Here is a 142843-nt window from a genome sequence, read left to right on the forward strand (position 1 = left end):
ACGACACGACCACAAAGTCGATCATCGAACTCAGGCCTAGGGTGTCCTGGTGCCAAGTGCACATATGGACACCCCTATGCTTGAGCATGGTGTTCGTTATGGACAATCTGTGATGACCACAGAAGTCCAATAACAAAACACCACTCTGGTTCAGATCGGGGGGGCCATTCCTCCCAATCACACCCTTCCAGGTCTCACTGTCATTGCCCACGTGGGCATTGAAGTCTCCCAGCAGTACTAGGGAGTCCCCAGAAGGTATGCCCACTAGCACCCCCTCCAGGGACTCCAAAAAGGGTGGATACTCCAGACTGCTGTTCGGTGCATACGCACAAACAACAGTTAGGACCCGTTCCCCCCCCCACCCGAAGGCGGAGGGAGGCTACCCTCTCGTCTACTGGGGTGAACCCCAACGAATAGGCTCCAAGTCTGGGGGCAATAAGTATGCCCACACCTGCACGGCGCCTCTCACCGGGGGCAGTTCTAGAGTGGTAGAGAGTCCAGCCCCTCTCAAGGAGATTGGTTCCAGAGTCCACGCTTTATGTCGAGGTGAGCCCGACTATATCTAGCTGGAACTTCTCGACCTCACGCACAAGCTCAGGCTGCTTCCCCTTCATAGAGGTGACATTCCATGTCCCAAGAGCCAGCTTCTGTAGCCGAGTATTGGACCGCCAAGGTCCCCACCTTCGGCCACCACCCAACTCACACTGCACCCAACCTCCTTGGCCCCTCTTACAGGGGAAGGGGGACCCACATTGCCTCTTTGGGCTGTGCCCAGCCGAGCCCCATGGGTGCAAGCCCAGCCACCAGGCGCTCGCCATCGAGGGGGGGGCCCCAATGACTCATGTCCAGGCAAGGGAAAACACCGTCCAAAGTTTTTATTCGTCATGGTAGGTTTTCTGAACCGCTCTTTGTCTCGTTTCTGTTATACTTCAGCCACAGTTCCGCCACACCAGGAAGTGCTGCCGGAAAAGAATCCGGGCGCACCTGGAGTAATCCTGGGTACCTATGAAGCACTTCCACCACACCAGGAATTGCTGCAGGAAAATCATCCAGGTGCATTATAAACGGGGCCGCCTCACTCCATTCGAGGAGCCGGATTCGGGAGGTGGAGGACAGCGCTTGCAAGGAGAGGAGTGGAGACGGCAGAAGAGCAGAGAAAAAGAAGAGAGAGAGAAAAGGAAAGGACTGTGAGCAGTTGTAGTGATTTGTGTGGTGCTGTGAAGCTTTAAAAGAAGAACAAATTAAAAGTGTGTGCTTTCAGGACTTGTGAGTCGGTATCTGTCTGTGCCAGGGCTGGTTTTCACGCTGTGTAAATTGGAATTACCTTTGGAGTGTCCGAAATCCTATGGGTTTTGGATATTATTTTATTAAGAGGTTTAAAAAGTTATATGCAAACATTTGCACTGTTGTTCAGACAAACTCATTAATATCTTGCTGTTTTCTTATTAATAGAGGTTCAAGGCAGGGATGCCCACTGTCTCCCCTGCTTTTTGCTCTGACACTTGAACCACTGGCCTTTGCAATCCACAATTCAAAATGTTGGGCTGGAGTCTATTTCTTTAATTAATTAATTAAATTAATTTGCTCCTTGATTAAGATATTATTGTTAACATCAAAATTATGTTCAGGTTCTCATCTCTTTGTACTGTAGTTTACATGCAATAAATTTACCGCAAAAAATGTAAATGTTGTTTGCTTATAATCAATCATCTCGTGCATGAACATAAAGCTAAGCACTATTTTTTAATTTTATTTTAATATTTGCAGTCATTAACTAAAAACAGAAGATGGATGTTGTCAGTTCTGAAGACTGTTACTTTCAGCTGTGATCAGCACATTAATGTGACTTAGGGCAATTTGTCGTGGCACCTAAAATATTTTATTTTTTTTAAATGCTGTGCATGCATTATCAGCGTCCTGTGTGCACTTATAAATGCATAGAGCACAAAGGAATCACTACACAGTTCCTTTAAGGAGTTTTCTGTCATGCACACATGGCCAGTGTAGGTGAAGGTCAATGTCCTATGCATTTTCGGGTGTGTTGTGGGACGGAGGTACTTTTGCAAACAATTTTAAAACAGTGAGGATGTAGTTTGTTTTCTTTTAAAATTCTATTTTTAAATGAAATCCTAGTGGGACATGGCCAAAGACTGCTGGTACATTTTCTTTTCACCTAATGTTAAGAAGTTTGTCTCGCAGGATTACAGCTCTTATGTAAGAGTACATCATTACGCCTCATTGTGAAAATGTGTTTAACCATGCTGAATTTCCAAAAGAAAGCATTTGCCTTGTTTATTTTCATCTAGACCATTTTCTGAGAAATAGATGGGGCAAAAATTGGCATATAGTATAGTGCCATCTGGTACAATGAGGAATTTATAGTGGATTTTTCATGATGTGCTATACAGGCCCCAACACAGTAAGCCAGTCCCAAACCGTAACACTTCCACCTCCATTCTTTACAGATGGTATCAGGGTCTTCTGGTAAAATACCAAGTTTGAGTTATTTGGCAACAGTAATAGAAGACATGTTTGTTGAAAACCAGTGTTTGCCTTGTCTGTCCAAAGCACACTGTTCCAAATGTCCTGGGGCCTCATGCATAACGCCGTGTGTAGAATTCGCACTAACACATGACGTAAGCACAAAAGTGGAAATGCGCTTACGCACAAAAAAATCCAGATGCATAAATCTCTGCAAATGCCAACTTCCACGTTCTTCCGCTCCGTAAATCCCAGTCAGCATGAAACTAACGCACGTGCACGCGCCTTCTGTCCCGCCCCAGCTCCTCCCAGAATTACGCCTCTTTGAATATGCAAATCAATATAAATAGCTTTTAAGTTCAGTCTTCTGTGAAAAGGCAATGGCAGAAGCAAGAGGGGAAAATAGAAGAATTTCAGCGAATACCAAGTGGAGGTGAAGAAAAACGTACTATTTGTTGGTTTAAACAGTGATAGAAACAACAAAAGGAAGCTGATCAAGTGACATAGCATGTCGGAGAAACTCGAAAGCTCAAGTTCACAAAGTCGCACAGTGCCCGAAATAAAAAAAAGTTGTCAGATATCAAAGTCGCCGTGAAAAGGCGAGTCGTAGCCCACCGGCCGAGTGTCATATGAAAACTTATTAGGGTACAGAGAAAAAAAAAAAAAAAAATAGGGACAGTGTGAAAAAATGCACGAATGTCAACTTTAATCTCGAAATTTCCACTTTAATCATGTAGTTTATTTTGTCACTAAAGTAGAACATCATAAACTTCATCTTAAAATAGTTTAATTTACTAGTTTCTCAATCCCATTGTAACTAAAGTAGCATGTTAAACGCTTTTCTTTTGTATTTGATCTTCTATGTGCTCTGTGTGTGTGAATCACTACGTGCTTCTTAAACCGGCTTTCTCTTCCTCCGACAGGACACAGAATCCATTACATTCATGATATTACAGCTCTCTGAATAATTAAAATACTGAGATGTATACTTGATATCATTTTCATGATATAGGAGTTAAAGCATGTTATTAAACATGGGAACACGGTGGCGCAGTGCTTGTTCATGTCTCACGTAAGATGCTTGCTGCGCCATGCGCGACCTTCGATGAAATAATTTATTGCAGCAGTACAATCTCTTTCAAACGTACTAACCTCCAATTCCTGTCCTTACTTTTCTTTCTCCAAATACCCAATCGCCACACAATCAGCTCTGTATTAGACGTTAAGCCATCTGTAAGCTTAGAACGCCGATTCTTCAAAACTTTTAAGGAACATCGAAATATCTTCGTAGTACATGTTTAATTATTCTATCCATCTATCCTTCCAGTGTCGAGTCAGCACCAGCATGAAAACAGCGCGACGCAGAAACAATCCGTGAACTAGCTAGCGCTTTGGCACCATGTAGTTCAAGTTTTATTTGTATAACATATTTTGCTGCATTTCATCTTAAAAATATCGTCATCATATGTAAATACGCGCTTTGGTGCAGGTTGTGCAATATTAAAACTGTATCGCAAGTTTACAGTAAGGTAATTGTACTTATAAGTACAAACAGTTCTACAAGGATCACTTGATGGACTGATTGAGTGCCTTTAGAGTTCTTGGGATGAAACTGTTTCTGAACTGCAAGGTCCATACAGGAAAGGATCTGAAGTGTTTGTCATATGAGAGCAGTTCAGTGCTGGATTAATCAATAGGCACATGTAGCATATGCTACGGCCCCGCAATTTCGGGGGCCCCCAAATGGTGGACCCAATATTTAATGAAAAAGTGTAGCATTGAAAAACTGGTCTTTAAAAATATTATCTTTACGTTTTTAAACTGTAAATTTCTTACACAACAAAACTTTAGGGGCCCAACACATAAAATTCACATAAATATTATAAGATTCTTATTATAATCGAGAGTAAAATAATTATTTAGTCCGGTTTGAACTGTTCAGAATCTAACCTTCAGATGATGCAGACCAAAAGGGCCCCCAAATTGGAAATGTGCTACGGGCCCCCAAAGCTCTTAATCCGGCCATGGAGCAGTTGAAATATACAGCATGGCTGAGGCAGTGTGTGCTTCATGCTGTTTACTGATAATTCTCTTTCTGATCAGCTGTTGTACAGCTGTGATTCATACTCAGATACAGCGGGATAAATACTCTGAGTGGTGCAGTGAGAGTAATATGGAAAAAGATGATCTGCTGTGGCAACACCTAACGGAAGCAGCTGAAAGAAGAAGAAGGTGCAGTGAGAGTAACAACGCCTAAGCAGTTATGGTATTTAGAATAGTTTGACTATTCTGTGGACCATTATATTGTTACAGGTTAATTACAATCAGATGCCTTAAATAAACAATATGCAGTTAATTTCAGTCAGGGATGTGGATCAAAAAAGGGTAACCACACAGGAACAGTAACACTGCTTTGACGCTGGGTGCCGCCAGTCTGCAAAACCGAGCAGAAAAACTTGCGTACGACAGGGTATGAGGTACTGTGGAAATGTGCGTCACGCCAAGTTTAGGTTTTAAACATCGCGATTTGAATGTGGAAACATTCTTGCACAACATTTTTGTGTGTACGCACCGTTTATACATGAGGCCCCTGGTCTTTGCTTAAGTGTTCTTGGGCAAACTTTAGTCTTGCCCTGATGCTTTTTCTGGACAAAAAAGGTTTCCACCTGGCACACCTCCCATGTAGATCTAACTGTACTGTACTCCTACACTTTGACATCAACAGTGGCAGGACCAACCTGCATCTCCCATGATGAAATTCTGGGCTTTGTAGTCTTTTTTTTTAGCATTTTGCGCTCTGTTCTTGGGCTGAACCTGTTGGGGTGGCATGGCCTAGCCAAGCTTGCTGACATATTGTATGTTTGAAATCCACTCCACTCGACTAGTAAATGATCGTCTGGAAAGTGGAATAGTTGTTGATTTACAATTGTTATGAGTCTGGAAATGGATTTAAAAAGACATCCTAGGCATCTACAACTTTCTTTCCAAAGATCTCAAAGCATCCTTTCGAGTTGGGTGTGGTGATAACATTTCAACCAACAAGCAGCAAACCAATTAAATTAAATATCAGAGACTTAAGACAGACTCCCTCCTCCAAGATCTTCTCCAATGGTGTTCTAATAGTTTGCACATGATCTGATGCTCACAATTTTAATTTTCAGCATTTGATGCAATGATAAATGTAGTAGTGAACATTCTTTTTATATCTGCACAATTTGCATTTACTTATTTAAATTATAGGATTGTAAAATGTATGTTATACCTAGATCACATTTCATTTAGAGATGTTGCTAAAGTGAAGATTAATTCTTGATATGCCCACCCATGTTTAAAAAAGAAAAAGCATTTCATGAGGTGTACTTACTGTTTCACATAAGTGAATAGGCTTTTGGACTAGTTACAAAATAAAACTGACACGATAAAGTTGGGTTTATTACACTGTAGTTTAACACATACTATAACATGTGCATTAAGTGTTGGACTAAAACAGACAGCCAACCCAACATCTTTAGGTATTATAGGATTGGTAAGATAACAAAAGACAAAACTCTTTGATGGGGGGCGTGCAAACACCTCAAGCTAACATTTATCAAAAAAAACAACAAAAAAAAAAAATCAAAAAAGCAGCACCGTAGCACAACATGAGCATTGCCCTACTTTAGATTTAAAGCTGATGCAAAAAGCCAGTCATTCCTCACTCAGCTGCACTGCATAAGAAGGCTAATTTTGAGAGAAATGTTTACCTGCACCACAAAAAACAGAGGGGAAGATTAGAAAAAGTGAAACTGTGATGGAAACAAAAAACTGTGCCAAGAAAGATATTAAAGCCCAGATATTCCAAAGTCTGGGAGTATTTCTCATGCAAGACATGCCAAATAGTAAACTAGAACTTGCTTTCCACAACGAAGATGCACAACCAACTGAAACATAAGCATTAAGCATCTGGGAGCCACCATATCTATTACTCTGAATACATTTTAGCTACCCATGCCTGATCAGAACATTAACAGTTTGAAACTACCTTCGGACAAGGTATTTATTGAAGAGATTGAGTAGTATGATGTGAAGAGATCTTCTTTTTCCTTTGGCTGCTCCCATTTGGGGTTGCCACAGTGGATCATCATCTTCCATATCTTTCTGTCCTCTGCATCTTTCTCTGTTACACCCATCACCTGCATGATCTCTCTCACCACATCCATAAACCTTCTCTTAGGCCTTCCTCTTTTCCTCTTCCCTGGCAGCTCTATCCTTAGCATTCTTCTCCCAATATACTCAGCATCTCTCCTCTGCACATGTCCAAACCAACGCAATCTCGCCTCTCTGACTTTGTCAACCAACTGTCCAACTTGAGCTGACCCTCTAATGTACTCATTTCTAATCCTATCCATCCTCGTCACACCCAGTGCAAATCTTAGCATCTTTAACACTGCCACCTCCAGCTCGGTTTCCTGCTTTCTGGTCAGTGCCACCGTCTCCAACCCATATAACATAGCCAGTCTCACTACCATCCTGTAGACCTTCCCTTTCACTCTTGCTGATACCCGTCTGTCACAAATTACTCGACACGCTTCTCCACCCATTCCATCCTGCCTGCACTCTTTCACAATCTCCATTACTCTGTACTGTTGATGAGTATTTAAACTCATCCACCTTCGCCAACCCTACTCCCTGCATCCTCACCATTCCACTGACCTCCCTCTCATTTACACACATGTATTCTGTCTTGTTCCTACTGACCTTAACAAATAAGGAAGGGCTCAGAGCTGATCCCTGATGTAATCCCACCTCCACGTTGAATGCATCCGTCGCTCCTACAGCAGACCTCACCACTGTCACACTTCCCTCGTACATATCCTGTACAACTCTTACGTACTTCTCTGCCACTCCCGACTTCATCATAGAATACCACAGCTCCTCTCGAGGCACCCTGTCATATGCTTTCTCCAGGTCCACAAAGACGCAATGCAACTCCTTCTGGCCTTCTCTAAACTTCTCCATCAACATCCTCAGAGCAAACATTGCATCTGTGGTGCTCTTTCATGGCATGAAACCATACTGCTGCACACTAATCATCACCTCACTTCTTAACCTAGCTTCCACTACTCTTTCCCATAACTTCATGCTGTGTCTCATCAATTTTATTCCCCTGTAGTTACTGCAGTCCTGCACATCCCCCTTATTCTTAAATATCGGCACCAGTACACTTCTTCTCCACTCCTCAGGCATCCTCTCACTTTCCAAGATTCCATTAAACAATCTGGTTAAAAACTCCACTGCCATCTTGCCTAAACACCGCCATGTTTCCACAGGTATGTCATCTGGACCAACAGCTTTTCCATTCTTCATCTTCTCCATAGCTGTCCTTACTTTCTCCTTGCTAATCCGTTGCACTTCCTGATTCACTATCTCCACATCATCCAACCTCTTCTCTCTCTCGTTCTCTTCATTCATCAGCCCCTTAAAGTACTCTTTCCATCTGCTCAACACTCTCCTTGCTTGTGAGTACGTTTCCATTTTTATCCTTTAATACTCTAACCTGCTGCACATCTTTCCCAGCTCAGTCCCTCAGTCTAGCCAATCGGTACAGGTCCTTTTCTCCATCCTTAGTGTCCAACCTCTCATACAACAACTCCTCATACGCCTTTTCTTTAGCCTTCGCCACCTCTCTTCACCTTGCGCCTTATCTCCTTGTACTCTTGTCTACTTTCTGCATCTCTGACTATCCCATTTCTTCTTTGCCATCCTCTTCCTCTGTATACTCTCCTGTATTTCCGCATTCCACCACCAGGTTTCCTTTTCCTCCTTCCTCTTTCCAGATGTCACGCCAAGCACCCTTCTTGCAGTCACCCTCACTATATCAGCTGTAGTTTCCCAGCTGTCTGGTAACTCTTCACTGCCACCCAGTGCCTGTCTCACCTCCTCCCTAAACTCAACCTTGCAGTCTTCCTTTTTCAACTTCCACCATTTGATCCTTGGCTCTGCCCTCACTCTCTTCCTGATCTCCAAAGTTATCCTATGGACCACCATCCTATGCTGCTTAACTACACTTTCCCCTGCCACCACTTTGCAGTCTTCATTCTCCTTCAGATCAGCTCTTCTGCATAGGATGTAATCTACCTGTGTGCATCTTCCTCCACTCTTGTACGTAACCCTACGTTCCTCCCTCTTCTTAAAATATGTATTCACCACAGCCATGTCCATCCTTTTGGCAAAATCTACTATCCTCTGACCACCTTCATTCCTCTCTTTGACACCATACCTACCCATCACCTCCTCATTTCCACTGTTCCCTTCACCAACATGCCCACTGAAATCCGCTCCAATCACCACTTTGTCTCTTGGGTACATTGTTCATCACTTCATCCAACTCACTCCAAAAATCATCTCTCTCACCCACTGCACACCCAACTTGCGGTGCATATGCACTAACATTCATCATCACACCTTCAGTTTCCAGCTACATAATCATTACTCTGCCCGATACTCTTCACCTCCCAAACACTCTTGACATACTGTTCCTTCAGAATAACTCCTACCCCATTTCTCCTCCCATCCACACGATAGAACAATTTGAATCCACCTCTAATCCACCTGGCCTTACTCCCCTTCCATTTAGTTCCTTGCATGCACAATATATCAGCCTTCCTTCTCTCCTTCATATCTGCTAACTCTCTCCCCTTACCAGTCATATTGCCAACATTCAAAGTTCCTACCCTCAGTTCCACTCTTTACTTCCCTCCTCTCCTCCTGCCTCTGGACACGTCTCCCCTCTTCTTCTTCTCCTTCAGCCTTCTTGATCTTCATGATGTGAAGAGATACAGTAACAAAATGTCGACAATTAATGCGTGCAAGCTGAGCCCCTCCTATTTGGGTATTGGGGATGTTGTGGCTTGGCTGTTCAAGCTAGAGGAGTTCTCCCTAGGACACTCATACTAGGAGCAAGTGTTTAAAGCCAGCTCACACAAACTGCTGGTCGTTATTTAGAACATTAAGCGAACACAGCTGAAACTCTTATCTGGTAACAGTGGAACCAATCCTGGCTAGTAACACAATACAAGGGCACAGCATTAGGCAAGCATTAAATCAGATGGTTTCAGGCTGGCATAAGGCTTAAGAGCCACTGTGCTAAAGCAGTAGGATTAGGTGTAGCTGCAGATGTATGCAGGTAGACTTGTGTGTGTAAAGATAGTGCACAAGAGCCCTGCCAATAGTATAAGTGAATCATAATAAGCAGACAGAGTGATGGCATTTAGAATGTCAGATGCAAGTAGGGTCAGAATTGTGGGTGGAGCAAATTTTTACCAGTCTGGTGAAAATGGTAATGCATTAGAAAGCAACCTGAAACTAAATCAGTAATCTCCTGTACTTCTGTTTTTTTCCCCCACTTAAAATTATGTATTTGTTCACAATTTTCTTTGTCACTTAAATGTAGGAGGCGGCACTCTTCAGGGTTGAAACATGTGAGACGTGGCAGAGTATAAAGGTGAAAATGGCTCCAACCCTGTATTGGCTGAAAGCATGTTGGGAGGTTTGGGAGAAACGGAACAGAGAGCGTCTGTTTACAATGCAGACCACTCCTAAAGGCTAGTCATAAGTCATGCACTGCAAGACCATCAGATCAGCAAAGTGCTAGGAGCTATACACTGTCTCAGAGAAGAAGTGAGTTGGCACCCAGCAAGCTTAAGATTAAGCATTTCAAGATGCAGGTACTGAGTGGAATGGCACCTATCATACAATCATTCATTCATTAACTGGAACATAAGTGGCCACTGACTGCAACCCTTTCACAGTCCCAGCAGTAACAGTGAGGAAAAACAGTACCTGGACCTCAAAAGTAATCAGTGGTACCTGCTTGGTGAAACCGTCTCAGGCACTCCAGCCCTCTGAATGTGCCAGTGTCCGTACTTTCCCTCCCCTACACAGAACAAGAAAACATACTACTAAAAGATTTATTTAATATTTTGTTTTACTTATGTTTTTGATAGAACAAAACATTAGAAGAATACTTACAATTTGTACATTATTTAGTAGAGCCAATTTCCAAAACCAAAAAAAAAATAAATCCAGCACCTTTTAATAACAGAAGCTGTGCCTTAAAAAAAATGTGCAAAACATTGCAAACTACACATTATAAAACAGTCAACCAGTAAAAGCTGTTTTTTTTGTACAAATGGTTGATATATATTAAAAAAATGAACAAAAGCACACTTTACAACAATCAGGAAAAAAAAACATTTTAAAAGAAAAAGCTATTTGATTTCAAGGAGGCAACAGTTTGATATGTAACAAATCATCATTCACTTTGCATTACTGTTAAGTAAAGCAAACACTGCTGCACAATACAATAACATTACTAGTAATTCTTGCTAATAACTTGAAATTATATTTACACATTAATCCAGAACATTTCACCTTTCAAATTAAGTACTTTTCAAAGTGGCAACTGGGCAAGCGCTCCAGCTTGACATTATCTTGGTAGCAAAATGTCATGACCAATTTTAAAAATTTGAATCGTTAACAGTACGTGCTAGCAAATGGTCTTAAAGTATTGTTTATACAATTTTGTGCATCAGTGAATGCCCATCCATAAATCAAAATAATGTGTATGATAAACAACTCGCTTTTTTAAACCGTGAGTGTACACTTTTAAATGTGTGTTCATTTTTGAAAGTGTTTATGTCAGGTGTTTCCGTTTCAATTTGAAAATCCAGGGTTACAAAAATCATACACAGATGGGAAATTTGAAAATTCATTAACAAACCTGCTGTTCATAAACATTTTTAAATGGTGTATATATGCATACTTAACCAGGTGCTATGCTGCATTTTAAGGTTTATGAATTATAGCAGAAACCTTAAAATGCTTATACCAAGTACAAAACGGGGCAAGGAAAACAAACAGTATATGCTTATTTAAGACATCCATCATACATAACTTAAAAAAAACAAAAAAGGGAAATTCAGAACACATCATTACAATTACTCATAGTACTGGCAATACAGCACACCTCCCTTGGATGTATAATTTTGTTCAAATAATACTGCAAGGACTAACCCCAAACCAGGCTAAGCTTGACAAATCATGGTCAACATAAACAGACAAAATAAAATGCACATTTGTAGCTACATTCCTATTTTTTTTTAACCAAAGTCCTTTTTATTGTTAAGCTCCTCCAAAAAAAATCCTCATTTTAATTTTGATTGCTGATTGCACCATTAATACAAGCAAATTACTGTACAAGGCTAAAGACAAGTTTTGGGTTTGTAACTGACATCAAGAGAACATTACATACTTTTGTGCATTCACTTCAATCATTTTGTTTATTAGGCCAGAAAAACTGACCAGTGAAACATTTACAGCATAATCTTTAGCCGAATTCTTACACTACCTTGGTTGCTGTTGACAAAGCAGCTTTTATGTTGCTACCAAAAGAAAGCAGCAGAACATTTTTCCTTACCAGCAGGTGTACTGTCAAACTTTTTCACATATGACTGAAGGCAGTGAGCCAGTACAAAAAAGTTAACTAGAAAAGTACAAAGCTCAATTTGGAATTGTAAGAAAAAAGCAAATAATCACAAATCATCATAAATACAATCACATATAGTAGATCACTATTTTTGAAGGGGGGGGGGGGGCATGGAGGAGAGATGCAATGTCAAGTTGATCTTTGAGAATTTTCAAGATTTTTCAAGATTCGATTAAAACAATATTAATAAATCTAATATTTTAAAATCACTCATCTTGACAATTAAAAAATTGTTTTACTTCACACAGTAAAATAAATGTCCACTGTTAACTGTGTTAGATTTTTCTCAGAAAGAAGCAATAATTTTAATACAGTGCTCCTCAGTTATGCTGTGGTGGTGTCATTTAGGCAGTTCTCATTCACATTTTTATTCTTACACAAAATTCATTTAAAAATGCTTTAGATCATTGGCTCTCAACCTGTGGTATGGCTACCACCGGTGGTACATGAAGAATTACTGGATGGTATGCAAAGCAGCATTTATAATAATAATAATAATAATAAAAAAACAAAAAAACCTGCAAGTGACAACTGAACAAGGGCAGAAAAAGAGCCATATTGTGCAAGAGTTAGCCCCAACTGCACTTACAATTCAAGAAGCAGTTACAGGGTTTGAATTTCAGTGTGGAATTGCTGGTATTCTGTTTATTACAATATAAAATGTGGTGGTACTTCAGAAGATATGTATTCCTATATATATATATATATATTTTAATAGTATATGTTTCAGGTTATAAAAGCAGCAAGGTCCCGCTACACTTTCAAAGTAAAAAAGGACTTGCCTCTTTTATATTATTGTACAACATAGAATGAGCAATAAAAATACACAATTTTCAGGATATTTTCTTTAGAGTAGGATGTTGACAGCAATCAACTTGTCTGTTAAAGGAGTTGAGCAAGTGGAAAGATTATTCACTTTTTAATACAGTGCCATACACATCTGTGATAAAATAAGAAGCCTCACATTTATGCTTTGATTGTTCTAAATATAGTTATTTTTGTCTATCTAACCATGCAATTTCTGACCAATGTATCAAGTTCAGGGAAAAGGAATTAAAACCTGGATAGGGCGCTAACTTACGACACTAAAAATTAATTTAGTCTTGAAATTTACATATTGGCCAAACATTCCTTGATGTTTTGAAGTACAAGGCAACTCTTTCCAATCATGCAACATTCAATGTGTTAATGGAAATGCATAATTTTATTTCGTTGTATTTGTTACAATGACAATAAAGATATTTTGATTCTGATAATATCAGGGATGCACAATTAGTCAAACTACAGAACTAGCATACTTAATTACTGAAAATAAATCAGTGAACACTAAAATCTCATCATTCAATGTTTTTTTTGAAACCAAAGACATATGTTATTTGAAGGACTAACTTCTACAGTTACCGTCTAATTCTAATCTAATTCAATGACTAATTCTGCATTTACACAAAGGCATAATAAACAGCCAAGTCTAATCACTTACGTGAGGTAACTTGAAAAGAACACAACAGGCTGTTTTATGGGAACTCTGAAATTATAATCTTAATTTTAAAAGTTTAATTTCACAAATGTAGCCTTAAAGTTAGGATAAATGTAAACAATGAGAAAGATTAGGAAAACAAAAGTAAATGATCTGTAGAATTTGAATTCATTTGGACTTTTGAATTTGATACAACTCTTCTGTTAAGTGTTATTAAACTAAAGTCCATACACTGATGCAATCTCACGGAGGAAAACCCAACAAAGTAAATTTTTGACAAACCTGATGTGAAAACTTTTTATAAAAGCAGCTTTAAAAGGTATGTGCAAATTAAAATATTCTGAAATTTACCAAATTCATATGGCAGTGACATTTTAGTAACAACTTTAGTTAGTGTTTAATTTTTTAATAACCAAGTAATTGAGCATGTGCACATGGTAAGCTAAATCAAACAGACCATAATGAAGTAATTGTTTATAAACCTCTCACTGAAATCTATAACACCAACAAAAGGCCCAAATTTGCGGTCACTAGAAATTCAAGCTCTGAACTGTATATTTCTGGTAAATTAAAAAGAATTGGAATTTCAAGCTTTGCAATCTTTATTACATACCAAATCACAATATTGTTCATACATTTGAAAAGGTTAGGTGTGTAGAAGAAAAACTTCTATAAAAGACACGCACAAAAACTATCTATAATACCAAATTAAAATCCCCAAATGCAATATTTTGGGCAGATAAAGAAAAAGGGCCTTGAAGTTTTACCTAGTAACAGTTGGTAATTTAAGACCACAAAAATGTGGTGGTACTTCAGAAGATATATATTCCTACTTTCCAAGATATATAACTTAACTACTTAAGATTCATTAATGAATGCTACTTATTAATTCCCAGAACCCATTTATCCTTGGTAGGATCAGAACTAACTGCCTTTCCTAGAGGGCAGAAGCTGTTTGGGGTAATGGGACTGACCCTCCATCACGTCACTGCATTCAGTGTATACTCAAGACTTTTCAAAATTTCAGCTGTAGCACATGTCCAAATAATTAAATTTAACATACAGTATTAGGATGTTGATTCTCGAGAAGAGATCAGTGTATCAAGTTTAAGTTTGTACGGTCCAGTGCAAAACCACATCCGACTGATGACTATAAAGCAATAACATGTGAAAGTCAGAAAGCAATCCCCAACAAACACATGCAAATCCCATGCTCATTAAGGCACACTAAGTCATCTAAGTTAAAAGAATATCTAAGATTGTGAAGCAAAGCGGAGATAACTATAAAGTAAGTTAAAACAATGTAATTGTGCAGAAACTTCCAAGAGTTAAAAGAATGACTGCATCTATGGGCAAAATTGTTTATTTAAAAAAAATGCATAAGGAATATTTTACATTGATGTGTACACTACAAACATGTCCAAAAAGAAGAAAGTAGAATTTCATTTGGCTACTGCTTTTCACTATTTTGCTAACTGTTCAGTATTTCAACTTGAGCGCAGCAGTTTTGTAGGTAAAAGTACTAAATCAAGATGCTGACTCTGAGTAAATTACTTTTATATGGTACATATGTGGATGGCACAGTTACTAGCACTGGTGACCCATAGCTTTAATTCATGGATTTCTCTTGTTCCTCCTATGTTTGTATGGATTTTCACCAGGTCTATCAGTTTACTCTAATTTCCTCTAACCTGCAAATTAAATTTAGCAACTTGAAACGTTCAGTTTGAGCGTGTGAAAGTATGCATCAAAAATAAAGCATGAATATCATGCGATGGAACTTGAAAGTCAAGTTTTCTTTCAAAGAATCAACTTAGAATTAAATATAATTAGATTAATAATCAATTTGAGATAACACAATCTGCATTTCTGATGCTGGCAAGTTTTGTTATTTTATTCTTAAATACAGCCTTTTATAGCATAAAAAATTCAAAAATATTAAGTCTTACATCTTTTACTGGTCATTGCTAAATTAACATTGGCTGCATTACTGCCCAAATCCAGACTAAACAGACAGTCTGCGACTAGGATCCTTAACAGATTTGTAAAGTGGACCATACCAGATTTTGAAAATATTCACTTGATTGATTTTCATAGAATAAAACTGTGAAGGAGTACATACGGGTTTCCAATGTGAAAAAGGTTAAACCGTTCAAGTGAATGGAAGATATAACTGTGGACCACTGTATATGTGGACATTCCCATACCACACAATAAAACAATCTTTATGTGTAGAGAATCAAAAGTTTAAAATGATATTTTATAATCAAAGTTCAGAAAGATAACATTCATTATATACTACAATCTAAACTGCACCTCAAAGGATTTTAGTTTGAGTTCAATTTAACAGCAATTAAACACAATAAATAAACCTGATATTGAAAAAAGTTTATATCAGATCAACTATGGAGATAACATATGGCAGGATAAATGATGATAATGTTTAACCAGCTATGACTTAATGGCATTTGCCACTGTAATGAAAAAGTGCATAAAATAAAGCAGCATAACACCACAGTGCTTAGTTAGCATGCCCAATACATCCATATTTTCAGATCTGGTAAGGCATATGTTTTTTTTTTATGTATATTACATAAACACAGAAAAATAGATGTTAAATACTCCAATATCTATTCAGCCAGAGGTGAGGTGGACAGGCAGAGATGACTTGCTAGAAATGAAAATCAACACTATAAATTGTCATAAGAATATGACTTGAAAGATACCTTGTTCTTGGCAGATAGTCACCTTACACAGAAGAAAAATACAATTTTATTTGGCATATATGAAAATCTTGTGAAGGTGTGGGGGTAAAAAACAAGCTTTAAGCCACCTGCTGAAGTATATGCAATTAATGGTAATTTGAAGAAAATTCACTAAAAAAAAAAAAAAAAAGACAACTTAACAAATGTCCCCAAATATTTCAATTAGGGCTCCGTCCTCTACATGAACTGGGGATAGACAAACAGTCTTAGCTTTTATACCGAAAACGAAAACAGTAAGAGCCTCGTTCACACTGTTTAGACTACTCTCAGTGTACCTAATATCAGTTTACATTTAACATGGGCATTTCTTACAAAAGATTCAGACATGTGACAAGATTAAAATATTTTCCAGCAGAATAAAAATTGAACATTTTTTTTTTTTTTTTTTTTTAAACAATATGAAATGGGTATTCTACTGGTCACATTTATACAGTATATGATGCACAAAAACCTTGAAAAACATCAAACGAGTTTGTTATTATATCAACTGTGAGAGTATGTTTACAGGCTCAGCTTTTGGTTAACTTGGTAATCTTTAACTGTGAAAACAATGATTTGAAGAACTCTACAGTTGATATGCACATTGGGTTCACTTTTGGTTTCTGTGTCCTTTAAACAACAAAATATGACAATACTGAAATCCTACACATGAAAAACAAAGTCCAAAGGGTACAGATTTAAAAAGCATTTTTTCCTGTCAAATTATACCATACTCATTCAAATACAATTGATGTGTATACTTCCTGAACTTAGAAATGGCAATATTGATTTCCTTAATTAACTGCATATGTTGGCAATTTACTTAATTGAGAAAATGTCACTCACAAGTTGCATAATTTACATCCATCAGATTCAGAAAAAATAAAGCCTAGACAAGCAATTACACCTGTTTTCTCTTTTATACATGATTAAAAAACAAAACTAAATGGCTATGATTCCTCTATTAGCAGAAAACACAATGCAATCTTAGTAAAATTGCCTTTTCGGGTATATTTTTTTTGACAATAATGCATTTTCGTACAGTGTACACAGTGTATGACACAGAGGATTGAGATTCAGACCATGGCACGGTAAGGACCTTGCATCTTTAAAAACTGAATGATAAATGAAGGACCGCCAGCAACAATCTGAGGTGGCAAGTGACTGAGAGGACAGTTCTCAATGCTCATGATTGAAAGTTTGCTGCAAAGTGCTAGCTCAAAAGGAAGGCTGTGAAGATTTGGATTATCATTCAAATACAGCTCCTCTAGATTTTCCAGTGTACCTGTCACATGACAATAAAAGAGAAAAAGCTTAATGTTCCATTTATAAACAAACCATACTTAGTCATTTCACACTTGGTAAAATCTAAAGGAAAATACTCAAATATCTCAGCATGTATTAGACAGCAAAACATGTCAATGACAAAGTAGTTAATGGTGAAATACTTATTCATTCTGTAATGTTTGGTAGTGTAACAAATAAAATACAATTAAAAGCAAACATCCAGAAAAAAATTTACCTACAGTAATTCTGCAACTAACTATAATAGTACTATAGTACAGTGTAGTTGCTTCAAAAGAATTTAACACCTTTAAGCATCACATTCCACATCACAAAACAAAATGTTGAATACATAGGTTTAAAAAAAGATAAATTACAACTTAAACGACTATCTCTTCACATTACAGCCAGTTAAGTGATAATTAAAAGCCATAACTGTCTACTGTAACTTAATATATACACTGTTTTAAGAGTAAAACAAACACTGCAAATAAGGCAATATATAACAAAATATTTCCTACCAATTTCCTCGGGCAGATGTTGTAGCAAGTTTTCTCCAAGGCCAAGGTGAGTGAGGTTTGTGAGATGACCGATTCCTCTCGGAAGAGTTGTCAACTGATTATTTGTAAGAACTAGTTTCTAAAATATTTAGAAATACACAAAATATAGATTACACTGCAAATAACTCTTCTATTTAGAGGTAAATGTGTAAAGTCAAACATTTAAACTTAAATGTAAATAAGCTTGGTATTTACACAAACAAGCTACAAAACATATTCAACAAAGACAAACATCCAAAAAGGTCATACTTGATATCTGATTTTACATTTTTGCATATTCTACAAAACTTAAACTAATACACCAAAAGTGGGAAAGAAAACTTGGATGTTAGTAAAAAAAAAAAAAAAAACAGTAACAAGGAAGGGCAAGATTTTCATAGATCCCATTTTAAAAATTGAGAAATTTTACAATATAAAGCTGTCAAAGTCAAAGATACTATAAGATGTTCAATCCAAATTACAGTAATGTGACTGCACTTAAAAATGAGACTAGGCAACTCACCTGCAAATCCTTCAGATAAGCAATTTCATTGGGGAGAGATTCCAGCTTGTTTTCTTCTAAATCTAATTCTCGCAGCTTTCTTAGGTTGCCAATACCATGAGGAAGTTTACGAAGAAGATTGTTTGACAAGATAAGAACCTAAAAGAAAAAGCACTATTTTGAGCTTATAAAAGCAGGAAGGAAAAAAGTGGATGAAACAGAACAGATCTAGTGGGGTGAGGTAGGCTGGAGGTAGAAATAAATTTGATACACTAACTTACAGAAATAAGCAACAAGAAGCATAACAGTAATTTGACAATCACATTCACCTATACTCCAATACAATCTGTATTTATATAAATACTATATATCACTAATCCAATTGTGATAAAAAAACTACTGTATTGTCACAATGTACAGTCTAGCAAGTCACATTTTCACAAGCTAATGCCCTTTGTTTATGTAATAGTTACTGATGCTTCCCAAAGAATCCCCTATCACAACCTTTCAAATGTGTCTTAAGTAGGTTGCTGTCAGTCTTACTAGTTACATCAAGTTTTCACTGTGGTTTTACATCTTTTGACTATTTCTGGGCAAACTAACTATTTTTACTCTATGCAAGTAAACCTTTCTAGGTTTCATTTGGCCTCAAGTGTAGTTTCTATAAACTGTCCTGTAGGTAACTTTAACATGTTGGCTAATACTAAATGAATGATTTAGAATTGTTTGTTTAGAATAGCACACAATGGCAGTGAAGAAGCCTACTAAGACTCAGATGAAATTAATCCATTTTCATTGGGAATGGTATGTTCATTAAAAGGACAATTAGTTTTCATACATTCAAATCCAGTTTAAAGGAAACATGTGAACATTCTTAATTTTATTTGAATACATTATGTTTTGTTAGCATATTAACTCCAAAATTTAGCAAAAAACACTTTCATATGAATAATCCCATTTAATGGCTTCTCATATGATTAGTACATTTTTTATTCCTCAACTCTCACCTCAAGAGAGACAAGACCACATACATCCTCAGGAATCTTGGTCAACTGGTTTGTAGCCAAGTTGAGTTCGACCATACTTGTCCAAGTCCCAAAATCAAGAGGAAGAGAGGTAAGCTGATTGTCCTAGTAACCAACAAGGATAGAAAACAATGAAAATCTCCAAGTATCTATAAACTGAAATAAACATTTTAATTATTAAGTGGTGCAAATTGTTTCTACAATTTCATCTTACTGTTCAAGGTAGGAGTTTTTAAAATTCCTTTAAATTATGAACACACTTGATTCTTGTTCCCTCCTTAGGTTGTTGTACTTTCAAAAGCAAAACTTGTAATAGTGCATCTTTACAGATACAAATAAAACCCACACTTATTTAAGGACACATTTGGCTAATTCTCATGAAAAATTATAGAACAATTCAATAAATTATTCATTGTCTATTGGCACCATCCAAGAACTCTTGCCATTGCCATTTAAATACATCCTTTCCCAATATTTCTTTATAGGGTGATTCCACCAGGACCAAGAAATCAATGTGATTGCCTAGGACTTAATTTAGACTGTGTGGTACCTGGCGGGGGTTCATGCCCAGCCGGGATGCCCAGGAGGAGCGGAGGAGGGCTTGTGGGGCGCCCCGATGCCTTGGGAGCCCTGGACCTCAGTACTTCCGCTACACCCGGAGGACTTCCGGATACACCGACAGAGCTTCCACCACACAGGGGTATGGCTACGGAAGCCCTTAGGATACACCTGGAGTCCTTCCGGGGTGTATAAAAGGGGCCGCCTCCCTCCAGTCAGGGGCAAGAGTCGGGTGGAAGGAGGACGAAGCTTGGTGGAGAGGAGTGGAGGCGGACCAGAGACTGTAAAGGCATTGTGAGTGTGGCCAAGGACTTAAGGGGTGATTGGTGCTGAGGCACTGGGATTGTGCACTTCAAACTTGTAAATAATGTATAATAAACATGTGTTGGGTGAAACCATCGTGTCTACCTGTCTGTGTCCAGGCTGTTCCCCACAACTGCAATTTACACTTCTGAAGAAATAAAATCAAACAAAGAATATAACCACAGTAGGATACAATACCGTCTCCGTCTAAATAATATCTAAACACAAACAATCTGTTTGTGCAATGTGTGTTTAACATGTGAGACTGTTTCACATTTGGCAAAATCCAGACATTTGACACATTTTATTTTTCCTCAGATTCAAAGTGCTGCTAAGCCTTTGCGAAACATACCATAATACAGGATTCCTTTACATATGCACAATTAGCAATGTAACAAAGACATGTACATTAGATTGAACATTAAAGTACAGCACTCTAATTGGATTAACTACAAAGAGTTAGTAAATGTTTACAGGTATACAGAAACCCCAAAGGTTTTCAGTAGCCAAAATATTTGGTAAAGGTGGTGCCAAAATGCCTTTTGAGGATCTTAGACAATCTATGTTTGCGAAAATAATGTCAAATTTTAAGATTATATGCATCCTCCCTAAACTAGATTAAGGAAGTCCATATTCTTTGAAAAGTGACTTTGCATTCATTGCTTGTGAGTGTAAAAGTAAAAATCCCCCTCTCAGCTGTGTTGTAGAAACCTGACATGATTAGGATCACTGTTTTCTCTCAAAGTTGGTATAATGGGTGCAACAGCAGCATTCAAAAGGTTAGTTTAACAGAGGTAAATTACAGGGGAACACAATCTCAATTTGCACAAACAAAAAAAAACAACTTTCTTACAGAACTGTCAATAACGCAAATTAAATGCCTAATTTTTCAATGAGACAGGGAGAGGGCAGGTGATTTTCTTTCAAATGTTCAATGACACTGAATTAAAGTAATACCTATACTGGGAGAAAGTTCTCTGAGATTTGAAGGGCTGCAGAAAACTAGTTTTTGACCTTTTTATCCCCCAAATAGTTTCAGATTGTTCCCAGTCAAAAGCACCTTCAATCCAATCTGCTCTCACCCACAGAAATAAATATTTAGTTCCTGTCTCATCTACGTTTTAAAGAGTTATCATCTCAACTTCACTCCGTGACACCTTGTGCACTGGCACCTCTGCAGACACTCTGGTTCTGAGCATCATCAGTGGTGCAAAATTGGAGGTACAGAACCCAAAAAACATTCAAAATAAAAATATTTATTAAAGAGCCAGCAAGACAAAGAAAATATGCATGCAAGTGTATACACATACACAGCAATAAAATAACTGAATATGTACAGTACTTACATGGCTCAAAAATAAAAGTGATGGGGGGGGAAAAAAAAAAAAAACTTGGGCAACTCTTCTTCCTGCCAGCACACACACATTCACACGCCTCCAACTTCATGCAGCTTCTGGAAGTTGCTGTCATCCTTTTCTCCTCTCTGTTCAGGACTTCAATCTTTTTCTGATGGTTATCTCACCACCACTTACACAGCCAAATGGACGTCCTTCCCCAGTATGGGACAAAGTAACTATTAACATGAATGGCAGGCCTCCTCAACCCTGTCAAAACTGCCAACAAAGTTTCCACCTGTGACATGCCTCAATACCATCACCACAGCAGTTTGCCCCCAAAGTCTTCACACCTATCCTGCAGGTAAGTGCACTTTTTTTTTTTTTTTTTTATAACTAACCAATACAAAAATTAAAACCACTCAAGTTAGCTATAACATTGTTTCTCAATGTCCAGTAACACGGCCCATCACACTCCCATTTGCTATTTGACAAAAGCAGACAGGAATAAATATATTTTAAGTATTGAACAAGGATGTTACAAGATAATAAATTAGACAACTTATGACAAAATTGAACTGTCCGTGCATTTGCCACACGGTAAGAGAGTGGCCTGAAAAAAATAATGTACTTTCCACCAACCCCAAATACATTTGACTGAAGTTGTTCTGTTTGATTCAATCAAAATCAGGTCCCAAGAAGGATACAACACCTGTGTTACAAAGATTTTGCTCCTGGGGTCTCATGTACATACAGTATGCATAAAATTGTTGTGTATGCCCCGTTTCCACGTTGACACCAAGAGGTATAAAAACTAAACACAGAATGGATAAACTATTCCAACTACCATAGCTGCTTAGTGTTGTTAGAAGACATTGCAAATGAAAGAATTAGAAGAGTGTGTATTTAGAGGTTATAACAATTTCTTCTCTAGTGATGAATGACTGGCTTCAAAGTTGATTTAGATTTCCAAAAGCTATCCAGTTGGAGCTGTGTGCTGAATTGGGGCTGGCTTTACAAAAGGCAGACTTTTAGAAATTGTGTTTTACCTACTCCTTTGCTAGTTCTGTCCACCCTCAGATTTTTAGCCACAGGAGCCTTTCAACGTGAACTGGCTGGCTGACAGATCGGGTACTTCTCACAGACATTGCTATAAAGGCGCCTTCACAGAAAGAATTTGCCTATGTAAATAGAAAGCATCTCCTCTCTATTATTGTACTGCTCTACAGTCTACCAAAAGTGTGTCGCATTGTGCAAGCATGTAGTGGGCTGCATAATGTGGCACAAAATCATAGCTTGCCCGTCCCACAAAACATGCAGTTTGATGAACCTGACCCACTAAATGATAAATCAAATCAGACAGCATAACAACATCGTTTGAATGTAATTAGCAGAATGTAAAAACAGGTTAGTGAGATGCAGCATTTATTTTTTAACCAATTCTTTTACTTTGTGGTCAGTATCACAGCATTTATATTGCTTAGTTCATAGGCCACATCCAGAATCCACTATTGCCTTTTGTAACTCCAAAACAGCATCCATCCGCACATGGGTCAGATGGTTGACGGGTAGTTTCTGAGCCGGGGTGTGTGCGCAGCCAGCATTCGGAGAAGTGCTTGGAACAGCAACACCATCACCACCTGGGGGTCTCCTTTTGTAATATTGTCTGATGCAGAATAAAGACTAATACTACTGTTTTTGCTTGCTTGTTTGTCTTATAAAACATGCAAATTAACTACAAAAGTATGGATAATGGTAAGCGAAAAAAACTACTTCAACCACTATGATATCGGAGTCTCCTCACCTGCCACTTCACTGCTCAAATGATGTAAGCTCTGGAATTCCACTACTTCCTACAGTAGTGTTGACACTCAGATGGTGGGCTGTGACTTGCCTTTTCATGTCGACTTTGATATCGGACTTTCCCCACCCCCCTCGGGCACTGGAATTTTTTGAACTTTGAGTGCCTCCACTAGGCTGTGCTACTCCAATTTCCATTTTTGGCTTACACCACTGCTTAAGCCACCAAATAGTATGTTGTTACTTGCCTCCACTTCATGGATTAGAGACATCTATTCTGCATTCGCTTAAAGTTCTCATTTTTACATGTGCTTTTACCATTGTCTTCTAATAAAACGTGTAGGCACATGCACATGTGCTAAAATTGACATTGGGATTTATAAAAGGAAAGTGTGTAGAATTTTACTTATGCAGAGTTTTATGCATTTTTTTTGTGCATAAACACTTTTCTAGTTTTATCCACAAGCCATGTTTTAGTGTGAATTCTACACAAGGCATTATACATGAGGCCCCTGGATGTTAGAGAAACTAAAACGTTGTGTTAGTACAAACTAAACACGCAAAGTTCAAGCTCTTTTTATACTACTATTCACAATGCATGATAACAGCTTCTAATTTAAAAAAAACAAAAAAAAAAATACACTCGTGAAAAAGAGCATCCCAAAATGTTTAACACAAGTAGACATATCAAGATTTGATTTTCATTTAAAACGTTTACATATTTACACAAAGGAAATCTGAGGGTAAGAGGTGGAGACGGGAGCAATGAAAATTTGACTTTGTAATAATTTATTAAGTTAAAAATTAACAGATATGCCATTTCCATCTGTAGAAAAAGTAAGTACATCCTTGTTCTAAAAGCTGGTATTGCTCCTTTTGGCTGAGACAATCTCAACTAGACATCTCCTGTAACAGTCTACCAGTCCCTGACATTGACTAAGGTAACTTTTTCCCACTACTGTATGGAGAATACTTTCAGCGCTGCAATGTTAGAGTATGAAGGAATACTTTAAACAAATCCACAAATAAAAGTACCGTGAAATATAAAAATATATAAAAATAATATGAAACCAAAATATAAATAATTGTGCCAAAAATATAATTTTTGCTGCTTATTTCTTTATGCATTTAATTTATTTCACTGATACTACATGCAACATAACAAAAACGCTGAAATTGTTACTCATTAAAGCAGAGATAGTGGACTCAACTTTAACAGTTTATCAAGTACTGTGTTTTGATTGGTGAATCATATTCAGAGTGGATATATATGCTTTACTTGACTTAGGAATCCTACGGCTCAGGACTTTAGTTTAAGGGTATGTGCATACATTTCAGTCGCACCGTGTAGTAATGACAATAGTTTTTATAAATGGTCCTCGCATTTCAGGGTAACATAATGTTTGGGAGATGTATATTAAAGCAGTCATATTTAGGACTTTGTTGCATATCCCTTGCACGCAATAGCAGTATGTTTGGGATCATTAACTTGCTGTATGATGAAGCACTGTCCAATGAGACTGAAGACATCGACTAAAACTTGAGCATACATGATGCTTCTATACACCTCAGAATTCCTTGTAAAACTGCAATCAGGTAACTGTACAAAGTGCCTGTGGCAGTCATACATGGCCAAGCCATAACACACCCACCACCATGTTTAATGGATCGAGTGGTATGCTTTCAATCTTGGGCAGTTTCTTTCCATCTCCACACTTTGTGCCATCACTCTGATACAGGTAAATCTTTGCTCGTCTGTCCACAAGATCTTTTTTCAAAATTCTGCAGGCTCTTTTAAGTACTTTTTCTCAAACTACAATCTGGCCATCCTGTTTTTGTGGGTAAATAGTGGTTTGCTTTTGCAGTGTGGCATCTATTTCTGTTCATGAAGCCTTCTACACAGTCTCTGACTCATACACATCTGCCTTTTGAAGACTGTTTCTTACATGTCGGACATGCTTTTGAGTATTTTTTTTTTTTTTTTTTAAACCATAGTGAGAATTCTTCCATCATTGGCAGTGGAGTTCTTCCTTGGTCTTTCAATCCCTTTGCAACTACTGAGCTCACCAGCACGTTTCTTCTTAATGATATTCCAGACAGTTGATTAAGTTATTCCTAAGGTTTTTTAAAGGTCTCTAATGGTTTTATTCTTGCTTTTCCATCCTCATAATGGCTTCTTTGACTTTCATTGGCACAGCTCTTGTCCTCATGTTGAACAATGACAATAACAGACTAAGCAGCCAAGGTACCTTTCTGCACTAATGAAGTGGTGTGACCAAAACCTATGAAATTACCTTTAAATTATAGTCTGCATCGTGCACTTTAATCACATATAAATGGTTTGATTTGTACTTTTAAACTGTGGGCAACAGGTGTAAATTAAGGAAAAATGTGTCTTTGTCCCAAATATTAAGAGGGCACTGTATCAGGTAATCATAGCAAATAATTGGTAACAATTTGTATTATAATAGTATCTATGTCAAAATCTCATCAAATGGTTATTAATGGTTTCTACCTGTAGCCAGGTAGGACAGTATACAATCTTTGTTTTTGTGTTTATTTTTTGGTAAACAACAAACACTGGGAAATCAATATAGCATCAAGGCACTGTAAGAACGCAGTGTTATCATTGATTCCAATACTGTATTATTGTCATTACGCTGGGACATACAAATAGGGAATGGGAAACAAATGTATTTCTAGCCTTTAAACAACATGAAAGCTTTGAATAATGAGACACTCAAATTTAAATCACAGCCATCACACAACAAATTATAATGAGGATGCATGGCACAGGACAATGACTGTAGCCATTTCAATATACTCTGACACTCCTTTGACCTTGCTGTTTTGAGCTTTATTTCTCACTTTCATTACATACGTTCTTTTCTAGTCCTTCCTCCTAATGTTGGAATACAAAAGAAATCAAAACTAACCTTGAGTGAAGCAGCATTTGCTGCATTTTCATTCCTGCATGTATGTATGTATAACAAATTAATTTGAAAAATTTAAAATTAAGAAACCTCCAGGTTTTTTTCAATCCTCCTTATTCTACTTTGTGTTTATATAAAATTTTGGATTGCAGCACAGAACAATTATGGTGAAATTAAACTTAAGAACTTTCCATTTATAGGAATTTCCCATTGGGATTAATAAAGTATCTATCTATCTATCTATCTATCTATCTATCTATCTATCTATCTATCTATCTATCTATCTATCTATCTATCTATCTATCTATCTAAAAAGAAACCAATCAGCCAATCACATTTTACTGTTCAGCTAACACACAAGTCATAAAAATATATGAAAAGGAGAATTTAAGTAGTTAGGATCTAGGCTCTGTTGTAACATGAAAAGCTGCAGTTCTTCTTTTGTCCGTTAAATGATAGGCCCCCTCAGTCACAGTCATGGTTGCTTTTTTCAGTAAAGCTGAACTAGTGTTTTGAAGTATTTTCATAGAAGCTAAAACTGCTCACAGTACTCCAGATGTATTATAAAATCATTTGAATGCCATAGACTGCATTTGGCTTTTAAACTTCTTCCTCACATTGTTAAAGAAGGTGGATGCTGTGGTAGCAAAAACTCCTGCACACTATCTGGAGTTTACTTCACATAGATCAATATTGCGTATTCTTTTTAAACTAATGCTACTATTAACTGTTTGCCTATTTCTGGTGGTTATCCAGGTTACTGTGAATTATTTTACTACTACTTTAAGTATTTGGAATTCACCCAGTTTTGTTGCTATCTGCAAATTTCACAAGTGTGCCCACTTTAACAGAATATACATTAAATAAATTTAAAAAGTAATGGTAATAGCTCAAATCCCGGAGAACTTCAATAATGACATTTAATACCATATTTCATGTCTTCCACCTTAGCATAAATGCACGGGAACATATTTATATAAATGTCCAAAGTCTTTATCACATACAAATGCTATTAACATAATCACTAACCTTCATGTTCAGCTTGCTTAACACTTTGGCTCTGGAAAAGATGCCAAAAGGGATTTTGTTGATGCGGTTATGCTCCATGTTGAGAGAATAGATAGTAGAGAATTGTGATGGACCACCTACTGGATATGACTGGAAACAGTTCCTTGCCAGTGTCAAACTGGTCAAGTTCACCAGACTAGAAAGAAGACCCTGGAGAGAGGGGAAAAATGCCACATTAACCACAAGGTTAAAATTATGTCTGAAACATATTTTATCTGAAAACAAAAGGAAGGGTAGAATGTTATTTTGTGCAATTTTTAAAATTGGTAAGCTGTAGAAAATAAATATTTACCTGAAACTGAAATAAAATTAATTTACTGTAGACATTTCCCATGAATTGCATACAATTAGACATGTTGAAATAAAGGGGTTTATCCGCTTTTTAAAATTCACATTAAACACTGTAATATAGGTGTCATTAAATAACCCACAGAAATTCTTAAAACATTTAATGACCGTTTAAATAAAATATTAACCAAATTATTAGTCTTTGCTGTAGATGTTGTATCAACATCAACACATCTAAATTATTAAAAACAACAGTTACTATTCTTGAAATATTTGCATGGGTAAGAAACCAAGCTTTAAAAAATTTAATTTAATAAATAAATTTATTAATAAATTAATAAATTTGCAAAAACCTCAAGTAAACTGTTTTCACGTTGTCATTATGGGGTGTTGTGTGCAGAATTCTGAGGAAAAAAATGAATTTAATCCATTTTGGAATAAGGCTGTAACATAACAAAAGGTGGAAAAAGTGATGCGCTGTGAATACTTTCCAGATGCACTGTAATTCCCTGTGAGTCAGTAGCGCTGCTGCTCTGCCACTGTACCGTTCCCACACATGTAATTATTAACAGTATTATTTAAAATAAATAATAATGAAGTTAATGATTTATCTGTAAAATGTAACAAACATGCTTTAACACATTTCATCATGATATAAGTGATATCAAGTATAAATACAAGGATTTTAAATGTGCAGAGAACTGGAATATCATAAATTTAATGTGTTCTGCATGGCAATCAGAATTCTACACACAACACCCCATAATGACAACATGGAAAAAGTTTGAGGTTTTTTGCAAATTTATTAAAAATAAAAAAACTGAGAAATCACATGTACATAAGTATTCACAGACTTTGCTCAATACTTTGTCGATGCACCTGTGGCAGCAATTACAGCCTCAAGTCTTTTTGAATATGATGCCACAAGCTTGGCACAACTATCCTTGGCCAGTTTCGCCCATTCCTCTTTGCAGCACCTCTCAAGCTCCATCAGGTTGGATGGGAAGTGTCGGTGCACAGCCATTTTAAGATCTCTCCAGAGATGTTCAATCGGATTCAAGTCTGGGCTCTGGCTGAGCCACTCAAGGACATTCACAGAGTTGTCCTGAAGCCACTCCTTTCATATCTTGGCTGTGAGCTTAGGGTCGTTGTCCTGCTGAAAGATGAACCGTCGCCCCAGTCTGAGGTCAAGAGCGCTCTGGAGCAGGTTTTCATCCAGGATGTCTCTGTACATTGCTGCAGTCATCTTTCCCTTTATCCTGACTAGTCTTCCAGTTCCTGCCGCTGAAAAATATCCCCACAGCATAATGCTGCCACCACCATGTTTCACTGTAGGGATGGTACTGGCCTGGTGATGAGCGGTGCCTGGTTTCCTCCAAACGTGACGCCTGGCATTCACACCAAAGAGTTCAATCTTAGTCTCATCAGACCAGAGAATTTTCTTTCTCATGGTCTGAGAGTCCTTCAGGTGCCCTTTGGCAAACTCCAGGCGGGATGCCATGTGCCTTTTACTAAGGAGTGGCTTCCGTCTGGCCACTCTACCATACAGGCCTGATTGGTGGATTGCTGCAGAGATGGTTGTCCTTCTGGAATGTTCTCCTCTCTCCACAGCTCTAGGAAGAGTCCTGGTGGTTTTGAACTTCTTCCACTTACGGATGATGGAGGCCACTGTGCTCATTGGGACCTTCAAAGCAGCACAAATTTTTCTGTAACCTTCCCCAGATTTGTGCCTCGAGACAATCCTGTCTCGGAGGTCTACTGACAATTCCTTTGAGTTCATGCTTGGTTTGTACTCTGACATGAACTGTCAACTGTGGGACCTTATATAGACAGGTGTGTGCCTTTCCAAATCATGTCCAATCAACTGAATTTCCCACAGGTGGACTCCAATTAAGCTGCAGAAACATCTCAAGGATTATCCGGGGAAACAGGATGCATCTGAGCTCAATTTTGAGCTTCATGGCAAAGGCTGTGAATACTTATGTACATGTGCTTTCTCAATTTTTTTTATTTTTAATAAATTTACAAAAATCTCAAGTAAACTTTTTTCACGTTGTCATTATGGGGTATTGGGTGTAGAATTCTGAGGAAAAAAATGAATTTAATCCACTTTGGAGTAAGGCTGTAACATAACAAAATGTGGAAAAAGTGATGCGCTGTGAATACTTTCCGGATGCACTGTATGTCCCTGGTGTGGTGGCTCTGAGGCTAAGGATCTGCGCTGGTATCCCGAAGGTTGCCGGTTCGAATCCCTGTCACTGCCAAAAGAGATCCTACTCTGCTGGGCCCTTGAGCAAGGCCCTTAACCTGTAATTGCTCCAGGGGGCGCTGTACAATGGCTGACCCTGCGCTCTGACCCCAAGGGGTATGCGAAAAAACTAACAAACACTGTTGTAAGTCGCTCTGCTAAATGATGTAAATGTAAATGTGTTCCCTGCCTGGTTTCCACAGTGTGCTCCGGTTTGCTTCCAAGGACATGCAGGTTTGGGGATTTGGTAATGCTAAAATGCCGCTAGTCTATGTGTATGCTTGTATTAACCTTGCGATGCCCCGTTCAGGGATCGTTTCTTCCTCGCTCCTGATGCTAGCTGGAATGGGTGCGTACTTGGATTGATGGATGTGATCGATAAACCTCCATCCTTTTCAGAGATATAAACAGTATAAACAAGTAAAAACAGTACACTGCTTGCGTAGCAGTAGTGTTTGCAGGCACATGCAGCTCTAAGTATAGACTCGGCCAACAGTTTAGATGTTATCTCTAATTGTGATCTCAAATTAGTGATGTTACAAATAAGGGAAAATACAATATGAAAGCAATTTATGTATTTATATGAAATTAGTAACTGCAACATAGTTGTTACAAGTTAAAGCCTGCACATAATTTATGATTCAATGACCTCACAACAACCAAAACAGGTACAGTTAGGGAGAACATGCAAGCTTTCCAAAATGTCACAAATGGGCTCTCCTCCTGGTACTTAACCTTTTCTTCCACATCCCCATAACACATGCAGCATGTCTGGAGTCTTTAAATTAGCCTTATAGAGGTGAGCAGGAGTATGCACATGGCTCTGGCAGATCTGTGCTCTATTCATGGCTGAATCTCGGTCTTCTGAACTGAATTAAATTGTTTCACATACATGCAATCCCATTTGTTGCATGAATATTAGGTAAACATACTGTTCCTAAGTGTGTAGCACAGGGCAGAAATTAGTCCAGGAAAGGAATTCTTAATTTCACTGAACACATTTACACACATCAATCAACCCACACAAACTTACAAAGCTAAGAAAGAAACCTGAGCCCCAAAGGCTCTGAAGAAAGAAAACAATGCACCGCACCACTATAATATAAATACATAAATAAAAGTAGTCGTCAATTTAGAACTGCTAACGTGTCATGGGCAAATGACAGTTTTCGCCACACCAACTTCATATGCCATAACTCAATCATCTCAGTCTCAGTTTATTACCTAAAGTGGTTTTGACATTTTTTACATTTGTCTTACAATTATAGAAAAAAAGGCAATTGTTTTCGACACAAAAATGAAGGTGATCAAGCAATATGAGGGAGAAAAGTAAGCGAATGTGATCGCATGTGACTAAGTTATCCCATTTTAACCAGTGTTCACTGGAGTACTGTACTGCTGTGCTCTGACTTTGAATCTGGTAAACCTCTGAAGCCTCTGGAACAGAATGTGGTTGTAAGTTAAGGACTACCTGTATTACCTATAGTAAACAACTGAATAAAAACCAAACCAATTCTTTACAGGTTTCTGTTACTGCATTGCCCAAAGCACTTTTGCTGAATCTACTCTCTTCTTTGTTATGGGTATGATTGTGCCCTGTAACACACTAGCATTCTTTTCCCCATGGATTACTCCCAGTTAACCTAACCTGGGAAGGTGTAATTTACTCCACAGATCACATGTAGGATTACCCTCTCAGTTTAAAAGTGATTGCTTAATTACCTATTTCTAGTAATCTTCTATAGTTACACACACTCAACCCAAACAATCAATCCAACTACATGTGTTGTTTGAGGGTGGAGGGCATTTGCATGCTAACTACATAAAAAAAAAAAAACATAACAAGGCTAGCAGCAATCAAACCTTATGTCACGGCACTTTGAGACAGGAACTCTAGCTCTGCATCACCACTCACATTAAAACATCTGCATTAAATAACCTGATTAAAACTAAATGCTACATGGATTAGAGCATTTGGGGAGGGTTACAGAAAATTATTAATGGCACTTTAAAAACAAAACCAAAAAAAAAAAAAACCTATTTTGTAAAGATACTATCTGCTTGCTCTTGGAACCTAGATGCATATACATGCTTTTATCGTGTGACAAATTAAGCAGGAGTGTAGAAAACAATCAGTTATTGAGCTGCTATTACAATACCAAGAATTTCAATTATCTTTTAATTTCATTGGTTTATTCAGATTTGATAGCTAGATTTTTACTATATGATAAAAATACAAACATCAACAAGAACAACAATTTACTACAAAAAAAAAAAATTAAAAATTAAAAGCTTTTCTCATTTTTACAAATGGTAAATACTGAGTTTGTGACATTGCAAATCTAACTAGACTATACAAGAAAAGCAAATATTTGTGCCAATGTTTTTATAAACCAGACATGCAGTGCATACTGCTGAATGTCGATATTCCTACCTCTCTCCGCATACAAAGATAACAATATTGCTTGCTTTTTTCTCCCCAAAGACTAAGAGTTTAAAGTCAACGACAGTCATTTGAGTTACTTGGTAAATCCTCCATAGCTCTAATTTTTAAACTACGTAACTATATCTTCCAAAGGAGATTGTAGCTTGTTTTTGAGCACCTTTTTTTGTTTGACAAAAGGTGTGACTTGCTGACAACTAACAGTATCTGTGATAGACAACCAATTATTTTCAATGAAATCCACAAATAATTCATAGGAAAGTGACAAGGTTTCACTATAGGCTTTCAGTTATAGAACAAGAAAACTGACCGACAGCTGAAAATAACCAGTGAAATTCACAAAATAAGCAACTCGATGGCAAACAGCTGGTACTTGTTTTTGAGGTACAAAAATGTCTTGAAGAAAAAAGGAGGAAAATAAAACTAATTTTAACAGTAACGTCAGTGACATAAATGTAACAGTAAAAATTTTTTGCTTACAAATGTACTTGAGTAAAAAGTAAGTAGTTACTAAAAACTACTGTGAAAAGTACAATTTTTCTAGGAATATACTTACCAGGGCAAATGTAACATGCTGGTAGCCAGCTCTGCTTGTGTGTTATAATGGGTTGCCTTTTGTTTGCTGAAACTGCTGCACTTAACTGGATGTGCGGATGTTTCAATTTAGGCAGTTAATACAGAATATTATTTTCCTAGACAGGAGGTGGCAGCATAATTTACTTAAAATTGGGATTGCTGTATTTTGCCAGTTGATGGTGCCAAGGAGATTAATGATCTGATGTGTTGATGTAGGGGCTCTGTGTGAAAGCACATAGTAGATTGTCACGCGCACATGCACACACACACACACACACACAAAAACAAATAAATTTTTTTCTTTAAGATAACATTATACCCCCACAGTTGTAATTATTACCAGTAACTACACTCACTTGCATATTTTGCAGACAGGTGTCATGAATATCAAAACTACAAAATATTTTGTTGTAATTTTTCTCCATATTCCCGAGTTTTAGAATTTACTTTCATTTTACTTGTTGAAATGGATATTTTTCTTTAACAGCAGTTTTCATTTACCAAAAAAAAAAAAAAAAAATGCTGGCCAAGCAAAAGGTGCCCTGCCTTTTCTTATCACTGGCTTGATTGCTCCTTCAGCAATTAAAGACTGCCAGATTTTTGCCCGGGGCAAATATTACCTGATTTTAAACAAGTCTTGTTAATTATATCATCTCGCTAGAAATTCATATCGGCTAGGCTGTAGTATTTTGCTAGTTGGTTAAAGTAGTAGATGAAATCTCCAAGTTCAGGATCAACATGTACAGTCAGTATAGAAAAGAATCATCCCCCTTCAAAATCCTCACATTGTTACTTTGCAGCCTGAAATGAAGATACACACAAAAAATATTTTTTCAGCTGTATTTACTCGATGCAACTTTTAAGACCCAAGTGAAAGATGTAATAACAATAGTTCAGAAAAATAAAATAATCACTGAGATGGTGAAAGGATCACCCACACTGAGTCAGTACTTTGTAGAACCACCTTTTGCTTCGATTACAGCCATTGAGTCCAGTCTGTTGGGATTCTTCAACAACTTGGCACATCTTGAATGTGTAATATTTGTATACTCTTCATTACCAAACTGTTCAAGCTTAGTAAAATTGGATAGTTACTATTGGTGGATTGCAATCTTCGAGTCATTCCACAGATTTTCAGTAGGGTTCAAGTCTGGACTATGACTTGGCCACACAGATATTCATCTTTCTCTCATTCAGCCATTGTGTGATCAACTTTTGCTGTGTGCTTTGGGTCATGTTGGAAGGTGAACCTATTTCCCCATTGACAACTTTCTGGCAGACGGCAGCAGGTTTTCCTCAAGAATTTGAGGGTATTTTGCCCCATCCATTTTTCCTTCTATCTTGAGAAGTGCCACAGTCCCTGCTGCAGAGAAACACACCAACAACCTGATGCTACCACCTCCATGCTTTACTGCAGGCGTGATGTTCTTTGGATGGTAAACTGTACTGGCTTTCCATCTGATATACAGTTTGGCGTGGAGTCCAAACAGATCAATTTTGGCCTCACTGGACCATGTCACCTTTTTCCATTTGGCCTCAGAATCTGCAAGGTACGTTTTGACAAAGCTCAATTCAGATTTGATGTGGCCTTTCTTGAGGAGGGGCTTCTTCCTTGCAACCCTCCCATATAAGCCACATTGGTGTAGTATTTGTGATATTGTTGTCACATTTACACAATGACCACTCTGCCAAAAGTTCCTGTAACTGCTTCAGTGTTGCAATAGGCCTCTTAGTAGCCTCTCAGTGATTTTGTTTTTTTATTTGTTTCTGAACTTTTGCTATTATATCTTTCACTTGGCTGTTATAAGTTGCATTGAGTAAATAGATATTAAAGATGGGTCATTCTTTTCTATACCGTCTGCATATTCTAATGCAATACATATTATACACACAAAAATTCCTTCAGTTTCACCATATGCTCATTTTTTGTTATACTTTCAAGTTTTGAAGTACAAACTTAAATAATTACCAGAGTAGATTGAGATTTTCTAAAGAGTAAAACCTAACTCTGCGTCACTTCTCATTTAATTGTAGTATTTGGAGTCAATTGGACCTAAAAATTAAACTTAATTTAAGAAGTCAAGTGGCAGAAAATATAGGCAATCACTTCAACCTTCAGTAAAGCCCTGGCCTAAATAAGATGAAATCCATTTCCCTTTTGCTGCATCATCATTTGTTCCGTAATAAAAACTCAAAACGTTCTGTAAACGTTCCATCTTTGTATATGGTTGCAAGCACAATAATTTTCCATAAAATAGGAAAGGAGCTGGTCATTCCTGTCACGCCAATACCAATGTGATTTAAACACATCCTTGACACAGACACTGCAATTTAGACTGTTCCAATATGGTGAAACAGCAAATGTGACATGCTGGAGAAGTCTATTAAACACAAAGCTTATTTGATTGTAACATTAACAAAACCCATTCGTTGCAAGAAAAGTAAGATGATAAAATGGAAAAAAAATGCCAATCTATGCGATTACAGTACAAAGCTATGCAAAATTTACCATACAACAAATGAGCTGGAAGAAATGTTAGGTTTTGAGAATTTACACTGTAATATAAATTTGCTGTGTGAATTTAAGTTAGATGATTTCCAGGAACATACTATGGTTTTATAACATACTTTTTGTAACCTGTCTTTACACCACTACAATGATTAAAACCTTATGCATAATACTGAGATGGGCTACTGAATATGGTGTGCAAAACAAAGTGAATTAACCCTGCTTTGTTAAGCTGTTTAGATTTATATTCCAAAATTAGAAATACATTTCCCCAGAAAATGAACATATGATTGGAATAAAAGACTTCTGCGCATTTAGAATAGGAATTGCATTAGAAATAAAAATGTTAATCCTGAATTTAGGTATTTCAACCACCTTAACTACAGCATGTGAATTATTATAATTTAAGTCATGATGCACTATAAATTGAACATTGTTTATGCATTTAAAATGGATTTATATAAACTTGGTCTTAATGGGCTTTTTTTATCTTTGTAGTAAATAAAAGTTGAGACTGCACAGCATGTTGTTTATGAAAGTGAGTAAAGGCTGAAAATGCATATCAACCATAAAGCTTATGTCAAATATATGAAAAAAGGAATGCAAATTTGCTGCTTTCATGTTATTTGTATATAAAACTCCAACATAAAAATGGCAGCAAGTGAACAGTGATAGTGAAAATATTGTCTCTGTGTAACAGGAATAGATAAAGGTTTTACAGCATTAACAAATTAAATTACATTAATCCAAGGTAATTCCCACTGGACTTGAGAAAGTCCATAAAAACTGAAATATTCTGCCTATTTATTCTAAAGCTACTTTGTCCTGCACAAAGTAGATGTCTTAAATGATATGTCAAATTTATAGTATATTAGTATAAAATCTGTGGGGTGGTTATAAACAGAATTTTACAGAACTCATTGTGTGTGTGCGTATGTATGTATATTCACAATACCAGAATTCTAGTATTTAACACTAATACAAGAGAAACTTCACAATGCTTGATACCTTTTGATACAATTGCAAAACAGAAATATCATTCACCCACTTATTAAAAATACCTCCACTATTAATGTGAACAATACTGTGAGCCTTTTTCTATAAAAAAAAATACATAAATACATTTATTTATTTGGCCAACACTTTTCTCCAAGGTGATCTGCAACATTTGAGAATCAACTGGTCCCATTACTTTTTATTTTTCCAGTCGGAGCACAGACAGGTGAAGTGACATGCTCGTGGTCACACAGTGTCAGTAGCAGCATCTGAAGTCCAACGCTTTACCCATTGCGCTACATGCTACCTACTAAAAACTACACCACACTGCCACAATAGTAATAGCTGCTTTAAAATACTTATAACACAATCACGAAGTTACCCAACTATCATTCAAGTAAACTAGTATTGGAATTTATTAAATTATCATATTACAATGCAGGGTTTGAATTTTAATGTGTGATGGACATAAGGATTCCACCAGTGTAACAACAATTGGGGGAAACTTTATAATCTTAAGGGGATTTCAGCACAGGGTTTATAAAGGACTAGCCATGCCCAGTGGCTCTGCCCACATAGTAGTGAAAAATGACAGTGAGAAGGGCCCTGCCCGGCTCCCTACTCCTGACGTCACACTTCCCCCTCCCCTTAGCCCACAGCTTCTGTCTCGGATTAGCGCTAATAGATCGCTCCTGCAAGTGAACTATGATTCTTAGCGCAATGACAGAAGTTGCTAAATAAACCAGAATGTTCAAGCAAATTATAGAAAAAAACCCGATCTAAATTAAGTAGTTCTCTCGTTCATTAGTTAAGCAGTGGTAAGGTACAACCCTAATTCAAATTCAAAATGAGTGAAGATTTGCAAAACAATAAAGTTTATCAGTTTAAACATTCGATATCTTGTCTTTGTACTGTATTCAATTGAATATAGGTTGAAAAGGATTTGCAAATCATTGTATTCTGTTTTTATTTACGTTTTACACAACGTCCCAACTTCATTGGAACTGGGGTTGTACATGCCCCAAGGCTAGTGCGTGAGTGAGTGAGGATGGCCGCATATCCCGCGTCTTTCTTGGATTTGCGCAAATAAAATCGGTGCAGCAAATGAACTATGATACATAGCACAATGAGAGAAGTTGCAAAATCAACGGGAATGTTCAAGCAAATTATAAAAAAAAAAACCTCAGCAAATTATAAAAAAAACCCTCAATCTAAATCCGTTAAGCAGTTCTCTCGTGAAAAGCGGACAGACATATAGACATTGAATTTATGATATGGACATGGAATACCTAATTTATCCTACCATGAGCACATTACAAATTTATTCTTTAACACGCTCTGTCCAGTAATAGAAAAAATAAAGCTTACTAAACAGAAATTCAAACATAATATTTGTAATGCTAAATTAGTGAGTTCCAAGATAATTCAGGATTTAAATTTAAACAAACTCTTTAAAGCTACTTTTGTAACATACTTTCAAAATCTGGTTTGTCAAGTAATACCTCTGTTGGGTTAGTAACATTTTCTGTTGTACAGATCGAAATTTACATCATTAGCTGGTTTAAAATAAGAGTAACAGATAAGTTAAATTGATTCAATTTTCAAATGTCATTACATCGTGGAACTTTAAATTTTCCAAATCCTCCCATTCCCCCCCTTATTTTTTTTTTTTTTTTTTAATTTGTCCACATTTTAATTTCCTGCATGAAATCAAATAGACAGTTTTACTTTAATCCATTAGTTCATGTAGTGCTGGGCGGTATACCGAAAACCGGTATGGATGGATGGATGGATGGATGGATAGATGGATAGATGGATAGATGGATTTTATTAATTTTTGTTACGATATGTATTTTTCTTATACCACAACACCGGCTTAAATTGCCTAAACAACATTCGGAACGTGGCGCTGCAGGAAACTGTTTAAGGGGGACCTTTTTCACTGCTACATCGGTGTTGTGCGGGGGCTCTTTTTCACTGCTACACAGCTAAACTGGCGTGCAATGGAGTACATGCGGTAGTGGAGGAATTGCGCAGTGAAAATGGACAGAGAACATTCCAAAACTGAAGCTGTAGCAGAAGATAAAGTTGAAAATGATGACACAGAAGAACTTTTGCTGGAAAAAGTAGTCACGTCTGTTTTCTTGAGATACTTTGGATTTAAAAGGTCAGATGTGGACCATTATGTTCAAATGTGTGAATACTAGTTCTATACTACTGGATAACACTGCAAGCCAAATGTACTGTACAATACTGTGTAATGTACCTGGGTACTGTGAATAGTGTGACGACATGTTGACTTTATTCTCAACATTTCCACTTTAATCTCGATGCTAAAACGAGAATAAAGTCGACATGTTGACTTTATTCTCATAATTTGTTATTAAAGTAGAGCATCATAAACTAAACATCTTAAAATGAATATTTAATTTACTAGATTTTCTCAAACCCCGTCATAAGTTATGTAGCACATTAAATGCTTTGTTTTAAGTGTCTTAAACTGACTTCCTCTTGCACTAAGAGAAGGTGCAGGCAGCACGCAGAATACATACATACAGAAGGCTAAGATAAATACTTGATATAATTTTCATGATGAAATGCATTAAAGCATGTATTAATCATGTGGGGGCACGGTGCCGTGGAGGTTGCACTGGTGCCGTGGAGGTTGCACTGGTGCCTTGCAGTAATGGGGTCCCGGTTGTTCCTTGCTTTGAATTTGCATGTTTTTCTGGTGGGTTTACTTGGCATGCTTCAGTTTCCTTTCAAAGTCATGTAGGATGTGGGGTTTTGTTATGCTATATTAACCCTGCTAGTGTATGTATTGCTCATATTCACCCTGCGATGTGCTGGCACCACGTTTAGGATTTGCTCCTGCCTCACACACAATGCTTACTGGGATGGGCACAACCCTGAATGGATGGCATGATTAAACATGTATAACAAAGATTTTTTTTTTTTAAAGTTCTGAACACTCCATGGTCTAAGTTTATAACTACGTTTAATTTCACAAAGACGTTTATTGTGTGGTGATTGGTTATGTGGAGAAAGAAAAAGGAAAGATAGGAACTGCAGGTTTGGTACATCAGACAGAGACCGCACGCATGCAATAAAGAAAGCCCCCTGAGAAGAACATGAATTGAATTCTGTGTTTGTGTATCCGACCACGAGATCACAAACCCAATATTTACACACTGTTTAAGTTAAACCTGTGTGATGCCCATTCATACATCCAGTTTTTTGGAGCCTCGTCACACCTGCCATAAAGTTCTCTGCACTGAACATACACCTGGGGACCCCTTACTGCGAGGGAGCAGCACTACCCTGCATGTTTAATACCCGCTTTAATGAATTTCATCATGAAAACTTATCTTAGAATTCTACTTTTTCAGAGAGAAGGAATATCATGAAGTGAATATTCTGTGCGGTGATCACTGCCGGTGCATTCTCTTAGTGTAAAGGAAGTCAGTTTAAAACGAGCATACAACGATTAACAACTGGGTCGGGGAACACTTAACACAAAAGCATTTGATGTGCTACATTAACTTATGATGGGATTTGAGAAAATCTAGTAAAACAAACATTGATTTTAGGATGAAATTTAGTTTACGACATTCTATTTTAATGACAAAATAAACTGAGAATAAAGTGGAAATGTCGACTTTAATCTCGACATATAGTTTTTTTCTCTTCACTGTGGCCCTAATACGCTTCTGTAGGGCTATACCACAAATGGTTCAGTTGGTAAAGATGTCATCACCAAGTTGAACTTGTTTAAATTTTATTTTAATTTAATGAATACTGTGTAATGCACCTGGGCTTTGAAGCCTTGGAAGTAATAGTGTTAGTACTGGAAGTTGCACTATTATTTATTGTGTTGTTGTTATTTATTAGTTTAAATATTATGCAGTTTAATGATGGTAAAGTTGTTTAAAAAGTCACTTTATCATGTCAGTGGACAGAGATTGTTAACATTAACAAAGTGTAGTTGGTTTACAAAAAATATTTACTATTTATTCCTTATATAAGACATGTTCAGTGCAATACAACTTTTAACAAACACCTCTGGATATTTTACTATGTCTAAATGCCTCGGTGGTTGAAAATATGTTGTCAAAATCATAGTTTAAGTTTTTGCAAAATTTGTTCAATAAAAAGGCTCTATATTTTGACTGCATCTGTCATGCAATAGGATTCCTTCTCTTCATTAGTGCCACCCCCTTGAAAACTATCCTTGAAAACTTGAAAAACTTGAAAATCACTTTACGGGGCCATGCAAGCCTATATTAATACTTGTGTGCACATTAAAATGTTTTTTTGTACAATGTACAATTCTCATGACAGTGGAATAGGTTATTCTTAGCCAGTAATTGCAGTGGAAAATGTGGTTAACATCCACTCGTGCATGGGGAAAAAATACCGTCCAATACCGTGAAACCGGTATAATTTTGAAAAATACCGCAATATAGAATTTTGGTCATATCGACCAGCACTAAGTTCATGTAATTTCATTAATCCTGTAAAACCCCCTTTTGTTGTATTGTTGCCAAAGTATCTTCTATAGTATGTCTGATCAGACTTTAAAAAGCAGTCTGTGTACTACTTCAGAAATAAAATACAAAGTGGACCAGCAGTTTAACTGGCTGACTATATTACACTCGCCAATGTACCTTTCAGATATATTTGACATTATGTGCTTTCACTAAGTTTCACAATTTAGAGATATAAATGGACATTAGATTTGCTTAAAAAAAAACAACAAATGAATGACACATTTAGCATTTGTATATCAGTATTTACCAATGAAGCAGGTAATTTTGCCCATCCTGTTAACTGAAATCATACCGAGTTGAAGCATTAAATAAATTGTATTTTGGTATTACAATTGAAGCACATTTCATCGCCAGCGAAGGAAAGCCAAATAGCCACTTCATTTAGAAATGTACCTGAACTTTTACTTGCTACAGCTGTTCACAGCCCAGAACACAGTCCCCTATGTGCACAAGGCACAATGCATGCAAGGTTTCCCTTGCGATCGTAATCTGTACAAAAATCAGTTCCAAAATTGATGGATGCTTGAAAGCACATCTGTGAATATTTTCATAATAAGAGAATCAATGTGTGCCCTCCATTCTTTTCTAGTTCCTGAATTTAACAAGGTATTAAAAACAGTTTCATTACGTCGTTTTGTTTACTCTTACAACATAAAAATCAAAACAAATAAACACACATCTGATCAGTCACATTGCACTCACAAAGCATGCATAAAACTATTTATGAGTTAACTCCATAATGGCATAAAAGTAGTAATAATGAAACCGTGTGTGTGAGTTCTGGCTTTTTTTTTTTTTTTAATAAACATGATACTCACATTCACATGAAATTCTGTTGTCTTGGAGACCAAGACAATTCCACCACCATGATGAACTTTTCTATGCAGTTGTTATTCAGATTTTTCTTACATATTACTTTGCCTTCTGAAGTAATCTGACTTCTTTTCAGTACTACTAATACCGAGGAAAAAGCTTGAAACTTTGTGTTTTTAGAACATTACATATCAACTGGTACCAAAAGTTCTGGTATCTTTGACACACATATTTATAATCCCATCCATCATAAATAGTCTCTTACCTCAGGTAACATAGAAATATTATTGTTCTCAAGATTTAACTCTTCCAATTCTCTGCACTTTGATAATGATTTAGGGATTGCCGACAACCTGTTGTACCGCAGACCCAACCTATTAAGACTGCATAAATTACCTGAAATAAAAATGAAACTTTGTATTATATCATCACAGATCAATAAATATGCATAACATTTTAATTCATTACATTCATTTACAGTTCCAAGTTGACCAAATGAAAGTAAGTGTCTAATCAAAGACAAAAAGAATACCTGCGTCAAATCATACACATTTACAGGAAATTAAAAAAATCAAATCATTTTTTTAGGGATGCACCAAAACTACTCCACCTAGATACTCATACTTGGTATTGATTCCATCTTTTGGCTTTATACAAGTACCAAATGAATACTTCATTAGGAAGTCCAGGGGCAGAAAACGTAAATACTGGGACTAAAATACAAAAAGATTTTAAAACTGTAAGGTGACTGAAGTAAATCAGTAAATGACTGAAATCATCATCTCATACAAAAAAAAAAAAAAAAAAAAACAAAAAAAACTAAGTATGTAGAAATGTAAGTTACCTATAAATGAACCTTCAAGTTACAAACTTTCAAAGATGCGAACATGTACAATAAATTAAAAATTTAAATAAGTGAAAAATGTAAATTGTACCGTATCTTCAAAATTTCACAGCAGCGCGCAAGTTAGTTTGATGGCTGGCACTTGGTGGAGTACAAAACCCATGCTGCTATTGTTTAAATTCTCAGTCATGTGCATGCATCCTCTGAAGTGGTTCTGCTTCTGGCTGTATCTCTGTTTACATTTAGTTAACGTGCTTTATTTTAAACCAAGATGTTCGGAATTAAGTGTGTTCAACAACAACACAGGGACACAATTAGAAACTTTTTAAGGCTAAGTTCTTCTTCACTTGAAGAACCACATTAACATGCCACACAAAACCAGGTGTGGTGGAGCACAGGCGCAATAGAGACCTTCAGTCGGATCTCGAACAGCTTGTTCTCATCAATTTGACCTAATCGACACTAATACATGATCTTCAGATATGAGCATCCCATTAGGAGTAACACAGGCTTAGCAAGGGTTTTTATTTTGATGCACTAATACTGGAGTTAGCACTAGAAGTACTTTTTGTGATACCTTTTTTTTGTCCTTACTTCAAAACCTTCCATGAATCTTCATTGCAAACACTTACCAGACATCAAAATTAAAGTGATGAGCAGTAGGTATTGATATATACAGTACTGTACTTAACTGGCCTCGCATTAACTGGCCAACGGATTAACCGGTCTGTTAAAATAAAATTAAAAATTTTTTAATCCCGAGTTCTTCTTTATATTATATGTATGGCACTTCTTTCCTGGAAGGTGAGAGAGCTCCTACGCTCAGAGTGATTTCCGTTTACATATTCCTTTATGAATTTTCTACAGTGCCTTCTTTCTACTTGGCGGCTCCCCTGCTTCTCCCACTGGGCTTTGCAACAGGGGAGTCACCCTACCTGCAGGTGCAACTGCCTTCCACACTGGTCCGGTAGCCCTCCGATCCCTGGCTAAGTCAGGCTCCATCCAGACAGAGACTTGGGTTGTTTCCCCAGCGGCCAGGGCGCTCAAGCTGGAGCTAAACCAGCTCAAAGCCTCCATGACTGCCACTGCCTTTCAACGGCCAGTCGTCTTCAATACCAGTTACTCCAGCTCCAATGACCGCTTTCTTCAGCCCCAGAGTGTCGGCCAAACACTCATCAGCAGGGGCTCACCTCCCAGCTGCCTGCCTTTGCTCCATTGAATCTGCTCGCTCTCTCTCCTGGACCAGCTGTCCTCTATCTGCTTCCTTCTCCATTAACCTCCCGTTCTTTCCTGTTCTCCCCCTAGCCACCTCGTGCTTCTATTTATCATGGGGACGTGGATCAGATGTGGCAATTAGCAGTTCCCGGGAACAATTATGGATGCGGACGACTCCTCACCTGTGCACTTAAGCTAGGATTGCCCGCATCACAAATTCCCTGGGAACAGATCGGCCACACATACTCGCTAAGCCACGAGTGCGCTGATTATTTATTTAATAAGTGCCCTTTTTGACTTGAGCTGTGGACCCGCTACACCACACTGTCCAGTCGTTGTAAGATAAAAAAGCCTGTGTGCGAAATCATGGATGAAGCCTTGTGGATGAAGAGGTACAGTACATACCTTAGAAATTTTCTACATGAAAATAGGTATGCGTTGGATTAACCGGCCAAAATGGCAACCGGCCATGGGTCCAGTCCTGAGGTGGCTGGTTAAGAGGGACTGTACTGTACATATCCAATTGCTCACTTTGTGTGTGGTGACTGGAAGTGGCTTTCAAGACAATCATGTGGGCTCGTTCGTTAGTGGTATACAAGTCTACTGTACCAAGATCAGCTGAGAATAATTGGGGGGGTTACACTTTCGGTTTCACTTTACTTTTTGATACAAGTCAAGAGGTAGGTTAGGTCTGTATATGTAAGCTACCTGACAGCTTAAACAGCAATATCAGCCGACTGAAAATAATGGGGAAAAAAATTACCTTTTGTTTATTGTTAAAACAAACAACAAATCTGTAATAAAATACAAATATTATCTTTTCTTATGTACAAATAGCCGTACAAGTTTTATATAGGAGTTGTGTTTGTTGGATGCCTAGGCTAACTTTGCTTGACTTACAAAACAAAGTGGACTTGTTAACACACTCGCAGTATGGAACTCGTTCTTATGTAGGGGACTTACTGTCATTTACTTACAGTGGGGCAAAAAAATATTTAGTCAGCCACCAATTGTGCAAGTTATCCAACTTAAAAAGATGAGAGAGGCCTGTAATTTTCATCATAGGTATACAGTAATCCCTCGCTATATCGCGCTTCGTCTTTCGCGGCTTCACTCTATCGCGGATTTTATATGTAAGCATATCTAAATATATAACGCGGATTTTTCACTGCTTCGCGGGTTTCTGCGGACAATGGGTCTTTTTACTTCTGGTACTTGCTTCCTCAGTTGGTTTGCCCTGTTGATTTCATACAAGAGATGCTATTGGCGGATGGCTGAGAAGCTACCCAATCAGAGCATGCAGTTAAGTTCCTGTGTGCTGCTGATTGGCTCAGCAACGGAGTGCTGCATTAACCAGGAAGTCTAATCTCACTCATTCAGCATTAATGTGCCCCTGCTACTGCTTCAGGAGCCGTGTCCAAGCGCCAACAGAAGATGCAAATGATTGCAGAAAAGGTAAAAGTTTTGGATATGTTGAAGGAAGGAAACAGCTACACCGCTGCAGGACACCATTACAGCATCAATGAGTCCACGATTCTTTTTATTTAAAAAGGAGGAAAAGCATATAAGATCTACGGCCGCAGTGTCCTTTAACCAGGGCGCAAAACGAGTTGCAAGTGGACGTGATAAGGCAGTAGTCTGGATGGAATCTTCTTTAAGGATTTGGATTTCCAGAGTGCTGGAAGAAGAACAACGGCAGTGCTAAACAGTCGCCTGAAGAGGCTCCTTTAGAAGAGCTGTAACGCTATCCTTTGTTGTGCAGTAAAATTAAACTCATCGTTATCTGACAAGTCGTCGTGTCATTGTTGATGAGTAACCATAATTAATTATTTACAGTACTTTATTACATGTACATAGTTTAGTGTCACTGTACACACATTTTACTGTATACAATTTTTCTTGCATTGTACGTATTTATTGCTGGTGGCCTGTCTGTCGTAATGGCTGTAGCATATGTGATATCGGAGACGCTCGATATCTTTAAAATAATATTTAGGTTTTACTGTATGTAAACTGTGTTTACATTCATAATTTCAATGAATCTTACCTAATATCTAAGAGAATACAAAGGGTTTATGCTGTATAATTGTGCATGAAATGTTTATAATAGTGTGGGAGAGTTTATAAGGGCTTAAAATATATAAAAATAACCATATAAACATATGGTTTCTACTTCGCGGATTTTCTTATTTCGCGGGTGGCTCTGGAACGCAACCCTCACGATGGAGGAGGGATTACTGTACCTCAACTATGATAGACAAAATGAGAAAAAAAATCCAGAAAATCACATTGTCTGATTTTTAAAGAATTTATTTGCAAATTATGGTGGAAAATAAGTATTTGGTCACCTACAAACAAGCAAGATTTCTGGCTCTCACAGACCTGTAACAACTTCTGTAAGAGGCTCCTCTGTTCTCCACTCGTTACCTGTATTAATGGCACCTGTTTGAATTCGTTATCAATATAAAAGACACCTGTCCACAACCTCAAACAGTCAGACTCCAAACTCCACTATGGCCAAGACCAAAGAGCTGTCAAAGGACACCAGAAACAAAATTGTAGACCTGCACCAGGCTGGGAAGACTGAATCTGCAATAGGTAAGCAGCTTGGTGTGAAGAAATCAACTGTGGGAGCAATTATTAGAAAATGGAAGACATACAAGACCACTGATAATCTCCCTCGATCTGGGGCTCCACGGAAGATCTCACCCCATGGGTTCAAAATGATCACAAGAACGGTGAGCAAAAACTCCAGAACCACACGGGGGGACCTAGTGAATGACCTGCAGAGAACTGGGACCAAAGTAACAAAGGCTACCATCAGTAACACACTACGCCGCCAGGGACTCAAATCCTGCAGTGGCAGACGTGTCCCCCTGCTTAAGCCAGTACATGTGCAGGCCCGTCTGAAGTTTGCTAGAGAGCATTTGGATGATCCAGAAGAGGATTGGGAGAATGTCATATGGTCAGGATGAAACCAAAATAGAACTTTCTGGTAAGAACTCTACTCGTCATGTTTGGAGGAGAAAGAATGCTGAGTTGCATCCAAAGAACACCATACCTACTGTAAAGCATGGGGGTGGAAACATCATGCTTTGGGGCTGTTTTTCTGCAAAGGGACCAGGACAACTGATCCGTGTAAAGGAAAGAATGAATGGGGCCATGTATCGTCAGATTTTGAGTGAAAACCTTCTTCCATCAGCAAGGGCATTGAAGATGAAACGCTGGCTGGGTCTTTCAGCATGACAATGATCCCAAACACACCGCCCGGGTAACGAAGGAGTGGCTTCGTAAGAAACATTTCAAGGTCCTGGAGTGGCCTAGCCAGTCTCCAGATCTCAACCCCATAGAAAATCTTTGGAGGGAGTTGAAAGTCCGTGTTGCCCAGTGACAGCCCCAAAACATCACTGCTCTAGAGGAGATCTGCATGGAGGAATGGGCCAAATACCAGCAACAGTGTGTGAAAACCTTGTGAAGACTTACAAAAAACGTTTGACCTCTGTCATTGCCAACAAAGGGTATATAACAAAGTATTGAGATGAACTTTTGTTATTGACCAAATACTTTTTTTCCACCATAATTTGCAAATTCTTCAAAAATCAGACAATGTGATTTTCTGGATTTTTTTTCCCCTCATTTTGTCTCTCATAGTTGAGGTATACCTATGATGAAAATTACAGGCCTCTCTCATCTTTTTAAGTGGGAGAACTTGCACAATTGCTGGCTGACTAAATACTTTTTTGCCCGACTGTAAATGTTATGACTCAATGGTCAAGATAGGTGACCAATGTAGGACAACAGCAGACATTAAAATTATATGATAAACTATTTCCTCTCATTCTGCATGAAAAAAATGTTTCTCAGCCATCACTATAAAGCACAGAGTTCAGCAACATTTAAACAAAATCTAATTTTAAATGTAGTATTCCTTAGCTTTGTTTATCCCTGGAAAAATAAGCCGGAGTTGATTTTTTTTTTTTTTCAAACAAGTGAAAAGAAGTGTAAATATCAAAATGTCAACATTCATCCAATAGGACAGGTATGTTTCAAGTCCATACCTTTACTGATTCATATTTAGTACATGTCCTTCATGTGTCATGTTTTGAAACAGTCACGAGCATACAGTGTTGCAATAAGAACAGTAGAAATGTGTTTTTTTGCATACTTGTAAAGAATGTCATTGCGTGATCTGCACGATTAATGAACCCCTAGTGACAAGTATAGGCTACTATAGCACAAGACTTGGTGTCTTCCACATTTCCCAAGATACAATTGACAGGTAACTGCATTGTAAACATTGCTTAGGGGTCTAACATCTTTGTCACTCTACTTCACCACAATCTTTTTGGTATTAACCAACTTGTACGAAGGCAAACATTCTGGCATTCAAATTCAGAAGGCATACATCATGGTGGTTTGGTCATATAGTGCCGTTGTGACAGTGCAGATTGGCTACACACTACCTGTCCCTTCTGGGAGCTTCCTGAACCCACCCCCGCTTATAATGTAACTAAGGTATGAGCTGGGCAAATGAGGACACTCGCAAAACAAAGAGTAGATGAATAGAAGATTCAGTACTTTTATTAAAATTCAACTAATTCAGTGTTCAAAGTGCAGTGCTCCATTCATTATAAACGAATAATCCAAAAAAAAAAAGTTCAAATGATAGTGGAGGTTACTTTACAAATCTCCGAGACCTGGTGCATCTCTAGCCTGACGTCTCCTCCCTTTAACCTAGACAGACCTTGCAGGAGGTGAAGATGCCCAACCGACAGGTACAGCCCTCCTTCTACAGGTCTGTGTCCCTACAGTCCCATGGCACCAAGCAGAGCTCCCAATCTGGGCCTCACTCAAAGGCTCAGGTCTCTGCGGCCATCCATGACACAGACAGGAATCCATATCATAGCCTCCCCAGACCTGCACAGAAGAGGTACACAGGTCACTCCAGCGCACTAATTGCTCAGTGGAAGTAACCATCTTAAGCACCCGAGCATCTGCCACACCCCCCGCAACCCCCACCCAAAATGGACTCTCCTTCCGGCTACCTGCTTCCTCTCTCGCTCTTGTACCGGTTCACTCTTCCATCTTCCTGCCTGGTTCTCTAACATTCTTCTAACCTTCTTTCTGCTCTTCCTTTCACCTACATTTCTATTCTTTCTGCCGTGCCAGCTGTCTTTATCTTCCTCCGTGCCTTGATAGTGAACTTTGGCAAGCCAATGATGCAATTCAGAGCAGGCGTGCTCCATCTTAAATCACCCCAACAACCTCCAACAACTGTGCAAGCACACCCACCCACAGAGATCAAGTCAGCTATTCATTTATTTAAAAACAGACTGCTGCTGCTGAACCATGGACCAGCTATACCACAACCATATGCATCAGTTCCACTATCCATATCACCATCTGATGACCTAAACTAATGGCCAGTTTTAGATTGAAATTGAACCTTTACAGCTTCTTTTTTATATGCCTTTGTGTTTTGTCTGAAGGCTATGCCCCACACATGAATATTGATAAGTTACCTAAAAGTGGTAAAACCAATAGAAATCCACTAGCTGGCAGCAGAACAGTGTCCAGAGAGTTATTCGGACTTAACACTGTAAAGCAGATCACTGCAAGTCACTCACAGTCTGACTCAAGCTTAACCGTAATTACATAGAATTCCAACCCCAAGTCAGTCATGGGGTTAATGCCAAGGAAGTTAAGATGACTGGTTTTAGCATGAAAAAGGACACCAGCTGTGTAAAACAATCCAATTAAAGACAAGGCACCTACAGGGTGGGGCGGAAATAACTCCCACATTTCGAAAAATCACTGTGGGGTCCCCAAAGCAGGTAGAGGGGTGCGGTCCGTTCCGTTAGTTAGGGTACAGTAATAAAGTTTTCAGTAGTCACCATGCCGTGGTCGGGTGAGCATCGAGGCTTTTTTTTCAAAAATGGCGAATCTGTAACTGCGACGAAGAGGGCGTTTCGCACGCGGTTCGATTTACGTGCTAATGAAAGTGTTCCAGACCAGAAAATGATTTTGCTGTGGATTCAAAGAGTAAGGGCAACAGGATATGCAATGAAGAGAAAACCACCCGGACGTCCCAAAAATGTGAGAACACCCGAAAACATCGCTGCAGTGAGGGCTTCGATTGAGCTGTCTCCAGTGCATTCAGCATAGAAACATGCCTCAGCTCTTCGGATTTCAGAAAGAACTGTGAGGCGAATTTTGCATACTGACCTTCATTGTGACATTTTGTGACTTTTTTTCTGTGGGGGTACCTCAAGGCCGAGGTTTCAAACATCGTCCTCGGTCCTTGGACCAACTAAAGGAGGCCATTCAAGAAGAAATTGAAGGAATTTCGACCGACATGCTAGCGACAGTGATGGAAAACGTCCAAGAACGGCTCCAAATGTGTATCAGCCATCAAGGCCACCATTTGGACGATATAATTTTTAAACCTTAAAATAAAAAAAAAAACTTTTTTATATCTACATTTGGGAAATAAGTTTTTGGTGATACCTCGTACCATTTTTTTTCCAATCCCCCTTTGAAATGTGGGAGTTTTTTCTGCCCCACCCTGTACATACCAGTCACATCTCCTACAGTGTTTGATCTTTGTGCCCATGTTGAGTTGTTTTGAATACAGAATCTGAAGTAAAAAATATTCACACCAATATAACACCAACCTATTTTACACAACTCTTAATATTTGAAATAAAACTTCAAGTTTGAAATCTCTCACCTTGAAAGTGTGGGCCAACTGCAGTAAAACAAAACCATTAGCTACAGGACTGACCTGGTGTCTGTCGCTAGTTATTCCCAATTTAATCTACCTAGATTTATCTGCTCACCTTGATACTCCCATGAATTGAGAAATAATTTGACCCATCCAAACTTTCAGTGGTGCCAGGCTAGACCAAGGTCTTTTCTTCTCTATTTTCAATGTTTTCCTTAAAAAAGTAATTTATTCAATAGCCCTGATTTGATTTCTCCTACTGCACTGTTTGGCACTCCATGAACTTAAATTCTCAAAGGCCACGTCTTTATTTTGGACTTTCTTAATATACAGTGCATCCGGAAAGTATTCACAGCGCATCACTTTTTCCACATTTTGTTATGTTACAGCCTTATTCCAAAATGGATTAAATTCATTTTTTTCCTCAGAATTCTATACACAACACCCCATAATGACAACATGAAAAACATTTACTTGAGATTTTTGCTAATTTATTAAAAATAAAAAAATTGAAAAAGCACAAGTATTCACAGCCTTTGCCATGAAGCTCAAAATTGAGCTCAGGTGCATCCTGTTTCTCCTGATCATCCTTGAGATGTTTCTGCAGCTTAATTGGAGTCCACCTGTGGTAAATTCAGTTGATTGGACATGATTTGGAAAGGCATACACCTGTCTATATAAGGTCCCACAGTTGACAGTTCATGTCAGAGCACAAACCAAGCATGAAGTCAAAGGAATTGTCTGTAGACCTCCGAGACAGGGTTGTCTCGAGGCACAAATCTGGGGAAGGTTACAGAAAAATTTCTGCTGCTTTGAAGGTCCCAATGAGCACAGTGGCCTCTATCATCCGTAAGTGGAAGAAGTTCGAAACCACCAGGACTCTTCCTAGAGCTGGCCGGCCATCTAAACTGAGTGATCAGGGGAGAAGGGCCTTAGTCAGGGAGGTGACCAAGAACCCGATGGTCACTCTGTCAGAGCTCCAGAGGTCCTCTGTGGAGAGAGGAGAACCTTCCAGAAGGATAATCATATCTGCAGCAATCCACCAATCAGGCCTGTATGGTAGAGTGGCCAGATGGAAGCCACTCCTTACTAAAAGGCACATGGCAGCCCACCTGGAGTTTGCCAAAAGGCACCTGAAGGACTCTCAGACCATGAGAAAGAAAATTCTTTGGTCTGATGAGACAAAGATTGAACTCTTTGGTGTGAATGCCAGGCGTCACGTTTGGAGGAATCCAGGCACCACTCATCACCAGGCCAATACCATCCCTACAGTGAAGCATGGTGGTGGCAGCATCATGCTGTGAGGATGTTTTTCAGCGGCAGGAACTGGGAGATTAGTCAGGATAAAGGGAAAGATGACTGCAGCAATGTACAGAGACATCATGGATAAAAACCTGCTCCAGAGCGCTGCTGACCTCAGACTAGGGCGACGGTTCAACTTTCAGCAGGACAACAACCCTAAGCACACAGCCAAGATATCAAAGGAGTGGCTTCAGGACAACTCTGTGAATGTCCTTGAGTGGCCCAGCCAGAGCCCAGACTTGAATCCGATTGAACATCTCTGGAGAGATCTTAAAATGGCTGTGCACCGACACTTCCCATCCAATCTGATGGAGCTTGAAAGGTGCTGCAAAGAGGAATGGGCGAAACTGGCCAAGGATAGGTGTGCCAAGCTTGTGGCATCATATTCAACAAGACTTGCTGCTGGAATTGCTGCCAAAGGTGCATCGACAAAGTATTAAGCAAAGGCTGTGAATACTTATGTACATGTGATTTCTCAGTTTTTTTATTTTTAATAAATTTGCAAAAACCTCAAGTAAACTTTTTTCACATTGTCATTATGAGATGTTGTGTGTAGAATTCTGAGGAAAAAAATGAATCTAATCCATTTTTGAATAAGGCTGTAACATAACAAAATGTGGAAAAAGTGATGCGCTGTGAATACTTTCCGGATGCACTGTATACCCACTGTTTTGAAATAGCGATTCATAAATGTATCTCTGTTCCTGCATTACAACAAAAATTGTGGGCAATGTTTGTGTGCTGTGGAATGAATTGACTTTTCAAGGAGAATGTGCCAACCTGTTTGAAGACTACAACTATGGATCATCGACTTGCTGTAAACGTCTTGTGCCTAGTTCATAAAATTAAAAACTTGAACTAAAGACTGATTCCTTGTGCCTACAGAAATTTCTCAGGGCATGAAAGCTAGTATGAAATTTATTATTTTTTAACCTAATCCTTTAAAGTTATCTGGTAGAGTCTATAGCAAAAATTAAACAGTGAAAAATATACATTTGCTGGCCAAGGACAAAAATGTTCATTGTATTTACTTTCAGGTTCCTTCTTGTTCAGATTTTTCTTTAACTGTTGGCATGAAAGGAACACACCAAACTTCTGCTTTTATGCTGATTTACAACAAGTTTGAGTAATACTGTGGTTGTTAGGAGTGTATTATTTAGCAATACTCTATTAATGCCACAGTACAGTAAATACAGTGCATCCGGAAAGTATTCACAGCGCATCACTTTTTCCACATTTTGTTATGTTACAGCCTTATGCCAAAATGGATTAAATTCATTTTTTTCCTCAGAATTCTACACACAACACCCCATAATGACTACGTGAAAAAAGTTTACTTCAGGTTTTTGCAAATTTTATTAAAAATAAAAAAAACTGAGAAATCCCATGTACATAAGTATTCACAGCTTTTGCTCAATACTTTGTCGATGCACCTTTGGCAGCAATTACAGCCTCAAGTCTTTTTGAATATGATGCCACAAGCTTGGCATACCTATCCTTGGCCAGTTTCGCCCATTCCTCTTTGCAGCACCTCTCAAGCTCCATCAGGTTGAATGGGAAGCGTCGGTACACAGCCATTTTAAGATCTCTCCAGAGATGTTCAATCGGATTCAAGTCTGGGCTCTGGCTGGGCCACTCAAGGACATTCATAGAGTTGGCCTGAAGCGACTCCTTTCATATCTTGGCTGTGTGCTTAGGGTCATTGTCCTGCTGAAAGTTGAACCGTTGCCCCAGTCTGAGGTCAAGAGCGCTCTGGAGCAGGTTTTCATCCAGGATGTCTCTGTACATTGCTGCAGTCATCTTTCCTTTTATCCTGACTAGTCTCCCAGTCCCTGCCGCTGAAAAACATCCCCACAGCATGATGCTGCCACCACCATGCTTCACTGTAGGGGTGGTATTGGCCTGGTGATGAGCGGTGCCTGGTTTCCTCCAAACGTGACGCCTGGCATTCACACCAAAGAGTTCAATCTTTGTCTCATCAGACCAGAGAATTTTCTTTCTCATGGTCTGACATTCCTTCAGGTGCCTTTTGGCAAACTCCAGGCGGGCTGCCATGTGCCTTTTACTAAGGAGTGGCTTCCGTCTGGCCACTCTACCATACAGGCCTGATTGGTGGATTGCTGCAGAGATGGTTGTCCTTCTGGAAGGTTCTCCTCTCTCCACAGAGGACCTCTGGAGCTCTAACAGAGTGACCATCGGGTTCTTGGTCACCTCCCTGACTAAGGCCCTTCTCCCCCGATCGCTCAGTTTAGATGGCCGGCCAGCTCTAGGACGAGTCCTGGTGGTTTTGAACTTCTTCCACTTACGGATGATGGAGGCCACTGTGCTCATTAGGACCTTCAAAGCAGCAGAAATTTTTCTGTAACCTTCCCCAGATTTGTGCCTCGAGACAATCCTGTCTCGGAGGTCTACAGACAATTCCTTTGACTTCATGCTTGGTTTGTGCTCTGACATGAACTGTCAACTGTGGGACATTATATAGACAGGTGTGTGCCTTTCCAAATCAACTGAATTTACCACAGGTGGACTCCAATTAAGCTGCAGAAACATCTCAAGGATGATCCGGGGAAACAGGATGCATCTGAGCTCAATTTTGAGCTTCATGGCAAAGGCTGTGAATACTTATGTACATGTGCTTTCTCAGTTTTTTTATTTTTAATAAATTTGCAAAAATCTCAAGTAAACTTTTTTCACGTTGTCATTATGGGGTGTTGTGTGTAGAATTCTGAGGAAAAAAATGAATTTAATCCATTTTGGAATAAGGCTGTAACATAACAAAATGTGGAAAAAGTGATGCGCTGTGAATACTTTCCGGATGCACTGTAAGTTTCTCCGAAAGAGATCAGAGTCTCTTTTAAAGGATTTGCATTTGCTAAGCTATTCATGAATGCTAAAACTTTTTGCTGCAAGTCTGCATGCATACAGCATTTCAATACAATTAAAGACCAACACATGCCCATCTTCAGAGCAAGATGACAGACATACTAAACTTGATGATTTTTATATACTGTACATATTAAAATTAATCCTTAGTCTTAATGTGATACACAAGAATGCAATTTTTAGACTGTTTAAAGCTACTGGCAAATAAAATGATATTTTTGTGAAGCTTTTAGTAATATTTTCGATTCCTAAGACAGACCAGATATGTTTATTTCTAGGTATAACCAAATACAAAAGATTTCATGCCTTTCAGTGTTTAATTACTCTAACTTAAGCCATAACTAACACTAAAATATTAATTTACAAATTTGTCCTGAAATACAAGTTAGCAACATAACCTCAAAAAGTATTGTAATAATTGAACACATGTAAAAAATTTAACAAACCTGTTTAAAAATGATACTTATTTAACCATGTTTAGTTGTCATGGCACCCAGATATCTAAACATATACTGCATGATATACTTAAAGATTACATCTTAAACAGAAAAACAAAGCTGCACAAACCTAATATCAATGTGTTACACATAATTTAATGACATAAGATGGGAAACAAAAACAATATTTAACATTTATGGAACATTTTAATATAATGCACATTTAAACTCTGAATTTTGATCAAACAGAAAATATCAGAAGTATAAACTAAATCTAATATGTACATAAAAAGTTATTAGAACTATTGCACATTTTAAATTTCCAATAAAAGATGAAGCTGCATTATTTACTATTAAAAAAACAAAAATGAATGTTTTATACCCCTTTCAACATAACGTATGTAATATGTTAGTTATGTCATTTCATCTGCATGATTCTTTATCATATGGAGTTGTACTAGCGAATACTTAAGCATTGTTCCTCTGGGAAATTACTTTGACCATGAGGGCAAGCCATATGATCAACACTGCATCTTGATTAGATACATTCTTGTCTTCATTTCCCTTTTTTTTTTTTTTTTTAAACTTGGGTTCACTATAAGCGCTCATGTTTTCTCATCCTGGTAGACTGCTTTTGTTTTGAATGAAGAATGAGGACTGGATGAAGTGAAGCACATGATTGAATGCTACAGATTTATTTTTTTTGTGATTTTTTTTTTTTTTTAAATAAAAGGCATTGCTCCTGACAGCACACAGTAGGTAAGACCTTGCAACGTACATCCTGCCATGCACAAAATTAGTTTAGTGACAGCTTTTTATTGTCAGTATTCATAAATTCACTCTATTAACCAGTCCTATAATGTACCTTTAGAAGCTGAAAGTGTGAAGAAAGTTATCTTGTCCAATTTGACAAAACTAAAAACACTAAAACTAAAATAAAATCATGTCAACCACATAATGTTAGCATGAAAATTTGCTTATAGAAGATTTGCAAAATATTTTGTCTCAATAATAAAATTTAAGAATGAAAACAGCAATTTTCCCATTATTTCAAACATATTAATTTACTGCATGCATATTAGCAACAATTTAACTTCTATAAATACCTACCTATAGTATCCGGCAAATCGAGAAGTTCATTGTGCTGTAAATCAAGATTAGTAATTTGTGTGCAGTTTCCAATCTCTTTTGGAAGATGTTCAAGCTGATTGTGAGCTACATCCAAAGTAATGAGGTTACACAATTCCCCTGTAAAAAAAAAAAAAAAAAATTAAATACTTTAAAACCCACCTTAAATCAACTAAAAACAAGCTTTGTTAAAAGAAACAACTTCACTTCAGGCACAGTGTTGTGAAAATAATCCTTAATTTTCCTTCATAATAGCTCCAAATTACATGTAGTGATGGCAATGTAGTGCTTCACCATCAGTGAAAACAATGAAGAATGGCAAAGCCAGTGAGTGCCCACAATAGAAAATTACGAAATAAATGTAAAAATACAATGTGAAAGCACATTTAAACTGTGTATGTGTACAAGATATTTTTTTTATTGCTCCATCGTCCTTTGAGGGTTAAGCTACAACGTCTAAGACACGTTCATTTGAGAGAAACTATACTAATTATGAACAATGTATTTTATAATGATTTAATATTGATAATGTCTTATTGTGTGTAATTTATCAATTAAACTATCACAGGTGTGCAAGTAAGCAAACCATTCGCAGTAGGTCTTGGAAGGTATCACCCGTGGGTATGGGTGTTCTACTTTGTATTTTTGCAGTTTATTGTGTTATTCTACTTCAAAGCTTTGTACTTCCTGTATTTATCTTTTAGTGTTTTATGCGGATATCATTTTGCATCAAATATTGTTTATATGATCTTATTTCTGCTTACTTCCCTGTTGTTCATTCTGAAAAGCACTTTTATTGGAAAGGTGCTATATAAACCATTATTTTAATCGACTAAAATAGTCTTTATGAAGAGAAACATAACCGTAGAACTACCCACTGCTAACCTATAAAATCGGGCCAATCCATATTACTAAACAAGAACGGTAAACCGGATATGGACGCAGGGACCTGCCCGTGGACACAAAAGACATAGTGCGCAAGTGCCACACAAAGCCCCCCCCCCCAGAGTGAAACGGGAGAGACTACGCACGTGCGCAGGCACCACACAAAGCCCCCTCCCCGGACCAGAGCAAAACGGGAGAGACTACGAACCGTCAGAGTAGGAAACAAAGTAAAACGTCATAAAGAGGTTAAAGAACAGGGACAAACACATGAAGAGCAGGTTACAGAACAAAGCCCCCCTCCCCAGAGTAAAACGAGACAGACTACTAACCGTCTGACATGCCGCAAGCAGGATAAAGCGAGGTCAGAAATAAAACACAGAGTAGGAAACAAAGTAAAACTTTATAAAGGAATTAAAGAACGGGGACGAACACATGGAGAGCGGGTTACACGGAGTCCACAAAGGTTCATACATCAAACCCGAGATGGTACGGGCACGCGTCTGAAACCGCGGAAGCAAAACTGTCTCGGCTCCAAAACCAAACAGCTCAACAACTAACACAGCTTCGACACCGAGCCCGCGTGGACAGATCTAATAAACGTGGACGCCTACAATGCGCGTCTCAAACTGCGTAGGCAAAGCAGGCACGGATTCAACACGACACAGCTCGAGTGACCGAGATACAAACACGTGCCTGCCTAGATATAATTAATGAACGCAGGCGCCTACAACGTGCGTCTGAAATGCCGCAGACCAGGCAGGCACTGCTCCAAAAAGAAAGAGCTCGACTAAACGAGATACGAAGTGAAACGGGAAACACTACTACAGAGTCCGCACTGCTCCACAATGCACCACATGATAGTTCGGAAAGAGCTTTGTAGTAACAGTGGGGAGACCCAGAGTGACACGGGCGAACGCTCCGTATTAAACATACGTCATCCTCACACGTCCAAAATATACAGCATAGGTGAATCACATTACAGTGATGCATTATTAACAGTACGATAAACATCACAGTATCGCAAACAAATGAAAATTATTACTCGAAAAAGGGAAAATATATTCACCACGCACCAGGTGTCATTGAAACAAAAGCAGAATAAAGCGAGATCAGAAATGAAAGACAGAGTAGAAAGCAAACTAAAACGTCAAACAGGTTAAACGAGGGGGCCAAACACATGGACAGCAGGTTACAGATAATGAAGACCGGAATTCAAAAGCTTCAAAAACAAAAGCTCGACTGACCGGGATACAAACTGAAACGGGAAACACTACGGGGTCCGCAGTAGTCCACAATGCACCGCATAATAGTACGGACGGAGCTCCGTATTAACAGTGAGGCGCCCCAGAGGGACACGGGCGAACGCTCCGTATTAAACGTGCGTCATCCTCACACGTGGCTCCCCAGCGGGCACAGGTTCAAAACGCCGGGGGTAGGCGAGCGAAGCAAGCAGGGGGCGGAGCCCCCTTGTAGATGCACCTAAACTAGATTCAGGCTGAAAAGTATATGCACATTGATTATACCATGATATATAATGCAACCATGATAATTTTATACACTTTTGGCCATACTGCCCACCCCTATTAAATGCATTAAAAAAAGTGTACAAAATTCTTGATTTTACTAGCTTATTACCTTATAATCTAATTAAAAACCCATCCCAAACATATGGTGGCAAATTTGAATGCCATCCTCTCCAGGAGGTACTTTCTTGGAACACTGTTAGCCACATGCTCATTCCACCAAGGTATGCTAAGAAACACCTCTGAGGGTTCTAACCACTGCTATCAGTCATTCAATGCTTCCTCCCAATGTAATCGTTAAGTTCATTTTGAAACATCTGCACAATATACATTTATTTATATAGTATCAGTGGTGCCCCTCATATGGACTTGAGCTGCCTGAAACCTCATGTAAGATCCATTTATAACATGATGGTGATTTTAAAGTACATAAACAGACACACTCAGTATTTACGTAAAACTAGTTTCTTTCAACTGAGGCTTTTATCTAATGGTAAGTCCTTCTTATCATTTCAAGATTTGGAAAGGGTTATACACGCTTTAATTTCATCCTGACTTGACTACTGAAATGTACTTTATGTTGGCATCAGCCAGGCACCTCTCACACATTTATAGTTGGTCCAAAATGCTGAAGCTAGTTTTTTTTTGTTTTTTTTTGTTTTTTTTTTAAAAACAGGAACATGCAAACAAGAGCACATTTTTCCTTTGCTGGCCTCCCTGCACTGGTTCTAGTTTAGGTGCATCTATTGTTTTAACGATGTGTTTACATAGATTGTTGCGGACACAAAACACACATTAAATTTTTTCTCCTTACAATTCTGGGTAGCTCACTCCCATATAATCAGTCAAGGAAGGAACTGGGAGAACTTTTTGCCCGTTCTGAGGTGGTGGGGGGGATGGTATAACAGGCTGCTTGGGCTTATCGACACATTTAGAAGACAAGATGCTGACTGAGAGGTGCGAAGAGATTTAAGGTGGGCCGGATTTACGAGTTTTTTCATTGGCTCTGGTAATTCTAGTGTTTAAGAAAGAACCCTGATCAGTTTCACTGTTGGGCTTGGAGGATGCAACTCTTCCTCTTCAAGTGGGATTACTGTCCTCATGAGTCTTCATGCTACCCCAGACACCTTCTCTTCTTTGGCTACACCAAATCAGACCGTCTGACCTACCACACTCTTCTTCACACCTCATTTTAATGTTTCCCCCTGCAGAGACTCATCTGCTCCTTCTCTCACAGGTGGAATCACTACAATAATGAAAAATACAAATGTTATCAAAAGTAGCTGGAGCTCTACTACTAGTTGATTCTGCTGTCCCCGATTATAGTAGTGGTAGTATATACAAGGAAGAATGATTAGTATTCATATCTATATAGAGTACAGACTTAAAAATATTTCATTTATTTATATCTATTCTTATTTGCAGATATATGTAAACATGTGAAAATATACTTGGGGTATTGTCAGAAGTTGATATTTAGAAAGGGCAGCTATTGAGTGGTAAGAGAACCAGTGCCTGTGGTTTTTCATGTTTTTGTAATAAATGACAAAATGTAGACATGAACTATATAATGTGTAAAGGCCGATGGCCAAATATCAAATAAACACTTTCACAAAAGGTGCAAGTACAATACTACAGCTTCCATGGTGCAGCGGTTAGAACTGCCGACTTATAATCAAGAGGTCGTGAGTTCGAAACCATCTCCCCCGCAAATTTACAGTTTTGAGTAGTGAACTCAAGTGAACTACTCTTGTTAATATCATACTATAAAAACATACATCTGATTTGTGTCTGTAATAGCTGGTGGAAATTTATAGTACTTGTAAAAGTTAGCGTTTTTTTTTTTTTTTTTCACTTTTATTCTCTCAGTCACAATCACAATACAACAACCCGCCCCAGATCTGACGCGGTTACTTTTTATCTGAAACTGAATAACTGTAGATGTGAGTGGCGTTTTGAGACAATGGAACTGAAACTGAATAACTGTAGATGTGAGTGGCGTTTTGAGACAATGGAACTAAATATTCTCTGATCTGGAGGGATAAAAGCTGACACACAAATGCTGGTGAATCTGTCTTGTTCGGATCTCACCGTCACTTGTTTTTATTTATTTATTTTTTTTATTCAGTTTTATTGAGTGTTCCTGCTCATGCTGAATTAGTATGCACCTTATGGTCCATGATGTCAAAGCCGCATTGACAAAAAAAGCAAAAAAAACAAAACAGAGACATAGGTATATGTGATATTTGGAATAACTCATTTTATGACCTGTATAGTACATTTCGGAAAACATTGTGGCACCGATGCAACGTTATTCATATTCATTCACATGCCTTCTTGCGCTTGTAAGCAGTGACCGCTTTTATTTATTTATTTTCGATCTTGCCCATGCAGTCTCCACTTTTTGGTGCATGGTGCTGTTTCTATTGTACTTCAGGACATGCAGAGGAAAGAATAGTACAAAGAGTTCAATTCCGTGCTATATGCAATCATCAGATTCAAATGTTAACAGTTCCCACACACCAAAGGACAGTCTTTTCTACATTTACGACATGTATACCTGTTGCAATGCACACACTTCTCTCTATGCTGTGGTTCCTATTACATTGAAGGGGCACTTGACACTGACTGAGTTTGCTTTACTGGGGGAAGCGGCTGTCTTGGAACAGAAGCTTGTCGATGTTGCATCCTCTTTTGCTTTATTCATCGCCTTTTCTTGTAGGAAGCAACGACGAAGTTCCTCTACAAGGTGAGCAAAGAACACTCTTCTTTCCTCAGTGGCCCCTGTGTATGCCTTGTACAGTATATGTGTGCTGATCATCACCAAGTCAAGCGTGTTATAGCACACAGCAACCGACCACCTGCGTGCTCCTGCTCGCAGTGAATAAGCTCACGCCTTCTAGTGCACAATGTCAACACAGCACTGGGCAAAAAAGAAAGACAAATATATGTGACATTTTGAAGAAATAATTTGATGACCTGAATAGTACCAATCAGAAAACATTGTCACACTAATGGAATATTATGATAATCAATCAAGGCAGGAACTTGGAGAACTTCTTGCCCGTTCTGAGGCGGTGGGGGGATGGTATAGCAGGCTGCTTGGGCTTATCGACACATTTAGAAGACAAAAGACACTGTCCAATGACAGTAGTTATGTCCTGCCAACAGAAAATAAATTTGTGATGTGATTTAATGTTTTTATGCAGACACTTTAATAATGATAAGGTGGCTAGCCCTGCATTTATCATTAGCAAAATAAGCCCATGCTCTAAAAACAACAAGATAAATGGGGGTAAAGTTATAGGAATACAATAATAAGCACTATTTTAAATATTTCATCCATATATATTGAAATACTATAAACTGTATCTTCAGGGTTAGAAAGCGATGGGTGAGGTTTCATTTGGTACAAACAAGGATATTTCTCCATGGGAACATTTTCAAAAATTGTCCACCAATGTCAATTTCTATAGAAATAGGAATCTGAAAAATGAAAATATCCTTGAGATCACTTAATTTCAGCTGATCGACAAGTTTGAAAGCTTTCTTTAGTATCCTATATTATAGGGTTTGTTCTGATCCAGCACGAAGTTCTATAGTTTTCATAGTTCAGTGTATCAAATCACATTGTGCTGGTTAAGTTTACAGTTTTGTTTTAATTCCTTTAGAAAGGTAACAACATGTCGAAGCATCACACAACTGAAACATCTTAACTACCAAAATTAAAAAGAAATCTGATGCTGGCACCCAAAGTTAGACTTAAGCCACGGAGAGTACTGTGTGTCTGATGGTTAGTTTTTCTGTAAAGCCTGTCAACACATATTTGACTGGACCTTCAAGGACACATGCAATGATCACCTTAGGTCTCAGGCATATCTATTATAAAAAGAATCTTGGGAGGAAGATGAGACGTGATCTTCTCGGAAGACAATTTGACATCCCACGAGAGACACTTTAATGTCATGCGAGACAAGGCAGTGAGACAAAAAGGACAGCCGCTGTACATGCTTTTAAATGATTGACGTGCAGCACGACAAACAGAACGCGCACCTCGGCAGCAGCAGCAGCACAAAGCCAGCAGCTGATCTGACCGCATCTCCTTAGCGAGCATTCAGCTCCCCCACTTCATAACACAAGTGGCAGAGACATGCAGTGGCAGGAGCGTAGTGCACCTGTGGGGGAGGGAGGTTGAGCAAAGTGATCGAGACTTGATCATCTTGGAGAGACACTGACATCACGCGAGACTAGACATTACAACCTTAGGAAGCAAAACCTGTGAAACGGTGACTTTTGCACGTCACGCCCTACTTATTTAAAACAAGTTCACGGACATCTAACCTAGCAGTTGTTGGAATGCTTTTGGCAGAGACACTTCATGTGCTCCCAGCTCTTAAAACAACGACAAGCAACAAGCGACAAGCAGAACACACAGTTCGCTGCCAGCAGCAGCCGCAAGTCAGCAGATAATCCAACTGCATCTCCTTAGCATGCGTTCAGCCTGTCATTTTTTTTTTTATCCTAAAGTGGCTTCAGAAAAAGGCAGCATATCTTTTTTTTTTTTTTTTAAATAGAGGTGGAATAGGGTTATGGCTAGTGGAGAATACCCGACTTGTATAAATTAAAAAAAATACTTGATTAACAACTTTTTCCTTCTGCAATACAGGTGTTCAGGACAAACAGTATCTGCCAGATTTTACTTTTATTGTACCTACTCAACTTTCACAAGTCTCCCTCCACAACAACATCATTAACCTCAATGATGTGTGGGCTTTTGTCACTAATAATCATCATACTGCATAAAAGAATACAATGAAATGCATAAGTGGAAAATGCACAAAAGTGTTCAAGTAACATGTATGTGACACAATATCAACAGAATTGGTGAGACATGGCAGCATTACCAGTATTTCAGTGTGATTGCATACTGGTGACCTGGGCAAAGTCTGCTTTTTTCAAGAAGCTTGCAAGGAAAAGAAGGTATTTAACCTTTCTAATAGTAAAGGGGAGAGCCCAAGCCAAATATCCTCCTAAAGCAGGCAGCACGAGATGGAACAACTGGTCTGATACAGTTGTGCTTAATGCTGAGAACCTTGAATTCAGACTCTCAAGAATATTTTTGGGCTCTTTGAAACAGATGATGAGACAGATGGTCTATAGTTGAAGTCATTGTTTGTTTCCAAGTTTTGCTTCAAACTAGTCAGGACATTAACTACTTTGGAGGGGACTCACCATCCCTCCACTATACCTTCTTATAATATTATTGAGGATTTGGACTCATATCTAATGCATTGGACAGCCAAAACAATCAGGCTTGATCCTAAAACTGATGAATACTTAAATATGATCAACTTTTGTTGAAGGAGCAATGTGCTGGATCATCTTCATGCCTTTGAGAAGGCTTTTACTAAATTCTCAAAGCACAGAGATGTCTATCGATTTGTATTTTAGGCCCCACTCACTAACAAACATTGGAAGACGCATTGACAACTGTATCAGTCTAAAGGTATAGGCTAATCCCTGCCCAGTGCAATATGAACCTGAGGTAGCATGCAAGCATTGTGTCTCCTACAGAGAAGAGAGTACTTCTCATCTATGGAGCTATCACAGTACAGGTAGTCCCCAGGTTACGGACATCAGGCCTACGACTTACGAACAAGGACGCAGCTGCAACACATGTGCCTCAGTAACTACCCGCTACAATAATACAGTAGAAAAAATTTAAACTGATTTTGAGAAAAAACAACATGGAATTTATAGGGCCTTATGTTGTCCACCAGTGTCAGAGACAATTCGGATTAGGATCCATTAATAAAAAACAACTGAAATATGTACGCTCCTAACTATTATTGAAAATGCAACCCACTTCCTCTCCCTCTCACAGCCACCCATGCAATTGCTTTCCCCATATAGTACAGTTTAGGCTCAAAGGAACCCGAGTCCACTTTGGCAGCATCAAGTGTAAGGACTGTGCTTCCCCTTAGTACTTGTATCAAAGTGGTATGAAATGTACAACTGTTTGCATTTTTAAAAGAGCTAGAATAGACCACTTCTACTGGTACATCAGCCACCTGCACATCTAATTAATTTGAATAAATTCTATTAATGTTTGGAGCATGTTGCATTTTATACATTGACATTACTAATTTTTAATGCCAACTTCTTTTGTTCATGCATATAGCACTGCAGTAGGAAGAAAACCCATCCTCCTTGAAGCTTAGCTATTACTGTAACACAAAAAAAATTGCAGAAGCTTACTGCTGCATTTAAAACAAAATTTAATGGCAAATGGGCATGTGGCTAGTTTGTCTATGTTCATGTGTGCTGGTCTTCTACTCCTTGTGAACTATACTTTTCAACAGAGCTAGACACTGTCTATACAGCAACAGACCCACTTCTGGATAAGCAGCAGCTTTCAGAATTTTAAATTACTGCAAAGAGATCTCAGTTTTAAATTGCACAACTCCAAAATTTTCCTAGCTAGCCGTTTTTAGCTTTTTGTTTCTTTCCAGTAAAACTTGACAGGCCAAGACTGGAAACCACAATTGCTACATACGACAATAAACATAAGAGATAGCTAATGGATGTAATGTAAACCTAACTCAGTGACAGTCTTAGCTGTCTACATGTAACCACCTGAAAGACCTTAAACTACATACAGTAAAACCAATATAAAAATGAGGTCTTGCCCCTAACACTATCATAAAAATACGCAATGATTTCCAAGCTTAAATAATGTCTGCCAATGAGAATTACATTTTTTCCTGTTTCTGTATCACTCTTATATGCACACTACATATCTATACAGTGGAACCTCGGTTCATGACCATAATTCGTTCCAAACCTCTGGTTGTAAACCGAATTGGTTGTGAACCGAAGCAATTTCCCCCCATAGGATTGTATGTAAATACAATTAATCCATTCCAGACCGTACAAACTGTATGTAAATATATTTTTAAAAATATTTTTAAGCACAAATATAGTTAATTACACCACAGAATGCACAGTTTAATGGTAAAGTAATGTAAAAACATTGAATAACACTGACAAACACCCAGGCTCCCTGCTCAGCTGCACGTACAGGCTCTCTCTCTCTCATCAGCACACGAGCCTGCCTGCTCTCTCTCTTACATTGCAGCAGTTCAGCAGTTCACGTCTGACCGAGAACAATGCAACACGTGCGGAAATCATCAGCGTACACAAACCGAAAGGGAAACTGTCTTGTTCGTATACAGAGTGTGTGGTCGTGAACCGAGGCAAAAGTTTGGCGAACTTTTTGGTCGTAAACCGAGTTGTTCGTGTACCGAGGCGTTCGTGAACCGAGGTTCCACTGTATATATAATTCACTAAGCAGCCGACACGGCACGCAAGACAACCATGGGATACGCACGACATAGCCATGCCCGCCAACTCACAGAGACCCGCACACCAACTCTAACACCATGGGATACGACGACAACTCAGAGCCATGCCCACCAACACAAAGAATTCACTAAGTCCATAGCAAGCAAGACGCACACAAGACAGAGGCAAGCCCGCCAACTCAGAGCCCCGTCCAGCAACAATTCACTAAGCAGCCGACCATGGCACACGCACGACACAGCCACGCCCGCCAACTCACAGGACCCTGCCCACCAACAATTCGAGAGAGCGCGAAAGCATTTGCCAAGAATGTTTTCATTAATCAAGAACGAAAGTCGGTGGTTCGAAGACTATCACATACCGTCGTAGTTCTGACCACAAACGATGCCGACTGGCGATCTGGCGGCGTTATTCCCATGACCCGCCGGGCAGCCAACCAGATATCCAAAGTCTTTGGGTTCCGGGGGGAGTATGGTTGCAAAGCTGAAACTTAAAGGAATTGATGAAAGGGCACCACGAGGTGTGGAGCCTTTCGCTTAATTTGACTCAACATGGGAAACCTCACCCGGCCCGGACACAGAGAGGATTGACAGATTGATAGCTCTTTCTCGATTCTGTGGGTGGTGGTGCATGGCTGTTCTTAGTTGGTGGTGCGATTTGTCTGGTTAATTCCGATAACGAACGAGACTCCCTCCTGCTAAATAGTTACACGACAAAAGAGCGGTCGGCGTCCAACTTCTTAGAGGGACAAGTGGCTTTCAGCCACGTGAGATTGAGCATTAACAGGTCTGTGAAGCCCTTAGATGTCCGGTGCTGCACGCGCGCTACACTGAATGGATCAACATGTGTCTACCCAGCGCCGAGAGGCGTGGCTAAGCCGTTGAAACCCATTCGTGACGGAGACTGGGGCTTGCAATTGTTACCCACGAACGAGGAATTCCCAGTAAGTGCGGATCATACAGTCGTACTGATTAAGTCCCTGCCCTTTGTACACATCCCCCATCGCTACTACCATGGTCGGGTGACCTGGTGGATTATATATAGAAAAGCAGCCGGAACCGCAAAGAACAATGACAAGTCAACATGGCTCAGAGGTGCATGTGGACTGTACACAAAAGAAAGCAACTCAGGTGAGGAGTTGGGGGCGGGCACATGAGCAGGCAGTGCGTACTGAACGATGACTAAGAGATGACTAAGAAATGACTAAGAAATCAGCAGACTAGAATGGCGGGGGGGGGGGGCCGGGGCGGAGGGGGTGGAATGGATGTCCTTCCCCCCTCCCCCCGTTCCGCCATCCGCACCTGAGCACCATCCAGCCCTGTCCCTCGCTCTGGGAGGTGGAGGCGCGACGGCGGTCCTCCCGTTTTGAGTCACGGACAATTGTATGTTGCCCTCTCCAGAGTTCCATCTTTTCATTCACCTACAGTCGTATCCTCAAACCCACCCCATTTGGACAACTGTGTCTTTCAGGAAGTGTTCACCCATCAATACATAATTATGTGGCGTATGCTATGCCGCAGGTTGGCTAGTGGGAAATATTCTACATCAACTGGCCAGCTAGCTTTCCGAAAATGATCGATACCAATATCTACATGAAACAATTTTTCACACCAATGTCTTCAAACAAACTAGATATGAGTTTTTAATTGGCTTTCTTTTTTAATATAGATGCATCCACAGCAGGATGTGGATGACTAAGATTTACACTCCTGTGTTAAAGCTGCTTCTATATAATATGCTGGGACCACAAATATGGCTGACAGTTTACTGAAATATTTCTTGAAGGCAAACACTTGTTTCAATAAATCACACCCTTTCATGTCAGTTAAAAAAAAGTACAATACAAACTAGTTACTATGATGCATCTCTGTTAGATCTGTGGTGGGTTGGCACCCTGCCCAGGATTGTTTCCTGCCTTGTGCCCTGTGTTGGCTGGGATTGGCTCCAGCAGACCCCCGTGACCCGGTGTTCGGATTCAGCGGGTTGGAAAATGAGTGGATGGAAGGATCTCTGTTAGATACAAAGCACCACATTCAAACTATGGACACACCCATGGAGTATACAGTACATGTGGCTCCCAGTACCTGTCTTTTCTTTGAAAAAAATCTGAAATAAGTAGATAACAAAATGCTGTTTACTTAAACTTAAAAAGCACTCAAGCAAATAAAATTCTGAAACCCTCATAATCTAATTAACGGTCGTGAGCAGCCACAGTCTATCTTAGCAGCATTTAATACAAGGTAGGAAACCGCAAGTAAAGTGTGCCACTCCATCAAAATGCCCACTCTTGCACATACCTGAAAATCAGTCACAAAGGACCATTTTAACATTGCCAATCAACCTAATCAGCATGTCTTTAGGAATGTAGGAAGAAATGCCACACACATTAAACTCCACAAGAACAAGAATAGAGTGTCAGATTCAACCCTATGACAGTGGATCTATAAAGCAACAGTAATACCCACTCCACCACACTGTTCTCTTTTTATGTTAATACATAAGCATTAAAAACAAACCTACATAGTGTATTTTGTGTAATTTTATATGGATGTATTTATAAAGGAGCATGAGACAGGAAGCAACCATTAGTGGGAAAACCACACTCATATCAATATGTCTGGAGCAAGTATCAACCCAGCAACAGGCAGCATACAATGGGCTAAGAGTGACGACAAGTTATCAAGCACAAAAGCCATGCATTTAGGGGAATATATAGCGAGTAGCAAAACGACTTTTTTTTTTTCTTTTTTAACCCATTCATAAAACATATTTTAGGTGAAAAGATGAATATGAGATTAAAGTAGAGAATGTGACCTTTTGTATCTGGGCAATGATTAACATATAACAAGCAAACTATCTTGGAAAAAAACATACCCCCTTGTCCTTTGTTGTAGGAGCAGGTTCCAATGCATAAAATGCAGCCGTGAGAAAGAAAGAATGTGAATGTTTAAATTATGCAAGCAAAACACAGACTCCTGTGTCCAATGACTTATGTACCAAGACTGAATGGAAAGAAGAAAAAAAAAAGGGGGGGGGGGGGGGGGGGGGGGCGGCTAGATTGCAGTTGAACTTGTCATACCTACAATCCCTTTACACTTGGACCAGCTAGCAGGCAGCATGTCACTGGCTGTCAAAAAAATTGGTAAGCTCACAATACTTAGGAAATTAGAAACTCTGCTAGAAACTCATTGCAGTTGCACAATTTGACATGCCCTGCAATTTCTGCTTGTGTAACTTGACATGCTCTGTTGACAAGGTTAGCAGCTGCAGTTGTCAAGTCTTGTCTTTACATGCAATAACTGCCCCAAATCTGTGGCCAACAGACGCTTGATAACTATTGCAGTCCTTTTTCAATTAGTGCTTTTCAATTTCTTCCTCCAATAAGCAAAATACATTCTTAACTAGGTTTAAATCATGAGACTAACTTAGCCGGTCTGTAACATTCACCTTTTCTTAATGATGAATCCTTAAATAGGCAGGCAGTATGGTTCAGGTCATTGTTATATCGTTAACTTGGAGGCATTTGTTTAGACTTCAGAATTAATCCTGTTGCCACTATCATCAATAGATCATCAACAAAGACCAGTGAACCAGTTCCAGAAACAGCTATGCATGCACAAGCCATTTTGCTAACTCCTCCATGTTACATACAGTAGGTGACCTGGTATGCTTAGGATGATTTGTAGTCCCCTGTCTCTCTCTCCACCCTTTTTCCTTCTCACTATTCTGGTAAAGGCCCAACTTTACCTCAACTGTCCATAAAAAGGCACTCCTGAAACCTTCTGGCTCATTTTCGTACTTTGCGAATTCCATCCTGGCCTTTCTGTTCTTGGTGGTGATGAGATGTTTGCACCTTCTAGTTTATCTTCTGTATTCCTTCTCTTTAATTCTGCTGCAAACCTAAAATACTGACAGTTTCACCCCAGAACCTTATAAAACCGCCTTATTTATTTGGATGTTATTTTTGGGTTTTTCACCGCAATAATTTGTCATCATCTGCTGTGGTCATCATGGGATGGCCTAATCACTACAAATTGTTTACACCTCCAGTGGGTTCTCTTTTTCAAAACATTCCACATTGCAAACTGTGGAATGCCTGGTCGATAATCAACAATTCTGATTGGTATTTGCTTTAATCTCATTTTTTAAGAAAATGGTTGCTTTTTTATCATGGTCAATTTTCTAAAGGTAGAAAACAAGATGAAAAATATCAACATCAGACGCCAAATGTGTAGTGTTAGTTGTTGCAGATGGAGTTCACTCTCATGGCGCTTTTATTTGTTGATAGTTAAGGGAATATGGAACACATCAGCAATTAGAATCACCAGTCATTCTTTGCCCTGATACTTTTTCTCACCTGGAATTAAGGCACTAAACATGAATTATTTTTTCCCCAAATACCATTTATGTTGTATGTAAAACATTGCCCTGAAACAAAAGCTGGTATTATACACAAATGAAATTTATTTTATCTTGTACCATTTTTGTAGAATAAATGTTTGAAATGTGGTCCTTCTTTTTGGCTCACCCTATATATTACACTATAATTTATACACATATATTAGCACACACACACTATATATATATTACATACAGTGGTGTGAAAAACTATTTGCCCCCTTCCTGATTTCTTATTCTTTTGCATGTTTGTCACACAAAATGTTTCTGATCATCAAACACATTTAACCATTAGTCAAATATAACACAAGTAAACACAAAATGCAGTTTTTAAATGATGGTGTTTATTATTTAGGGAGAAAAAAAATCCAAACCTACATGGCCCTGTGTGAAAAAGTAATTGCCCCCTTGTTAAAAAATAACCTAACTGTGGTGTATCACACCTGAGTTCAATTTCCGTAGCCACCCCCAGGCCTGATTACTGCCACACCTGTTTCAATCAAGAAATCACTTAAATAGGAGCTGCCTGACACAGAGAAGTAGACCAAAAGCACCTCAAAAGCTAGACATCATGCCAAGATCCAAAGAAATTCAGGAACAAATGAGAACAGAAGTAATTGAGATCTATCAGTCTGGTAAAGGTTATAAAGCCATTTCTAAAGCTTTGGGACTCCAGCGAACCACAGTGAGAGCCATTATCCACAAATGGCAAAAACATTGAACAGTGGTGAACCTTCCCAGGAGTGGCCGCCGACCAAAATTACCCCAAGAGCGCAGAGACGACTCATCTGAGAGGTCACAAAAGACCCCAGGACAACGTCTAAAGAACTGCAGGCCTCACTTGCCTCAATTAAGGTCAGTGTTCACGACTCCACCATAAGAAAGAGACTGGGCAAAAACGGCCTGCATGGCAGATTTCCAAGATGCAAACCACTGTTAAGTAAAAAGAACATTAGGGCTCGTCTCAATTTTGCTAAGAAACATCTCAATGATTGCCGAGACTTTTGGGAAAATACCTTGTGGACTGATGAGTCAAAAGTTGAACTTTTTGGAAGGCAAATGTCCCGTTACATCTGGCGTAAAAGGAACACAGCATTTCAGAAAAAGAACATCATACCAACAGTAAAATATGGTGGTGGTAGTGTGATGGTCTGGGGTTGTTTTGCTGCTTCAGGACCTGGAAGGCTTGCTGTGATAGATGGAACCATGAATTCTACTGTCTACCAAAAAATCCTGAAGGAGAATGTCCGGCCATCTGTTCGTCAACTCAAGCTGAAGCGATCTTGGGTGCTGCAACAGGACAATGACCCAAAACACACCAGCAAATCCACCTCTGAATGGCTGAAGAAAAACAAAATGAAGACTTTGGAGTGGCCTAGTCAAAGTCCTGACCTGAATCCAATTGAGATGCTATGGCATGACCTTAAAAAGGCGGTTCATGCTAGAAAACCCTCAAATAAAGCTGAATTACAACAATTTTGCAAAGATGAGTGGGCCAAAATTCCTCCAGAGCGCTGTAAAAGACTCATTGCAAGTTATCGCAAACGCTTGATTGCAGTTATTGCTGCTAAGGGTGGCCCAACCAGTTATTAGGTTCAGGGGGCAATTACTTTTTCACACAGGGCCATGTAGGTTTGGATTTTTTTTTCTCCCTAAATAATAAAAACCACCATTTACAAACTGCATTTTGTGTTTACTTGTGTTATATTTGACTAATGGTTAAATGTGTTTGATGATCAGAAACATTTTGTGTGACAAACATGCAAAAGAATAAGAAATCAGGAAGGGGGCAAATAGTTTTTCACACCACTGTATTACTAGGGAGCTTTGCCCCCTGCTTGCTTCGCTCACCAACCCCCCCAGCCTGCGCTATGCACCAGCCACTTCGCATATCAGCCGTTCGCATATGTGGATTGTACTTTCACCAAACAACAAATCTTTTAATTCTCATGGATTCACCTCTTCATTGGGAAGAAACACTACTTTTCCCTAATGGCAACATGAATTAGATGATCTACAAGTCCCCGACTTAAAGTTTAAATCCAAACAATATATTCGATCTCTTTTCGCAGTTCTGTTATTTCACCGAGTAATAATTTCCACTTGTTTGCACTAATGCAATCTTTACTATCATTTTTTTGAGACTTTCAAATTTTAGTACTTTCATCATCTCTAACCTGCTCTGCATGTGTATCGTGCCAACGTTATTGAATTCTTCAGGATGTTCTACTTTGTCATCTACACTTTGTCTTTTATTTCCAGCCCTGGGCATGGTTTTCTCTCTTGGCACAAAGTCTCGTCTCGCGGGATGTGAAAGTATCTCTCTGAAAAAGTCACATCTCATCCCAGGATTTTTTTTTATTATAATAGAGAGATAAATATTATATATATATATATAAAAAAAAACACAGGGTGAGCCAAAAAGTACCACATTTCAAACATTTATTCAACAAAAATGCTACAAGATAAAATAAATTTCATTATGACACAAGAAATGGTATACAAAATAGATTTTTTTCATTGTGTTTTAAAAATTATGTCTTCAAGGTGGTGGTCATCATTAGCAATACACTCTTCGAGACGATTTCTGAACGCTCACATGACTCGTTCGACCATTTCAAGGGAACCCATAATACAATACCCCATTGTCCCAGTACTGTTTCTTCTTACTGTGTAGCATGCAGATAGCCTTTAATCAGGCAAATAAGTGTGGGGGTAGAATCCCCCCTTCAACAGTGAAAAGTGAAAACTGGCATGGTAGGTTGCATGAAAAAAGTAAAAAACCTGCCTTGCAGCAATTACGTTTTATTCAGAGTTAAATATGACAGCATCAAATTTATTTCAAATGAGCAGATTCTTGGAAAGATGGCCTGCAAATTGGATTGATGAAATCGTTCCTTTGATAAAGGCCATATGTGAAAGTAACAATTCCTTCAAATGACATGACTGTCTTTCCCAGGTTTGGTTACTGCCCAGAAGCCCTGAACTGGAATAAGCAGGTTTAATCGATAAAAGATTTGCACATCTACCTCTAAATAATTTGAGCAATGTCCACAGATACATTGGCATTGGTAAACATACAATGGTTTTGAAAACCAAAACAATGTTGCTGCCCGGAACCAGTTTAAGTTTAAAAACCAAGCCCTACTTTTATCCAATCTACAACCAAAATGTGGTTTTGCAAAGCTCTCTATTAGAGGAAGTGAAGTTGCTTACGAAAACAAAAAGACTAGACTTGTGCTGATAAAATACCAGGAAAGAGAGTCATTTTGCACTTTCTAAACCATTAAAATGCATGAAAACCACATGCTGTGAAAGAATTGTCATGCAATACCTCAAACTTACAGAAGCATTAAATTGTAAGGTTAAAAATGTTTAAGATGATATGAAATGTACAAAGAAACAAAGGCTGTTCAACTGTGCTATATTTAAAAAAGCACTAATTACTATTAGTATTTCAACATGTATTAGAAGTTTTCTTTATAGGTGTTCGGTACAAAATTGTGGATACAAGTAAATATGAGATATACATATATCACACACAAAAAAACTTAAGGGCAGATTTCACAAATGTTTTCCTTTGTGAAAAGAACTATAGACACATGGAATAAATTACCAAGTGATGTGGTTTACAGCAGGCCTTTAGGCACCTTCAAATCTGAACTCGATTTAATGCTCTAAAGTGAAAGCAGTGCAAGTAAATTAGAACAACAGAAAAAGATCTGTGTCTTACAAGCCACGTCTGAGGGAAGACAATCCCAGCTAGGAATTCTTAGCAAGTTATCAAGTGCTCATTTGGCTGGAGTGACTCTCCAATTTTGCTTACTTAGGGTTGATATGGAAACAGCTTTCCATATAGTAAAACTGTTAATAATGAATGCACACAAGCAAATGAAAGTTTGTTTTGTATCAAATTTTGCAATGCATGTTTGTGTTTCATGCAATGCATAATAATTTTGAACTGCTTCAAGTTCAGAAACAACTCTGAAAGCAATTTTATATTGACAGTATTTATGCACTTCATCCAATATGTAAAGTGGTCATTAACTCGGTTATTCCTTGTTGCATTTACAATAAGACTGGCAATCAGTTTCAAAACTGTCTTGATGATATACATCCCTGAGTAACAATTGATATCATGCACCAGCTGTAAACATTTAACTTGGTGCTCTACATATCTTCAGCAAACCCCCAAATATCAACTGTCCTAATACGCAAAACTGAATCACACTGGGGGTAGGGGAGGGGCAAAAAAAGAATCAGTTAGGTCCATTACAACAATAGTTAGAAAATAAAAAAAATAAAAGTTTGGGCCTGCACCAAACTAACATCATTTTGGACCAAAATTTTTAAGTGCCTTTCAAACAGCCTTGGTATCACAATTCCTCCTAACCCATTAACAGCTGTGTTCGGTGTTCTTCCAGACGAACTTGAAGTGGAGAAGGACAAGCAAACAGTGATTGCATTCCCTACACTTTTGGCACGCAGACTTATTCTGTTAAATTGGAAGAATCCTAACTCTCCTCTGATAAGTCAGTGGGAAACCGATGTTTTATATTATTTGAAATTGGAAAAAATCAAATTCTCAGTTAGAGGATCTGTACAAATTTTTTTCAAAACCTGGCAGGATCTAATCAATATTATTTAGAATAAGAGAAATAACTATTGCCGCATTTAATTCCCTTCTCCATCTCTTATTTACCTATATATTTATTTCTCCCTTTCTTTTATTTATTGTTGCCTTATTAAAAAGCCCTAAGCAATTCTCCTTTGGCTTAGCTCTCCTTCTCAGGGGTGGGGTTTGATTTATCTTCAATTTTGTTTGGTTATAAATTGATCTATTTGTATGGAATGATTACAATAAAAAATAATAAATAAAGGAAAAAAAAAAAGAAAAAAAAAAGAAAGAGTGAGAGCCAGGAGGTTATGGTGCCACGTCTGCCCAAAGTATGGAGAATAGCATAAACAATGCTGAAATTTTTAATTTGTATTAGTGGATCAGTTGTAAGAAGTGTAAAAACAACAAATTGCAGTAAACTAGTATTGACATTATAAGTATCAAAATACAAAGCATGGCTTAAATATTAATATGTGACAGACCTAGAGATCCTTCCTGTATAACAAATGAAAGGAATTTTATAATCTTAGGGGGATTTCAGCATAATGTTTATAAAGAATGATACCATCATGGAATCTCTTATATGTAAATTCCAAACTTATTCTCCGATATTTTGTCTCCAGGAACTGAAAAACACTGCTTAAAATCAATACTAAAACAAACATTCAAACATTATTATACACCGATCTGACACAAACATTCAAACCACCATTGGTTACCTACTACTATTGGGTAGGTCCACCTCGAGTCACCAAAACTGCTCTAACTTGTTAAGTTATGAGCTCCACAAGATCTCTGAAGGTCCTGTGTTATCTGGTACAAAAACATTGGCAGCAGATCGTTTAAGTTCTGCAAGATGAAAGGTGGATCCTCCAAGAATTAGAGACCAAGTCATCACTCTTAACTTCTTGCCATAGTCCTCAAACCAGTCCTTAATTTTTTTGCAATGACGCAGAATGCATTATTCTGCTGAAAGAAGGCACAGCCATCATGTTGTCTGCCCGCATGGACAAGCCTCTTCCTGCCAGAAGGCCACTTTGAAATCAGTACCCAATTGAACTCCTGTCTGAAAAGATTTCTTTTGCAATTGCTGCTTTGTTTTATTTTTTGCTCTACTGTGTTTCAGTTATACAGGGTCACTGGGTGGTACCCCAACTCTTTATTATGATTTGTCTAATCTCTTAAGAGTGTCAAAGTAACAAGAACATGATTGCCAGGACTCAATGTTTCCCATCAGAACCCTGAATTGTGGAGATGCTCTGACCCAGTCATCTAGCCATCACAGTTTGGCCCTTGTCAAAGTCACTCGGATCAGTACTCATGCTTTCAACACATTGCCTTCACTTGCTGCCTAATGTATTCCACCTCTTGACATGTGCCACTGCAGCAAGATAATCAATGTTATTCACAACATATGCCAGTTGTTTTATTGTGGTATCTGTACTGGTGAATTAGTGAATTCAGAATATTTAAAAACTCCAAAAAGTCTTGTAACATTTGCTATTGTAAGATTTACATTAGAGTAATTTTTAACAGATCACTCAAAATCATTAAATTTTTCAAATGTAACACAAAATCTTAGTGCTTTAACTTTCCAACTGTGTTCCTTTATATTTATATACACATATATATATATACACACACACATATACATACATTATATATATATATATATATATAAACATATACACATACATACATACATACATACATACATACATACATACATACATACATACATGTGCTGGTCATAAAATTAGAATATCATGACAAAGTTGATTTATTTCAGTAATTCCATTAAAAAAGTGAAACTTGTATATTAGATTCATTCATTACACACAGACTGATGTATTTCAAATGTTTATTTCTTTTAATGTTGATGATTATAACTGACAACTAATGAAAGTCCCAAATTCAGTATCTCGGAAAATTAGAATATTGTGAAAAGGTTCAATATTGAAGACACCTGGTGCCACACTCTAATCAGCTAATTAACTCAAAACACCTGCAAAAGCCTTTAAATGGTCTCTCAGTCGAGTTCTGTAGGCTACACAATCATGGGGAAGACTGCTGACTTGACAGTTGTCCAAAAGACGACCATTGACACCTTGCACAAGGAGGGCAAGACACAAAAGGTCATTGCTAAAGAGGCTGACTGTTCACAGAGCTCTGTGTCCAAGCACATTAATAGAGAGGTGAAGGGAAGGACAAGATGTGGTAGAAAAAAAGTGTGCAAGCAATAGGGATAACCGCACCCTGGAGAGGATTGTGAAACAAAACCCATTCAAAAATGTGGGGGAGATTCACAAAGAGTGGACTGCAGTTGGAGTCAGTGCTTCAAGAACCACCACGCACAGACGTATTCAAGACATGGGTTTCAGCTGTCGCATTCCTTGTGTCAAGCCACTCTTGAACAAGAGACAGCGTCAGAAGCGTCTCGCCTTTGGACTGCTGCGGAGTGGTCTAAAGTTATGATCTCTGATGAAAGTATATTTTGCATTTCCTTTGGAAATCAAGGTCCCAGAGTCTGGAGGAAGAGAGGAGAGGCACAGAATCCACGTTGCGTGAGGTCCAGTGTAAAGTTTCCACAGTCAGCGATGGTTTGGGGTGCCATTGTCATCTGCTGGTGTTGGTCCATTGTGTTTTCTGAGGTCCAAGGTTAACACAGCCGTCTACCAGGAAATTTTAGAGCACTTCATGCTTCCTGCTACTGACGAACTTTATGGAGATGCAGATTTCATTTTCCAACAGGACCTGGCACCTGCACACAGTGCCAAAGCTACCAGTACCTGGTTTAAGGACCATGGTATCCCTGTTCTTGATTGGCCAGCAAACTCGCCTGACCTTAACCCCATAGAAAATCTATGGGGTATTGTGAAGAGGAAGATGCAATACGCCAGACCCAACAATTCAGAAGAGCTGAAGGCCACTATCAGAACAACATGGGCTCTCATAACACCTGAGCAGTGCCACAGACTGATCGACTCCATGCCATGCTGCATTGCTGCAGTAATCCAGGCCAAAGGAGCCCCAACTAAATATTGAGTGCTGCACATGCTCATACTTTTCATGTTCATACCTTTCAGTTGGCCAGCATTTCTAAAAATCCTTTTTTTGCATTGGTCTTAATTGATATTCTAATTTTCCGAGATACTGAATTTGGGACTTTCATTAGTTGTCAGTTATAATCATCAACATTAAAAGAAATAAACATTTGAAATACATCAGTCTGTGTGTAATGAATGAATCTAATATACAAGTTTCACTTTTTTAATGGAATTACTGAAATAAATCAACTTTGTCATGATACTCTAATTTTATGACCAGCACCTGTATGTTATATATATACACATACATACATACACATATATACATATACATACATATACATATATACATATATTAGTGCTGGGCGGTATACCGGTTCATACCGAAAACCGTTTTTTATTTTTTTTATGATATGGATTTTTCTTATATCGCAACACCGGTTTAAATTGCCTAAACGACGTTCGGAACGTGGCGCAGCGGGAAACTGTTCAAGTGGGGACCTTTTTCACTGCTACACCGCTAAACACAGATTTGTTGCACTAGGGCTCTTTTTCACTGCTACACCACCAAATAGTGGGCAGTAGCATAGGAATGCTGGTGAAAACGGACAGAGAGCCTGGAGATACTTTAGTTTTAAAAGGTCAGATGTGTAAATACTGTTTCTATACTACTGGATAATACTGCAAGCCAAGTTGTACTTGTTTTATTTGTTTTCAATACAGTGTAATGTACCTGGGTACTGTGTAATAGTGTGACGACATGTAGACTTTATTCTCGTAATTTGTCATTAAATTAGAACATCGTAAACTAAACTTCACCGTAAAATGAATATTTAAATTTACTAGATTTTCTCAAACCCCGTCATAAGTTATATAGCACATTAAATGCTTTGTTAAGTGATTCTTAAACTGACTTCTTCTTGCACTAAGAGGAGGCGCCGGCAGCGATCTGTAGTCAACAATACATTCACTTCATGATCTTCCTTCTCTCTGAACATTTAGAATGCTAAAATAAATACTTAATATAATTTTCATGGTGAAATGCATTAAAGCATGCATTAATCATATGGGGGCACGGCGGCGTGCCTGCCTTGCATTTGCATGTTTTTCTGGTGGGTTTACTCGGCGCTTCAGTTTCCTTTCAAAGTAATGTAGGATGTGGGGTTTTGTTGTGCTATATTGACCCTGCTAGTGTATGTTTTGCTTGTATTCATCCTTCGATGTGCTGGCGACTCGTTCAGAGATGGGCGCAACTCTGAATGGATGGCATAATTAAACATGTATAACGAAGATATTTTTAAAGTTCTGAACACTCCGTGGGCTAAGTTTATAACTAGTTTAAAATTTCACAAAGACGTTTATCGTGTGGTGATTGGTTATGTGGTGATAGAAAAAGGAAGGATAGGAACTGGGGTTTTTGTAGCCTACGTCAGATAGAGACAGCATGCATGCAATAAAGATAGCCCGCTCAGAAGAACATGCATTGAATTCTGTGTTCGTGTCTCCGACCAGCAGATCACAAACCCAACATTTACACAATATTTAAGTTAAACCTGTGCGATAGCTATTCATTCATCCAGTTTTTTGGAGCCTCGTCACACCTGCCATAAAGTTCTCTACACTGAACATACACCTGGGGACCCCTTACTGCGAGGGAGCAGCACTACCGCCTCACTACCGTGCATGTGTAATACCTGCTTTAATGCATTTCATCTTGAAAATGATATCAAGTATTTATCTTAGCATTCTAAATTTTCAGAAAGCAGGAATATCATGCAGTGAATGGATTCTGTATGGTGATCGCTGTCTTCTCTTAGTGCGGAGGAAGTCAGTTTAAGAAGCGTAGTGATTAACCACTGGGTCGGGGAACATAACACAAAGCATTTAATGTGCTGCATTAATTTATGACGGGGTAAATTAAGTAATTGAATAAACATTGATTTTAGGAAGAAGTTTAGTTTACGACATTCTACTTTATTCTCATAGTTTACTTCATAATTAAAGTGGAAATGTCGACTTTAATCTCGACATAAACGGCAAGAATAAAGTGGAAATGTTGACTTTGTTCTCGACATATAGTTTGTTTTTTTCTTCCCAGTATAGCTTAGCTTGAAGCAAGGTCCATATTAATGCAGTTTGTCTAAATGATGGTTCAGTTGGTAAAGATGTCAATCGCCAAGTTGCACTTGTTTTATTTTAATTTGGTGAATACTGTGTAATGCACCTGGGCTTGAAGTCTTGAAGTAATAGTGCAACTATCAGTAATAATACTATTATTTATTTTATTGTTATTATTTATTAGTTTAAATATTATGCAGTTTAATGATGATAAAGTTGTTTAAAAAGTCACTTTAACGTGTCAGTGGACAGAGATTGTTAACATTAACAGAAAGTGTAGTTGGTTTACAAAAAATATTTACTATTTATTCCTTTTGTAAGACATATTCAGTGCAATACAACTTTTGACAAGCACTTCTGGATATTTTACTAAGTCTAAATGCCTCTTTGTATGGTTGAAAATATGTTGTCAAAATTATAGTTTGTTTTTACAAAATTTGTTCAATAAAAAGGATCTATATTTTGACTGCATCTGTCATGCAATGTGATACCTTCTCCATTAGTGCCACCCCCTTGAAAACTATCACTTTATGGGGCAATGCAAAACTGTATTAATAATTGTGTGCACATTAAAATGTTTTTTTTTGTACAGTGTACAATACTCTTGACAGTGGAATAGGCTATTCTTAGCCAGTAATTGCAGTGGAAAATGTGGTTAACATCCACTCATGCATGGGGAAAAAAATACCGCCGAATACCGTGAAACCAGCATAATTCAGAAAAATACCGTGATATAGAATTTTGGTCATACCGCCCACCCCTTATATATATATATATATATATATATATATATAAATATATATACATATACACACACATATATATATCCACTGCCTGGCCAAAAAAAGAGTCGCCACCTGGATTTAACTAAGCAAATAGGTACAAGCCTCCTTTTGGATAATTACTGCATGGGCGATTATCTTTCAGCTGGCAACAAGTTATTTAACCCCAACTGGTGCAATGAGTTACTTCTTATTTCTTAAACAACCATGTAGAAAGACACATCTTGTGGGTTGTGGAAAAGATGTTAGTCTGTTTGAGAAGGGTCAAATCATTGGCATGCATCAAGCAGAGAGAACATCTAAGGAGATTGCAGAAACTACTAAAATTGGGTTAAGAACTGTCCAACACATTATTAAAAACTGGAAGGATAGTGGGGACCCATCGTCTTCGAGGAAGAAATGTGGCCGGAAAAAAATCCTGAATGATCGTGATCGGCGATCACTTAAACGTTTGGTAAAATCAAATCGAAGAAAAACAACAGTAGAACTCAGATCTATGTTCAATAGTGAAAGTAAGAGCATTTCCACATGCACAGTGCGAAGGGAACTCAAGGGATTTGGACTGAACAGCTGTGTAGCCGTAAGAAAACCACTAATCAGTGAGGCCAACCGGAAAAAAAGGTTTCCATTTGCTAGGGAGCATAAAGATTGGACTCTGGAGCAATGGAAGAAGGTCATGTGGTCTGATGAGTCCAGATTTACCCTGTTCCAGAGTGATGGGCGCATCAGGGTAAGAAGAGAGGCAGATGAAGTGATGCACCCATCATGCAAGATCTTGGTGAAAAATGAATGCAACACTGGATGGAACTAAATCTTGTGACATTGCAGAAGCTTATCGAAACAATGCCACAGCGAATGCGTGTCGTAATCAAAGCTAAAGGCAGTCCAACAAAATATTAGAGTGTGTGACCTTTTTTTTTGGCCAGGCAGAGTGTGTGTGTGTATATATATATACATATATATATATATATACATATATATATATATATACATATATATATATATATATACATATATATATATATATACATATATATATATACATATATATATATACATATATATATATACATATATATATATACATATATATATATATACATATATATATATACATATATATATATATATATATATATATATATATATATATATATATATATATATATATATATACATATATATATATATATATATATATATATACATATATATATATACATATATATATATACATACACACATTGTGGGGAACAGCCCGGACACAGACAGGCAGACATCATTTTGTCACCCAACACACGTTTATTTACAGTCTATTATGTACAGTCTTAAATGCCACACAACCCCAAACTCCCCAAAAGTCCAGGCCAAATTAAATATACATAAATATAAACAAATTAAATATAATGGAAATATAATCTAAATGTTACACAAAATACCTAATTATTGAACATTTAAAAAACAAAAATTGCAGATAACCAGCATTTAACTTTTGAACTCCCCCTGCACCCCAAGACTGACACTGTAACACCTTAAAATTACTCCAAACAGAAGCCTTGCGAAATACTTGCTTCCCCAACATATCTACTCAACACTCATTGTGGTCTTTACACAAAAATATCAGCATGTCAGCCTTTGCTGGTTTCAGACAGACGCCGACACGTGACTACACTGCCCCAGCACTGCAGTCTCTTGGATGGCGAACTCGTGGCTGGAATGCACAGGAATCAGTGACCGCATTTGCTCAGCATCAGAAAGTTAATATTGTGTACTAGGCCTGTCAAATTAGCATAAAATAAGGTTTGAATATTCACATAAAAACCAAACACTTGAATCTACTCAAACTTGGGTTAAAAATGCTGGTCATAATATGTACATTTATACTTGCTTTTTAAATACTTTTCTATTAGAGTAAAGGCCACAGCAGCAGCTAGAGAAAGAACACACACCAATTAAAAAAAATTCTACCTGTACAATTGTTTATAAATAAAGGCCATCAAAATCTCTGCAACCTATAAAAGGGAAGAATCACTACTGCTGTGTTGTTTTAAGTCTAGTACTAGTGGCTAAAGCCTCAAGTTGAAACTGCACAGCCCATTTGGCACAAAGCATAATCTTATCCCTCACCCCAGTTGCTCAGCTCTTCTACAGAACTGTCATGTACTCTCGTCAGAAAGTCTTTCCCCTGGGCTCCACCAGAATAAAACAGAAGGCAAACAGAAGATTAACTTGCTTTATTATGTTGGAGGTTTCCACTGTACATTGGGCAGCAGCAGAATACATTTAATATCTGGGCATACAGGGAAAAAAAAAAGTTCAGAAATGCACAATTGTCACAGTATCAAGATTGGGTCCATACAATCCCTCAATTTTTGTCTCCTTTATAGATGTACCAATATTTTAATAAAGGTGGCCTGAATATTTACAATTTAATCTTACTCTTCAAGGCGTTATGTCAAACCAGCAGCAAGGTTAAGCTGGGACTAATTGAATGATATATCATGTTGCCTGAAATAAAGCTTGTTAAAATGTGAATTTTAAAGTGTTGTAATAAAAGTGAAATCAAAATTAGGAGTTATTTTCCATTTGTTTTAATGAGACGGTCACAGCACTAAACAAAGTTAGGGGTCTTAGGTTTAAGAGCAAATGGAACAGAATCTGACGTAAAAACAATACATTTACATCACTGGAGAGGAGTTTAGAAAAACTGCTTGAAGTACACTTGCGGTAGAGCTGTCAACTAAACCAAAACTTAAGGCAGGCCTTTGCATTTTTGTGGACGGGCAGTAGTCAATATTAATTTATAATTTATAATAAAGTGAATCCTACCGAAAGTACTGATTTTAAAATAAATGCACATCAGATAAGCTGCTGAGCTTATCAAATCGGGCGCTAGTTTAAAGACAGAATTTGTTGGTGCCACTTTAAGGCGCAGACAAGTGATGGGCCTGACTTGTGGATCAAAGAGCAAAGTGGGGCAGGAAAAGGAAAAAACATTTTGAAAGGGTCTAGCTGCATGAATGTCACTGCCAAAGTAAATAGGTAAGTAAACCTCTCAACGCAGTCAACACTCTATCCGTAGAGAGACAATGCTGATGGTTGTGCCCAAGAGCTCATTAACACTAGAATCCCTGAACCCTACAAAAATATCTGTAATGCCAGGCCATCTTAAATTCCCTCACAACTCCTCATCAGCATCTTTGTTTTGCAAATGTGTCAATCAGCACTGGCAGCAGGCAACCTGCTCACTCATCCTCCACCGAGGCTGATGTCAAGTCAGATGCAAAATTCTCAGAGCTAAAGTCTCTCTATCTGGGAGTTCGGCATCTGGAATTGTATAGGGTAAATAACATATCCTTATTTGGAACACATACTTTTACGTGTGTTCCATGTCTATAATGATCTATGTAAATGAAGGATGACAGGAAATGCAAGGCAAGAAATATTGAACACATAACTAAAACAAACTTTTTACGTTATAGTAACAATATACTAACATAGTAATAATTATAGTAATAATGACAATGTTGACATGAAGTGTATAATGTGTGAAGACTGAAGACCAAATATCAAATAAACACTTTCACAAAGTGTATAACAAAACAAGTACACTTTTATTCAAGAAAATAAGCGATGAAAAAGAAATTATTCAATTTACATGTTGCTGTCAATGTGTAAAAAACTGAAGCCTAAATATTAATCGACAAAAAGTAAACGTGTCCGATTTGTTGGCGCAGAGGTACGAAATGTCTCGTAATCAAGAGGTTGCGGGATCAATCCCGGCTCCTCTCCACATTTACTGTTTTGAGAAGTGAGCTGCTTTTATTATTACTATTATATATTAAACACACACATTTGATTTGAGTCTGTAACACCTGGTGTAATATTTTTGCTTTTTGTAAAACATATCACGGAAGGGATACAAGCAAACACACAAACTCTCCTTCAGTGCTACCAATTTTGTATTGAGAAAAAAAAAAAAAACACACTAGCTTAAACTTGGTACTGAAATATTGGCTCTTGTGACACACGTACTTCTTATACTACCTGCTGACAGGTTCTGCTGGTATAGAAAAAGTACTGCTGAATGCCACTTTTCTAAATGCTAAAGTAGTTAAAACAAAACCAGAATGTTAAACCTAAAGACATTTTTGATGGTACAGCTGGTGACTTATAGGAAGCTGTGGCTAGCACATGTGAGGAAATAGGTTTCCCAAGATATGCAGAAACACTGATGGGGTTCATGTCAAAAAAGGTCACTGTCAACTTTGGACAAAACTCTGGTCTTCTACTTTAACTGCATTAACCATAGGCTGGAACTCTGATTAAAAGAAACTTTCAGGGAAACTTTTTTTTATGAAAGTGGAGATAACTACTTAATTCTTACTATATCTATGATAAGAACCAAAGAAACTTGGCAGTGAAATGCAAAGCAGTGTGGCAAAGCCATCCCACGCTCATGGCACTGTAAGGATTAACTGTAAAGAGAAAGCATGCAATGTGCAGTTACCATGTTTCACCATAATTGAATACAGAAAATATAGCTTGGGGGAAAAAAAAAAAAACCTGCTGCAGACTAAGCAAAGATTAAAGGATATCTTGCAGTGATCTAATTGTGCAAATCTTTAGTGGCAGTGCTGATGTTTGCCGATTTGCATTATCCAATTGCAAGGCTCAGCAAAAGACTGCAAAACTTACAACTGACCACTTGAAAGATGTGACTAAAATCATACCAGCTGTAAGACGGAGTGTCCTAGATTACTACTACTAGTGCCAAATCAGAAGGTGATGCCAATCTTGCATTGGCTGTTAAGTACTACAATGTACATCACAAAGACACGACTTCTTTTGCTGCTGTAATGCATACTGTGACAACTAAGATGTCCTCATGGCTGTGCAAATTCTTGAAGCCACCCTATAGCCTTTAGTTCCGAGAATGTGAAACACATGAAAAATGCTGAAGTATGGAGGTATGTACTGACCAAAATACAAAGACAGCTACCCAAGTATAGTCAATATTTTCAACATCTTGCTAATTTCATCAGTGCCTAAAGGAATTTTTCATTGTTACTTCAGCCCATGATGCTTGGTAAAAATTGACCTGCATAATCATTTAAGTGCTTTACAATGTGAACATCTGCTCAGACTAAAGTGTGAAGGCTCAGTATTTGGTACTGAAACAGCCAACTGAAAATGTGTCAAAATAAAGTAAAATCATGTATGCCTAATTTGAAAGTCTTAACCACCTGAAAAGTGACATCTTCAGTGGGTGCTACTTTATCTCTGTTTTATGAATGAACGAACATCTTCATAGATTACACATAGGATACAAAAATTCAAGTGCTTGCATATCTAAAATGTCACTTTTTCTTACACTAAATTAATTCTATCTGCAATTTGTATCTTGTGATTGCAAATATACAGGAAACAATTTTAGCAACACAATTTCAACCACTAAACAAAAGCTTACAAATGCTAAATATTCTAAATGTGTATTGCAAGTGACTTAAGAAATTCAAAAGCTAATTTTTCTGAATGTGAAGTTATCAAAGGTGTGCTACAGTGTTCCTTAAATTTTAAAACCTACATTTCAGAGCTGCTGGAATTAAAGGGAGAAAAAATAAAATGAGGCTAGTTATATGTTGATGTGCATTGCATTCAGAACTATTATTTAAATGTGCTGCAATTCCTCAACTGTGTCAACGATGTACTGAACAAGCTGCACAAAATCTTAACCAGCTAAAAAGTCACAAGTTCAACATAGCTATTTTTCCAGACAGACGTTTGGAGCACTCTCTTTACCAGAGGGAGGATACATCTGTTGTCAAAGTATATTTTACTGAGGTTTTATTGCACAATATGGACAATTTTCCATTCTACATTTAATGCTAACTGCCAGTTGTTGTCCGAATGACAGTGAAAAGATCCCATACTTATAAAATACCCATATGTATACCCCTAACTCACACCTTTTTGCTAAAACTATTATTCACCATGAACTGTACTGCACTATAGAACAAAATGACACGGGTCTCAATTTACAACACTATAAAGGAATACCGTCCAATCAGAAGAAGTGTCTCTTATAAAAGCTAAACATTAAAACCTGACACATCTAAACTGAACTCTTCAATCTTCCTGCAATTAGAGTTGTAATTATATCTCAACAATACCACAACCTTGCTTTAACTATACCATACCTAGGTCACGGGCAGGTGAGATTATATTCACTAATAATAACTAGGCCTGGGTAAAAATATAGACTTTAATAGTTATTTTTCGTTTAAATAATTTCATATCGATTCTCAAAGTTTCAAGAGCGATCTTGTGAATCTCTCTCCTACTCAATTACTACATGTAGATTTTGCCATCCAATCCATTAGATGTCGCTAATGTGCCTGTCAAGGCTTTCCATTGAAAAAGCACTTTACTATCTAATCAGCGTCTTCAACACTTGAATCAGATGTGTGGACTTCCTGTGGATTCAAACAGTGCATGGGTAGAGAACAAGCCATATATAAGCTGTGAAGCTCAGAGGTACTGTTGTAAAACATAAAAATTTGAGAAATCATTTATCCCGGTGTCAGCCATAAATGTAATCCCAATTGACATCCAAACGAGTACAACCTAAACAATCCACACTGGAGATGGCAGATAGCTCCAAGCTTCCACTTAATTCGCCTCGTACCCAAAAAATAACCAAATCAATAAAAGTTTTTATTTGTAAGGATATGAGATCCAAGAGATCCTACACTGTCGTTGAAAATGAGGGCTTTCGACAAATACAGGTTTTGGAACTGTGGTATGCAATACTGAACAGAAATCAAACAAGTTATTGTACGGAGGCTTTAGGAAAAATCCACACATTTCTCAAGTGAGCAGAGAGAGTAGCCCTAACTTGCAACAGCTGTCACTACATTAAAAATGACTGTTTCAGACAAGCACACTGCATGCCAGTCATAGCGGGAGCTATTTCACTTTGTGTTATGCCTAAAATATCTATTTTGAGAATATATCCTTATATCTATACATGGTGCAATTTAATTAAATTCTACTATACAGATTTTCAATTTATAATACTGCCTCATAACTTGATTGATTCAGTTATATTGATAATTCCTCATCAACTGGCACCTACTTCATCTTTAGCAAGAGCCCATTCACATGTAAGTGGTTGTCTGGTATTTTAGCGCTGCGCTAAACCAAAATGATCCTAAGGCACTTGAAAAACATTCAAACACACCTGAAAAGGGCCTGAAAAAACTGGCCAAGAAAGCCAGAAAAACTTTTGAATAACGTTTGCAAAAAAGCCATTAAAAAGTTACGGACGCTGGAAATTTAAATTGCTCGAGTGTATATATAAATATGGGAATTGTATTACTGTCAGTAGATTTTTGAGAATTTCATTGTACTATATATATGACAAATTACTCGAGCTGAAGAAAAACAGTTACCATGCCCATCTTATTTAATACATCTCAGACAACACACTCCATATCCCTTGATAAGCAATGACATTCCTTAATGGTTTCATTCTAAACACTATTTTTTATCTTTGTGCATGGCTGATAATTTTATTTAGAATTTAAATTTATTTGTAGTGTCTGACCTAAATGCTAAACACCACAGTGAAATTCAAATCATGAAATAACTAATGCTTTGTGGTTTAAAATGCATTCATTAAATTTACCTATTTCTAAAATGACTAATCCAAATTCAGAGTGAAGAGGGGGGCTTTCTACAGCTTACCCTGGTATCACTAGTTGTAAGAAATTAATTAACTCTGGACATGTGCCAATCCATCACGAGGCACACTGTGTTCAAACAGTACGCACACACATACACACACACTCTTTGACCCAGACAGACTCATACTAACCAATAAGTTTTACCTATTAACTTAATCTGAATGCCTTTGGGATGTGATGGTAAACTAAAGTACCCAATGAAAATAACCAGTATGCTTACCTATCTCGGCAGGCAGTTGTTTAATTTTGTTCTCCCGGATACTCAACATGGTGAGCTTCGATAAGATTTTTATATCCTTTTCCACAGTAGTGATACGGTTAAAGCGTAAATAAAGAGTTGTAAGGGAGTTCATCTTGTAGACTACTGCTGGAATCTCTCGAAGTTTGTTATGCCGAAGGTCCAACATTCGGAGTTTCTTCAAGTTATCTAGAGAGTCTGGCAAACTAGTAAGAGAGTTCTCACTTAGAGCAAGTGTCACTAAACCTGTCAAGCAACCTACTTCAGCAGGCAGGCTCTGCAGCTTGTTACTATACAGATACAATTCTGTTAGCTGAGTAAGCTCCTTAATTGATGTGGGAAGCATGTGAATAGATCTCTTGGATAAGTCCAGTCGCATAGAGTTCTCCTCCCGACACTTACTCAGCTCTTTGATTACCTCAGCATTACTGGCCTTTTTTCGGTTCCCTTGAGCTGGATTTGGGCGCTTTATTGTATTGTCCACTGAAAAAGCCACCCCAGGTGGTACTCCACTTGTTTCTTTCTTTCCTTCTTTGGCATCTTTTCCTTTGGTCTTTACTTCTTTGCTATCTTTACTGAAACCGCTCAAGGCTTTGGCCTCTTTTTCCCTTTCCTTTCCAGAAGGACCTTTGGAGTCCTTTTCTTTAGAATCTTTATCTTTGCCAAAACTACTGCTCATAGTGACACCAACTGCACCCAGATATTCATGAAAACCAGGTTTTGGCAATGTTATAATAATTGGATAAGAACAGTGTTACACATATATTTTTGATATATGCACAGACGCAAATAAATTCATTTAACTCTGTAATCCAAGGTTACTAAATATCCAATGGGAAGTACATTTGCAAAAGAGGTTTCTCTCTGCCATAATCCATCTGCTGAACACTTGTCAATTGTGCACTGTCATCTTTGCCAAATAACAAAATGCCACACATTGGGGTATGTTATGATATATCAACAGGATCCCTGAAAAATAAAACAAAAACAGTCAGTCAAATTAAGGAATGATTTATTCTAAAAAAAAAGTTTCATTATTTAAAACTAAGTCATACTTGTACCATTTCTCCAAGTTGTACATTGATACAATTTGCTGCTAAAAGTGAAATGTCATTTAATAGGTTACTATTTTCATTTTAAAAAGGAACATCCACATACTAGAATAAAAAAAGTGCTTGTCTCTTTACAAAAGTGGTTGTCATTTAAAGGAAACAAAAAAATTGGGAAGCAGCTTAATAGTAAGAATGTATCATTTACTGTATGTTGTCATGTGTATATAGTACAGTAAAAGTTACTTACATACTCCAGAACAGTTATACCAACAAAAGACACACAAAAAAAAATTGATACTGTATACATACAGCAGGCAACATACACAAACACACTTCCATACTTCTGTATTTTTGCCACCTCTTCATCTTTTCAAATATAAAACCTTTGAATTTACAGGAAAAAACAAAAAGGATAAGTTTGTGGAGTGGCATGTGGCACTGCTAAGGTTAGTGAGCTTCAAAAAAAAAAAAAAAATCCAGGTTTTAATGTTTGCCTCACAGTTTTCAAATAAACAACTGAAAATGTAGGCAATGTAGGCCTGGAAAAACACTTAGTTTCCTGCATATTTGATTGGAGAGCATGGTTTGTTAAATTCGAAGCCCATATATGAACCTTTTGAGAAACAGACCATAAACACAGACAAATGTGATAATTTTCTTGTGCTTTATAAATGTGTATTGTACTTCATGTGCTGTGAAGTAAAATAACATCCATCCCCTTTTATTACAACCCCGACCTCAGCCACCGATAATTCATGGTATGAACACTGGCCACCTCGTCATCTGATCACACATTTTTGACATAGTTAAAGCAAACAGCTAGATGAAGACTTAACTGACACTTTGTTAGTTTTCTGTTATTGGATTGCATGCAGCACATTCTCTTCTGCTTGGCTATGTGAGCTCTGCAAAACAGCACTGTTGCAGTATGTTTGCTTCTTGCCTTACAACCAGTGTTGCTGGGATAATACAGGTATTATTACTTCAATAAAATTAGCAATGCAATTAGCTTGTTGCCACAGAGATCTATTAAAGTATCTGTTAATCCATTTACTGGCTAAAGATATTTTGGAACAGTATGAGCTGGTGGTGCAGCGGCCAGCGAGTCACCCAAGGGATGGATGTTTATTTACTTTACAAAGGACTAAATATATTTTCTTACTTGAGAAGTACAACTGACAAGCAAGGGTTTTCTAAACTGCTCGGTGCTAAAACGCTTAGGTGTGAAAAATTTAGTTGAACACAATAGAAAATATCTTATCACGCAGTTAAGGAGCACTCTGGTCTATTGCTACAATGCCTGTAACCCAGCCAAGGGTTTACATGACCACATAACCAGGTTGCGCGAGGAGTAATCTACGGGTTAACCTGGTTTCTCAGAGGTTAAGTATCTTGGGCTTCTCTAAACAGAATAAAGGTTTACAAGGAATTTTAGAAACCAGTTTTCTGTGAATAATTGGGTTATTAAACAGCATGTAAACATGCTCACTGAAAAAAAAAAAAAAAAAAAACTGACCACATTTTCCATTGTGGCTACTTATTGGACAGCATTAAGAGAGAACACTTCTCAAAAGATTTGCATTTTAATGTATGATGATGTATTCATTTGTGGTTGGTAACTTACTGTACTACTATCACTAGGAGATTGACATGCAAATGATGTCAATGTAGTACTGTATATACAGATGACAAAAATGTTAAACATTTTGCCTAAACTACTGTCATGGCAGCTTAATAAGCAGCTGAAATAATTGCAAAAAACAATTTATGGCAAATAATTTGCAAATATGCAATATACAGTATATATTACCATATGTAAATGCTGAGCAAGCAGCCTCCCAAGAACATCAATTCATATTACATTTGTGTAAAAAAAATAAAATAAATAAATAAAATAAATAAATAAATAAATAAATAAATAAATATATATATATATTAGCAGTGTGACAAGATCTCGTGGTACGAGATCTCGCGAGATCAGATTTGTCTTGTGAGATGCGTCTGGTCTCGCGAGAACGTGACGATATCCTTGCGTTATTGGCATGATGGAGTGTGAGGGAGAAGTAAGGATAGAAGATGCGCCCGCGACATTTAAATCGTTGGTGTGGCAACATTTTGGATTCCTTGTGGAAATAAGAAACGGCGAAAAAATGACAGACAAGACAAAGACAATTTGCAAACACTGTAAGAAATTAATACCGTACACCTCTGCTAACACAAGCACTATGCAAAAGCATTTAGAAAACAACCACAGCTCGTTACTAAAAGCTGCGCCTGTGAAGAAAACGGAAAGCAATTCAGTTCGCATGAAAGGGCAAACAACCATAACAAATGCCTTTGCAGCTAAACTTCCACCATCCAATGCAAGAGCCACGGCAATAACAAGAGACATCGGCGTTTTCATTGCAGCCGATATGAGACCATTTTCTGTGGTAGAAAATCTGGGATTTCGGCGACTCATACACACTGGAACCAAAGTATGCCATCCCGTCACGCACACATTTTACTCGCACGGTGGTCCCGACCCTCTACTGGGAGTGCAAGGTAAACGTTGTACAGGCTCTGAAAGAGGCAGAAACCATCGCCATAACTACTGACGGTTGGACTTCTAGGTGTACACAGAGCTATATCACAATTACAGCCCACATTATCAACAGTAATTGGGAAATGGTACATTTTGTACTGCAGACGCGCCCACTTTTTGAATCACACACAGGGGCAAACGTCGTTGAAGTTTTACAAGAAGCTGTCACACAGTGGGATCTTAAAAAGCCAAACCATTGCATCGCTATTGTAACAGACAATGCGCGTAATATGGATGTGGCTGTGCGCGAGGCAGGATTTGAGCCGCACATCAAATGCTTCGCGCACACAATAAATCTCGCTACACAGGCTGGCCTCGGTGTTGCGCGTGTCACTCGTTTGCTTGGGCGGGTGAGATGTGTAACTGCTTTTTTTCACCGGAGTTCGACAGCTGCCGCGGTACTGACGTCTAAGCAGAAGCTGCTACAACTGCCACCGCACAAATTAATAATGGATGTCACCAAGCGATGGAATTCATCATTGGATATGCTGGTTCGTTACCTGGAGCAGCAGGCTGCTATAGCAGCAGCGCTCACCAGCCCAGAAATAAGACAAAATGCCCGAAACATTGACACACTGGATACCTGCGACATTGTCAATGCCGAATTTCTTGTGAAAAATGTAGACATGCTTATATTCTTAAAAATAGAACATGACCATATCTTAGGCTGTTCTGTATAGGTCATTACCTCATTACCTTAGATAGATAGATAGATAGATAGATACTTTATTAATCCCGATGGGAAATTCACCTTGGTCTTAGCTCTTTTTCCATGCTTAAGAAAATTTTGTTCATTGTTTTGCACTCTGAGTTTTAAGACAGCACTACTTTGATAGTTACACTAATTATGGTTAATTGCACGTAAAGGGATATTTGTGTTGTTTATTATTTATTTTTATTTATACTATTTAATTTAATTGTGCAATTAATTGCCTGTCAGTTTGTGGCAAAATATTTTGCAGTGTTTACATGTTATTACTGCATATCATTCATCAAAATAGAAGTTTTATTTCATAAAGTTGATTTCAAAATGGACATGCATTTTTTGCATTTTGTGTTTTTAAGTTAAATAAAAGGCTATTTTTGCTATATATTTAAACATTGAGGATTTCTTTAAAAAAAATGTCTAAAAGTCTCATCTCGTTCTCGTGAACCCAGTCTCGTGTCTCGTCGGAAAAGCGTCTCGTCACACCCCTAATATTTTATATATATATATATATATATATATATATATATACACACATACATACATATACATACATACACACACATATACATACATACACATCAATATTTTAAAACTTACCAAAATCATGAATTCAGTGTCATATTTACTGATAATGTGCTTACCCTATTTGTACTAAAAATATTTCTGATAACAGATATTAGATAAAAGGTCAACACTGCAGAGTTTAAAGTTCAAATAGAATGGTGTTTCAAAGCTTTTTCTGCCTGCTGTCAACCAAACCTCCAAGCCACAGAGCCTATCACTGGTCCTTATATGCTGAAAGATCAAAAGGTCTCTTTTGCATGCAGACTTTAGATCTAAAGTAAGCCAAAAAAAAAACAAAAAAAAACACCAAACTCCAAGAAGCCTGAAAGCATGTAACCTTCAAAGATAACTAAGGAGAGAGTATCCAACTGTTAAGCCAGGGTATGAAGTTTGCAAGATGATTTAAAAATTGTGTCATCTTTCCTGAAAAGGAATCCTGACACACATATCTATTTGTAGATTTTAATATTCTAGAACTTGAACAAAGACCAGGAAAAACAAGTCACAGAAATAGACTGTATTTTGATGATTAAAGGTTTAAAGCGATCAGCGATTTATCATTGAAATTCCACAATGTAAGCCGACCTTGAGCAATTATCAAAGAATCAAAAAAAAAAAAATCATGTTCATACATCCTTTAATAAAGTGACATGGAAATTAGTCATTTATACCAGCATCATCCCAGCGGGAACTACAGGGACAAAATGACACTTTACTCAACTACATTAAATCAAAAACAGGCAGTTCTCCAGCTCATCACAATGAGACAGAACTGGACACAACTTTGCACAATACTCAGAAAGGAAATATCAATGCAGGATATCTATTTAGAAACAGATTGGGGATAAACATGCAAACAAGTCAAGTGAAGTCAAGTTGGGGAGCACGCACTGGTACAGTGTGTTGCCACACCCACCACACGACAAAACAACTCAGGATCCCGGTTGGCAATCCCCCAGGCAGACACGCAGCCCAGTCCCAACCTCTGGAAATGACCTTCAATCCGCTGCAGCCAGGTGTTACGTGGGTGACCTCTTGTGGCCTGGTCCAGCCACTTGGGTCCCCAACAATGCGGATCCTGCAGGCTGGATAACCCTTGGGGAATCGCGCTACATGGGCATAGTACCGTAACTACCTGCATTGTGAGGGAGTGTCGATGTGCCTCATTCGGGACTCCATGAGCAACTGCTAGTTTGGCACAAAGTCAAACCACAAGGATAGGAAGCACGCATGGGGAGAGTATATTCGACGACGTACATTCATTGAAACCCGCAACCGGCTATAGTCGTTTCACAGCGCAATTTGCCAGCATGCCAGAGCTGATCGGTCAGTGCCGCATATTCGTTGAGCAGCCTGCTCCTGACCACTGCCAGCCCCTTCAGCATTGCAGCCTCACTGTCTCTGGGATTCAACCGCTGGACTAGACGAGCCTGCAATCATCAGCATTTACCTCTGTGTGTTTGCATGCCAACAGTTCAAGCGCAGCTGGCTCGGTGATTTACTGAATTTCATCAATGGCATCAGTTGCACCTTGAACACATAATGGATTGTTGCAGTAGTTTTTTTTTTTTTTTTTTTAAAAACAGTTTTGCAGTTCATTTGCAGTGTGTAAAATGATCAGTGTTGCAGTAATTGTGATGCTCTTTGCATGAAAAAAAATGTGTTCCATTAAAATTTCACATTTTCTTTGTGAATTGTGTTGTTTAATTAAAAAGTGCAGCTAAAAAGTATTTGGCGTCCAGGGGTGCATTAACCCTCAAGTATGTGGCGGTTTAAGGGTTAAAGGCTGGATCTTGGTTTTATCCATGACACTCGCAAGCCCAGACACTAAGACTCCTTGCTCAGTCTCTCGAGAGCCCCGATCAGAGCCTCTATTGACTCCACGAAGATCACAGCATCATCAGCAAAGTCAAGATTCGTGAATCTTTCTTCACCAACAGATGCCCCACAGCCACTGGACCCCACAACCTTGCCCAACACCCAGTCCATATAAGCATTGAACAGAGTAGGGGCAAGAACACACCCCTGATGAGCCCCAGAATCAACTGGGAAAAACACAGAGGTCCTGTCTCCACTCTGCACAGCACTCACAGTACCAGTGTACAGGCCGGCCATATCCACCAACCTTGAGGGGATCCCGCAAACCCTCAGATGCTCCACAGGGCAGCTCGATCAACGGAGTCGAATGCCTTACGAAAACCGACAAAGGCTGTAAAGAAACTCTGCCGATATTCGCATTTGCGCTCCATGAGAACCCTCAGTGCCAGAATGCAGTTGATGGTAGACTTCTTAGGTGTAAAACCAGACTGCTCCGGTCGCTGGTGGGTGAGCAAGTGATCACGGATCCTATTGAGGACGACCCTAGCAAGGACCTTACCCGGTACCGAGAGTAGTGTTATCCACAAGTAGTTGCTGCAATCCAGATAGGGACGACAAGTCCTGTTTTCCAGTCATAAGGGATGACACCAGTCTCCCAAATGGAAGCAAATATTGCTTGCAATGCCAAGGAGGACAGCCTTACTACCAGCCTGGAGAAGTTCTTAATCTTCTTTTGCTTAAACTGAAAAGGCTCGGCTCTTAACCTTTCCTCATAATTCATCCCCTGTATCATTGGACTCAGCCTAGTCGCTCTTCTCTGGACCTTTTCTAGTGCTGCTATGTCCTTTTTTGTGGCCTGGAGACCAAAACTGCACACAGGACTGCAGATGAGGCCTCACCAGTGTGTTATAAAGCTTGAGCATAACCTTAGACAACAGTCTAAGCAATACTTCCCCTCTACAAATTTCTAAATACCTCAGTACTTCCTTTGTAGTCCCTTTTACCACTGGGAGGTTGTCCACTTCCTCACATGTGAAAACCTTAAGAAAAATGAGAGTTTAGAGGAACTGCTATTTCACTGCCTGTATTTTTTAATTTCCCATTACTATTCCTGAAACACTTCACCTCCTCCTTGACTGTTCTTTTACTACTAAAATAATGAAAGAATTTCTTTGGGGCATCTTTTCACATAGTCTGCTATATTCCTCTCTAACAGCATTCTAGCCTCCCTAATACCAAAAGCTCTCAGTCTTAAGGTTTATTGTGATGAAGAGAAGGAAGCTGCATCAAAAGCGATACAAGATCCTACAAAAGACATTACATTGCAATATGCTTTTGCTCTCATGTACTTCCGTCGCAAACAACAAAATAAAAATCGTTCACATAGTCACTACATAGTTATTCTCATATTTCCAAGAAAATGTCTGTTCTCACCAAGCAGTGTCTGGGACATTTGTCTTATTCATGTCTTTGAAAGCACTACATATATCAATAGATTTACATAAATTTACAAATTACGCTAATTACATCCCTACTCCTTCCACAACATTCACTTCTTCTCCAAGCCTATTATTTTCTAACATTTCTTGTGCTGCCCCACACTGTCCCTATGCAAAGCCACGCCCAATTAACTACTAACACATTATTTGCAAAAGCAGTTTTTAGCATGTTTAACTGTATAGAATTTAACATAACGCGGCAGTGTACACTTTGAAATGATTTTCTTTTGTACTAATTAGCAAATCAGTAGGTAATTGTTGGGAAATAATATTTAAGGGAAGTGCCTCATTTGCTAACCTGCCTGATAAATCACTGCCTGTTTTACTCACCAGCAGGCAGCTGATGTGCTTTGCAAAACCATTTCAGTTCACTTACTGGCTTTCACACACTCCCACACCGCAATCATGTTTTTTTTTCCTTCATCAAAAAAGCCACAACTAATGTGTAATTTAAAAAGGTGCGATATAAAAAAAAATATATATAGTATATAAAAAAGTTATCAATTACAGCAAACACCTCAGCAGGTCAATGTCTAAAACACTGAGCTTACCCCTTAAGTGTTTTAATATATTTAGAGAAACAATTCAAAAGCACAATTAAATGTCCGAGGAAAACATATTGATATTTAAGTAGGACAGCAATGCTTATATTAGTACTGTTAAGAATAGTTGAATTTAACATGTAGAGAACTTGGAAAAGCCAATTATCAAACATTAAAGTCAAACATAAGCAATCAAACAATCCTAGAAACAAATCAGTTTTCAAAAGAGTCACAGGCAACAAAAACCTCAGCAAAACCGCATTACAGTGATATTCCATTCTAGAATTGGTTTTCAAGAAATATTCCTCATGCATTTTTAAAATTCAAACTAGCCCAGAGTTTCAATGATTACTCAGACTCAACTAGAAGCACATTCAAGTTTAACATCAAGAATGGAATTTTAAAGTCTGGTTTTGTACTGAACTATACATAGATTTTATATTTTTATACACATCTCAGAAGGATTTTCATAAAATTAGCTTGTATACCACATAAATGCTCACCACATCTATAAAATTCACTAAAGGACAGTATTTTTTTTCCAATTGAGAACCAATTCCAACTGCTAGACTATCCTCATTAAAAGAGAAAAGCACATAATTAAAAACCAGAATGGAAGAACTGTTTAAAATTAGGTAAAAAAAAAATAAATTTGTAAACAGGTGATGGTAAAAGCAAAGAGTGACCATACTGTACCCTTTGCTTGCCGACAGTCAATTTAAAACATTCTCTTATTCTCTGGGGGTCTAAAATGCCTACTCCAACAGCATTTGGCAAAAACCAGGAAACACTGGGATGAAAAAAAGAAAAAAAAAGTCCATTACAGGACACATCCATGATACTACACTGCTTAAAAAAAAAAGGGAACATTTAAATCACACATCAGATCTCGACAAACTAAATATTCAAGTCAAAAATCTTTACCGAGTAATACTGTGTAATTTGTTGAGAACAAAATGATGTAACAATCAATGGAAACCAAACTCACTAACCCACTAAGGTTTGGATTCAACATCACACTGAAAAGCAAAGTCAAAAAATGAAATCACAATCTGATCCAACTTGCATGAATTTCATGCCAGCAACTCCTGTGGCGGATTTCGTCCCAGACCTGGATCACGACATCAATGAGATCCTGGACAGTCTGTGGAGATAGTTGGCCATGTCGGATGCACATATACATAATGTTTCCTTTTGTTCTCAATTGATTTAGGTCTGGAGAAAATGTGATCCAGTCAATGGCATCAATTGTCATCTTGGAACTGCCTACACACTCTGGCCACATGAGGCCAGACATTGCCCTGCACCAGAAGGGACCCAAGTCCCATTGCACCAGCATAAAGTCTGACAATAGCTTCCAAGATTTCATCCTGGTATCCAGCAGCAGTCAGGGTACCGCTGCCTAGCACATGGAGGTCTGTGCAAACCTCCAAGGATATGCCTCCCCAAACCAGTCATTCTGGACGATACTGTAAGCTGTATAACGTTCACCACGGTGTCTCCAGACTCTCACTGCCACATGGTACCAGTAATGACAAGAACACTAGAAAAATTCAAAACTAGAAGAGTCAGTCAGGAAGGACAAGGAGAAAGCAAATGTCTACGGCCAGCACCTGCAAAACGATTCCCTTTTGGAGGGTTGTCTTGCTATTACCTCTTCAATCCATCTGTTGTCACTTTCATTTGCACCAAAGCAGGTAAAGTTGATTCACAATCGCTTATGCTTCCTAACTGGACAGACGGATATTCCTGAAGCTTAACTGACCTGATGTTAGACTGTGATGATTAAGTGTTCCCTTAATTTTTGAGTGTTTACACTAGTATACTCAGTGTTAATTATGGTGTCCTAACCAAGATGAACCCCATTTAATTTTCTCAGCCAGGTGGCTGGCACAACATAATATCATAGATGTACAGACATGGGGTGGGCAGGCTTAAACAGAAGACCCTTACCTTGCCAGGAAGCCAGTATAATGGAAGGACCAAGTGAGGCAGTCTTTTAAGACTGTATGCTTTCCTGATATACTAGGTGGCAGTGCTAATGGATCAGTGTACCCATGCATATACCCGTGGGGCATACTGGGACATGTAGTCCCATTGGGCAGCCCTGCTGTGTTCCATGGGTGTCAACGTGTGAGATGCAGGGAAGTACAGTCCTTGTTTTGACATACTTCCACCCGACACGGAAGTGCTTCCTTCAGGGAATGTCCTGGCACCAGTACTACTCATGTGTTCGCACATAAAAGGGCCTTCTCTTTACACTCAGGGAGTAGGAATTGTGAGGAAGACAATACTAGCCTGGAAGGAAGGAGGAGTAAGTGAGGACAGAAAAAGGAAAGAACAGAAAGCTGTTTATTGCGAGAACTGTAAAATGGCATTTTGCTTAATAAACACATCTGAACCTGGACTGGAGGCGTCTGGGTTTTGGGGGTCTACGACAGTCCCTAGCGGCCAGAACTGTCTCCAATAAACCAAGCATTTAAGCTGAAGTATTGAACAGTTACAGATCCTTGAAAGATACAGTAAACATTCTCATCTGAGAAATTCTATAAAGCATCATATACACTGGGGTAAAAAGGCCCACTTGTTTTCTCTCCAATTGAAAACATATGTAGCTGCAATGCTAACAAAGATGACCACAAAAGTTGTGTCACACAAAAGGTTACTCCCATACAAAACAAATGTGTCACAGTATCCTAATAAAAACCGTTGAAGTGTCACAGAAAAGAAAGGGGTTGTTTTAGACAAGAGTCCTCACCAGTTCAGAGGAGCAAACAGAAAAAATCCAATTTTAAATTTGACATAAAAAACTGCAACATATTACAAAACTGAATCCCAGGACATATTTTAAAATGTTAAATATAATGATCTTGTGATCCAAGTACCCAGAAAATATCGCACTGTGTGGCATACGGCAACTTTCATCCCATAAGAGCCCCAGGTTGCAAACTGTCACAAACAGATCCCAAAGGATGCCATTTCCCTTATAATTTATAACATCCTAATACAACTATATGATAAAAATAGCTATGCCAAGGTCCCATAGGCCTACTTAAAAAATACACCAATAAGTGTCACCCCCTGCAATTGGATTTTGCACTTTCTTACCAACAGGCCTCAACATGTGCAGACTGGGCAGACTGACGATGCGGGTTCTGCTCCATGCTCCCATCCGCTGTTCAGGAGCCCTTGAACCCTACACCATCGATAATGTTACCGAATGAGCTAGACAGTGAGGCAACAATAGCAAGGGGATGATGTACAGAAGTGCAAAAGTGCTTTATTAAACAAACAAAACACAGTCCACAAAGTGCAGTGCCTTCTAAAAAGTCTTCATTAAATAAATAATCCATTAAAAGCAAGTGAAAAGTGGAGATTAAAAACAATAGAAAAATTTTCTAAAAACCACGAGGTAACAATATCACAGGAAGCAATCCTTTAAAACAGTTACACAAAAAGCCTGGTGTCTTCTTTTTACCATGGTGGCTCCCCTGCTACTCCCATCTGGGCTGCTCAACAGGAGAGTCGCCTACCTGCAGGAACAGCTGCCTTTCACTCAGGTCCGGTAGCCCTCTGATCTTTGGCTATGTCGGGCTCCAAACCGGACCGAGACTTTGGTTATTTCCCCAGCGGCCAAGGCGCTCACGCTGGGGCTATACCAGCCCAAAGCCTCCTCGACTCCCGCTCCTATCGACTGTCAGTCGTCGCCTCTACTGGTCACTCCAGCTACTTAATCACTCATCTGGAGTGACCGCTTCCTTCAGCCCCACTGAGTGTTGGCCTAACACTCCCCTCGTGGGCTCTCCTCCCAGCTGCCTGCTTTCTCTCATGTGAGCCTGCTCTTGCTCGCTTGCCCTCCTTCTTCCTCACACCGGCTCTCTCCACCTGCTTCCTGTCTTCTCTTGCTACCTCCCATTATCTTACTTTTTTTTCCCTCTCTTGTTCTTTTCCATTTTCTCTTCTAGCCGACTCGCGCTTCTATATATGCTGAGAGGACACAGCAGCTGCAGCACATTAGCAGTCTCAGGAACAGTCACAGACGGATGTGGGCAGTCTCTCACCTGTGCACTTAGGTGAGAAACGCCCACACCGCAGATCGTCCCGAGACCCGCTCCAGCCACAACTACCACGCCCCCTCGCTAAGCCAAGAGCACAGTGATTGTTTATTTAAAACGGGCCTTTTGAACGGGAGCTGTGGACCCGCTATACCACAGTCCCCTTTTCACCTATTACTGTTTGGCCAGACATAGCTCCAACTCCACCATTACATTTGCAGATGACACCAGTATCATAGGCTTAATAACTAACAATGAGATAACCAAACCTCTTCGATGTAAGCTGACCAAATGGTGTCAAAGTAACAACCACAACCTTAATGTCAGCAAACCAAGGAGTTGATGATAGACTTCAAAAACCAATAGGCAGACCAGCATTTCATCTATATTTAAGAGGATGCTGCTGAAAGGGTGAACAACTTTAAAATTCTTTCAGTGACCACCACCGATAACTTAAGTGGATACATGACATTTTGGCTCTAGTCAAAAAACACTTACTGGCACCTCTATTTCCACAGACATTTTTACAAGCTTTACAGGTGCACATCAGAGTCCATCCTCACTGACTACATCGCATTCTGGTAGAGCACGTGCTCAGCTGGAGATAGTAAAGCCCTGCGGTAGGTGGTGAAGGCAGCACAGAACATTACCTGCACCCAGCGGACTTCTGTTCAGGACATTAACCACCTAAAAAGGCAAACAGTATCAGAGATCTCTAAAGATCTTTACTTATTGCATGCAGTGAGCTATGAACCCCGCACTAGATATTTCCTGTCCTAAGATGCCACCTAACCATATCTTCATGTACTCTCTACCACTCCTAAATCTAAGTAAATTTACCAGATTTTCCTTAATTTATCCTTAAATCAAAAAAAAAAAAAAATTGTCAAAAAGACCTATTTAAATTTTTTTGACTTCAACCACCGATTATGCACCATTTTTTTGCAATCTAACTCCTTTTAAAAGGGCTGCTTTTTGACGATTTTGACTCTATACAGTAGGAATAACTGGAGTGTATAAGAAGTGTCAAAAGAGTCATTTATTTGTTGAACAGCAGGCTCAAAGAAACAAAGCCAAGAGAGGAAGCATTTTCTGGTAAAGAGTTTTTATTTTCACTTATGTTTATTAAAGTCACAATACTACAAAAACAAACAGGCAGAAAAGTGATGCTAAATTTGTGGGAAACACTAAAAGACTGCTACTAAATAATGCACAGTGACCCCAATCAAGGCCTTTGATAAATGTGGTTCTTGGAAATACAAGTAATAAAAGGTTTAAATATTAAGTATTTTTGCTATCTTGAAGCAACTAATTTGCAATGGCAGGACCCAAGAGAATAGGAATTCACACAAAGTGCAAACAAGCTTTCATAATGACCTCAAAACCTGGTTTTCTGCATGCCAAGAACGCATGAAAATCTGCATTGCTATGACAACAGCAGCAATCCCTCTACAATCTCCATGGCACATGGTGTTTATTACAAAAAATTTCAAGGTTTTCCAACCAAATATTTTTTTTCATACATGACATTTTCAAGTGTTACTTAACAGACAATTATGATCACAACAAATATCACTAAAACACCAGATCATGTAAGAAATTAGGATTTTTAATTGAGATATTACATCTTGAGAAACTACATCTGTTAAGAAGATATATTTTATGTATGCCTATTCACCACCACTTATCACATATTACATTTAAAATTTGCCCTGCCAGAACATTACATAACAAGAGGATATATTTAAACATACTTTAAAAAAAGAAAACAAAAAAGCAAAAGTTTCCATATGTCTGTGTTTGTAATACAACATCCACAGAAGTTTTTGTAAACTGACAAAGCATGTCATCAAATGAAAAAAAAAATTATGACATGTTCACAGCCACAGCACATATTCCCTTTTTCTTTTTAAGGCAAAGCTGCATACATACATCTAGTTATAAAGGAAGCAGCCATAGAAAAGAACAGTTACAGGATTAAAAGCAAACCTAAAAGCACAACAACAATAGACAGCCACTGGTTGCAACAGCTGAGGCATTAAAAGCAGCTGCTTAAGACTATACAAAGCTTCTCTTTCAATTAAAACTAGCAGAGCTAATTTACACAGTTCAGAGCAATCTTGCACAAGCAAACCACTAGTATCATCATCTGACTGGTATGCTTCTGTCGTGTCACCTATTTGGTGAACTTGCCCTGTATGAAGTGTTTCATGAAAGGCCTGGACTAACAGCAAAGGTATTCTCAGAGAACTTAAATCAGAAATATCTTAAAAAGGTTAGTAGCCTACCAGTTTTTTATATATTATTTATATATATATATTTGAAATGGTGGGTAGGAGGGTGATCATGGGGTAGGTTGTGAACTTTAATTCTCTTATGTTTATGTTTCTCGTTTGTTCGTTCTTTTGTTTATCATTAATGGGGTGGGTGGTACTTCACTGCCAATTTTGTGTCTTGTGTAATGCTTATAGGTATGTTTGCAAATGATCAACAGCACCAAATCAGTAAAAAACTTCTCACAGTAAAATTAGAGTGAAGGCCTGGGTCTTTTGTTTATCTGAATGTCTCCGAGGTCAGAATGCCTTAAAACTAATGTGTAGTAACAGTGGGTAGCTGAAGAGATAAACAGATACAGAATAAGTCTATAGAGAAGAACTACAGTGTGAGCAGACTGACTAAACAAACAGAGCTGAGTGGCTTCCTAACTTCCAGGCTTAAATCCAATGAAAAAAATAAAAAATACAGGACTCTGCTGGAAGACGTGATTCTTCTCCTTCCTCCCCTTACCCAATCACAGTTTGCTTTTTTCCCTCAGCTAACTAGAAGCACCAAAAAAGTGTGTAATACCACCCCGACCCACCATGATATTGTAGTTTGTTTTCAGCAGGGACTTTCTTAGGATGCAAATTTCCAGCAAAATATATTGGGTCATATTCCATTACCTTTTGGTCTTTAAAGAACAAATGCTGAAAGTGCCAAAAACATTCTCACCTTCCAACTACCTATTCTGGTTTTCATAAAGAGTTAAGAGAAGTACTTTCCCAATATACAAGTATGATGATTATTAAATTCCACTGTAGAATAAATTCACAGACAGTCAAATAACTTTCATAAGCAATGGAATCATTCATTCTTAACGTGGCTGGTAATGAGGTTTACATTGGTGCCCCGAGTTTGACTCCCATGGTAGCGTTGATATATGACATAGCTGCAAGTGGCTGCAATTCATGTCACTGCTGTGTTTCGACTGAGAGAATGAAAAGGAAAAAAAAAAAAAACACAAAACACACTATTAGTTACTTCAAGTATTCCTGAAATTTTATAAGACAATGGCACTCAGAAGATATGCAAACATAACAGAGAGAGGGGAATTATCCCTTTCTACCACCAAGAATTCCTGTTTGGATCTAGTCAATAGAGCAATGCATTTTGGAATTATCAAAATTACATGAGAGCATACATTTAATTATTTGTTTTCAATTTTTTATTGCAATATATAAGGAGCTGCGCAAGTCTGGCAGAGAAGAAACAAAACGCATGAAATAGTGTTTCAAAATCATGTACAGAAAGAAAAGGCTTAACCTAGCCAATGCCCTGAGCTGACAGGAACAGGCTTTAACAACAGAGTTAATTTGGAATTCAGATTTGAGGGTATTATCAAAAAAAAAAAAAAAAAAAAAAAAATTTGTGATGTGTTTACAGTAGATTGACAAAAAACAGATTGTGTGTTTTGGACCGTCTAATCTTACTTGTGCTACAGAATCTTGTTCTCCTGACAGACTACTAAAATTTAGTGACAACTTTATTTATATCCTCCACACATTTCAATAGAGGTTCAAGATCATTTGTTTTGATCTGTTTCAGTGGAAAACATAGTGAAATTAGTATTTAATTGAAACAAATAGAAAAAAACATTTAAACAATGTTAATTTTTATCTTCCATTGGCAAGGAAAACCTAAGTTTTAAAACACTGCAAATAGAGTCAGTTCTTCGGAGCGTTATGTAGCGGGAGAAACACACTGGTGTAAATAATGACATGGTCCAAAACTGCATTAACCCAAGGAAGAATGATCAGAACAATAGTAGGCATCTTACAGCAGGACAGTAGGAAAAAGGGGCAGACTGGTCTCATCCATCCCATTTATCACAGAAAGGGAGGAGCCACCACCCTCCTATAAAACCAAAAAGAACTTTTCTGCAGATGACACAATCATGGGAGATGAGAGTGGATGTGGTAGGAAACTACTTTCACCACGAGACCACGAGGATTATCCTGATTGAACCAAGTGTCCCATGGGAAAACAGATGCCAAGAGGCTTCCAAAAAGAAAGCCACCAAGTACCAATACCAGACCCAAGAATGCTGGGACCAAAAGGGCCATTGAGGATGGCTGAAGGGGTTTCTCAATAGAGTGTGTGTGTGTGTGTGCGGAAAATGCTCACAGCTCTGGGACTGGGGGATGCGGGGAAGAAGGAAAAGAGGACTCTTGTTGGCTTTAGAACAGGCAAGAGAAATTAAGCCTCAGGCCAGGAGAAGATGAACAGTGACTGGCCATCATTGTCAACTCATCAACTGGAGGACATCATGGTTCAGGGTTGAAACATCCAAGGAATGTAGGATACCATCTGATGAGATCTTCTACTGGTATGCTAGCAACACCCAACTAATATTATGTTAACTCTAAAACTAGAACTATCTGAACTGGTCAAAACCTTAAACTTTCTCAAGATATTTAAGAGATGCATTTTTAGGGTAAAAATTATTTAATCAAGTAAGAGCAACAAAAAATGTATTTTCCCTTGTTAATTAAGGTTAGAAAAACTAGTACACTTTAAACTATCAGTATGGCACACCAGTTTAAACATTACACATCAAGGCCCACTACTCTCAACCAACATTTATTGTTCCTGTCCATTATATAGTTCAGACATTTCACAAAGGGAAAATGTTCCCTAAATACAAAGCCTTTTGTTTTGGAAAAGAAAAAAAATTACATCATTCAAGCTCAACACTGAAACACTTAATGACATGGTCTGTGTGATGTTCATGAGAAAGTAGTACTTTTACTGCTCACAGTTCTGATAATGCTGCATAAACATTTGGTCCAATGTCATATTACACCAGAACCACAAGTAACCGTCACTTAGTAACAAGCTAGTAACAAAAAGTATGGGCTGTACTACAGTCTCCATCCAGAGGTAAAGATTACATTTCCTTTCACTGCACAGTAAGCAATTGCTACAGATACCTACAGAGTTGAAGTTAAACTTTGTGAATCAAGTAGAAGTTTCTTTATTTGTCCAAATATAAACTGCATCATCACACATGTATGAAACTGACACAAAGGATTAGAATTTTGCTAAGGAAGATTTTTTTTTTTTTTATGATGGACAGTGAAACTGAATATACTTTTTGTAAGATGACAGTTTTACTTTTATGAATAATTAAAAGTAAGGAAAATATATATTGACATTAATCTGGCTCCATTATGGTACCTTTTTTTCCCTTTGAAACTTCTACCTTTGTTCTGAAAACTCAACTTTGTCCATAATGTAAAGTGATACTTATGAGTGTGCGTTTTTCTTTAAATAAAAAAAAAAAAAAGTCTTTCAATTTGCAAGGTACTGAATATGGAAGGGGAAAAAAATTACACTGGAAATACCATCAGTATATTAAATAACCACCTTTTTATTATCATTCTGGAATTACAACTAAAGTTAATATGTTTTTTTTAGACTAACTTTATAACAAAATTCTAAACAGTTTCCTCATGAGTCACACACATTAGGGGACTGTTACTCAGTTTCCAACAATGCAAATGAATTTGATGTTTTTAATTGTTCAAACAGTAAAAATACTAGTAATGCCAATAGTACAGCAATTCATTCTTTTTCACCGAAGTGATCAATTTATGCCTTGGTAAGTCTCAAATCCCTTCCACTGCACCCCTGAGGGTCTCCATTTTATACTTATCCCATGCCAAACAACTAGATGAAACCATCTCTTACATAATTAAAAAATGGATTGTGATGTTGGGGACTTACGTTTGGTAGTTGATGAACTGACATAGAACGTCATTTTAAATCTTTAAAAAAATACCATGCATGTAGACTGGATACTGCTATATAACCATTCTACTTTATCATTATTAAAATATACATGTCTATAGGCAAATGAAGCCTCAGGCAGCAATAAAAGCCAACATGTATGTACATATCTGTATAATGCATCATGCAGACTCAAGTGGTGGTGTTATCCCAGACCTTAACATGACTATATAACTACAACATAACACCTGCATAAAGAATGTTTTTCAATATTCTGCTATGATTTGTAAAGCTTTTTTTTCCCTGCCACTCCGGAATACATATCTTAACTGCTTGCACCATATTAACTTGTTACAAACAGTTGGGATCTTCTCATGTTGGCCTCCTTACTCTTTGCAAACCACATTATGCAACCTCTTTGGCAGGCATTCATTCTGTTCTGTGGTTGGCACTCTCTGGAATTCTCTTTCCACTTTTCATGAGGCTCCTTCTAGCTTGACGATCAAATCCAGACTGAACACCCACATGTATTCTCTAGCTTTTTAATTGCTTTTCCTTCATTTACAAGTTTCAGTAGTTCCTGCTGCTCATTAATTTACATAGTGTATAGTATTGCAGTGCTACTGCTAACTTAAACTGTTTGCTATTAAAGCTGTATTTAAAACTAACCAATTTTCTTGCATTATAACTGACTGCTACAGCTATCTTGATGTAAATGATAATGGTGAAATTTGTTTTTCTAGTTTGATTTTTATCGTAATGATTTCCTTGTACAGTTGCTGTGTAAAGTGCCTTGAAACAGTGCAGGTCACTAAAAGAACTGCATATGATAATGGTTTATTTCAATGCAAAAAGTAAAACAAATTCTCAGTTTTAAACTCTAAATAATATTTCGAGATAGTTGTTTATGATAAATAAAGTGGAACTAAGCAAACTACAGACATCTTTTCTTGAAAATCACATAAAAGCCTTTATGAAAAATGTCAGGATAAATATACAAAACTTACAAAAAGCTTTAGCTTGCAAAACAGCTTAACCACAAACAAGATAACTATCAAATATACTGTCAGTGAAGCTTACTTTATACTTTGTCATTAAAAGGGCAGTGCCATGGAGTCTACAATTCATAAGCATTTAATGTTTTAACTATAAACCCATCAAGTACTTTTTCTACTAAGCTATCAGTTCATCAACAAATGTGCACTAATTGTTAAACAGCAAGTCGAGGTCTACAACTGAAAAACACTCATGTTAGCATGGGACAGGATAGATGGAGTAAAATCAAATAACTAAAACGTACACATACTAAAGAAGTATTTCTAGTGACATACCCATAGTTAATAAAATAACCGATTACAAACAACCGAGTTATAATGGGAAAACAAAAACACTCTTAAATTCTGTTGATAGATGGAAAAATAAGATATTGCTGCTTTTCCAAACAATGTAAAAAAAAAAAAGTTTAGAAATTTTGAGAAAAATAAAAAAAACGGAAGGGTATTTTCTCTGTGTGACACAGTGGACTGCTATACTAGCTTAACCCCAACATACTTTCAATTTCCTAGTTAAAAGCAATCCAGACAGCACATAACTGACAACAGTCACCTGTAGTCTTGCTACACATTATGTGTTAATGAGGTAACCAAAATAAAAAAGCACACACACATCTCAAGACGACGCAGATGAAAAAAATCAATCTTTGGGATCAATAAAGATAATGAATGAAAATATTCTCTAATAAATTATTAAGTCTACAATAGCATTTTAAAATATTTACCACACCTTACATACAAGTCCCGGGGGAAAAAATGGAGGTATGTTAAAACAGGATAGCATGAAGATACCAATGTTTAAAAGAATAATAGTAATAAAAATGTCTACTAAGTAACAAAAACAGCATCAATACATGGATCCAAAAAGCTGCCGAAATTATATGCTTACCTTTTTTATTTTGCAATAAAGTTTGTCTTTCAAATTTAAATTTACACATAGGAAAGACACACAAGTACATAAAGACATCGGGGTTCACAGATGTTGCATGTATTTTCACCACTCAAAAACAATGCTTTGGTAACTAAACCTATGGACTAACAAAGATTTCTACTCATCGTACAACCAATCTCTCTCTATCCAGACAGCAAGAATAAGAAAGAAATTTATGCTGCGGTTTGTGGAGATCGTTAGAGACTACGCTCTCTGATTTGCTGAGAGAAAAGTGATGCATGTAATCAATAACAGGCATTGGAGCAAAATGCCATAACAGACTGGATCATATGGCTATTTTTCCCTAAATTTGTGATTTGTTCTTAATTAGAAAACGCATGCCCGCTTCAGAAACACGAATCAGTTATGAACGTGTAACATCTAAAACTATAAAAACCATTTCTATACATTTTACAAAAAAAGTGTAACTTGTTACATTTATTTCTACGATGTAGCTCCAAGTGCGTTACAATGTATCAAAGAAAAGGACTACAAATAAAGACAAATTCGAAAATGAATACCCAAAAAAACAGATAAAAATAAAATCAAATTCACAGATAACCTAAATATACAAATAAGAAAAGTTCGAGCCCTTAAATATAAATTCATTTTCAAGTCTCTAAAAGATAAGTTCGATAGTAAGAAAATAAAAATAGAGACATAAAATAAAAGGTGGAATCTGAAATAAAATCTACAGAAGCAAAAGCTTTGTTATTAGAATTCCTACAAAAATATTTTAAATAATCACTAGGCGAAATCTCAGACTGATGCCGAATTTCATGAATACTACACATCAACTCAACGTGGAAGTTTGATTGGCACAATTTGCTCCACCGGTGAAATGTTTACAACGGCTGGAATGACACATGGGGATTGACATTTTACAGGTGTCACGATCACCTTGTTACCTATGGCATACACATAAACGCACAGGTAGCAGCACACACAACTTCTCTGTCTAGCGCTCAAATACTTGCAAATAAAACACAAATCAAAATTGCACTGACCCTTTCTGGAATTGTTTAATACACGTGCATTTTTGCTTTCTCTCTCACGCACCCTTCCAACTTGCCTGTACTGGTGTGGTGTTCTGGCAAAAGGGCGGAAAATTAAGCGCTCCAGTAACCCAAAACAACCACAAAAAATGATAAAAGCCTCGGGAACCTCGTGTTGCGAAACAGAAAATGTCGAGATTTTTTCCTTGAGTATTTTAACTGGAGGCGATTGTAACAACCGCACAACCCGTACTGAAGTGTGCAGCTAACAGGTATGGTGGCTGCTGCTGTGGCACCGCTGGGCACCTTAGACAGCGGCGATTGATCGACTTCACGCACTCATGGTGCATCCGAAAAGAATATCAGCGACTCCTGATTTTTTTTTTTCTCTCTTCTTATCGCTCCGCTCTCTGTGGTTCCTCGCTAACTACGACTCAGTCCGTAACGGGTAGCAATCAGTTTCTCACTCTGCTCGCTAGGCCCTTCCTATATGTCATCCCCGAAGCCCGAGCAGAAAAGCACTGAACGCTCAATCGCGGAGCGGAGGTCAGGGGGTAAAAAATAACAACCCCACCCCCTCTACCCACAGTCCGAAAAACTACCTTTTCTGCTGCCAGCAGCAGTCACTGCAACAGTAAACAGCAAACGCACGACACGAACTCCGACTACGACCCCCCTTCTTCTCCTCCACCTCCTCGTTGTCGTCCTCCTCCTCCTCCTCCCCCACCTCAGTAGCACCCAGTCTTCCTCCTTCGGTCTCGCTCGCGCCCCCTTTCTATCTTAATGTCGCTGACTGTGTGTAAGATGACAGAATCTTGCCCGCCACCCTTCTGCAATTTTGCAACAGCCCTTTCCGAAGCCCCGTTCGATTAAAAAAAAAGAAAGAAAGAAAAAAAGGCAACACTGCCTACCGCGGCCATTCGACTAGAGAATCATTTGTGGCAAAACAAACCCAAAGAAATAAAAAGACGCGCTTCTAAGTTCTAAGAAACATCACGCAACACGCGCGCTGGCAGACATCCCGTGATATTTTTTTGTCTTAACATATTCAACGTAAGTGCTATTAGGCACTGCTTTTTTTTTTTTTTTCCTTACCCTTTCGAGGTGTGACTCTACCATCCTTCACCGCTGCAACTCCTCCTTCGCTAACTGCTTCTCGAAGTATGGGAACCTCTGCCTGCCCCTTTCTACGGGGCTGCGTCACACGCACACGCACTGCCCGTCTATCACGAGACTTTCTTGGACGGATTAAAGGTGTTTCTAAGTGGGCGGGGCAGGAATAGAAAAAGACAGGGTAAATGAGACGAAAGGGCGGGACGGGGCGGTGAGAAGGAGAAGGGCGGAGCCTGAGAAGGCTTACACTGTATCCTCCATTCCACAGGGCGGAGACAAACGAGAGCTCATTCGTCCTTTGATCATAACGGCATAGCCAATATATCTGGTATGTTTTTTTGAAGAAAAAGGCGTTAAGTTAAAATTAATCGTTTAACATTGATATTCGTTTATTTCTTTGGTATTTTAGACGTTGGCGCGCCAACACGGATTATCGAAACGAAAAAACAACAGTAATACAGTCATCTAAAAATCTTAACAATCATCGATCACACAAATAATAAATTAAAGCAACCTATACAGAGTAGTTATTTTATAACCTTATTCCAATTTAGTATCGCAGAGAGCCACAGCTTGCGAATAATTATGTCTTTAAAAGAAAGAATCGATTGTAATCTTCGCATTTCTTTAGAAAGATATCGCCTTTAAGTAGCATTCAGCAAAGAGTTTGTATATCCATTTTACAATTCCGAAATCACTAGGGCGGATATTATATTAATAATATACTGCATATAATAGTTTCTTAAATGTTTTGGACAAATACTGTAACATGTCAACAAAATTTGATTTTCTCCGCAACATGTACTTACTTTAGCACAACAGAATCTTATTTCTCGTTCTTTTTTTACAACTTTCAAATTCTTTACCACATCAGAATAATTGACTAGTACAGAATTTGAATAATTACTCATTAAATTGTTTTTGTGATCAAAATAGATTATGTTGCTTTTCATTTGAATAATTACAAACTTCAAAATATGTCAAAATTCTCTCATCGTGTTAAGTAATCAAAGCACCAAAGTCAAAATCTGTCAATCGTATGTGACATGGAGTTACTGCAAGTCTCCTAAAGAGACAAACTGGTCTGCAGGTGAAACCTGAATTTCACTAACCAAGATCAACCAATGACACTTGCTGTCAAGTTAGCTCAAGGTGGAATTCATGACTTGGTATGAGTGCAAGACAACAAAACAGAAGAAGAGGCAGAAGAGTGCAAAGGCATAGAGCTGTCCCAGATGTACAACAGGGCACATTTGTGGACTATGTCATTAACCATGGCCTTACAAATGGCAGAGGCGGAGTTTCTTTCCAAACTTTGTCTGCTCTGTTCTTCTGCCTTAGCCAGAAACTGAAATGTAAAACCTTATACTATTGAAAGCATTGCCTGAATAATATTAAGTTGGACACACAATAACTAGAACAATAACAGTTTGGCACAACAGACATTCAATGTGAGTAGAAAAATGTACAAGACCGTTTGGAATTAAAAGATAAGGAACGCATTTACACAGTCCACTGCCATAGTGACAAAGCATCTAAACATTTTGAAAACCATGATTCTACACAGTGTGAAAGAAACATCTCAGTTTGCTGATACTGACCTATTCATTAACACAATAATTTCATTTTGAAGCATGTGTTAAAGAGTTTTGGGTGAGAAGTTTGCTTTTGCAGGTGGACTATAGTTTTATACTATACCATATACACTGTTTTGATAAATAATAATAATAATAATAATTCATTACATTTATATGCACCTGGAGCTATGAGATTGATAACAGTGTTTCAACAAAGAAGCCTAAACAACTAAAAATAACTTTAACATTATTTTCCTATTAGGAAATTTGTTATATTCGAAGATGAAAGTGTCCTTTCTGTTTGTTTTCTAGGGACCTTTAAATCCCTGGTATTTTCACACAAACACAAGGTAGCACAATACATTTGGTTTAAATAGGGATACAGAACATAATTCACTCAAAGCCACTTACAGTAATCCAATTCAGGTCACAGGAGCTGGGCGTGATACAAGAAACAGCTCTGGACACGCACTAGTCCATCTTGGAAATGCCAGTTAATCTGAGATGTAGGAGAAAGCCAAAGGGGCTCTGGGAGAGCTGCAAAACATATAGGGAGAACATACAAACTCAACGCAGATAATGTCTGAATTGGACTCAAATATCAGATACTATAGCAGAATTGATTTTGTTTTGCTTTATTGGTGTTCATTGGTGTCAGCATATCATTAGTATGGATTGTGTACTATGAATTTAAACTGACTTATTTGCACTATGCACGTTTCATTCAACATATCATAACATTTTTTCAGTTTAATTCACTTCTTATTTGTCTGGTTATCCTGGTGACAGTCACAGTGGCAACATGTCTGGCTGAACAGATCAGCTAGCCCCACTTAACCATCTGCCCCCATCAAAACGTTGTTGTCACGCACGCATATCTCGCTGCATCTTGTTTTAGTTTAGGATTCTGTTCAGGCGGTCCTCATTTAGTGTTAAAGGATACTACTTCTTTACATCTGTTCACAATTTTTATTTGTGTAAAAATAAGTCAGAACTGTAGCCCAAATGATTTCTAAAGAAAAAGCATTTGTGTTTTTAAGTATATAATTTACTTGAGAAAGCTGTATTTTTAGATTTGTCGCTATCACATTTCTTTAATCAGCAAAGTTAGAGAGACAGACAGACAGACAGACAGACAGACAGACAGACAGACAGATAGATAGATAGATAGATAGATAGATAGATAGATAGATAGATAGATAGATAGATAGATAGATAGATGACCTCATGATAGTTCTTTCCAATGGTGAAAGTAAACATCAATGTAAACTGAAGAACTACAAATCCCACAAGACACAGCGCCGGTGGCTCCATTTCATTATGTCATCGCGCAGCGACGTTGTTGTCAGGTAAGTGGATTACGCGTCTTTTCGCCTAACAACATTTTCCGAGGTAAGTGTTGGTTTAACGTTTAGTGTAATATTTATCATTAATTTAACAGGCTTATGGTGAAAATTGAAATCGGTGCTTCTGTCATATAATTCACGTCGTTTACTCTCTTTCAAGATTGCTGTGTTTTTCAGTCTTGTGCATTTTTTAAGCGGTTTGTCTGAGGTGTTTTCTGTGAATTGGTTAAAAAAATATATCAAATGAAACGTAAAGTTTATATACTTATTAGCATGTAGTTACTTTAGTGAATGTAGGAACGTTACTTAATGGCAGTATCTCGTGCCGATGTTTGTAGCAGTACACCTGGACTATTTCATGCCAGTGTTATTGGTAATATAGGACCATTTTCTTAGTAATGTATGAACCTGTTCCTTATTAATTGAGCAGAATATACGTGAATAGATGATTTGCAAAAAGATATTCAGATTATGTATAGATGCATAAAGATATAGGTATAAATATACAGATGTTTGGCTGAATATAGATAATAAGGCGCAATTCCGGCACCATTCAACTCATACCTGTTTTACTGTGGTTACTATTAGATTTCGAAAGCCTGTTTTTGATTTGAAAGACACATGAGTATAGAATTAAATACTAGACTGTAGTTATAATAGGCCACTCGAGCATATCTGCATATGTATTTGGATGGGAGAATGGCGAAACAAAAGAGATAAACAGTCTAATACACAGTATATCGTGCTTTTGACGCTGCCTGTCAACCGAAAGCTTATTACACGAAGTCTACTTTAATACACCGGTTGGAGTACAGGCAGGCTAAGTAGCATGATTAAAGTCTTTAATGAAATTATAAATAGGTATTGAGCATGGTGTACTTACTTCAGTTGTAATCATGTATTTAAAGTACTGTGGATGGAGTACATTATTATTATTTTGGTGTTCTAATCATTGGCACCTGATTTGTGAGCCAGTCATTTTCTAACTCGCTTAGTCCAGAACAGCGTCGTCGGGGTGTTGAAGCCTATCCCAGCCAGCACAGGGTGCAAGGCAGGAACAAACCTTGGACAGCCGATGCCAGTCCATCGCAGGGTGAACATATACCCCCCACCTAAAGCAGTGTGGTAGTTGTACATAATTTTTCCACATGCAAAACTTTCATTTACATTTATTTAAATTATACAATGGACTACAAAAGTAAATGTGAAATGATGTTTGTTATATCACCATTAGCTATATTTACTTTTTTTAAATGATGATTAAAAAATATTGGGCGTACTTGGTTTTTCACATGACTGCATTTATTTATTTTACTCATTTCTTCTGGTGAATTCAATTTGATTCATTTACAGATGCCTGAGGTAAAGTCAATGTTTCGGGAAGTGCTCCCAAAGCAAGGTAAGCATGTTTAAATCACTTTATAATAATGTCAATGTCAACTTTATATATACATGGTTTAAAGTCACAAATGCTCAAAAATTGCAAGTGGGAGAAAAAAAACTCACTTTTCTGGAATAAACACATGTTCTAACATATATTATACAACATTTTTTTTATTTTTACTAAAACATTTTCCATTATATCTTCTGTTAGATAGTGTATTTCCTGAGTAACCCCTGGTAACTTATCTGTTTGGTAAGATGTATAAAATAAAACAATGATAAATACGTATTTCTCTCCCTGTAGTCACCAGTTAGCAAAAACACAGAAAGAGCATCTCTTAGTACTTTAGATAAAGTCTCTTCTAGCTTTGTTTGCTACATAATGGATACTATAATATATTTAATACTTTTCATGAAGCCAAGCAAGTCTGTATAGTCTGGGATAAATATCACAAATTGCACCATTTTTATGTAATTCCTTTGCCTTTTTTTATTTAGTTCATTTTTTGGTGGATTATTTCATTCTTTTTTAGGAAAAAGTTACATGTCTGACAAATATCTATCTATCTGTCTATCTTGAGCCTTCAGCATGGGAAAGGCGCTATATAAATAAAATGTATTATTATTATTATTATTATTATTATCTGAGTGCCCTTAACTGAACAGGCCTGAATTTTTAAATAAATGAACGCTGCAGGAAAATTTGCTGTTGGCCCTGGGACAGACATGGGCCTCTGCAGAAACTGGCAAACCAGATGGAAAAGATGGACATCATCAGAAATTGATGCCATTTGGAAGTGTGTGAGAGGCTGGGTGAGCCGCACAACACTGTTGCATTTAAATCATATAAAAAACCGTCGGGGACTGTTCAAACTTTTTTAACTTACTTAAGTTTATGGTGGCTCAGACTTGTGACTGGTGGTTAAGAACACTACCCACCTGATCTTAAATTGAAATGCAAATAATTTTTGTGACTGCTATCAACAACCAAGTAGAGAAAAGAAAATAAGTAAATCACAGTTCAAGTAATACGAGGAGAGTTAAAAGCCGTGTATTATTGAAACAGACTGTGCCATTCAGTAATTAAAAAAACTCCATTCCATGAAATGTAATTGGGCATATTCATAAATGTGGTTTGCATGTCAGCTAAAAGTTTGCACATTTTACTGGAAGCAAGCATCTGATAGCACGCCATATCTTTCTCATCAGCCATGTCTACAGATTGTGTTAGAGTCTGTGATGTATGGAGAGAGAGAGGACTCATAGTAGTATAGCACCTTCCCTTCCAAGGAGATGTTCTGGATTCTTCCATGAGTGGGTGGGCCAAGCCCACCAGTAGCTTCTCCAGTGATATGCTGTAATGGTAGTGGGTATGGCATTTTTAACCCAAAATCAGCTTTTTAAAATTTGTATATGATTACAAATCCTCGCATTGGTCTTTCTTTGTCATGTTTTCAGTAAAGGGCAAAGTAACAGACACTAACAGAGAACGTGCACATCAATGTAAAGTGAGAAGAAAAAAAGATTTATCTTGCTGTTTTATAATAAAGATCTGATCATATATTTACGTAACCATTTTTATTTTGCTTAACCATTTTCATTAGTTCTTCAGTTGCTTTTCAGAAATTTATGTTTCTAAACAGGATCTATTTACATGTTAATTGGAAAAGTACCATTGCCACTTGTGAAAAATCATATTGGCAAGGTATACATTATTTGTGTAGTGGCTGGAATTAATACATTATCATTTAAAGAGCCTTAGATATACAGCTATACCAATGTGTGAGTGAGCATGCTATGTGATAGTCTCTGTCCAGAGTTGGTTTATGCCTTGCACCCAGTGCTGCTGGGATTGGCTGTGGCTGTTATGTTCAGTAATTGTATAAAATGTTTTAAATATAAATGCAGTTCTTTAAATAGAAAAACATGAAGATAAAGTTAAATATTTTAAGTATATGTTTACATATTACTAACATATATACAGTATATTACCTTAACGAGGAGGTTAGGATCATGCGCTGATTACAGCATGTTGCCACACCAACCAAATGGCAAACCACCTGGGTGACACCTCAGCACCACACTGAACAGTGTGAGGTTTTTTTACAGTGGCTGGAGTGCCAATCATGCCACCAACCTCCAAGTTGGAGGACTGAGTGCAACAGTAATAAACCTGATAAATCAAGGCATTAACTAAACAAGGTGAAATAATTTATTCATCTTAAACTGTATGGACATTAGTCCATGCTGCTTCATATCTGACATCTCTTTTAGATCTGCCATTGACCTCTTGGGCACTAGCTAGGAAAGCCACCTTCTCCTTCACATGCTTAATAAAAAGGATATGCCTATACTATAGTATGAAAATGTGTTGGTAAATAATAACTAAATATTTAATTAATAAAGGTTTATTTTTTGGTTTCACTTATCCAAAGTTGAAAGAATTTAAATAAAAATGTATATAATTTTCTAAAAGTGATTAGACTAAATTAATGATAGTTCAAGAAATCATCATGTCAGTTAGGTTTTTACATCTTCCAGCTAAAATAATTTTGGCTTTCATGAAATCTAATAAATTGTATTATCTCTCATTTCACTAAATCAATTGTGATGGACTGATACCCTTGTCCAGGGATTGTTCCTGCCTTGTACCCTGTGCTTCCTGGGATAGGCTCCAGCTTCCCCAAGACCCTGGTCTGGATAATCTTGTTTTGAAAATAATTTGATGGCACAGGAGAAAATAATAATTCTGTTCATCAAATTTGATGGAAGGTCTAGGACACATAGCTGGAAGGAAGAATCAGGAGCGTATTCCCAAAATATATTAAAGGAAAACTCCAAAGAATATATTTTTTTATGTTACTTACCCCATGTATTTGTAGTGATGGTTGAGAAAATTTTTTATTCTTATGTTTTAATAGAGAAAGGAGATAACATAGTTTTTGATAGAGAAGAAGGCTATGGTGACTAACGCTGGAGAACACCAAAAAAAAAACCTTATTTGTGACACAGTCATTCAGTTGTTTGCTCACAATGATCCAAACACATGTATTTTTTACCAAATTATTGTTACAAAAACTACTTCTGGAAGATGCTCTTATACAGTAGATCACGGGTGTCAAACTCCGAGCCTGGAGGGCTGCAGTGGCTGCAGGTTTTCATTCCAACAATCTTCTTCATTAGTGACCAGTTTTTGCTGCTAATTAACCCTAACCCTAGAATAATTACGGATGATCCATTCTTGTCCAATCCTAAACTTAATTTGTCTAGATTAAGGACCCTTGACCCGGATTTGGATTTTCTTTCTTATTCCCAGCCTAAACCTAATCCTACTCCTATAAATATTAGGGGAAATCTACCCTTCGCCGCGCTCAATTGAGGTTGCCCTTTTGAAGCTCGCCTTTTTGTGCTCGCCCTTATTGAATAGAGCCGTACAAGACAGTATTACTGTCACGGAAAATTAAAGACACACAATACACGGCAGCAGCCCACGAAGAACGGTCAGCTCAGCAAGTAAACATCAACAAAAGAAAGGCTGAAAGAAAGAAAAATACAACCAACAAAAAGAATGAGGTCAAAGTCCCTTGCCATTTAATATAGACTGTTCCTGCTAATGTTTATGCACTACTGTTCTAGCGCCCGTTATTGTAACGGGCTAAATGACTAGTTTTTTAATATTTGTGTGTAGAAAAGACTTATCACAGCAGTTAGCAAAATAATCCACCACTGATTGCATTTTTATTTTAGTAGACTTACAGTCACTGAGTCATCAGCAGATTTTAAGAATAACATGTTTTCAAAATCACAGCCCTGAGGGGACTCTGTGAATGAGGACAGCATGTCAAACAGACAACCATTGACTTTTACTCTTTGAGTCCAGTCTGTTAAAACGTCAGCCATCAAACCAAACTGAGCCTATTATCTGATGACAGTGCATTTTCACTGGCACAGGAGTAATTTATTATATTGTTCAGTGGAAATAAAACCACACAATAAATTAAAAGTTTAATTCTGTGATTTGCAGTTTTGCACGTCATATGGTTTCCTTTTCCAACTCTTCTTTTTCAAGATTTATTATAAAATGAAGTGACTCTAAACCAAATAAAGTGTCTTCAAATTATATGGAGTTAGGACTCGGCTTAGAGTGCCAGGAAAAAAAGGCTTTATTAGACATTTACATGTATACATTCTTAAATCTGATTATTTAAGTTCAGGGTTGCAGGGGACTAACAGCCTAACAGTGGGAACCAACCCTAGCCAGGGCATCAGTCCAGCACAGGGCATCAGTCCAGCACTCAAAAACCAAGATTTCCAAAGGGCTCCAGTTGGTATTTAATCTGAACTGCACTTGTTTGGGGATGTAGGATGAATAACAGAGTAGAGAGTGAAAAACCCACAAAATACATGGAGAGAAAGTGCAGAGTCCACACAAACAACAGTTGGTATGCAATTTGAACTAAAAACTACACCACCATGCCACTTGTGATCTATCTGAAAAAACAAAACAATTAAACTGTTATTTAATTACCAGTTAATTAAGTTAATGTTTAAACTTGAGAAAAGATTATAGATCAGGTGAAACAAAACACCACGACAAAGACAGCCATTATGGAATCCTAACACAAGATTAGTCATTTCAGTCACAAAACTTCTTGGAATATAGAGGGATAGGAAATTAAAGTTTAAGTTCAGTATTATTTCATTTGCCCCTGACAAATGTGAAAAAATGTTTTCTAAGCGTCTTTAAAGTGGCTTACAGCTGCAAGTAATAATTTACCAGACCACAATAAGTGAGCTGCGTGCGTGCTCCACTATACTGATCAAGTGTTTATACTGTATTAAATTAATACATTCTTGTGTCAGTAATAAATGATAAACTGTGACTTCTAGTACCGATTGGCATGATATGTATTTAATCTATAAATATTTATGAGAAAACAGCCGGCTTGGTCAGCATGTTATACAGTAGTTTAGCCTAGTACAGGAAAAGAAGAACAACCTTAAGTGAGGAGTTGAAAAACCCGAGACCAAAAGCAGAAAGTGCTGTGGGAATCTGCCACAAGCTAACAAGTCATGTTGTCAAAGGTCATACCCTGAGGGTGTTTAAAGCCAGGCTGATGACAGATTGGACAATTTGGTGATTAGGTTACCAAATACATTCAGTGAGCTAACTGTCTTCTGTCATTTGTGAAATTTACTACTATTTTTTTATAATCAAAGCTAGTCAAAAGTTATAAGTAAAGCAAGTTTCTCATGCCACTTGTTTCAGACATGTGATTAAGAGGCCTGTCTTGTTTGTCTAAGGAATTGCTACTCTGTCTAAACGCGTTTAATTACTGGTAATATCATAATAACACTCCAATTAAACAGGTAAAATACATTTTGGTGCATTAACATGCAGAGTTTTGTGTGCTGCGTTAAACTGGATGAAGCCTAAAGTCAGGAGTTATTTTTTTAATAGCCATTCAGGTATGCTACATGTCATTTAAGTTTGTGCCCATTGGTGTGAACTAGACATAGCGCTAGTACAGATACACGGGGCATAATGCTTCTTTTTAAAAATATATTGTTAATTTTATGCATCACATTACAATGAATTATATACAGAACAAAAAAGAACTCAGTCAGTGCTACATATCAGATGGAAGCAGCATTAGCACACCTCACTTACCCAATACCAACAGCTATGAGAACAAGAAGCTCAATACTGTATATATGAGACCTTGGATGATTTAACAGATGCCTGTTTGTTTATCTTGACATTAACGAATTCTTGTTAGGGTCTGGAAAAAAAAAAGCTTTGGACTGTGTCTCTGAGAGAAATTTTGATCTTTTCCAGTTTTTACTAAAATAATGCATCATTTTCCCAATGAGATAGAGAGAGTAAAATTGGGCTCTTCTAAATGAGTAAGACAACACAATGAGTGAACTGTGTTGTGTAGGCCAGTGCCACACTACACAGTAATATTCAGTCATAATCTCCATTTATATAATGTAAGCAAGTTGTGGTCAGTTGTGGAACACTCCTTTTATTCTTCCTAAGACAGACAGAAGGATTTCTGTAAAGGACTGGAAAAAAAAATATGGAAAACATTCATACTGCCTTTGACATTTTGTAGCAGCCCGTTAATTTGCTATCAACATGCAGGGAACTTGTGATACTTAGAAATTTGAAATTGTGCTGAAAAGTTAATCAGCAAGCTGTTTAATCTATCATTGAGTTGTGTTCCTAGTCATATAACCTGACATCCTCAAGGCAACAAGATCCACCAGCTGCAGTTTGACATGCTCTCCATCTAGAATCGGTGCAGTGTGATGCTAGCCAGAGGTATCACAATAGATTTTCCTACGTCTGGTGTTACTCCAGTTAATGGAATTAGAAGATACGAAATGTATGATTTGAGTGTTGGCATTCCCAAAACATTCGACCTAGTGAAGCAGAGACTTGATAACATCATTGACAGTGTCAGTCTTGTCCTGAAAATATATATTTGGGTAATCATGCTTTAAATAGGTATGTGCTATTTCTAAATGAAACACACCTTGCTTTGCACAAATGAAGTATACCCCGCTGGTGACCAGTCTCCATTTATTATCTGACATTCTCTTAAAGGGTCATCTAGGGATGCACACTTTCAGATACATTGGGAAAGTCTAGAAATATTACATATCTCTTCACAGTCACTAGATTGTATACTTTCAACCAAACATATAAAGGAAGATTAGGAGGGGAAAATGTTTCTTTTAACAAACTTCATTTGCATAGTAAAAGTTGTGTGCGCTACTGGACGATTGCATGTGATGAGCATTTGTTCAGAAGATGACACCTTTTGTCAACACAGAGGCGTCCAAATATCCCAATTCCAAGTATCTTCCATTAAATACTGTATAGGTTAAGGATGGTTGAATATCAGTAAAAATATCTATCTATCTATCTATCTATCTATTGCCTTGGCTTTGAACTGTTTCCTTCATTGGCACCACATTTCGAATGAATGTCACACTGTTGGACAACTGGTAAAACTAGCTGTAATTATCAAGTGCAAAAGAACAAAACAAGGATTATAGATAGACAAATGTTACTTTTATTGTCCCCAAATTGAGAAGAGTTTGACCAGGAATTACACTGATTTCCATAGATAATCAAGTAGGTACAGTTCATACTTTCTGCTTGTTTCAGCTGTCTCAAAGTGCATGTATTCGTGACTCAGTAATAAACCTAAAAAACAGGCAGTGCCATGTCTGCTTGTACTGTATGTGGCCTTTATATTGAAAATGAACAAGTTAGCAATTTTATCCACTTCTGGGTGGCATAGTGGAGTTTGTATGTTCTGCCCATGTCCACATGAGTTTTCTTCAGGTACTCTGGTTTCATCCTACTGTCCAAAGACAAGCGGGTTCTGTAAATTGGCAATGTTAAATTGGTCCTGGTATGTTTGTGTGTGTGTTCACCCTGTGATGGGCTGGCACCCCAATCCAGGGATTGCTCCTGCTTTGCATCTGATGCCTGTTGGGATAGGCTCAAGCTTCTTCATGACTCTGCTCTGGACGTTCAGGTTTGAAAGTGGATGGATGGATGGTATCTAATTTATATATACTGTATGTATATAAATCAATGTATATACGTGTGTATGTGTGTATATATATATATATATATATATATATATACAGCTCTCTCTCTCTCTGCAGGCCATCAGGGCCTGCAAGGCCTTCTCTGCTGGCCTAAATAAATATCTGAATCACAAACTGATGTTAATTATATTTTATCCATGAATACTTATTAAATAATTCCAAATAGTCTGTCTGCTTCCTTTCATAGCTTTTCCGATGGTTGTGCTCTGCCTGCTTCCGGACATGTATTTTCGTATTAAAGCATTTAACCAATCACATTTCAGCCATCATTTGGTGCCAGGCAGGTTCAAAGTCAAAGAAGTCTGCCCAGAGGCCTTCACAATCCATTCTGCAGGCCCTCTAACACAAAATAAATGTCGATTAAACTGTTGCTTCAACCAATTAGATTTTGAGTTGGTTTCACTAGGGGCCTCTAGCAGGCGTACGGCAACGTCACCGTATTCAGACCCGTTGATTGGATAGGATGGTGCGGATGGTGTATCTGAAATCTGAATGAGAGCACTGCAGTGGGTTGGCATCCTGCCCAGGATTGGTTCCTGCCTTGTGCCCTGTGTTCAGATTCAGCGGGTTGGAAAATGGATGGATGGATGGATGGAATGAGAGCATCATGGGGCAGCTGTACACATTGGTATGTTTGGCGGTGAGCATTCCCGTGTCCACTGCTTCTGTCGAGCGGACATTTTCAGCCCTAAAGCGAATTAAAACTTATGCCAGAAATATGACAGGGCAGGTTCGACTTTCAGCATTAGCTTCGATGGCGATAGAAAGGGACTTCGTGATGGAACTGAAGCGCACGGATAATCTGTACGACAGAGTAATTGAACTGTTTTTGAGGAAAGAGAGGAGGATGGATTTTGTTTACAAATAATCCAAATTTTTGGTGAGTAAAATGTTGCGATTTTCCTAAATAATATTGCAAGTTTTTGAGTTATTGTTGATGTTTTTTATGTGTGTCGCGGGCTGTAGCTGCAGTAGAAAGGAACTTGTTCACCCCTGGTTTGTCTATTAATTAAAGGCATTTATTGTGGCTACAGGAGTTATCTATTTGCGATGCAATGGCTCTTTATACTGTATTTCTGCATATTAAGATGGTTTTTATAACCATAAATTAGTTTTTGAGGGGCGGGTTGATTCAGACGGAGCACTACTGAAGGCCTAGGTGTGAAATGCACGGTTCGCCACTGATATATATATAATACACACACACACATACACCCTGTATACATATTCTGGTGTTAATGTTTTGTAGACCAAAAACTTTTGTTGCCTGTGCATTTTAAGCCTATTCATGTTCCTGTTTGAAGTCACACAGCAGACTGCCTGGCTTCACTTACCTGTTTATACTTGCACACTAAAAAATGTGCATTTGGCAGTAAGACATCTTGTTTTTCCCCACACAGCTATTTGCACGCCTCAAATGATATTTAAAAATTGCTGATAAATGAGTAAGGGAGACTAACGTAAATGTGAATACGTTTTTTATGAACCTCCCTCTTGCATGAATGACATTAGTTTTTTGTGCCAAATGCTAGGAAGGTCTTTTTAATGTGATTATTTTTAATTCTTAGTAAGGTTGCATCCTTTATTTGTGAAATACCTTGATATTTTGACCCTGGAAGAAGCAGAAAGTCTGCAAAAACTAACAAAATGTTAGTCTCTCTGCACAGACATATCTTTTTGTGTGTATATATCGCATAGTCAATCATTATAAATCTGTTGAACTGTTAAATATTTAACATTCAGAACATGTCTGGAAATTGAGCTATGTAAGAATAAATGAATACTAATGTAACTATTTCAATGAAATATTAATCCTGTTGTGAAGGTTAAATATCAGGTCATAGTTTGAAAGCAGCCTCTTCTTTGTCGTTGTATATAATAACAGCCCCCATCTTCAGAAGTGGTGTGCGAAATCTGCTGATTCTTGCGTCGCTGACTGTTGGGCTCATATGAAGTGCAAACATTTGCTTGTGAATGGCATTGTCCGGTCAGTGCAGACGTGATCAGGCAGCATGACCTGTTATTGCTGAGGTGATGATATGGGCGAGCTAGTCAGTATGTTGACAAGACAATTCAAGTAGTGCTCAATATCTCCAAAACTGTTGGAGTGCGTTTTGTGTATTCAGCTTTTGCTCCTTTCTCTTTTGTTCATCCTGGTGTTTTATGTCCTACCATATATTACGCACCAGGGATGGGATCATCCGTCCCAATTCAACTTGAGGAATTGGAATATTAAAAAAGTCGCAAGGATCAGAATTGGAATTGCTTTGTCATTGATAGGCTCCAGCTTCCTTGTGAATCCGTTCTATATAAGCAGGTTTAGAAGATGGATGGATGGGTAGCTGAGTTTATATGTAGTGAGATATGATTACAATACTGAATATAATGAAATATGTAGGGTGCCTTGGATGTTTGATGACTAGCTAATGTAAACTCAAATAAACAAAATGAGATTTTGAAGTTGACAATTGAGGAAAGAGGGGTGTAGCTTTAGAAATGAGGCAGCAATGCCAAGGTATGTATTTGACTGCTGATACTTGAATATTTTGAAAAAAATATTTGACATCCGTAAATGTAAGTTTTACACTATATAAACAGGTTAGATTTGTCTTAAGTCATAGGGATGAACTCTGTGCATGAATAACAGCTGACAACCAGTAAATGCTCAGCCAGAATCTCAATATATAGTGTGATGGACGGCTGGGACCCTTGCTCGGCCGGGACATCTCCATGCTGGAAGAACTGGGGAGCAAGTGTGGCCAGAGCATTACCTCCTCCGGAATGTTAGATGGCAGCCCCCCTGGGTCGCAGCGGTGCTTTGGTCTCCCGCAGGGCTTCACGGGAGTTGGAGTTTGGTACAGCCCTGTTGGAATCCCTGTTGGATTTTAATAAATCTAAAATCCTAACTAGAGGGAGAGAAAATCATCACACCCCGGCTAGTAACAAAAAGAGCAAATGTAGAAGGATTGATTAACACAAAAGTGGCTCTGAAAATAGTGAAACTTTAGAAAACACAAAAGTCACAGCAGGGGATGCCTAAAAGGGCAAAGGCAATCCAAAGAAAACAAATCCTAATATGTAAATCTAAAATGCAAAACCTAAAACAGAGCATAAGGTCAACAATCCAGTAAATTCACAAAAAAAACAAAAAGAACAAACTCAAGAGAAACTCACTAATGCCAGTGCACTTAATGAACCGCAAGGGACTGAGGGCTTTCTTCAGCCTTCGTAGGCGTAAGGGCAGTTCCTTGTCAATGATGGTCAGGTAGCCCTGCCTTTTCAGGGACCACCCACAAAACACATGGTACACAGACAAAGATACATAGACATATACATGATCAACAAGGTTGCCATAAACAAATTAACAAAAGACATAAATAAGAAACTGAACTCCAGCCGAGGGGGAACCCTGGCTGAAACATAACATCTGCAAGTTCTAATTGTGCAGATTGACACGCTCTGGCAACGACATCAGCACCTGCAGTCATCACGTTTGACCTCCCTTCCCGTCGAGAAGCCACGTGATGTGACATTGGCATCAGAGAGATTCTGTGCTTTCAGAATTGGAGACTCCTTTGCCAACATGGAAAAAAGATGACTTGTTAGACAGAGTGCTGTATTTCATGGTATTCATTTGTATTTATCCTACAAATATATTTACTTTGATGCAGGCTTTTCAGTGAAATGGCCATTAAATAATAATTATGATAATTACTGTCAAGTAGTCAAGATAATAACAATTAGTTATATGGCCAAGTTACCTTAAAAGAGGATTGTTTGCCAGACTGGTTTACCATGACATAGTCTCCTTAAGTGAAGATTTCTTTTTAATTCTACAGAAATATCTTTATGAAATCCTAAATTAAAAAGAGACAGCCATACATTTGCTGTGCTAAATGAATGATGTGGAGAATATATTTATAGAAACTGGTCAATGAATAATAAAGATGCTTTCAACTGAAGGAGCTCCTTTTACGGCTTAGTGTGTCTGCCCTTTAATAAATTACAACACATAATAAAATGTACAGCAGAAAACTTTTATAAAGTGCCTAGTATTGAAATAATCTCATTGGATTCCCCCCACAATGTTGTTATGTGCCATCTTTATTTCAGACATTCAAGTTCTCTCCATCTTCCTTTGCCCCCTGTGTGCTCTTCTAGGCCAGCTATGTATGGAGGATGGATCCACTATGGTGCTCTGTAAGCCCAAACTGCTCCCTCTCAAATCTGTGACTCTGGAAAAGCTGGAAAAAATGCAGCGAGAAGCACAGGAAGCCGTTCGGCAGCAGGAAATCGCACTGAAAGAACAGCGGCGGGAGCCAGTTGAGCAGTAGGCAGGGAGGTCAACGCCTAAAATCGCACCCAACCCTCCTCAGGAATGCGTGAGCTCTGTTTAAGGTGGACTGCAGCAGGCGAGTCGGCATCAGCCTAGCAAGAAGTAAGGCACAGGACATGCTTCCTGCTTTTTTTTTTTCTTTCTTTTATGATAAAAGAAAGGAAATTGCTGGCCAGAATACAAGCAAACAAAACATTTTTTATGTTAAAATTTGTCATATTAGTCTGTCAAGTATATGTGTATTATCTAAATATGATTTTTTTTTTTTTTAAAGAAATGAAAATATAAAAGCTTGAAACTTTTTTTAAATAGCCCAGTGTCTGTTGCATTGTTTAGGAAAAACAATCTTCCATGTGAAATTCAAACAGCTAAACTCTGCACACTGTAAAACTTTAACCAAGAGAAGAAGGGCCAGTTTAACACCAAGACAAAGGCAGCCATTGTGTTGACTGAATAAAATGCTGGTAATTAATGGTCTCCGTTAAAGAGCCAAGTGGGAAGCAAAACTGATCCAAAATGTCCTTGTACTTTAGCAGGTTTGCCGTCTGCCGAATTGATTTTTTGGCATTCAGACACAGGGTTCTCATTTACATGGAGAATTCCCTTCCATTCCATCCTTTATTAGATGTAGTTGATATATTGACTGTATAGAGGTGTAGATAATACAATTCCAGAGGTAAATCCTAAAGCAAAGTCAGTGTGGGACTGGAGGGGTGTGTGTGTGTGTATGAGAGGCTCTATTGGTTTATAAGTTGGTATGGTCTTCATTGCTACGTGTACACAGTACAGCGAAATCCTTAAGTGCATGTACCGTTTCATCGAAAGTCCAACATGTAACCACTCACCAGCACCATGATTAGTGAGTAGAAATAACTACCTTACCTGCAAACTTCTGTCTTATTTATCTGGAAAGAATCTCGGAGCACACATTAGAGCTGTTTTTTGATTATCTCAGACTTGCATTCTTACACGATTTTATTCAGCTTGCCCACTCTGTTTGTTTGCGTCAAATTTTGCCATCAATTTTTTACACACTTTTACAGAACCGATTTCCTTCAAACTCTGCGTGCGTGCTGATCTCCACTGACGATGCAATATTTCACTTTTCACTTTTGACCTGGGATCTGTACGCTATGTCAAATTTTAAATTCTCATTTCCTTATGTTATACTTTTAGCAAATACACGGTGTAGGTCAGGTGGTTAGCATGTTGGACTTTCGATGAAACGGTCAAAGGTTCAAGACCAATGTAAACAAATAAATACAAAAAAACAGTAATTGTACACAATTTTATTTAACTTGCCCTCTCTGCTTGTCTGGGTAAAATTTTGCCATCATTTCTTACACACTTTTACCAAACCCGTTTCCTTCACACATTGCATGCATGGTGATCTCCAGTGACAATGCAATATTTCATTAGTTTTGACCCAGGATCTCTACGTTAATTACGTCAAATTTAAATTTCTCATTGCCTTATAGTATACTTTTGGCAAATACACACATATATATATATTATATAAATTAACGGTGTAGGTCAGGTGGTTAGAATGTTGTACTTTCAATCAAACAGTCGAAGGTTCAAGACCAATGTAGACAAATTAATTTAAAGAAAAAAATAATAATTTTACACAATTTTACTCAACTTGCCCTCTGTTTGTCTGGGTCTAATTTTGCAGTCAGTTTTTTACCCACTTTTATTGAACTAATTTCCTTCATAATCTGCATGCATGCTGATCTCCGGTGACAATGCAGTATTTCATCAGTTTTGACCTGGGATCTCTACATTAATTACGTCATAATTAAATTTCTCATTTCCTTATGTTATACTTTTAGTGATTACACATACATATAGTGCTTTTAGCCAGTAAAGTTAGCAGTGTTGGTCAAATGGTTAACATGTTGGATTTTCAACCAAAGGTTGAAGGTTCAAGACCAATGAAGTCAAATTAATTAAAAATATATCCAGCCATCCATCCATTTTCCAACCCGCTGAATCCAAACACAGGGTCACGGGGGTCTGCTGGAGCCAATCCCAGCCAACACAGGGCACAAGGCAGGAAACAATCCTGGGCAGGGTGCCAACCCACCACAGGACACACACACACAAACACCCACACACCAAGCACGCACTAGGTCCAATTCAGAATCGCCAATCCACCTAACCTGCATGTCTTTGGACTGTGGGAGGAAACCGGAGCGCCCGGAGGAAACCCACGCAGACACGGGGAGAACATGCAAACTCCACGCAGGGAGGACCCGGGAATCGAACCCAGGTCCCCAGATCTCCCAACTGCGAGGCAGCAGCGCTACTCACTGCGCCACCGTGCCGCCTTAAAAATATATATATATTTAGATTAACTGATATTGAGGTTTTGTCAGTTTACTTCTATATGACAATTAAGCAGCATTGGTCAAGTGGTCAGTGTGTTGAACGAAGGTCTGAGATCAATGTACACCGTTTTTTCATCATTTATATAGAAATTTGGTGAAATACTCTCTTCAGTGATTTGGTAATATTGGCTCAGTGAATAAAGTGTTGGACTTTTCTAAGAAAGATTGAAGGTTTGATTCTCCAATAGACAAACGCACATTTCCAGTGCTTCACACATGCAAGGCATCATAATGGTTAGGATTTTCTGAAATGAGAAATGAACCTGAATGAATGTTACATTTCACTTAAGATTGTATGTTCAATTCCACTCTAACGCTAAAGTCATTTCTGTCAAATCACCTTCTCACCCAAGTCAAGGTTTTTGTAATGTGCTAAGGACTGCGTGGCATTAGGGTGGCTAAAAATATATAAAAAAATAGATTTTAAGTGACACAATTTTACTAAAAAGTAAAAAATAAAATGTTTTCTTGTACCAACATTTTCTTGGTCATATGTGACTAAACATAAAATCATGGGTCGCCCATAAAAGAATTATCCATCCATCCATCATCCAACCCGCTATATCCTAACTACAGGGTCACAGGGGTCTGCTGGAGCCAATCCCTGCCAACACAGGGCACAAGGCAGGAAACAAACCCCGGGCAGGGTGCCAGCCCAACGCAGGGCACACACACACACCAGGGACAATTTAGAATCACCAATGCACCTAACCTGCATGTCTTTGGACTGTGGGAGGAAACCCATGCAGACACGGGGAGAACATGCAAACTCCATGCAGGGAGGACCCAGGAACCGAACCCAGGTCTCCTAAATGTGAGGCAGCAGCGCTACCACTGCGCCACCCATAAAAGAATTAATTTCATTCAATTAAAATGCAATTTCTAACGAGCTTAACTATGGAAATGACACATCGTGTAAAATCTGAGTAAAGTATGTAGGATTTTAGGATATTTAGTGCATTTTGGAATTAAATTGTGTCACTTAAAATCTTTATATATATATATATATATATATAAAAATTTCTCACCATTTTCTCCATATTAGGTATAATAAGACATTCTTTTAACTACAAGCTAAGCTAAGTATTATTGTTTTTGCAGTTATTTCAAATTCTGCTGAAAAATGTCTCGATATTAGGAATGGTCGCATCCCAGGGTATAGTTGCTGTCCTGTAACTCTCTACGCAGAGGTTCATAGTGTGAATAGGTGCACTTGGATAGTGTATGCCACATGAGTCCTGGTCCAGGCTTTGCTCTTGTCTGGACTATTGCAGCTGTCTGGTGGCAGGAGTACCGCTATGTGTCACCAAGCCACTGAAGATGATTCAGAATGCAGAATTTGGTGCTCTGCTAGCCGAGGTGGGCACATGTCACTCTTTTCAGATCACTACATTGGCTCCCTGTAGCCACACATATTAAGTTGAAACCCTTGATGCTTGCCTACAGAGTAGTCAGTGGGTCAGCACCTGAATATATGGAGACACTTATGAGGTCCAATGCTTTTTCTTAAGCACTCGGGTGTCCTGATGAACGGCAACCCTCTTCATGGCATCAAATCTCAATCCAAACTCTTCATGTGTTTCTCAGAGGTGATGGAGTGAGCTATCCGCCTCCATTTGAAATTGCGACTCCCTCAGTGTGTTTAAACAAACTCTTGTTTGATGAATTTCTATCTAGCTGATATTGGATTTGTTAGTCTTTTGTAACCTTGGAATTGTAACTTGCTGTATTTTCTGTTCTGACCTCTTCACTTGTGATGATCAGTTTTGTAAACTTGGCTTATAACACTTGTACCAAAGACTGATGTTTACTCAGTTTATTGACCTCATTTGTAAGTCACTGGGGATAAAAAAAAATGTCTGTCTGCTAAGTAAAGAAATTGTAAATATAAACGTTGATATTTATGTGCTTCAGTGGTTTACAACACTGGACTGACGCTCTGTCCAGGATTCATGCCTAGTGTTATCAGGATCGGCTCTGGCCAACCGCAGCCAAAATTGCATTAAGGAGGTATGAAGGTACTATTTTAAAATATCTTTTTCCTTTGTTAGAAGGCGAGATAACTAAATGATGTTCCAAACCAGGGCAGCACCAGGGCTCTTTTAGTCACCGACTACATACAGCAAATACAAGGAAACCCGGTCTGGGCCTACTGCAACATTCACAAAAAAATAGCCATCTTATATAAATTAGAATGAACCGCTGTGAGACTGGAGAAAAGAAACTTTACAGGAAAATGTCCTGACAGCCTTCAAATGTACTTAAAGTATTTATTATCAAAGTGCTAGATAAAGTGAGGGAAATAAAAGAAAAGAACAAAATGAGATTGGCAACTGGAGTTTCTTTAAATATAAGAGCCAAAGGTTACAAATGCCAGTGTCGTCTTAGTTATCCAAGAAATATAACGCCTTGAGAAAGTATTTAGACCCCTTCGCTTTTTTCACATTTTGTTATGTTGCAGCCTTGTGCTAAAATCAACTAAATCAATTATTTTCCTAATCAAGCAACATTCATTAACCCAAAATGAAACATGAAAACAGGGTTTTAGGATTTTCTTCAAATTTAAGAAAAACAAAAAACTGAAATCACACAGACACACAAGTATTCTAACCCTTTGCTATGCCATTTGAAATCTGGCTCAGGTGCAACCCATTCTATTGAACATCACTGAGATGTTTCTACACCTTCGTTGGAGTCCACTTGTCATCAGCTCAATCAATTGGACCTGAAAGCCATGAGGCCAAAGGAATTGCAGGGTTTAGAGAAAGGGTTGGCGCACAGCTTTGGGGAAGGCTACAAAAACATTTCTGCAATGTTCAAAGTTCCCAACAGCACAGTGGTCTCCATAAGTATTACATGGAAGAAGTTTGGAACAACCAGATCTGGTGACCTCTCGAAACTGAGCAATCAGCAGAGAACGGCTTTGGTAAGAGAGGCAATCAAGAACCTGAGCTCCAGAGAACCTGTGTGGAGATGGGAGAAACTTCCAGAAGGACAACTACCACCACTGCAACACTCTGATAATCTGTGCTTTATTGGAGAGTGGCCAGATGACACATGAAAGCCCTCTTGGAGTTTACAAAAAGGCATCTAAATGGCTCTCAGACTATGAGAAATGAGATTGTCTGGTCTGATGAAACCAAGATTGAACTGTCTGGCCTCAATGCTAAGTGTCACGTCTTAAAGAAACCAACAGCAAGAATCGGCTTCTAATTAAGAAACGCGAGTGGAAATATTTGCAGTTTGAGGGCCCGACTTTGGTCATCTGTTGACTTACTTGACATCTCGTTGTTGTTTGGCTGCCATTTAAGGAAAAAAATAATCGATTCATGGGACACAACAATTAAAATGAAGAGAAGTCAATTAACAGCAGAAGAAAGTGGAACGAAAGCCTGCAGCCAATGTGGCCCTCCAGCATTAGTCTAACACCCCTGATTTAAAGATAATAAACAAGTATGCTGCATGCAAGATGAAGTTCACACTGTCCAAGTCCAAATATGACAGAGGTGTTCACATTCCCATTGCAACACTGAACAGCACAATTTCTCAACAAAGGGTCACCGTCTCCTTTAAATATACTGTTTATATACTTTATGTATCAATATATATATATACACACACAGAGTACCAGTAATGTGCAGTGGATACACTTGTCTTGAGCATTCCTAGTTTTCTTACTCTTTCCCTGTACGTCTAGCATTCCTTTGCTCAGAGGTTGATGCGCTTGCTGCTTCCTGAGCAGCTCTTCTTTTCTCCACCCTAGTGGCCTGCTTCTTCTCTTATCGGAATCTTTTCACGTTAAAACCGAGTACTGTATATACTCGCGGATAAGTCGGGACTTGATCTTACCATATAATTTCTGGTATTTTATAATGTTGGTCATATAAGTCAAATCCGGAAAACTCAACACTATTGGTCCAAGAGATTATGATATTCTAACGCCCACCTGAGAGAGTAACCATGGAGCACACTGCCTTTTTTTTCTATGTATTGTGCCTACGTGACCATGCGGTAATACCCAAACTATTCCAAAGTGACGTTTGCACTAATTTGTGTTTTTTGTATCTCACACCTTCATACACCTTTATCATAAGAACATCCATTACCTATGATGGAGCGTTCGAGCAGAAGAAAATATGAAGCTGGTTTTAAATTAAACATCGTTGAATTTCTCCATGATGAAGACAACTCAGTCTTATTGATAGGAGCATACGGCCTGTTTTAATGCTCCATTCAAAGGCTGTGTGATACCAAAGAATAAGCCAGACTGAAGGTAAGACACACTGCTACAATATGTGCTTCAACACGCTGGAGCCATCACAAGTGCAAAGGCCAACTCCCACCTCCCCCCTTAAATTTAACACACTTTATAGACATCACAAGTTCCACTTGCTTTGACTGCATTGGATGCTCCAAGAGGGTCCTACACCTTGGGTAGGTGCCACAGCAGGAATGCCAGAGTGACAATTAGAAGGAGTTGTCCGTCTTTTGTTTCAGTAATGGTACTGAGATCCAAAAGCTGGTATCGATACCAAAGTCAAAATAGTGCAGACATGAAGGAGACTTGGGAGGGGAGCCACTTTAAAGAAGATACAGTATCCAGTAGCTGAAAGTGGAGTAACGGTGTACCAGTTAGCGAGGGTGGCACAAAAGAAGCCATTATTCCAAATGAACCAAGTGAGAGCACACCTTAAGTTTACCGAAAAAAAACAGTAAAGTGACCCAGTTACGATATAAGAACAGGTTTTATGGTCACATAAGACCAAGATAGAGCTTTGGCCAAAATAATGTTAAAGAGATGTACGAGTCAAATGGGATGGTGCCCACACTCCATGTACACTCTTAAAGATAACCGTTCTTTAATGGCACGTTACTGGATTATGTGGTTCCTCACAGAACTGTTGCTTGACAAGGAACCATTTAATTCTGGGAAGGATTCTTTGCACTTGAAACTAGTACTTTGGAAAGCTTTGAAAATATTAAAATATGGACAAAAACAAATTCTTATTGTACAGAAGGCTACTGAGCAAGACACGAACAGATCAAGAAAGGCTGCAGTTAGGCTGTTATTACAGGCAGAGAGACCTTTTAAAATCAGAGACCTGCGGGTATTTTATACAACAACAACATTTATTTATATAGCACATTTTCATACAAAAAAAGTAGCTCAAAGTGTAGTAAATAATAGAAAATCTGCTATTATCTGTTCATGGTTCTTTATGGAGCCTACTCCTGATCTAAATAACTAAAGGCTCTTTCTGCAGCCTTCATTTGGATGGTTCCCCTACGGCATTGCACTGATATCTTTACTTTTATGAGGGTATATCACACTGTTGTGAGGCTCTTTCAGCAGGGCGGACAGACCCTCTGGGTAATTTACAGGGTGAGCTAAAATGAAGTACCACATTTCTCAAGGTCATTACCCAAAGTAGAGGCAGCCGAGTGGGTTGGGATGGGGGTCCTGTGATAGGCGATCCCTTGTAGTTTTCAGTCAGCAACATGCCTTGGTCCAGTGTGCATTGTGCTTTCACCGTCAAAGTGATCTTCAAAAACAAAGAATCCATCATCACTTTGCAATGCACTTCCGAGTGCACTTCAGAATTCCTGCTAACGGTGATGTTCCAAATCAGAAAATTCTTCAGTGGGTGGCTAAATGTAGACAGACGGGTACAACATTGAACAGAAAATCTCCAGGCCATCCTTGGACTGTATAAACACCTGAAAACATTTAGGCTGTAACAGCATCAATTTTGCAGTCTCCTAGACATTCAGCGCCCAAAACCTGCTTCTGCCTCAGGCATTTCCAACATGTCTTTGAGGAGGATTTTGCATGAACACCTTAATTTCCATCCATACAAAATGATGGTAGTGCAGGAACTCGCTGAGAGAGCCATAGAGAGTTGTACGCAAACATTCTGCAAACCCTTCAAGATGCCATTATCATGGGCAGTGATGAGGTACATTTCCATTTGAATGGCTGCATAAATAAGCAAAACTTTCACTATTGGGCTGAAACCAACCCTCATGAAATTCAGATGATTCATTCCACAACCCAAAACGTATTAATCATTTTTATATGAATAAAAATATAAAGTAAAAATACATAAAACAAATTAACCTGCACTTTACCTTTGAAAAGAATCATGGCTGGTGTGAGTGAGTTTCTAAACTCTTGTGGGATTCCACCCAACAGGACGACACGCAGAAGAACGTCCCAAAGCAATCGCAGTCTCCCTGCACTGTAGCAGTTCACCGTAAAAGCGAATCCGAAAACATCGCGGACATGCTATAAGCGCCTGCCGTCGATGGGTGATACAAGGAACATTACAAATGCGCAGGGCACAGTACTACTTGGCCATGACCCTGCCTGACTGCTGTATAGGAGAGTGGCAGATCCCGCTACAATAAATAACCGCACTGTTGCTGTTTCAAGCTGAATAAAGGTGGTGTTGCTAAAGTACTGAGACTCAGCTTCGTGTTTTGGGGTGCAAGACAGGGACTCTCACAGCGCACACTGAGTCACAATGCTGTAGTAAACAGTATACGCTCATACGGATGTTGACTATATGAGTGAGGCACGCCGACTCAGACAGAGAATAGGAGACGATTGCCCACAATCCTGCAGCGAGAGAGAGAACCACCATCAGCTGAGCTGTGATCACATGACGCTCAGCAGACAAAGCGTATACATACTACTCGTATTGCAAGACCTCGCTCGTTTATCAAGTCAAAATTTATTTAAAAATTTTAGCTCGTCTTGCAAAATACTCTGAAACCAAGTTACTCGCAAACCGAGGTTCCACTGTGTGTATATTATATATATATATATATATATATATATATATAAAAATAAATAAATAAAAAACAAAATCTTGAGACAAGACTATTGCCAAGAGATTTTTTTCAAGTCCTGCCCTCCTTTCAACCATGCCCACGGTCCTCTGACCGGTCATTCGTATGAATGCTTTTGTCACAGTTCCTGCGCTCTCTGCTCTTATAATTTTTTATGTTTTCCTCATTTTAAGTTCCTGATAAATGAAGACTTTTTATGTCCAAATCTTATTGAAGAATTTAATACTGAAGGATTATCAACAGAAGAAATAAGTACACGGGCAATCCTAGCACTGAAAAATGAAGTCAAATGAATTAACGCAAAAATTGTCGATCGATCACACAGCAAATTGGTTAAATACATTTCAATAGACTATGCTGAAACAGTTGGGGGTGATGGTGCGGAAGATGAAAACATCAACTTACAACATCCTGTAGAATATCTATAACCGTTAACAGAAGGAAGGAGTTGTCCATTTTTTTTTTCAGTATTGGTACTGAGATACAAAAGCTGGTATTAATACTAAAGTCAAAATAGTGCAGACATGAAGGAGACTTGGGAGAGGAGCCACTTTAAAGAAGCTACAGGATCCAGCAGCTCAAAGTGGAGTAACAGTGGACCAGTCGGGGAAGGTGGCACCGGACAAATTACTGTTGAAAGAAGGATGTATCTTAATGTTATTGCGTAATTTATGTCTGAGTGATGGGCTATGCAATAGGACAAGATTAGATTAGTTGTATTCAAAATTGGTTGAGTAATTCTGACATGTAAAATTTTAACAGGTGACAAGAAAGGTAATGTAGTACATCTTCCGCAGATAACATTAGACACCAAAGGAGACCTTGATATGCCATTCGTATTAAAACGTTTACAGTTTCCCGTTAGAATAGCTTTTGCTTTGACAATTAATAAATCACAGGGACAAACATTTGAAAAAGTTGGGTTTATTTATTAGAGAGAAAGAAACAGTGTTCACTCACAGGCAGTTATCCGTTGCGTTGTCATGATATAAGTCCAAACATGGAATCAAAATTCAATGCGATATTGATGAAAAGTTAATTCAAAAAATTGTTTTTACTAAAGTTTTACAGTAAAAGTGTAATTTTAAAAAGTATTTGCGTGTTAATTTCAAAGCCAAACAGAACGAATACCTCTATTGCGCAACATGAAAAATAATTTCAATTTATTAGTTTTACTATTTTTTACTATGGTTAATTACTCGCTGTAATGTAAAATAGTTCTATGATGCATATGTCACAATTCCCATGAACATAATCTGTTTATATATACTGTATATATATTTAAGAGCTTCTGTAAAAACCTAAATTTGACCCTGGGGACAAGTCAAGTTCTGTCTATCCCTCTACTTTGCTGTCTACACCCGACATGAAAAATGTCTGAAGTCTCTCCAGAGTTTGTGGCAACACGGCTGAGTCAAGATGTGGTGCTGCTGTCCACAAGCACCAAGCAGGTTATCCTCTGGGAAGTCACCATCCCCTCAGAAGATCAAATTATGAAGGCCAAAAAGAGAAAGTGGGCCAAGTTTGCAGAAATACACAAAACAGATCTGTATCCTGGTTATTGAACCTGTGCTGTCAGACAAATTACATGTTGGTAACAAGCAGATACAAATTTAATATTTTCATCACATACATGGGGTGATATAACCATACTGAGCACTTGGTTCATGGACCACACAAAAGCCCACCTCAAGCACAGCCCCAACCAGCCTTCTTTGAATAACTAATGGATTGCACCCAGCATAAATTCACTGAAAAGTCAGACAGACCCCATTTACAAAAGCCTTACTATAAATAGTGAAGGTACTAACACAGCACTTGGACCCAAACCAGGCAAGCTGAGGATGCAGAATTAGACATCTTAAACGACATGCTGTATGCTGAAAATGCTGCCAAGATTATTTCTTTAGCAGTTCATTCACTGCTATTCACTACCAACTTTGTCCTGAGGTGCTGACATATTCTGTGGTTACAGAATTTTCTTACCAATTGAAGAGGGCGAAAGTGAGATTTTAACTCAACTCTGCCATCCTTAAGAACTCAGGCACCCCAAAATGTTGTGTCCTCTTCTCTGGGTTTACACAGAAAGTGTCAGGCCTCTTGCTTGGCTCACTTTTTAAAGATGGTAATGACGTGACATTGCGGATTGGTACTTCTAAACTACACACTTTTTCTAAGACAGGGTGTCCAACTTTGGTCCTGGTGGGCCGCAGTGGCTGCAGGTTTTCACTCCTAACACTTTTCCTAATCAGCGTGTGGTTTTCACTGCTAATTAATTCCTTTTCCTTTCATTTTAATAGTAAGTACACAAAGTAAACCAGAACATTTTAAAGCAGAAAATGTATGGACATAAAACCTGCACCCACTTTGTGGACTTGTTTAAGACTATGGTATCAGCACATGAATTGCAATCTTCTTTTAGTTATTCTCTTCGGTATGTATAATGGCACCTACTGTGGAAAATAAATACAGTGATACAAACAGGTGCAAAAAAAGTCCAAAGATTTTAACAAGATGACGTTATAATTTATCAATTACCCAACTGGATTCAAAGAAAACATTCTCATTTCTTCTGATCCAGTATTTTCATGAATTCACACCAAATCTTTTGAGCTACGGTCCTGAAACTCTCCACTTAAGTCTCTAGTATCCTGGTTGAAATGATGTGTCACGTGTAGTAGCATTTGTACTAAATTTCTATATACAGTGCATCCGGAAAGTATTCACAGCGCATCACTTTTTCCACCTTTTGTTATGTTACAGCCTTATTCCAAAATGGATTAAATTCATTTTTTTCCTCAGAATTCTACACACAACACCCCATAATGACAATGTGAAAAAAGTTTACTTGAGGTTTTTGCAAATTTATTAAAAATAAAAAAAACTGAGAAATCACATGTGCATAAATATTCACAGCCTTTGCTCAATACTTTGTTGATGCAACTTTGGCATCAATTACAGCCTCAAGTCTTTCTGAATATGATGCCACAAGCTTGGCACAGCTATCCTTGACCAGTTTCACCCATTCCTCTTTGCAGCACCTCTCAAGCTCCATCAGGTTGGATGGGAAGCGTCGGTGCACAGCCATTTTAAGATCTCTCCAGAGATGTTCAATCGGATTCAAGTCTGGGCTCTGGCTGGGCCACTCAAGGACATTCACAGTGTTGTCCTGAAGCCACTCCTTTGATATCTTGGCTGTGTGCTTATGGTCGTTGTCCTGCTGAAAGATGAACCGTCGCCCCAGTCTGAGATCAAGAGCGCTCTGGAGCAGGTTTTCGTCCAGAATGTCTCTGTACATTGCTGCAGTCATCTTTTCCTTTATCCTGACTAGTCTCCCAGTTCCTGCCGCTGAAAAACATCCCCATAGCATGATGCTGCCACCACCATGCTTCACTGTAGGGATGGTGCCAGGTTTCCTCCAAACGTGACGCCTGGCATTCACACCAAAGAGCCCAATCTTTGTCTCATCAGACCAGAGAATTTTCTTTCTCATGGTCTGAGAGTCCTTCAGGTGCCTTTTGGCAAACTCCAGGCGGGCTGCCATGTACCTTTTACTAAGGAGTGGCTTCCATCTGGCCACTCTACCATACAGGCCTGATTGGTGGATTGCTGCAGAGATGGTTGTCCTTCTGGAAGGTTCTCCTCTCTCCACAGAGGACCTCTGGAGCTCTGACAGAGTGACCATCGGGTTCTTGGTCACCTCTCCGACTAAGGCCCTTCTCCTCCAATCGCTCAGTTTAGATGGCCGGCCAGCTCTAGGAAGAGTCCTGGTGGTTTCGAACTTCTTCCACTTACGGATAATGGAGGCCACTGTGCTAATTGGGACCTTGAAAGCAGCAGAAATTTTTCTGTAACTTTCCCCAGATTTGTGCCTCGAGACAATCCTGTCTCGGAGGTCTACAGAAAATTCCTTTGACTTCATGCTTGGTTTGTGCTCTGACATGAACTGTCAACTGTGGGATCTTATATAGACAGGTGTTTAACTTTCTAAATCATGTCCGATCAACTGAATTTACCACAGGTGGACTCTAATTAAGCTGCAGAAACATCTCAAGGATGATCAGGAGAAACAGGATGCACCTGAGCTCAATTCTGAGCTTCATGGCAAAGGCTGTGAATACTTATGTACATGTGCTTTCTCAATTTTTTTATTTTTAATAAATTAGCAAAAATCTCAAGTAAACTTTTTTCACATTGTCATTATGGGGTGTTGTGTGTAGAATTCTGAGGAAAAAAAATGAATTTAATCCATTTTGGAATAAGGCTGTAACATAACAAAATGTGGCAAAAGTGATGCGCTGTGAATATTTTCCGGATGCACTGTAGGTTGGTTTGTGGAACACAATTATTGATGCACCATTTATTACGTAATTAGTTACACTAAACAAAGAAGACAAAAAATTTGAGGTAAGGTAGTAATACTCCCTAATCATGGCGAGACAGTGGTGATGTAAATGAAGTAAGAATTTTCACTGTAGTCTGTAAATAATGACTGTAAACTTAAATTGCTCATTGCAGTGTATGTGGTGCATTACACAGAGTTAGTTACCCAAGAGATGAAGCAACAGAGCGATAATTCCACTCACTGCATGATAATCTCTTTGAGACACTCAGAAGCACTTTTCCCATGTGTTGCTAGGCTCAATAAAATGCAAGTAATTTCTATGCAATCATTGGCTCAAGCAACATTCCAACGTCCCATAATCTTAACTGAAAGTTCAACTGTAGGGGTGACAAATTTCAAAAGTACCTAACAGCTGTTAGAAAGTCTTTTCTAACTGGAATGCTGTAAAACAGCAATGATTCAGACTAAACAGAACAAGCCATAATTAGTGAATGAGTGATATCAGTGCACTGCTGAAAACTTATTTTTTTGGTACTATATTTTTTGGTACTATAATGTAACTTTGGTGAAATCTGTTAAAAACATTAAAAAGATTAAATAAATAAGTAAATATCACCAGTACATTTGAGTAAGAAGGCACACCAAATCGCACTTGTATTGATAAACCACGGTTAGAAAGAGTTAATTGTGAAACTGTGATTTGATCCAGAATACCTGGGGCTGGGCTTGTAGTACTGGGTACAAAACAGATTTTACATTACGTGTAGATAA

At 38.2% G+C, this 142843-nt stretch overlaps 1 protein-coding gene across 1 annotated transcript; it reads right to left on the minus strand.

The window, feature by feature from the left end:
• Window positions 1-11607: 11607 nt before the first annotated feature.
• shoc2 (SHOC2 leucine rich repeat scaffold protein) lies at window positions 11608-112338 on the minus strand. Its single transcript, XM_028795838.2, has 9 exons — window positions 112194-112338; window positions 89232-90218; window positions 56513-56650; window positions 42263-42393; window positions 27536-27724; window positions 19561-19683; window positions 18575-18712; window positions 18034-18151; window positions 11608-17513 (listed from the first exon to the last, which is right to left on the minus strand). Exons 2-9 carry the CDS (start codon window positions 89926-89928, stop codon window positions 17305-17307), a joined length of 1743 nt encoding a protein of 580 aa, XP_028651671.1. The 5' UTR covers window positions 89929-90218; window positions 112194-112338; the 3' UTR covers window positions 11608-17304.
• Window positions 112339-142843: the final 30505 nt, after the last annotated feature.

Source organism: Erpetoichthys calabaricus, chromosome 2, assembly GCF_900747795.2.
Source record: "Erpetoichthys calabaricus chromosome 2, fErpCal1.3, whole genome shotgun sequence".
Lineage (NCBI taxonomy): Eukaryota > Metazoa > Chordata > Cladistia > Polypteriformes > Polypteridae > Erpetoichthys > Erpetoichthys calabaricus.

Coding starts and splice junctions, on each gene's coding strand:
- shoc2 (XM_028795838.2), bottom strand. CDS start 89,928: ATGAGCAGTAGTTTTGGCAAAGATAAAGATTCTAAAGAAAAGGACTCC. Junction 42,394..56,512: donor CGATTTGCCGGATACTATAG/GTAGGTATTTAT, acceptor TTTTTATTTCAG/GTAATTTATGCAGTCTTAAT. Junction 27,725..42,262: donor ATATTTCTATGTTACCTGAG/GTAAGAGACTAT, acceptor CCCTCTCTCCAG/GGTCTTCTTTCTAGTCTGGT.